The sequence below is a fragment of the Haliotis rufescens genome, unplaced genomic scaffold (assembly GCF_023055435.1).
Source record: "Haliotis rufescens isolate VD_foot unplaced genomic scaffold, xgHalRufe1.0.p SCAF_9, whole genome shotgun sequence".
Lineage (NCBI taxonomy): Eukaryota > Metazoa > Mollusca > Gastropoda > Lepetellida > Haliotidae > Haliotis > Haliotis rufescens.
Window position 1 is genome coordinate 11,673,677 of NW_025964383.1, and position 118,897 is coordinate 11,792,573.

A 118,897-nucleotide genomic window follows, 5' to 3' on the forward strand; every position below is an offset into this window, starting at 1 on the left:
CTTCCCACATGTTGAGCTGTATGTCCAGTATCAACCACTGGTTTACCTCCCACATGTTGAGTTGTATGTTCAGTATCAACAACTGGTTTACCCCTCATATGCTGGGTTGTATGTTCAGTATCAACCACTGGTTTACTTACCACATCCTGGGTTGTATGTTCAGTATCTACCACTGGTTTAACTCCCACATGTTGAGTTGTATGTTCAGTATCAACCACTGGTTCCCCTCTCCCATGCAGGGTTATATGTTCAGGATCAACCACTGATCTACCTCTCAAATGATTGGTGGTATGATCAGTATCAACTATTGGCTTGCCTCTCCCATGCTGGGTTGTATGTTCAGTATCAACAACTGGTTTACTTACAAAATGGTGGGTTGTATGTTCAGTGTCAACCACCTCCCACATGTTGAGTTGTATGTTCAGTATCAACCACTGGTTTCCTCCCACATGTTGAGTTATATGTTCAGTATCAACTATTGGCTTGCCTCTCCCATGCTGGGTTGTATGTTCAGTATCAACCACTGTTTACTTACCACATTCTTGGTTGTATGTTCAGTATCAACTATTGGCTTGCCTCTCCCATGCTGGGTTGTATGTTCAGTATCAACCACTGGTTTACCTCCCACATGCTGGGTTGTATGCTCAGTATCAACCACAGGTTTCCCTCTCCCATGCTGGGCTGTATGTTCAGTATCAACCACTGGTTTACCTCCCACATGTTGGGTTGTATGTTCAGTATCAACCACTGGTTTACCTCCCACATGGTGGGTTGTATGTTCAGTATCAACCACTGGTTTACCCCTCATATGCTGGGTTGTATGCTAAGTATCAACCACTGGTTTCCCTCTCCATTGCTGGGTTGTTTTCCTACATGGTGGGTTGCATGTTTAGTATCAACCACTGGTTTATCTCCCACATGTTGAGTTGTATGTTCAGTATCAACCACTGGTTTACCTCCAACATGTTCAGTTGTATGTTCAGTATCAACCACTGGTTTACCTCCCACATGTTGAGTTGTATTTTCAGTATCAACCACTGGTTTACCTCCCACATGTTGAGTTGTATGTTCAGTATCAACCACTGGTTTACCTCCCACTTGTTGAGTTGTATGTTCAGTATCAACCACTGGTTTACCTCCCACATGTTGAGTTGTATGTTAAGTATCAACCACTGGTTTACTTCCCACATGTTGAGTTGTCTGTTCAGTATCAACCACTGGTTTACCTCCCACATGTTGAGTTGTATGCTCAGTATCAACCACTGGTTTACCTCCCACATGGTGGGTTGTATGTTCAGTATCAACCATTAGTTTACCTCCCACAAGTTGAGTTGTATGTACAGCATCAACCACTGGTTAACACCTCATATGCTGGGTTGTATGCTCAGTATCAACCACAGGTTTACTTACCACATTCTTGGTTGTATGTTCAGTATCAACTATTGGCTTGCCTCTCCCATGCTGGGTTGTATGTTCAGTATCAACCACTGTTTACTTACCACATTCTTGGTTGTATGTTCAGTATCAACTATTGGCTTGCCTCTCCCATGCTGGGTTGTATGTTCAGTATCAACAACAGGTTTACCTCCCACATGCTGGGTTGTATGCTCAGTATCAACCACTGGTTTACCTCCCACATGTTGGGTTGTATGTTCAGTATCAACCACTGGTTTACCTCCCACAAGGTGGGTTGTATGTTCAGTATCAACCACTGGTTTACCCCTTATATGCTGGGTTGTATGCTAAGCATCAACCACTGGTTTCCCTCTCTAATGCTGGGTTGTATGTTCAGTATCAACCACTGGTTGACTTACCACATGGTGGGTTGTATGTTCAGTATCAACCACTGGTTTACCTCCCACATGGTGGGTTGTATGTTTAGTATCAACCACTGGTTTATCTCCCACATGTTGAGTTGTATGTTCAGTATCAACCACTGGTTTACCTCCAACATGTTCAGTTGTATGTTCAGTATCAACCACTGGTTTACCTCCCACATGTTGAGTTGTATTTTCAGTATCAACCACTGGTTTACCTCCCACATGTTGAGTTGTATGTTCAGTATCAACCACTGGTTTACCTCCCACATGTTGAGTTGTATGTTCAGTATCAACCACTGGTTTACCTCCCACATGTTGAGTTGTATGTTAAGTATCAACCACTGGTTTACCTCCCACATGTTGAGTTGTATGTTCAGTATCAACCACTGGTTTACTTCCCACATGTTGAGTTGTCTGTTCAGTATCAACCACTGGTTTACCTCCCACATGTTGAGTTGTATGTTCAGTATCAACCACTGGTTTACCCCTCATATGCTGGGTTGTATGTTCAGTATGAACCACTGGTTTACTTACCACATGCTGGCACAGCAAAATAAATGCAGTTTCCGGTATCCGGATACCTTCCGGATACCACCGGACACTTACCCAAAACGCGTCCGGGTATCCGTTGGCAGATACCTTGCCGGATACCAGATCTGTGGTATCCGGCATGGACACCTCACCGGAAAGTATGTCACCTGGAATCCGGGTATCCGGCACCGGATACCTCACCGGATACCTCAATCTGGGTGTCCAGGGATCCGGCACCGGATACCTCATTCTGAGTTTCCAAAAACATGTCACAATTTGGGAGGTGCATTTTGTTCAATTTAGTGTGAAACACCTAAAAATATATTGGAAACTAACCATGAAAATGGAACATTGCTGAAGGTATCCGGCAGGTATCCGGATGCAATTTTTCGAGATGTCTTTCTCCTAGTAAATAATGTTAGGCTGGGCATAGCGGATAGCTTTAGTAATATTCTGTGCTATTTTAGTTGTAAATATCCCCTTGAAGTTGAGATCTATGGGCATGTACTTTTGGTGAAAACATTTTTCAAGCTCATGTATATTTCAATTTAGATGTTCAGCGTATTAAATGAAAAGCATTCAGTCCTGGTATGATGGTATCCTTACATTTCATCTTCATATTCCCAGTTTATTCTAGCCTAGTGGTTGAAGCATTCGATTCACCACATCGGTACATTGCTTGGTGTCACGCATCATGATATTGTTTGAATTTTGCTCATAAAGTGGCATAACACCATACTCACTCTGACAAAAAAATGAAAGTCATTGGCTATGTGCTCACTTGGGCCTTTGTTCCTGGTGAGATTAAAAGATTATTTTGGAACTGTATCAATACTTGTTACATCTTGACAGACGAGTTTCATTGAAGTTCGAAACAGAATATCATTAACCCAAATGGGTGCATAAGACTAATGGCATCCACAGAAAATACCTAATAAAGTACTGGTACATAAAAATATCAATGTAACTTTTCTACTGACATGGAACTAAAAACTTCGTTCAGTGAGCTGTATTAATTGTAGGAAAACATTCAGGGCATTAGTATATTTGATATATGTTAGCACCTGTTATGAATGATCAATATCATATTTCTTTAATGAAGCAAAACAAAAAAATTGTTAAGATAAAAAATCATATTTATTGATTTTATGACATTTCATTGGTTCAGTAACCAGAGGTGTTTGCAAGAACATTCAAAAACAGAAACAGATGCTTCAATGCCATTTTCTAAATAAACAAATTAGTCAAATCTCAGAAGAATTTCAAGGTAGAAGAATATCTAAAGTCAATTATGTTTGTGCAGTAAACCACAAAAGTCATTCAGATTTGTATAGTCAGCGTCAGTGTACACCACACAAACATAGTCTCACTGCTGTGGTATTAATTCCTTTAGACTTGATTAATGTCGTAATAACACAACCTACAGAATCACACTGATGTGGCATTATTCATTCAGAATCATCACTTTCTGAGGTGAACCTGTTAGTTGTTCTGGGGAGGATTATTCATCATCCGGAGAGTCCTTTGTATGACTTGTCTCAGCTGGTGTCATTGTGAAATCCAGGTGCCTGAAACAATTGATAACATCTTTAAAAGCTTGTTATTAAAAATATAAGAAACACACATATATTGACAAAGGGTAAAAAGTTGGTTTCTCAATGAGTAAGGTAATGACAATTTATCAAGCAACTGTTAACCAAACCATGTTAACCAATGTAAAAAAGCCATAGCAAACAGTAAATTTTACAGAAAATACAAAATTGTAATTGATCTTCTGAAAACAATTCCTGTAGTGCCATAAGGCAGGCTCACCTGAATTTTTCTCAAATGTTTGATTTACATCAAAACATAAGGAAAGGTAAACAAGGCAATGCAAATTGCATAAAATAGGTTCTTATACATAAAAACAGAACTAACGTATTTGACGTAATAAGCGTCTCGCTCTAATAAGCGCCCACGGGAATATTTGCTAATATATTGGCCAGTGAACAATCCCGATTAGCACCCTTTCCAAGTAATCAGTGTATACAAGACTTATTTATTTGCGTATAATACACACTTGTGTGTGATATGCATTATCATATTTTTATCATTTATCCTATCTTTAATTAACATTAACAATAACGGGAAAAACTGCGAAATATATTGGTCAAGTGTAATCATAATTTAAGTAGTTCTATTTGGTTTTGGAACTTTTCAAGGGTAATTGTAAATATATGTGTATTCGTATTTGAATACTCATTTGATTGTTATAAAGTTACACAGTATTGCATCTATCGTCTGTTTCTAAATACAGTGGAACCTATCTTTGACTTGTGTGACATAATTGAATCATACCCCAAGTTCATTATGCATTGTTATGCATCTCCACAGAGTGGTCAAGGTCCTTGTCACACGCACAGTTTGCAAGAAGGCAGAATCCAATAAGTACAGTTGAGACATCAGGTTGTAACCAGACAAACTGTCTGATAATCTCAAGTATGGTCTTGGTCGCATCAAGGGATGTAGCTAATCCTAAATAAACATTAAACAAGTGACATAATCTCTTCTACAGAACACTTGATCAAAGCCTGCCCCACCTTTGATGTTTATCATCTCGTTACGCTCACAACAGCTCATTAGCAAGATGAACTCAATGTCAACTCATGGTGGATTAGGGATTAACAGGGCAATTAGTGTCAGGTGGGTATTATCACTTGCAATTGTCTGTTAATTACTTAATTGAGTAGTGACGGCTTAGTTAGTTTCCAACCACACTGACTGTTATGCTACTTATCAAGTCAGATTACTGGTAACAGGTTTCGGAGTCCATACCACACAACCAACTAAAACCACACAATCCTTCCGACTCCCAAACAACCAATCAATATTCACGGCAGAACTAATGGGCATGGCCTCAGCCCTCCATAATCAAGAATCCAAAAACCACAAAAAAATCCTAATACTTACCGACTCCCTAAGTGGACTGCAAGCCCTCCAAAACAAAAATACCAAAAACCGACCTAAATTAATAAATCAAATACTTAAAAGCTCCAACGACCTAACTAAGGCAGGCAAACAAATAACCTTCTTGTGGATACCCGCCCACGTAGGAATATACGGTAATGAAAACGCCGATAAAGCAGCTAAACTATCCCTCAAAATCCCAGAAATAAGCTTAAACTTACCCATCTCCAAATCAGAAATTAAAAGTGTAAACAAGCAAAAAATCACAAAAAAATGGCATAACCTATATCTAAACTCAAATAGCCAAATCAAAAAAGTGCTCAGCAAACCACTAACCAAACCAAAAATTCTCCATCCATCCAAAAAAATCGACAGAGTAATCACTAAACTCCAAACAGGACACACCAACCTAAATAACCACCTAAAAATTTTTAAAAAACACACTACAGGTAACTGCCCACACTGCAAACAACCAGAAACCCCAGAACACGCACTCATCCACTGCACACACTACCTAACACATCGAACCGCATTACAAACCACCCTCAATCTAAACAAGGCTCTAACTCTAGAAGCAATACTAAACCCACAAAATAAACTAGAAAACTTCAAGGCCTTAGGCGTATTCTTAATAAAAACGGAACTAATAAAACGCATCTAAAAAAACAATAACCTACCAAATCAAAATCACATAAACAAACAAACATCCACCATACCCAGCTCCCTTAGTTCTCCTCCCCAATCCCATCGGCATCTATTCCAAATCTCAAAATTCCCAAATTCTATATAAGCAACCCCTAAAACCCCCCTCTTGGGTTGCACAGACCACCTTCGCCCCTTTCGGAAACACATTAAATGGCCTGGCCGGGCCCGTGTGCGAAATACGCATCAGTCGGAAAGCGCACGTTAAATCTCCAAAGTAAGTAAGTAAGTAAGGTAACATGTTTCTGTGGACCAAGGAAATGTATCATGCCAGATACTTAAAAAGTTCTACTCATAAGTAATAAAATAATGACAGTTTTGATATGCATTTCTCCCTACAAAGACATTTAACATTTGATATACATAAACTGTCTGTTGAAACTATGATGATGCTAATATACAAGTCGCACAAAACAACCTATTCATATACTGGTACCTAGCCAAACAAACATAGTTTTTTTACGCGTATGCACATGCTTGTACACATATACCTCTACTGGCATATCACACATACAAACAATCATTAGATGGATGTAATCGTTCAAAACTATTTTACATACAAAAACAAGTGAACAGATTATGTAATAGCATGGTTAATATTGGGAGATGTTTAAGCATTTTTCCATTTTCACAGAATCGAAGGCATATCCTTTCATGACTCAGATCAGCTTGTAGTGATTTAAATTCACATAAAACTGATTCATGTCAAATGACCTATCCCGCATGTGTGGGACCTGTTATAAAAATACCATTCATTACTTATTTGTGTGTCCAAATTATGCTATTATTAGAAATAATAGGTATTATTATACAGCATGGATATGATATAAGAAAGCTTTATATGGAATTGTTGAAAATTATGTACAGGAAAACATTGAAATAAATCAATCAATACGTGCATTTATCTCAGAATCTGGTAGATTTAATCAATATGGACTTCTCCTTCATTATCTACTTATAATCAGATGATTACATTATTGCTCAACTGATAGTTTGCAATAGTACAGAATTAGTATTTTATTAATACTTATTTTGTATTTCAGCATCATTTAGATAAGCCATCGGCTTGTTTGCAAATCCAGTTCACTATAAAAAAAAATATATGTTTAAAACACATGTAGTAGAACATATTGCAATAGTTAAGACCCGAAAAGAAGTTATGTGTAGGATCTTCAAAATGGTATTCCCAAGAGCAGGTTGTAGAATCATGTTGGTGTTTGTTGTTTAACTCTGCACTCAGCCATATTCCAGCTATATGACGGCGGTCTGTAAATAATCAAGTCTGGACCAGTCTATCCAGTGATTGACATCATGAGCATCGATCCACACAATTGGGATACAATGACATGGATCAACCAAGTCAGCGAGCCTGATCACCCGATCCATTAAGTTATCTCTCACAACTAGCATAGGTTGATCATGTTGATGGGGACTAACTTCAACCTGGAATCCCCACGTGAGTAAGTATGCGGCTGTTAGCTTTGTTTGATGTTTAACGCCACGCTCAGCAATATCACAGCTATGTGGCAGGAATCAAACCTGGGTCTTCAGCACGAAGAGTGAACGCTTCAACCGCTAGGCTACCCCACCACCAAAAATTCCCCCAGGATAAAGTTGTCATCATGGTTATTGTTCAACTAGTTCAAGTGAAAATGTTCATACCCTTAAAATGTCTTATCTTCCACTTCACGATGATCTCTGATGCAAAACTTCCCTGTTATTAAAGCTGTTCTTGATTCTTCACATCTGGAAAAATATGTTGAGGCTATTAATCATTCTCACAGAGTACAGGGAGTATATCAAATAAGACAGTGAGTCACATTAGCATACAAATTATCCAGTTAAAGTAAACATATTCCTACATTATATACATAAGCAAATACTATCATATGATAGACGGGCTACTTGTCATATAAAAGTATAATTATACATTTACTTACATGTTGGCTATAAAAGTTAATGTGTCACATGTGACAGGCTTACATGTGGTAAATTACTTTAATACGTGATCATTGTAAAATTCACATATTCCTTACCTTAATGTGTCACTTCAGCTGCCAGCATGACCTCAGCTGCAATCTCAATATTTGGCCAGTTTTGACGAAATGACCGATCGTGTTCAGTGTATAAGCTGGGCCTCGTCTCTAATATAACTTGGCGCAAGTTGACGACGCGCATAGAGAGCCGGGAACCATCTTACCTGGTTCCCGGCTCCCTATGCGCGTCGTCAACTTGCGCAAAACAATAATGTGATATTAGAGACGGGGCCCAGCTTAGTGTTAACACGGAAAAAGCCATTTTACCCATATTCCCCTACGGTCCAGCGCGCCATTTTAGAACATGGATGTAAACAAACCTCGTGTGTCGATATACACTGTGATGCTTGATTACGATAAGCTTACCTCGTGTATCGATCAATGTTCTCATTCACCTCCACCACGGAAATGCCGGCCGAAGTTCCTCTCAGCCATCCACAACGCGGAAGTCAACAGTATTTGGAAAGGCGATTGGCATTGCCAGGTACGTAGCAGGGCTTCGAGACCTTATGATTTCTGTAGATATTTTCCTGCTCTACATACTTTACCGTAAACGCCAAGGGTCCTTTTTTTAGTATTATGGTCAACTGTTTGTTAGCATAAGGGGCGTAATTGATTTGTGGTCAAAACAAGATGATCCAAATTAGATCCGCTTTTTTATAGATAATAAAGAAAAGTACCAAGATCTAGGAACGATTATTAACTCTAAACTTTCGTGGGATGCTAATACAGATTATAATTTACAATAATGGCCACCAAAGACTTTATTTTTTTTACGCTTAGGATATTGTTATAATTACACTGTTATGTCCTTGTTTTGTATAAGCTTCATAACTTAATAATTCAATATTTCATGGAATGACTCTGACCTTGGCGAGGATCTTTTTTGCAACAAGTGATTCCCTATGTAAAGTGTATGTTGAATGACCCTGGCTTTGTTGTCAAATAATTGTTTGACAGTTGTTAAATATGGGGTTATGTTTTATCTCTGAATGTTTGGGATTAAATATTTTATAAGGACAGTTCTAAGTTGGAAACTCAACTGGGGCCTTTTCAATTGAATTCAATGTACAGCATGTACAGTTTGGACATTTCTGTAATGTGAATGCTCCTTATGTTTGCAGAATGTCTGGATGAATGAATGAGTCAGTCATCTGCACAGCATCAATGGAAAAAGGGAAGCAATGAGGAACAAGAGAAGAGTAGCAGTGAGTGGTAAATATTTGAAATTATTCTGTTTGGTTCATCATCATGATCATGTTCATCTAGCTATTCTGCAAATATTTCTTCAGTTTGCTTGTTCTTTATCACCTGTTGGCATGGATGGCCTAATTATCAAAGGCACCACAACTTGCTGTGCATAGTTGCATCTCTTGGGCTTGACAGAAACCGATGGTCGTGGGTTTGAATCGAGGGTAGCATCATACACTTGCTTGTGGGTTTCATCAAAGTGGTAAACATGTAAGACCTGCATCACTTCGGGCTTTCTTCCCACGTCAAGCTTACATGCCGTGATATAACTGGAATACTGTTCAAAGAGGCGTTAAACCCAATTCACTCATTTAACACCACATCCAGCAATAGTTCGGCTAAATGACAAGGATTATAAATTAATCAAATCTCAAATCTCAACTAGAGAAACCAGAGATTAATGTTATGAGCTCGATCCAGACGCACCGATGATGACTGTTATGGACAACATCCCACGTTATTGGGTACGATTACAAGCTTTCAATGAGCCCACTTGCTACCTCATCTATTACTTTGGCTTGTATGGCAAGCATAGGTTGCTAGGAACATTTTTAAGAGATGTCAGTTAATGATTGTTTCAACTCATCAGCATGGAACAATATATATCTCAAATGTTTGGTATATAACAAAACTCAAAGATGATAAATTAAGTGAATTAGCTGCCTTTTATCTGTAAGTACATGTTGCAACAATTCTTTTCTTTTGCTACAATCTTTATACATAATTTTGCAGAAACTGAAGTCCAGCTTGAGATACCCGGATGACAGGTTGACAGTCTGGAAGGACCCTTCCAGATATCCGAAGTGATTGGCAGACAGCAATGAGGAGAGTCCTGTTATTTCAATGGGAGCCTACCGAGAAGTTATATGCCAATTGACAATGGGACACACTCACAAAAGGTGGTCAGGCTAATGTGAGAAGACCAACCAATGCCAAGTCGGAGTGGGACCCTTCAAGGACGTTGAAGAAATTATTGTCTTTGGCCATGTGGTAATCACTTGAAAGGAATGATGTTTGGGTCCTATAAATGTGGACCCAAACACCAAATAGAATGTTCACAATTCGACTAACACAATGCAACAGGCATACAGCCCATCTGGCCTCCCCTCATCCTGGTTCCTGTTTTTCCATGGCAATATAGAAGGAAAAGGATGTTTGAGGGCAAGTAACTCTGAACTGGTGAGCATGGTCTGCTGATGCTTTCAAGCGAACAGTTATCACGCTCTGTTATGAGTATTGAAGAGTAGGAGGAAAGTGCATACTGCATCAGGAACCATTATGTGAACACTGTTCAATGTGTGATATATGCATATAAATAAAAGAAATTGATAATTTGTTTGTTTCTTTAGCCAGCTGTGTAAATGGGGATTTTCCAATATTTTGCCTCAGTTTGATAGCCACGGTTATCGTATGAAACCATGCATTGCTTGGACATCTTTGGAATAACACATTGATCTGCTATGTCAAAGATCAATGTCACAGCCAGACAAAAAAATTGTTAATGGCCAAACTCTTCCTCAGGGCAGGGATAGAAGTTGGCAACAGGTCATACACTTACTTTTTATCCCCCCCCCCGCCCCCCCCCCCCCCCCCCCCCCCCCCCCCGGCATATAGTACGGGGGATATAGCGATCAGCCTGTCTGTCCGTCTGTCCGTCCCTAATCATTTTCTTTTCCGGGGCAGGATTCCCAAACAATTCAGTGTATTTGACCGAAACTTGGCAACTCTTATTAGGCACATACTGAAGTGGTGCCTTTTGATATTTTGGGATTTTTCTAATTTTTATTTTTTTAAATTTTTATGGAATGAAGGTGGACATAGACTCAATTGGGGATGTGGTTCGTTTCCGGGGCAGAATTCGAAAACTATTCAGTGTATTTGATCGAAACTTGCCAAAGGTATCAGGCACATACTGAAGTGGTGCCTTTTGATATTTTGGGATTTTTCTCATTTTTATTTTTTTATTTTTTTATCGAATGAAGTTGGACATAGACTCAATTGGGGATGGGGTTCGTTTCCGGGGCAGAATTCGAAAACCATTCAGTGTATTTGATCGAAACTTGGCAAAGCTATCATGCACATACTGAAGTGGTGCCTTTCAAATTTTGGGATTTTTCTAATTTTTATTTTTTATTTTTTTTATGGAATGAAGTTGGACATAGACTCAATTGGGGATGAGGTTCATTTCTGGGGCAGAATTCGAAAAAACATTCAATGTATTTGATCGAAACGTGGCATTCATATGGATGTGACCATGGTGGATCTTTTGTGGGTAAACAATGTATGCTTCTTGAAGAACATTCAACTGTTGACTCATTACATACAGAATTGCACTAGTGGTTACTTTACAGACAGCTGCCGGGGGGATATGTCATCTTTCTGATGACTCTTGTTCTCTAATGTGCCTTTTCCTGCAGAAGTCTAAATAACTCTTATACATATAGTTGTATATCATTGTCATATGTTTGTCAATATTACACTGAATGAAGCACTTTATAATTGTTTTTGAAATAGTCGCAACTGATATTGAAGGTCAAATTAGCTTTCAATGTCTTTCAGTAAAAATGTTCACAGTAACTGAGGAACAGCTCTCTGTAGTGTGGTGAAATCTGGTACATGTCACCCTCAGAGTGAGGCATATTGTGTTTCAAACTTAAATGAAGCTGGTATGCTCATAACAAGTACTTGTACCTTTACAAATAATCATATTGTCATCTCACTAGGACCAAAGACCCAAGTGAGCACACGGTCGATGAGTTTATACTTTCACTCAGAATAATCTGGAAGTCTGAACATGAAATTTAAGGATATCATCATACATGTATTAGAAGTGATGTTTGTTCATTAAACAGCTTAACAACTAAAAATAATTATAGATGAAATTGAAAAAAATTGTCTTCTCCAAAAGTACATGCCCATAGATCTCAACTTTAAGTGCATATTTACAACTAAAATGACACAGAATATTACTAGAGCTATCTGATATGCCCAGGCTAACATTATTTACCAGAAATAAGACATCTCGAAAAATTTCATCCGGATACCTTCAGCAATGTTCAATTTTCATGGTTAGTTTCCAATATATATTTAGGTGTTTCACACTTAATTGAACAAAATGCACCCCCAAATTGTGACATGTTTTTTGAAACTCAGAATGAGGTATCCGGTGCCGGATCCTTGGTATCCGGTGCCGGATCCTTGGACACCCAGATTGAGGTATCCGGTGAGGTATCCGTGCCGGACACCCAGATTCCAGGTGGCATACTTTCAGGTGAGGTGTCCATGCCGGATACCACGGATCTGGTATCCGGCAAGGTATCTGCCACCGGATACGCGGGCGCGTTTTGGGTAAGTGTCCGGTGCTATCTGGCAGGTATCCGGATACCGGAAACTGCATTTTTTTTGCTGTGTGGGTTGTATGTTCAGAATCAACCACTGGTTTACCTCCCACATGTTGAGTTGTATGTTCAGTATCAACCACTGGTTCCCCTCTCCAATGCTGGGCTGTATGTTCAGTATCAGCCACTGGTTTACTTACCACATGATTGGGTGTATGTTCAGTATCAACTATTGGCTTGCCTCTCCCATGCTGGGTTGTATGTTCAGTATCAACAACTGGTTTACCTCCCACATGTTGAGTTGTATGTTCAGTATCAACCACTGGTTTACCTCCCACATGTTGAGTTGTATGTTCAGTATCAACCACTGGTTACCTCCCACATGTTGAGTTGTATGGTCAGTATCAACCACTGGTTTACCCCTCATATGCTGGTTTGTATGCTCAGTATCAACCACTGGTTTACCGCTCATATGCTGGGTTGTATGTTCGGTATCAACCACTGGTTTACTTACCACATTCTGGGTTGTATGTTCAGTATCAACCACTGGTTTACCTCCCACATGGTGGGTTGTATGTTCAGTATCAACCATTAGTTTACCTCCCACATGTTGAGTTGTATGTACAGTATCAACCACTGGTTAACACCTCATATGCTGGGTTGTATGCTCGGTATCAACTTTCTTATGAATAAATTTCACTTGTCGTTGCCACACAGTGTTTCTGACACATGGATTTAAGTTGTTTTAAAGTAATTTCATTCATTGTTTGCTAGGCACTACTTAGAAGTTGACGGAGGACAAAGTAGACACAATTTATGGATAAACAACCTCTTTAATACTGTTAAGGCGACGTTTCGATATAGATCCATATACCTTATCCTGTTTAATTGACTACATGTCCCATTGGCCCCCACCTTTTTGTTCTCTGTCCATCATTTTGCGATAGTCTTATCCTGTTGTTGTCATTACTTACCCATATTACCCCTAGCATGTATGAAATTGTTTGTACATTCTGTACAATGTTCCTAAAATTCAGTCTTGCTTGACAACGGTATCAGGAACTATACCGCAACGTCGCCTTGCAGTATTAAATAAGTTATTATCCATTAATTGTGTCTACTTTGTAATTTCATTCGTGTGGATAAGTGTAAAAAAACATCCTTGTTTCAGGACTTATGATGCAACGGGAGCAACAGAAAGAGCCTTTTGATGAACTCAAGGCTGTAAGTACATACTGTCTATGTCTATACTGTAGTCGAATCTCGTTAAGTGGAAATGGGAGAGACCCGCGAAGATCCGCGGTAGAATAGGTCATGCTTACCGTAAAAGGCAACCATGCTTGTAAAAGGCGACTAACGGGATCGGGTGGTCGGGCTCGCTGACTTGGTTGATGAATGTTATCAATCCTTATTGCGTGGATCGATGCTCATGATGACAATCACTGGATTGTTTGATTATTTAAAGACCGTCGTCATGTAGCTGGAATATTGCTGAGTGCAACAAACAAACAAACAAACAACAGGTGAACCAGAAAACAAATCTGCTGATACTTTCTTTCTTTTTATCGTCACTTAAAACGAGATAGCATGAAACGAACAAGTAGGCAATGCATCTGAGTGCGATGTCGGTTCACAGCAATTGATAGGCACATGTAAACATTTGTTAGGCAACGAATGTACATCGTGACACTGATTGGTAATTGCAGCACTTAAATTTGTCATTGTTTACAGAGAGAGCTGCTCATTATAAACATAGGGTTGTATACATGAAATATAATGTCAAATGGTGTTCGAAACATTATTAATGGAAGGTTGTTTTTTTTATTGTTTTTTTTTGTTACTTATTGTGAATAAATAACTTTAAAATACATACAACTCAAATATAAAATAATGTCCAAGCTTTAATTGTAGTAAATTGCAATACATACTACGGTAAATTGTAAAACAATATTAGTCATTAAGAATTGAAAGTCAGTTTGGATGCGTTCATTGAAGTGTGAACGATATAACAGCGCTGGTTAAACTGTGAACCTCCGAGCTTGCGAGGATTTTAAGCACTGGTTAAACTTTCGTGTGAACCTCCGAGCAAGCTCCAAATCAGATCACGTAACCACCCCTTCAATCAATCAGCATGAAAGAAACAGTGTAAACTTCAAAGTATGAAATTGCTATATAGTATATTTGCTTATATACAAAGAAACAATGAAGTTGAAAATGTGGGACTAAGCTGTTTCGAAATCAAAATCCAGACTTTGAAAATATTGAATTGATAAAGACTCCTGTACTTTAAATTTTCAATAATTGTATCTACTCCAAACAACTTCGATTTCAAGTGTTTGTTCCACTGCATTCACCATGGTCAATTCCGAACACCATCATGTTAAAAGACGAAGCCGTTTCGGAGGTGAATTGTCCGGATGTAGCGGTCTTGAATGGGCGTGGTCACCCGTAGTCTTCAGTTTCTCCGACGTAACCGATGCATCAGCCTGGTAGCATTTATACGGGCTCATCCAAACGTTCTCGTAATGACGGCGTGCGGCGCCCCCTGTTGATTTCAACGGCTCTCTCCCTCTCTATAGCCGTTAAGGGGGCACGGGTGGCCTAGTCGTCTAAGGCGCCGCGATTCGCTGTGCAGAGTTGCGTCCCTTGGGCACGCCAGAAACCTATGATTGTGGGTTCGAATCCCGGTTCGCCCCGATTATATTTCTAGGTTTGTCAGCACCATACCCGTGCTCGTGGGTTTCACCCAAGTGGTAAACGTCTGAGACCTGCATCACTTCGGGCTTTCCTCCCACATTAAGCTGACACGCCGCGATATAACTGGAATACTGTTAAAAGCGGCGTTAAAAACCCAACTCACTCACTCACTCACTATAGCCGTTAAACGTCCCATTTCTTTGGTGTCCCGTTTTTCCCACGGATTACATTTGGCTTGGTACGTGTGATATTTTTGAGTATGTTTTCATATAAACAAATAAAGGTATTGACAATGTTTCTTAGTGCTGGAAATGTACCACATTAAATGCTTTACACATACTATCTCCATTAAATAGTGCTGATGCATTGCATGTGGTTCTCATTCCAGGTGTCTAAATTTATCTACTTAGTAGTATAGGTGCCTACAATTTCTTATAGAAGCACTCTGTTAGTGCTATGAATACATTAGATAAATACATATATGTTATATCTATTAACAGACATCGCACGTGAAAATCCTGAAATGCAGTTCTTCCTTCCTGGTCAAAACCCTGGAGCTAAAGCCAATTCTTGACAAATTGTACAAGTTCAAAATATTCTCTGAGGAAAACAAGCAGGACTGTATTTCAAAGGAGGGGACAACTTCTCAGATTAAAGAGTTTATCTCAATCCTCGAACGGAAAGGAAGAACGGACTTTGATATATTTTTCTCTATTACTTATAATGATAATTCTTATTCGTAAACCATAAGGGTAACATTGCATGTATTAAGCAAAGCATATAATTCATAAAATAGTTAATGTTTAAGGCATCACCATGGAGTAACAAATCACGGACCTTGAATTCCATCTCACAGTTATCTTCAGTGGGTTTCTCACCTACAAGTGTGTATGAAAAGTAGGTCCTGCTTGGTGACGGATCTGATACCAAGTGAATAGGAATGATGTGTTGCTTCTATAAAACCATTAGTTTTAATGATGCGAGTTATGCCATTTGTAAGAGATGAACGCATCTAAGCGAGTAAGTGAGCTCGAGTTCGGTTGTTTCAATGTTATTCCAGGCATAATAAAGCAGGGGAAGAACTGGCTTCACATATTGTTTCCGTTTGAAAGATATTCGAGGGCATCAATTGTAATTTTACTTACTGTATCATGGTGAGAGGTCTTTCTATTTACTTCAGGAAAATGACAACCGGAAGAAGGATATTGCAAGTTTGCAAGGAAAGGTAGAACAACTCCAGGAGTCTCTTGCGCAACTAAGGAAAGAGAAGGCTGACAGTGACATAGAAAAAAAGCTGCTGGAGCAGAGGAATAAATATCCTGAAGGGGTAAGTCTAACTGAGGAATTGCTATGGAATTTGAGCCAACCATAGAGTGATTTGTTTTTGTTAAATTATTTACAGACAACCGTCATATAGCTGGAATATTGCTGAGTGTGGCGTTAAACTTGTTTCATGACCATGTGCTTGCCAGAGCTTACACGTGAACCAATCGCAAATGTTGACAAATCATACTAGGGGTGCATTTCACAGTAGGTAAAGTCAGGATGTGACGTCAGTGGTAGAATGCACAATCTGAAAAAAAGAAACAGCAATGGAATAAACCTATCCCAGCCAGCTGTCATCAAAAGTCTGGCTGCCATACGTGAAAAGCTTGTGTAAGTTCCCATTTACAAGGCCTCCTATGCCACAGCCATTATATGTTTACATAATTACGTTAAATGTTTGATGAGTTTGATCAGTACTATCAACTTTTGGATTCTATAACCAGATGGTATGTCCATTCGCTTGTATACTGGATTCCAATCATCCACAAATTCCAAAGAGATATATACTGGAAGGCCCAGCAAGTGTTCCTCCAAATCTGTGTGTCACAGATTAACCATAATTCACAAAACATTCAGGGACTTTATTCACAGAAAGTATTTGAGACAAGTGGAATCTATGTGGATTCTCAAAACAGTTACAATCTAAAAAAGAACCAATCTTTCAACTACGTCACCATGGATAGATATTTGAAAAACCTTATTTGTCCAAACACTGTATACATACTTTGAGACATATTAAAAAGATGAAACTTGGAAAGACTGATCATCAAGGTTGACATTATAGTGTCAGATATTCTTAAAGTGAAACACAACACTAGTCTCTCAGAATGGCATCACAAGTCAGTATCTCGTGTGTCCGCCATGTGCATTGATGAATGGAATGGATGAGGAGGTTGATTAAGGCCATAGACACTTGATCCCACACTCTGAGGAACGCCTGACGCAGTTCAGCTGCAGTTGTCGGCCTTGGTCGGACGTCATTCAGCCGTCTTTGAATTTCGTCCCACGGGTGCTCAATGGGATTTAAATCGGGACTGAGGGCAGGCCACTGCATGGTTCTGATGCCATTCTGGTGGAGGAACTCTCTTGTTGCTTTTGTAGTGTGGGCTCGGGCGTTATCATGCTGAAACTCGTGGTTGCGGCGACGTGCCAAATGAGTTATGGCGTGTAGTCTCAAGACTTGATCAATGTACCGAGCTGCTGTGACACCATTGCCTCTCCCTGGATGATGCTCGACCACCCCAATAGTCTCTCTCAACAACACAAGCGTCCGAATAACGTTTCACACGGCGTCGCCAGACTCTCTCTCTCTCTCTCTGCCATCTGCTGTTGAGATACAGTAATAGCTCTCATCTGAAAATAAGACTCTTCTCCAATGCTGGTGGCGCCAATGCTGGTGCTGTGTTGTCCCGGCGATGACGTGGTGTCAGAATCGGTCCTCGGTGTGGCCTGTGACAGTAGAGGTGTCTGCTCGTCAATCGTCGACGCACGATGTGCGCACTAATGTGTCCATGGTGTGTCCCTATGGTCTGTCGAGCAGTCTCCGCAGCAGTAACAAAGTGATCTTGAAGATGCTGTCGCACAATGTGATGATCCTGACGTCGGGTGGTGACCCTTGGTCTTCCACTACGTGGTCGGTCATCTGTAGTGTTGTTGGAGCCTGTCTATGATCCAGCAATTCAACAGCAAATGAATGTTTTCCGATCTGGGCTGATTTTTATAGGGCAAGAAATGGGGGAATATATAGGCATTTCAATTTGCATGGAACTGAAGTGCATCGGGTTACCATGGCCGTTGCCACGATGCGTTTTGGCGATCGGTTTTATTGTCATCTGCTTTGTTTTTTTATCATCAAATTTCATTTTTCTTGACAAGGTAATATTAAATTTTAGAAACTTTGACAAAAATTACCCAGATATTTAAATGACAATGCTTCATACAATGTTACTTTGGGTGACGTTTCTTTTGCGTTTTTTGTAAAAAGCACACACGACGAATTGTAAAAAATGAAAGCAAATTCCATCTGAAGTTAACTGAGAGCACATTATGTAAAATGCAGAAAACATTTCCAGGACATTGAATCAATAAACAGACATGCCCATAGGGACCGATTATGCTCCAAGCGTTTGGCAAATTAGTTTAACTTTCGTATATGCTTCACTTATATCGACGATCTGACATCGTTTAATAATGGCCAATTAGCCAATTTCCCACTGATCTACAAATCTGAAAAGGTGATAAGCCAGGGTGACAAAACTATCCACAAGATTGTATGACAAGTGGGAGAAATTTCACTTTCCGATAGTCCCTTTTGTAGAGCAAATTTCGAGTAGCTCCAGCTTTGTGATGTCCACATTTAATGTTTGAAGCACAATCGAGAGTGCTCTTTTACAAAGATTTCAAAGAGCTCTGTAGGACGGTTTGCAAAAACATATTTTGATAAGGGTTACAACATTCTAGACCTAGGTAAAACTTTCATTTTTATGCTTAGACGTGTGAAGGCCTATTACTAAATTTGATTAATCAGTTACCAAAATGTCCAATGCAATTTCCAATTTTGACTCCTACCATATGTTATTCTGTTTATGTGAACACGGAACTTGACTTTGAATGTGTTTGTGAAGAATGCTATCACTAATTGACAGTGAATCATAAACATATTCTTATGATACTGTCTAATTTGTACAACGGACTCAGCTTTTGGCAGAGATTTCTTGGGGTTAATGGAAATGTTTTTTGTCTCTTTTAGTTATTTTTATTTTTATGAAAAGTTTTTTTTAGCTTTTAAATTATACTGAACATAAAAAACGTGACTTTTACATCAACTGAACAAATTCAAACTCTTTGATATCCGGTTAACTATATTATGAGCCGTGGTAGGAGTACAATGAATTATGATATGATATGATGTGTTATGTTTGTCATTTGTATTTTTGTTCAGGTGCAAAACTTGTCTGGAGATGAAACCCCTGACAGAGAACGTATCAAAAGCTTACTTGAATCCCTTTCAAATATGGGTAATAATATTTGTATGTCACTTATAATATATCGAATTTAGGGCACATCATACACATTATAATGTTTTGATTCAAGAAAAAAGTAAACATGTATTGAAATTGTAAAGGCTGTATTATTTATTTAACTTACGATAACAAATTATTTTTTCTAGCACTTCTCACTTGTTAGGTATTTCCCACAATGTCACACCTCATCTGCTGAAGTCGACTGCAGTGGACAACACCTTTGTTCTACAATGTGAGTATTCTGGTGTGTTCTAACAGGTTGGTATAATACACTTGTTTGCAAAGACTATGGTGGTAATACTTTAAACATATGTCATATGACCAGACTACGTTGTGCACGTCAGAAATGACAGATTTATTCAATCGTTCCTTCTGAGAAACGAACCAGAAGTTTTGGAAATCGAAACCGCGTTGAAAACAAAATATTTTGTTACGAAACACGTCAGAGAAGTTGAAAAGTTGAAAATACAACGCATTTATAACAGAATGGATATGTGAAAAGGACAGAAGAAAAAAATATGTGCCAAAAGCGATTAGATAGATTGTTATCATTTCTGATTGCTTCATCGTATTATAAAACATGTAGCCTATGATCGATTGTTTTTCATACTACTTACATTGAATTTGGTTGTTTAGGACCCGTGATCCTGATTAGTTACTATATTAAAAGTTTTAAATAACTATCATTTGTTGTGCAAAAACAGATACACATTTAACTTTCCAGTCAACCACTGTCATAGGCAAAACGTTAATCTGATATTTATTATGAGGTACATATAGGACTGGGAATCTATCGCTATCGAGTACTCCCGGCTGTTATTTACTATCCAGATTATCCGCTGACTGGCTCGGTGTTTGAACTAGTTTGAATATATATTTTCTGACGTATTAATGTGTGGGAAAGGACAAAACTGACAGTGCAAACTGCATGTCACAGGGCGTGACCACCTGATCCATGTTTTAGTTTCCTCTTGCGACAGGTTTCACATTATTGGGACCATTGGGAGAAAATACTCAAGACATTATACTCATGCTACCGTTTGGGATAGAATGATGACAAATTGTACTTCGTGGGGTTACCATGTTTCCGCAATTGTTGATGACATATTTATATATCTTCAACACACTGGTATGTAAAAGTGTTTTATACATTGTAATTGTTCTAGATGCTTCCAAGCGTCTGAAACACACGTTGGTGATTTTTTTTTAGATTCACATCGTTAGAATATGCAGGTTATGTCCAAAGGTCCTTCAGGAAATCAAGTTATCTCCTTACCGTGGATGATCAAGTTTTAGTCATGCCATTATAACTCTATAGGTTTTTAGCCTAATCTCAGGCTTGTCATGATACGGTATCGGACATGAATAGCTGGTAATGAATAGTACAGTTGTTGACACTGACCGTGGAAAACAGGGAACCAGTCATTTGTGGCAATCAATATGTCGTTTTCTGCTGGAATAGCTGTAAATACTCAATTTCGTCTCACAACTAGTGTATTACAAATGTGGCAACTGTAACAGTCTCATAACAAACACGTTGCTTTCGAGAAGCTTCGTTATTGCATAACATTCCATTTATTGAAGGGTTTATAACATTTAGTGATATGTCCCTGTCGATGTTTATTCATTTCTTGGACTAAGGTGTACCCTCACTTCATGAGGGAGTGAGTGAGTGAGTGAGTGAGTGAGTGAGTTAGGAGATAAACCTACTGTGTTTTGAATTTTTTTAATATTTCCACTGTAGAGTAGATATCTCTTATTTAAATTTGGAACTGAGCGCTTTAGCAACAGTGGGACTACATCGAATTTCAAAACATGGAAGGTTTATCGCTTTTCTACCATGAAGGCAACAACGCTTTGAAAACGTTATTCTCTTGCAACACGTAACAGAACCGGGCACAAAGGTCTGCAATATTAGAACATTCCGACAAGTGACAACAGGTAGTAAAATGTGTAACAGATATGAATAAAGCTCATCATTTAAATACCCATAGTCTTGGGAAATTCAAAATACATGTAGGTTTTCATAACACATAGTTTTTCAAAAACCCACCAAACTTAGTCCAAAGATAAATGTTTATTTTCATGGCAACCTGCTCTGCGCTGGTTCGACTCAGCGAGTCATTTCTTGGAAATCAACGAGAGAAGTCATTTTTTGGAAATCGAGTCTGCCATTTCCATTGTAGGGGTGACAGGTTGTTAAATAGTTATAAAAATGCTGAACGAATATAGTTCTCAAAAAAACTTTTTGAATTATCATTCTACTATTAATTTTACATGAGTAAGTTTTATTAGGTTTGCAATTACCCCAGTAGATAATTGAAAAGAACAAAATAAATGCCTCTCCACCTCGAACTTGGATGTGGCCGAACTTGACCTAAATCACGCTTACTCACTTCTCACAACTGGCAATGCCTGACAGTGTTGTGATAACATTTTGTGCCTCAGACAAGTTACTAGAGCAAGATGACAACCCCGATCTTTGATGTGGTTCAGCATTAACCTGTAGATTTAGTGGAAATGAGCCTGCTGGTGCAATGCGATTGCCAATGGAACTGAGTATGACTGATGAAGCCGCTTTTTAGGCTAAAGACAAGCCGGCTATTTTGACACAGGAATCTGCATGATTTGACCTGTCACTTTCAAGATTTCAGGGATTCAAAGCCTATGTGTGAAAGCAATGATACCTTTGTGACTCAGACATAGTGGTTCGTGTATGAGTTTCATTATTGTGCTTGTCCTGAAATGAATTTCATCAAGTTAGAAAAGCTGTGACTTCAGTGATGTCGGGACTGACGTCACAGCGTTTCAAACTTGATGAAATTCATTTGTCATTGTTTTCGTGGCATTTCGAAGGGACCAGTGTTTTCTGATGGACTTTCAAATCAGTCATTGTCGGTTATTGCATCGAACATGTCCCTAAAAGTTTCATAAACAGTTAATTTGCATGCAAAAAAAATGCCTTAGTAAAGTATTGTAATCTCATCATCGAAGCAGTCAGGGTTACGGTCTAGAACATCCAATATCAAACTACCGTACTTCCTCTATTAGACGCTGGGCCGTCTATTTATTTCGCGGGAACCCTTGACACGGCGTGTAATGGAGACCTGCCTTGTATTTGACACCCGGCGTGTAATAGGGGAAATATATATACGTTTTACAGTTTACATAGGGCCGATCGATCGGCAGCCATTTTTGTATGAATCGATATGTAGGCTATGGATGTATTCATACGCACGGTTTTGTGTGTGAAAAGGCTTGATATATTTTAAAGGGGTTTCCCTTGCAAAAAGGCTCTTTTTAACTAATCAGAATCAAGCATTCATCAATGTCATGGACGAATATGGTTTTATGCCACCTTTAGCAATATTCCAGGAATATCACGGCGGGGGACACCAGAAATCAGCTTCACACAAGGTACGCATTTTGGGGAATCGAGCCCGGGTCATCGACGCGACGAGCGAACGCTTTTATTACTAGGCTACCCCACCGACCCCTCACTTCATGAATAAGAATAATGCTGCTAAGGTGTATTGTCGTTAAATGAAACAGAGACAGATAGATTTAAAAGAAACACAGTTCACTTCATAATCCTCGAAGACAAGGCTCAGAAGTACTCTCTCTCTTGCAGCAGTGGGGGCAATAGACATTTTATTTGAGGCATAAACTTTAAAAGAAGCAAGTCTAGATTTTCCTCAGGTGCTGAGTCTCCCATCTCATTTGGTGCTCCTTTTAAATGGATTTATTTTATTCTATCAAACTTACATATTTTAAGAGACTAAGCGTCAGTCTAGCCCACACCTACACATGCGTGTCGTGGGAGGCGACGACAGACAAAGACGTTTATTCACATAAATAGGGCACCGTTAACCCATTAAAATATCATCGCAGGTTCTGGCAATGTGACAGTATTAAATCTGGGCTTCTTGCGTTGAGCCGCAACACCACATGAGTTAAATTACACAATCTCGACAAAATTACATGGTAGATTGAGCCATCCGTTCGCTAGTAGTTCATTTGTATGTAGTATTATGTCATCATTTCTTAGGATTTGTGATGATACCTATTGTAAGAAAAAGGAAAAAAACGTGCCGACAGGTCTGTATGGTGATACCTTATATATTCGGAGCATCACTAACAATTACACAGCCGAATTGCACATGTTTTTGATAAGGTGGGTTGTGTCTATTGACAAATGACAAATTGTCAACGCATTTGTATTTACTGTCTATAAAATAATTAAATAATACTACATAATTATAAGTTTTGATATTACTGAAGAGCTGCGCGCGATCACGATGATGTTCAGACGATGGGGAAATCTCCCTCTGGTCCATATAACTGAAATCGACTAATTAAACATTTGCACCTCGATTTGTTACAGCACAAAGTTAGCTGTACAGTCTACACAATCGCGTCATTACAGTTTACATCGGGATTTCAATTATTTCAGAAAAATTAAGAACAAAATGATGCTTACTTGTGGTCTGCAAGTAATACCAGTCGATACTTGAACACTAAGCCTCTGGTCACACTTTAAAGCTATTTGTTGTTTTTCATAAATAATTATGTCATTGTTGGTCCCTTTGAGTATTCGACGCTAAATATGACAAAACACCCAATATGAATTTTCTCCTTTCAAACACTTTGTATCATTTCTTTTGGACATTAGTGTATGTAGCTATCGTGAACCATACTATTATCATTCAACCTGGATGTATCCTAGTTCTTGTTGCCAGGGACATCCAGAATATATCCCCATGCATATAAGACAGCTTTGGCCTAGATCAAGTTACTCTCAGGCCTCGATATAGGGAATTAGCTTTTGGGAGGTGGCCTTGAAACAAGAGAGGAGAGAGCTGAGAGGTCCATGGTTTATACAAGCAAGTGTCATATAATTCAATCATATATAATATGACATTCAATGATAATAATAATGATAACACTATCCCAATACAGTTTCAATCTTGGCCTGGGTACAAATGCAATGTATGTTATATTGGAGTGTGTACGGTAGTAAATACGCACAAAGTCATTAATACAAATGATACAACATTTACTAGAGTAATAACGGTAATGACAAATAACATAAGTTTCTAAGTAATGATATAAACAGCTAATAATAATGCCTTTTGGTAATATTATCGTAATACAGTTTCCAGTCTAGTAAGCAATGCAATGTATGTTATATTGGAGTGTGTACGGTGTACGATAGCGTTATTATACAAGGGATACACGTTTACTGAAGTAATGAGGCATTGACAAATAACATGAGTTTACAGATAAATTGAGTAATCCTAACATTTTGATAGAGCATGTAAGGTACAACCTGCATGACAATTATTTACGTCGTTGGATGTCGTGCCAAATTGGACAAACTACGGGAAGAATGTTTGATTAAGGTTTACACCAAATTGATAGAAAGAGAAATATGTACGTTGGGCATATACGGTAATCTGAGTGGTCAGGCGAGGCACAAGACATTTACTTTGGTAAAGACGGTAAACATTCATATGTGTATTTTTAGTAATACTTTTTATAACATCATAGTCTCGGCAAATACGGTAGGTAAAATAGCCGGGTAATTGTTCAGAGTAAAGATGCTAAGGTTTACGATAGAAGATATAGCTCAGTTTTAGAGAGAATATTAAGTTTCATTAGTGATCCTATTTGGTGACTACAGTAATCTATCATGAGGGAGCGTAATTATTTCGGCAAAAACGGTAAATAAAATAGCAGGGTGATTAGTCCGCATAAAGATACGAAGGTACGCGGTAGGAGAAGGAGAAAGGCTGTTTTGTACTGTATATAACTGAGTAAGGAAAGAAACTTATTACAGTATTTAAATACTTATACATGGTGTTAAAACATAATAAAATCAGAATGCGTTGTTGTTGTAGCTTATACTGAAAGCACGTACGGGAGGTAAGTCTACTCATATAACATTTGATGAGCGAACTGGTGTAAATATCAATTGATTGACCTACCTATAACAGAAATATTAGTTGCTGAATCTTTTTGTGACAAAGCTACATGTACGCTACGCCACAGTTCGAAAATCCTGAATGGTTATACATTGTTGAACATAGACATAGAATGGGGATATTATAGCCGATGTGGAAAAGTGGTAATGGAATATTGGTTTTGTACATAAAGACATATAACTGGAGGAGCCCACGTCGCAATATGCCTAAAACATTATTGGATAGTACCTAAGTATTAAACGATAAATACTATATTATCAACAGGCGTTTAGAACAAACATGTATTTGCGCATATTAGATAGAACGTTACACTGTGACAGTACTGATTCACTTATTTAAACTTAACTCTAACATTTTCTAGACAATAATAACAACCAAATAAGCATCGTAGACATAAAATAACAAGTCGTCTTACCTTGAAACAAGAGAGGAAAGAGGTGTGAGGTCCAAGGCTTATTCAAGCTAGTGTTCTTGTGACAGCTCTAATGTATAACATTAATATTTTCTCTGATGTTGTGGGTTTGACACGATGGTATCTGGCCAATGCCGATAACGTTTACAGCGCGCAGTTTGTGGTAAGCAGCTGGTGTCAGCCTGGCCTACTGAGAGATGATATTAAGAACTGTTTAGAACGTGGTTAAACACATGTCTGCTGCCAAGCGAATAGGTATTCACGACAGAAGAAGGGAATGGAAAGATGGTAATCTCAGTATTGCCGAACAAAAGTTCATTTTAATTATAGTTTGGAAGATCGTTAATCATGCGTTATCTACCATAAGTTAATTTATGGTTCTTGTAAATGAGTTTGCTGAGGGAACGCCGCTGCGTTCGACTCGTGTCATGATAAACGAGCTGTACCGTGCCGACTGACTTGCCAATATGAGGATTTCCGTTGTTAAGGATAATTTGTGAAAAATTTAAAAAAAGCACGGGTATGGTGCTGACAAACCTAGAAACATAATCTGGGCGAACCGAGATCCGAACCCACAATCATAGGTTTCTGGCGTGATCAAGGGACGCAACTCTGCAAAGCTAATCCCTTCTCCTCAGACAACAGGGCCACCTGTGTCCCCGTTGTTCCCTCAAAACGTCAAAGTTATTGTTATCAGGTGAGGCTGAAATTTCCAAGAATGAAACTTCTGAAACATTGCTGTTAAAAGACCCTCTGAACACTTTACATGCCTGTATATAAATAGACCTGTGTCAGAGGACATGTAAAGAATTACAGGAAATGGAAAGGTGACGGTCAGTAGATCAAAAACAAAGAACCTGCGACATGGAAATTATATTGATAAAGTGTATTGGTTGACAACGTATTATTATAGATTGTTAATGAGCTCACAAACACATAAATACAAGAAAATGTTTACGGGATGTCAGTTCTAGGACTAATTACATATTAATTCAGTTTCACTTGGACAACATAAAACGAAGCAACATGGAAATTACATCCTCTAACTACACAAGTTCTATTTTATGACTCAGTCTTATCAAATTTGCATAGTTACATGTGCGTTTATCAGGTTCGTATGCAGTGTCATTGACTGATTAACTTAGCGGATTTTGTTTACTATCGAAACTGTAGCAAATACACAGTCAAAGATTCGTTAATCCGACACCCGTTAATCCGACAATCGGCTTTATTAGACACTTATGATGGGAACCGATTAAATCAGTGTTTTTAAGACCCGTTAATCCGAAAGTCTCGCACTCCGACTCCGACTCCGACACACCTAATTTGCAACGAATTGCTGAAATCACTTATTGGTCAGTCTCGTTGATCCGGCATGGTGTACTCACGAGTACACAGCCGGGTTTTGTTATTCGGCGAGTAGCTGCATATTACAACGGCTGCAAATATATACTTGCTTACCAATAAACGATTACTGCTTTAAATAAACAAAACCGTGGGTATAGACCAAACTCTATCGGACCAATGTCCCCGAGAAAATGGCACTCCACAGGGCAGTATCCTCAGCCCCACCCTCTTCAATATAATGATAAACGATCTATACGAGGGCCTATCCCCTAAAGTAAACACATCAAAATTCGCGGATGATGGAGCCATCTGGATCCGCACTAAAAGCATGAAAATTTACTCCAAAAATCTCTTAATAAAATACAACAATGGGCTGACAAATGGGGCTTCTCCCTTAACTCAGAAAAAACAACAGGAATAGTATTCAAACATAAAAACATGAAACCCGCCTCCCCAATCCTCCAACTAAACAATCAAACAATCAAATTTCAAAAACAAACCAAATTCTTAGGACTTATTTTCGATGAACATCTCACCTTGGATGCTCACATCCAAAACCTAACAACTAAATGCAGTAAAGACCTAAACACCCTAAGATGCCTAACTGGCTCTAACTGGGGAGCCTCCAAAGATACTCTCCTCTCTCTCTACATATCACTAATTAGATCAAAACTAGACTACGGCTGCGCCATATACAACACCCTAAACAACTCCCTATCTAAAAAACTTGACTCAATACAATATCAGGCTCTCAAACTAATTACACGCACCCAACATGGCACCTCCTACACCTCACTTCAGGCCTTAACAGGAGAAATGCCGCAGTCTACGCAGGGAACAGCTAAGCTTAAATTTCTGGGCCGCGTCCAAATCAAACCCTCTCATCCAAAACTTAATAAACCAAAACATCAGCCCTAAAAACCAAGCTCTAGCTCGTAAACACCCCTTACTTACCCCAATATCCCAAAGAATAACAAACTACCTAAATGAACACCAAATTAAAAATCTTAAACAAAACTGCAAACAATCAAATATCTTCACCCCTAAACTTAAAATACCCAAAATAGACACAACACTAGCTAGCCAAATAAATAAACAAACCGACCTAAACATAGCTAAAACTACCACACTAGCATACATACACGAAAATTTGCCAAATTGGTGTCACATTTACACGGACGGATCCTCAGATCCGACCTCCAAACACACGGGTTTCGGAGTCCATACCACACAACCAACTAAAACCACACAATCCTTCCGACTCCCAAATAACCAATCAATATTCACGGCAGAACTAATGGGCATGGCCTCAGCCCTCCATAATCAAGAATCCAAAAACAAAACAAAAAATCCTAATACTTACCGACTCCCTAAGTGGACTGCAAGCCCTCCAAAACAAAAATACCAAAAACCGACCTAAATTAATAAATCAAATACTTAAAAGTTCCAACGACCTAACTAAGGCAGGCAAACAAATAACCTTCTTGTGGATACCCGCCCACGTAGGAATATACGGTAATGAAAACGCCGATAAAGCAGCTAAACTATCCCTCAAAATCCCAGAAATAAGCTTAAACTTACCCATCTCAAAATCAGAAATTAAAAGTGTAAACAAGCAAAAAATCACCAAAAAAATGGCATAACCTATATCTAAACTTAAATTGCCAAATCAAAAAAGTGCTCAGCAAACCACTAACCAAACCAAACATTCTCCATCCATAAAAAAAAAACGACAGAGTAATCACTAAACTCCAAACAGGACACACCAACCTAAATAACCACCTAAAAAAATAAAAATCACACTACAGGTAACTGCCCACACTGCAAACAACTAGAAAACCCAGAACACGCACTCATCCACTGCACACACTACCTCACACATCGAACCGCATTACAAACCACCCTCAATCTAAACAAGGCTCTCACTCTAGAAGCAATACTAAACCCACAAAATAAACTAGAAAACTTCAAGGCCTTAGGCGTATTCTTAATCAAAACGGAACTAATAGAACGCATCTAAAAACGTAATAACCTACCAAATCAAAATCACATAAACAAACAAACATCCACCATACCCAGCTCCCTTAGTTCTCCTCCCCAACCCCATCGGCATCTATTCCAAATCTCAAAATTCCCAAATTATATATAAGCAACCCCTAAACCCCCCTCTTGGGTTGGACAGACCACCTTCGCCCCTTTCGGAAACACATTAAATGGCCTGGACGGGCCCATGTGCGAAATACGCATCAGTCGGAAAGCGCACGTTAAATCTCCAAAGTAAGTAAGTAAGTAAGTAAGGTAATCGAGTCTGGGCAGGATACATCGGTATTTAATGGTCTCAGCAACGATCAACGTTGTCACGATGACACACAATCAGCCAGGTCAATCATTGGACCCAACACTTTCTAGTCGCGCGCCAAAGTCCCAGCTTCGATTCCCCGCATGGGTACAATACGTGAAGCGCATTCTGGTGTTCCCCGCCGACATAATGCTGGAATATTGCTTAAGGCGGCATAAAACTCACTCACTCAATCTATTTTGTCGTTTGTTACAAAACAAACATGTTTGTGAAGGGTATGTATTCTCCCCCCAAAGCCCCCAAGGTGATGTGCATCGCGCAGAATACACGTAAAATCCAGTGCTGCATAGTTTACCCTTGGAATATGAGCACCATGGGTTAAAGTGATATGTGATATTAACATGGCATGTGTTGGTGTCATTATACACGGACGTTTGTGTTACATCTCATCTAAACGTATTCTGTTTATTTAATAGTTGCATTCAATTGAAAACAATCGTACAAGCCACATGTCATGCTGTGCCTTGCTCACTCTCAATTATTTTCAGGCTTCCGTGATTAAGCTAATCTTAACTATGAGTTACAACAAATCATCAGTATGCAGTTACTCAATCATCCCCATCCCGCGTGAAACACTATTATCATTCAACCTGGATGTATCCTAGTTCTTGTGGCCAGCACATCCAGAAGATATCCCCATGCATGTGTACCTCGTCTCTCAGAGGTTTTCTTAGTTATAACTTTGTCATTATATTTTTATTCATTATGAATCAGAAAGATAAATCAATGTTTTGGAATACCTAATGACGTGCGCGTGATCACGTGACAGATACGGTGAAGACGATTGCGATAACGGGTACTGTAGAGTTTGTTATATTTCCATTGTTTTCATTCCCACTTGTCGCTGTGTAACAGATCCTCTCAAACCTTTCTCCTTGAACCAAGATGAGCGCCTTTCCTCTTAGTTTGACAAAATTCAATGTCGGCAGTACATTTAACTTAGAAGTTAGAATAATCCTGAACTAAAGTGGTGACGACGGCGCCAAGTGACCGCCTGCTGTTTTCTAAAACGAGAACATTCAAATCATAAGCGCCTCAGCAAGAGCGGTGTCACCATGGTTTTACAGTCGTAATCTATTTCGCACGTGCTGCACGAAGTTTCTTGTCACAACAAGACGGGTAACCAATTTTATCAACAATCTCCAAGCTGGTCTGTGTATACTACCAAATAAGTCAGGTGCTGTATGCCCATATCAGTATATTATCATGTACAAAGCAGAAGAACATTATCACAATAATGACAACTCCGGAAAATGTTTGAATGATCTTCAAAGCATGCGCCTAGAACACTTCACACAGCTGCCGAATGAGGCCACCTGGCCACGTGACACAGTGTTATTGGTTTGCCAAGCAATGTACATGTTGCTCGTTATACCGTGTTTCTGTTATAAGACGACGTGTGGGAGCAGTAACTCCCTGTCATCGCCTTCAGTGTGATTATCACGCAACGTTTAAGTAAATCAAAATAGCATCCGCAAATATATCTGATGGTGTAGTATCATTTTCTAATGTTGATATGTTGATATGTTATATATCAAAAGGCCTTCTTCACTTCTGTGATGTGATTGTTTTTTGTTACATTGTTTGTAGTTGAGCAGATTGTAGTTATCTATAAATCACGAAATCATCTAAATATCATGATACACCGTAATCATCACTGTTTGCTTATGTACATGTAAACTACATTCATATGTTGTAGGTATACATCTGAAGTATGACAAAGACAGAGTCAATCTCGAAAAAGTCCACATCAACACAGAAGGAGACCTGGTCAACTGGAAGTCTGACACCAGACCTGCACGGGAGGGGAGACTGAAGACGTACACTGGCACATGTAGCACTGCCCCCCTCCCCCGGACTGGCTGTCCCCAGTACTGGGAGGTAATGAACAGGGTCAGTCTGCACAAACCACTCACAGAGGAGGCCCTCATCCTGGAGGTGTGTGTGTGCAGGGAGGAGCAGAGGGACGTGTCTCATTGTATCAATCCACAACCCAGCTCCTACAGCCTGGATGTCGCCTACTGTACTTCACACGGCGGGATATGCAGGAAGGCATGGAAGGAGGAGAAGCGTGTGCTTTGTCTGCCTGACATTCTCCCCAACACAGCAGGGGCATCACACACACTACATTACGGTGTTGTCTATGATGACGTCAGGAAGAAGATTGTCTTCATTGATGTGAAGGAGAACAAAGTGATGTCGACGTTAGACAATGTAGACTCTAGTCAGCCACTGTGGCCGATGTTCGGGGTGTATAACCCATCTCTCCTCACTGTCAACATGACACTTGTAGTGGGCAGCGACATCAACATGACAGAGGAGAAGAAAGCAATGATTGTCAAGGCGCTGTCGTGATGGTAACAATGATTCTAAAGGCGCTGTCGTGATGGTGGCAATGATTGTCAAGGCACTGTCGTGATGGTGACAATGATTGTCAAGGCGCTGTCGTGATGTCGTGGCGTGAGTGAGGTGGCCATGATGTGGATAATGAACAAATATAGACTTGTAGATATTTACTACTCAGAAACAACTATATGACAAACAAATAACTTATGTATGACGGGAGGCTTTCAGTATGAGCTGACTGTATAAAATATCCTCGTGTATCCATGTAGTGGCCATGTATTCTACTCACAGTTAAAAACAACTGTCATTGAAAATTATGAATAGTTAAGATGAAACAGATAGTATTTTCCAGTTACTGACTATCAGTCTGAAGGCAACACACATCCAATGATACCACACAAGAATGAAATAACTGAAGCGTTCGTAAAATGCACGAGATCAACAATTTTGAGAGGCAGATAGTGACAACAAAGATGAAAACAATATATTGTGACTTACTATAAATACAAGTGAGCGAGTGAGTTGAGTTTAACGCCGCTTTTAACAGTATTCCAGTAATTTCGCTTCATGTCAGCTTAATGTGGAAGAAAAGCCCGAAGTGATGCAGGCCTCAGACATTTACCACTTCGATGAAACCCACGAGCAAGGGTATGGTGCTGACAAACATAGAAACATAATCGGGGCGAACCGGGATTCGAACCCACAATCATAGGTTTCGGGCGCACCCAAGGGACGCAACTCTGCACAGCGAATCGAGGCGCCTTAGACGACTGGGCCACCCGTGCCCCCAATAAATAAAAGAAGATCGGGGGATCAAAATTGGGTCTCCTATGTACGCATTTATTATTATTATTTGGCATGGTCGCGCTTTGAATAATAATGTTGACACTTTTTGCTTGTTAAGTACAAGCGTCAATGTCTCTTACAAGATCTCAAAGGTGACAAAGACATGTATTTGGAACATTCAAACAGAAATGTTAAGACATTTATCAACAAGACTGATTCAATAAAATACGAGTCAAAATGTTTACATTATTATTCAATGATTCAATGTATTTTTGCACCCGTGATATATATTGTATGAATTAAATCAATACAGCTACATCGAATGTTGATCTCTTAAAGATGTAATGTACGTGATCGCTACACTTGAGCAGCAAGACTTTCTAAAAGTCCCCTGAGATTGATACACAGCCTGTTTATGTAATTCACGTATTATCAATATGCTCTGAATTGAACATATATATCAATACTTTGGTAATGAATCATCTCATGAAAGGTATGATCTACTCCTTATTAATGTGGAAATAATATTTTAGCTGAGGAGGAAAACGGCTTCAGAAAAAAAGGCGCTGTTTGGATCACCTCTACAGCATTTGTACAGTAATCAAAAACAGAAAACAATCAAAATTATCAACATTTTGCTGTTTTATTGACATGAAAAAGGCGTTCGATAATGTGAACATAGATTGTTCATGGTTTAAAATATTAAAAATGGCATAAATGGAAAAATGTTTGAAGCTGTTAAAAGTTTATACAGCAATGTGAAGTGCGATGTGAGAGTAAATGGTTTGTTTTCACCCTGGTTTAAGGCCCCACAGAGACTAAAGCAAGGATGGCTTGTGTCTCCATTATTGTTCTCTATTTACATTAACGACCTGGCGGACAATATAAAAAGCATGAACTGTGGTGTTGACGTAAATGATTTAAATATTGGTATTATGTTATATGCTGATGCTATTTTATTATTGGCGCCCACGGAGGACAAACTGCAAAATTTGTTAAACATGGTTAATGAATGGTGTCAAAAGTGGAGACATACAGTTAATCCTACAAAAACTAAGATTGTTCAGTTTAGGCCCACCAATACAAATTACTCCAAAACCAACTTTTCAATTGGAGAAACTCTTTTGAAGTATAGTAACAATTATAAATATATTGGTTTGTGGCTCAACGAACACATGGACTTTAAGTTCACAATTAATGAATGGCTAAATCGGCAAGCCGAACTTTTGGTGTTTAATGTACAAAATATTTTGATGCTGGTGGTTTTACTTATGCAATTTACACTAAATTGTATGAATCCTTGGTTCAGCCTTTTATGCAATATGGTGCTTCCATCTGGGGGTTGTATGAACATTAAAAGTTAAAGCAAAACAAAGCATGTAATTTTTTTCTCGTCCTTAGACGTAATGCGTCAAATGTCGCCGCCAGGGGAGACATGGGTTGGAAATCATGTGTCACTAAGCAACGCATAGAAGTATTTCGTTTATTCTTCCACCTTAACAGTATGGAAATTACACGATTGCCCCGTGTCATTCATGCTTGGTCAAGTAAAAGAGGGCGCTCATTGGAAAAGGAGGTTTACAAGCTAGCTAGAAACTTAAACGTCGTCGACTTGATCGATGTCCATTCGATGACACGTGGTCAGTTCACTCTGATTATGCAAAAAAAAATTCAAGTGGATGAAACTGCTTGGTTTTCAGAGCTGTGGAATGATGCTAATTACCCTAATGGTAATAAGCTGAGGACCTATAGATTACTTAAGACGGATCTAGCGCCTGAGCCCTATGTCTTATCACATTATATCCATAGAAGCACCAGAAAATATTTGGCAATTTTACGCAGTGGCAGCCTCCCCATTAACATTGAAAAAATGAGGTACAGTCGTCCCCCTGTCCCCCTTCAGGATAGACTTGCCCTTTTTGTTTTAACTCAGTAGAGACTGAGGTCCACTTCTTAATTGATTGTAACATGGATGATGATTTACGTTATGATGTAATGAACGCTATGTGTGAATGTATGCCAGATTTCAAAAACTTATCTTCAACCGAGAAATTTATAACATTACTCAGATGTGAACACGGATGTTATACTCTTTGTAAGCTAATTGATCAAATGTTCCAAAGACGCTTGTCACTCATTTGTTTCTGTGTGCGCTTTTCTGCATGTATGTCACTATGCTTGCGAATTGTAGTATTTCTTCTTGTGATCAATGTTATACTTGTAATGTTTATGTTGAGTGTCGGTGAGGAAAATGCACCCCTGTTTTGTGTGTGTGTGTGTGTGTGTTGGGGGGTGGGTGGGGGGGTGGGGGGGTGTGGGGGGGGGGGGGGGGGGGTGGGGGTTATAATGTACGTATTGTGTGTGTGTGGGCGTGTGTGTGGTATAATGTACGTATGGTATGTGTGTGTGCGTGCGTGTGTTTGTGTGTGCGTGTACTTGTGCGTGTGTGTGTGCGTGTGTGCGTGGTATGGTGTTGGGTGGATGGGTATCTACGTGTTTGTGTATGATTGCGTGCGTGACTTTATAAGTAATTTGGCGTGTGCGTGTGCGTGTGCGTGCGAGCGTGCGTGTTCATAACCCAACCTTAATTTTAAACATTGTGTTAGTTTATGTTTTATTTTACCTTATCCAGATCATGGCGTTATAATTTGCTTTTATGTCTAAGTGTCTCGTAGGCCATACCTGGTCGGACGTTATATTTTATTGTTCGTGTACGTGTTTTAGTATGAAGTGTATATAACATGTGATACTATAATAAACATTATTCTCGCTCTCTCCCCTCATCTTTATGCCTTTCAAAGACTTCTTAAACACAATTTTCAGTATTAAGAACCAGTCAGGTGTGATATAATGCAACAACATACCCCATAGCACATTTCTGTCCTTTCTCAATTTGTCTCTTGTATACGGCCAGGGCATTGTCCAATTCTGTACATTTCTCCTTGCGCACCTGTCTGTTGCCACCACTGCTTAGCTGCATCACAGTTCACTTTTCAGATGGGATGGGAGCCGGCACTCTGAAGACTTAGTTTCCCATCCCACCCCTTGACATGATTAGTTGCACCTGGACCAACGGTGCCGTAGTGGTTCCACAAACTGCGACCATGGTCACCTTCCTTTCCAAAACGTATTATTTCTGTTAGCTGTACTGTTGTGCCATATATTTCACATAGGGCTAAGAGGTTATATGAAATGCTTTGTTGTAAACCCGTCATCATTCTCAATGTCAAGGTTCACTGTCAACTACATGTATGTCCACTGTTAATGTGTATATGTTGTACTTTTGTCCAATTATCCTTATATACTAATAAGATGTCTCTCTCTCTATATATATACTGTGATCCTATCAGTTACTGATCAGTGAATATCTTTATGTGATATAACTGCTAAGTCTCCTAACTTTGCACACAAAAAGCCGCGTCCATGTTGTAGTTGATAGAGAGAGGGGGCAGTGTTTCGATCCCCTGACCACGTCATACCAAAAGACATTACATGATGGTATTTCTTGTTACCCTGCCTGGAGCGCGACATTAAGTGTGCTAGCACTACAAACACAGTGCATCCGCACACATACAAGCAGCCAGACACGTGCATGCAACAATCATGATCTCATTCTCACCTTACCATGTTGTGTTTCAATAACTCAATTAACCTATCGATACATGAGTCAAAACTTTTAGCGCTAGGATGTACCGGCCAGAATGGACAAACCAAGGACTGGTCGGCTCGGGGTCTATACTGTGTCTGAGTGGGGTGTCCATGTTAAACTGCGGCATGGTATCTCAGTAGGCTAACACTATAAAACTGACATGATATAAGTATGGACTGGTACAAACAGCCACACATGTGTAATCCTTATTTGGTAATAAACAGACAAGTCACCTTTACTTCTGTGAAAAACACAAAATGGAGAGGCGGAATTTTAGTTTGAAATCAAACACAATCTAAAATCTGAGTGAAGCCTATTGCCCGAATGAATTCTTAACTCGATTGTGTAAGTTGAATGCTTCTTGCCATCAACATGTGATGGATGAGGATATGATCACAGTTATCTTTTGTTGGGTGAATTACACTTGGGTTTTCACGTCATGTATTATTATTTTGCATTTTGTTTCATGCAGTATGTTATGTTAGAAGTGACTGGCTTGACGAATGTCTATGTGTATTAATATGGTAGTTACACACTTCTATAAATATGACAAACAGTAAAATCAGCTAAAAAGACTTCTTGTACACTGACCATTGTTTGCAGTTTTAAGTTGTGGGAGATATAGGACTTGATGTTGATGAAGCATCACAATCACATGTACCGTTATCTCACATACACTTGTATTATTGATGTCATATAGTCTAAATATATATTTTATCATATGATCAAAATGATTTCCCAAAATGTTGATGGCCCTGAATGTTGTTTGAAATATTTATTCATTCTACCTCTGCTCGTGGGTTTCAACAAAGTGGTAAACATCTGAGACCCACATCACTTGATTGCAGTCAACATGAAGCTGACACACCGTGATATAACTGAAATACTCAAGTGACCCTTAACCCCACTCACTTAGTAATGATCTATCAACATGATGGGTTAACGTGTACAATATCTTCAAACATACACCTACATTTCAATATCTGTGACAGGCCCATGACGAGAGACGTGGTTACTCTTGTCCTAACATATACTTAAAGATAGTCCATATGGTTAACTAAAACATCAACAGTCGGGCATCCAAATCACTATATTATGACACAACAAACGTCGGATGTACAAACTGACCAAATAACGCATATTCAGACACACAAAAACAGTCGGATATGACAAACAGTTCAGGTACACACCTGGGACACACCAGACAGTGGAACAATACCACATATGTTTGTCGAACAAACAATCCAGAGACAGACTACCAATGGATTTCATAAACCTTAGAACGAATAAATATTCCCACATAACCGACAGGAGTACATGGAGATATACAAACAACATGCATCAACAGTCTCGCACAGATGCAGACAGACAGTTTTGCTGATTTGCCTGATCCAGGTCGCATGATAGTTCATGGTCTATATCAAACGAATAACTCATGCTGGGTTGTATGTTCAGTATCAACCACTGGTTTACCTCTCCCATGCTGGGTTGTATGTTCAGTATCAACCACTGGTTAACCTCTCCCATGCTGGGTTGTATGTTCAGTATCAACCACTGGTTTACCTCTCCCATGCTGGGTTGTATGTTCAGTATCAACCACTGGTTTACCTCTCCCATGCTGGGTTGTATGTTCAGTATCAAACACTAGTTTACCTCTCCCATGCTGGGTTGTATGTTCAGTATCAACCACTGGTTAACCTCTCCCATGCTGGGTTGTATGTTCAGTATCAACCACTGGTTTACCTCTCCCATGCTGGGTTGTATGTTCAGTATCAACCACTGGTTTACCTCTCCCATGCTGGGTTGTATGTTCAGTATCAACCACTGGTTAACCTCTCCCATGCTGGGTTGTATGTTCAGTATCAACTACTGGTTAACCTCTCCCATGCTGGGTTGTATGTTCAGTGCCTACCACTAGGTTACCTCCCATATACTGGATTGTATGTTCAGTAAAAAACCACTGGTTTACCTCCACATGTTTGGTTGTATGTTCTGTGTCAACCACTGGTTTACCTCCACGTGTTGGGTTGTATGTTCAGTATCAACCACTGGTTTACCTCCACATGGTGGGTTGTATGTTCAGTATCAACCACTGGTTAACCTCCACATGTTGGGTTGTATGTTCAGTATAAACCACTGGTTTACCTCTCCCATGCTGGGTTGTATGTTCAGTAACAACCACTGGTTTACCTCCACATGTTGGGTTGTATGTTCAGTATCAACCACTGGTTTACCTCCACATGTTGGGTTGTATGTTCAGTATCAACCACTGGTTTACCTCTCCAATGCTGGGTTGTATGTTCAGTAACAACCACTGGTTTACCCCTCATAAGCTGGGTTGTATGTTCAGCATCAACCACTAGTTTCCCTCTCCCATGCTGGGTTGCATGTTCAGTATCAACTATTTGCTTACTTCTCACATGCTGGGTTGTATGTTCAGTATCAACCACTGGTTTACCTCTCACATGTTGGGTTGTATGTTCATTATCAACCACTGGTTTACCTCTCCCATGTTGGGTTGTCTGTTCAGTATCAACCATTGGTTTACTTCTCACATGCTGGGTTGTATGTTTAGTATCAACCACTAGTTTACGTCTCCTATGCTGGGTAGTATGTTCAGTATCAACCACTGGTTAACCTCTCCCATGCTGGGTTGTATGTTCAGTATCAACCACTGGTTTACCTCCCACATGTTGTGTTGTATTTTCAGTATCAACCAATGCTTTACCTCTCACATGCTGGGTTGTATGTTAGGTAGAGGTGACAGTGACCCGGTCGTCACGGGTACTGCAAATCACTCGTAGAATTGAATTTTCGGGATAAGACTATATATTCAAATCCCAGGTTAGCGTGTGATCGATCATACGTTTGTTTGATCCATGCATACTCTTGTGATAAACGTGATAAGACTTTAGGCTTTCCTCCCTTTTAAACTCATACTGACATATATAAACATGGAAGATGTCAGTGGCTTATTTTTGCTTCGATTTCATCATTAGTTTAGATGATCAGTATGTTAATGTTTCCATCTGTATGGGGGAACGTAAGACCATTCTGTACCTTGGAGTTTGTCATCCGTGATCTATATGTCTTGTTTCCTTCTATGTGGATTGACATAGGAGCACTCTGGACCTTGGAGTTTGTCATTAGTTCAGATGATCTATACGTCTTGTTTCCTTCTATATGGATAGACATACGAGCACTCTGGACCTTGGAGTTTGTCATTAGTTCAGATGATCTATATGTCTTGTTTCCTTCTATGTGGATGGACATAGGAGCACTCTGGACCTTGGAGTTTGTCATTAGTTCAGATGATCTATATGTCTTGTTTCCTTCTATATGGATTGACATAGGAGCACTCTGGACCTTGGAGTTTGTCATTAGTTCAGATGATCTATTCGTCTTGTTTCCTTCTATATGGATAGACATACGAGCACTCTGGACCTTGGAGTTTGTCATTAGTTCAGATGATCTATATGTCTTGTTTCCTTCTATATGGATGGATACAGGAGCACTCTGGACCTTGGAGTTTGTCATTAGTTTAGATGATCTATTTGTCTTGTTTCCTTCTATATGGATGGACATAGGAGTACTCTGGACCTTTGTGTTTGTCATTAGTTTAGATGATCTATTTGTCTTGTTTCCTTCTATATGGATGGACATAGGAGTACTCTGGACCTTTGTGTTTGTCATTAGTTCTGATGATCTATACGTCTTGTTTCCTTCTATATGGATGGATACAGGAGCACTCTGGACCTTGGAGTTTGTCATTAGTTCAGATGATCTATTTGTCTTGTTTCCTTCTATATGGATGGACATAGGAGTACTCTGGACCTTTGTGTTTGTCATTAGTTTAGATGATCTATTTGTCTTGTTTCCTTCTATATGGATGGACATAGGAGTACTCTGGACCTTTGTGTTTGTCATTAGTTCTGATGATCTATACGTCTTGTTTCCTTCTATATGGATGGACATAGGAGTACTCTGGACCTTTGAGTTTGTCATTAGCTCAGATGATCTATTTGTCTTGTTTCCTTCTTAATGGGTGGACATTGGAACACACTGGGTTGTCATTATAAGTATGTCCATGAAAGACATTCATAAAGCAGAACAATGAAACAAACGTACACACGAATCTGAAACAGTGCAGTCTGTAACTTTTTTATTTCATACTAAAATACATATAATTAACAATAGATCTAGATTAACCACAACAATCATCCTACAATAAAACAAACTGCAATGCATGAAGTACCAGCATATGCATAAATAATTTTTTGCTGACATAATAACAAATGGCAACAAAAACGTTGCTTAAAAAGAAGGCTAAACTACAATTTAACTTATCCAAACCAATTTAAAAATCAGCTCGACAGTCTTCAAACAAACACACATAAATCGAATTTTTCTAAAACATATCACAGACTTAATACAATTCATAGTTTGTTAGAGCAAAATGGTATTTTTAATGGCTGGGCTTTCACAGAGAAATAAATAATAATCTGAAATAACAGCAGTTTTTATTTGTTTGTTTGTTTGTTTCACGCCGCACTCAGCAATATCCCAGCTGTAAATAATCAAGTATGGACCAGACAATCGAGGTACAGACCTCATGAGCATTGATCTACGCAATTGGGATATGATGACATGCATCAACCAAGTCAGTGAGCATGACCACCTGAATCTCTAAGTCGCTAAGTTCCTGAAGACCATTTCTAAACGAGATCTTCTCAGGTCGTTTTCCTTACTGATTTATTTGCCAACTACTTCCAGTACTGAATGTGAGTGAGTAAATCTTGTTTACCTCCACAGCAAGAAATAAACATGCCTTAAGTTGTGGGTTATTGTTATCTAGTTTCGGCCATGCAAACCAGAGACCCAAGTATGTTCAAGGATCCAAACCAGTCAGGCACGAAGTCAACGAGACTTATAACCATTTTAGCTGTTTGTTAGGATAAGCGTGAGGTACAGCCAATTTATTGCTTATAACCCGATTTTAACAGGGCAGGGATGAGCAAAGGAAGCATCAAAGTAGGCAAATAGTGTAAAGTGCTAAAACTTTCGATTTTCAATTAATGTTTTTGAGAAAAGTTGAATTGTTTTGTCATCCATAAACCAAGTAATCTAACAAATATAAAGTTGTGTTGACTCATATTATTGCATTTGATTTCTGATGATCTCATAAAATAAAATGCATTTCTGAAAAAAAAAAAAATATACAAGATTCAAAACGTTATTGACGTGATTAAGGTGCTCCACGTGTGAAATGGCAGTGGTTTACTCGAAGGGCTAATGCATATATACATGAATGTTGAGTAGGTTAGGGATCTATATAACAGTCTTAATACCTACACATGGACTGGTCATCATTTTAACAGTAGAACAATGGGGATGTCTGTTCTTAAAAGAAAACAACTCATAATACCTCAACTAAAGTTATACCTTGTATTAACTGATGCCGAGGATACTGACTGTGAATCATGATACTGTGATGCACTCTGCATCCTTTGCTGATGAGCACATCCAGTGTATTATCAACACGTGCTACCACACACAGTGTTCGAAACGTATCTGTTTTAGTATCACATATATTATCTAACACATCAAATTGATTTAATGACTAACATCTTCTTTAAAAACAACGATGATCATGACTGTTATTGTTTAACAAACAACACTAAATAACACTAATTCTGTCATCAGAACATTATCTTGCAACTAACATTCCCCTTAAGGAACAGTATGTGGAGAATTATACTTTCAAGTCATAGAGCCCCATATGATATACATCAAGGATACCAACATAGTGCCCACTTCTCCCAAGGAGAATACATAGAAGATACCATGTGTAAGACAGATTCTGATATCAAATGTAGTCAAAATCAGAATTTGATATTAACATACATACAATATTGTTATTTTTACTTAATCTTCTATTTTCCACACATATTACCAAAAGGTAAGTGTGTGGGTGAGTTGGGTTTACTGCCGCTTTCAACAGCACTATCGCAGTGTGTCAGATTAATGTGGGAGGAAAGCCCGAGGTGATACAGGTCTCAGACGTTTACCACTTCGGTGAAACCCACGAGCATGGGTATGGTGCTGACAAACCCAGAAACATAATCGGGGAAACCAGGATTCAAACCCATAATCATAGGTTTCTGGTGTGCCTAAGGGATGCAGCTCTGCACAGCCAATAGCGGCGCCTTATAATAAGATGACTGGGCCACCCATGCCCACTTAAAGGTAAGGATAGGGTGGAGAGCAACCTGTGCCTTGGTAAACAATGCTGTGTGACGTCTCCCAAACATCACTGGCACAATGTGCCGGCAACAGTCTTCTAGCCACAGTCAGTAATAGACATTTATGCATAAGTGGAAACCATGAACTTTAGGAAATCAATTTGTTCATGAAGCTTGATAATGTTTGTTATGAGGGTCAATATGAATATGCCCTGTCAGAGATTTATTGGCAAATATAAGTTAGCTACGCGATAACTGCAAAGAATAGTGAAGAATGAAGCCTTGCTTATTTCACGATAAAACATTGTTCTATCATGACCTCATATCTCGAGATTCGAACATGCGCTCACAACTTGAAGACATCGTATATATGACAACGCTATGTTTGAGAGGGGAGTGTCTAGTGAGTTGTTTCCCAAAGATGTAGCTGGGCAACACAGATTAACGCGATGACCCAACGATCATATCCCAAAACAGGAGAGATATGGTAATTGTTATTTGGAGAAAAGGTACAGATAATCGACGTGAGGATAGTGAGAATATGTGGGAAATACCCATAAAATGGACCTTCTATTGAGGGAGTCATCATTATGTAAATACGGGTAAATATTTTTAAAGCTCGTACATTTTATCATCATTCTTAAACAGGCCGTACATAATGTTGATATCTCATATAAGAAATAAACGAGTCATTGTCATTGTTTAGCTTTCAATAAAATACTGCAGGGAGAATAAACCATGATTTGCAGTGTTTTATTGTACGATAAACAACAACCACGAGTCCTTTTTTACCTAAATGTTCTACAAGCTACCATAATGAACAGGGTGCAAGATATCACATTTGCCATCTAATAATGAGATTCATACAACTGATGGTTAACTGGTCAACACTTATGATCCGCCACTGATTAGGATAGGTAAATATATTACACATATTGTCAGAGAAGTACATATCTTGGCAAAAGTATTGCATCTTTTGCGGAGAAAAAAGGGCAGCCTTTCAGAGGATTCGTTGAAATATTGTGATACTAACGCAGTACACCATCAATGCTTCAATGTCAGTATTAGGGCTAGGTACTAACGGAGTATACCATCAATGCTTCAATGTCAGTATTAGGGCCAGGTACTAATGGAGTATACCATCAATGCTTCAATGTCAGTACTAGGGCCAGGTACCAGTGCAATTGACCATCAATACTTCAATGTCAGACCCAGGTCCAGGTATTAGTCTATTGAATACTTCAATGTCAATATTAGGTCCGAGCACTAGTTAAGTATAAATGCTTTAATGCCAGTATTGTCCCCAGGTGCGTCTAGTGAAATGTTTCAATGACATAAGTAGGCCTATATACTCATGCAGTAGACCATCAATGCTTCCACGTCACTAATAAGGTCAATGTGCTCTTTTACTTGGCCATTACTTCCAAGAGGACTTTAATACTGAATTACCAATGTGTCTGATCCATGATAGTACATGCTTATTTCAGTGTACTGTTTCCACTCAGTACTTGGAGAAGGGGCCTGGTTCGTGTGGCAGCAGCACTCGGTGTGGGTAGAAGGAGTGGTCCACTGAGTAGTGGAGCAGGTTTGTCAGACTCGACATGTACATGTCAGCAAACCGGGCCAGTCGTCGAGTGAAGTAAGTTGGATTGTGGTATGTCCGAAACAGACTGCCAAACCGTGGATTGAACACCCCTTTTGTGTAGTTTCTGCCACAGAAGTAAAATAGTGATTATTAAATTCAACTGATATTATGGAAATGTGAAATATTCATAACATTCAACTCATTGAAAAGATCACATGTTGCAATATACTGACTATGATAAACCAAACTCTAAGCATAGAAATTAACATTCACAAAGAGGTGATTATCAGAACACTGTTTGAAAGACATCTTCATGTTTACTGCAAACCATCAAGAAAGAGGAAAGGAAGTCAAACAGTCCTGCTAAATATATGGAACAAGTATTTTATTTAATTTGCAATGGGTAGAAGGTAGCCCAATGGAATGATGAAGTGAAACTTTGCTGCATTCTTCATTCCCGACATTACAATCTATTCCAAGCCTGGCCCCAGATGGTTTCAGACAGCCTCACCTGAGATCATCTCTCTCTTTCAGCCATGCCTGTATCACTTCTCTCTGTTCAGGGCTGTCCTGACACTGGGAAATAAACAATAATGTCAGTTGGGTTTCTCAAGATCCACACAACCATCAACCATTCAAAATCATCATAATTTTAGACTCTACTTCTATATGATTTCACATGTGAAGTACCACATAAATATGCTTTCACATAAACTTAATGTCTCATATTCGTCCATTTGCTTTCTGGTGACATTCCAAAAGACAAATTTTCGAAAATATCAACTCTCCAAACCATACTACCAATACTTCCTGGATAGAATTGTTTCCTGAGAGTATAAGGTCATAACCATGTAACAACGTTGACCGATTGGCGAGGGACTTTGATGTGGCTGATTGCGTATCATCATGTCCTGATATTATGGACCATTGCTCATGCTTTCAGTCACCAGTTTGCCTGGTCCAACTCGATTATTTACAGGCCAATGTGACAAAGCTGTAATATTGCCGACTGTGGCCACAAAAGAAAAACTACATCATGACTTATTCAAACAGCTGGTGATTTAGTTATTTATAGATTCTTCTTCACAGATTACAAAATATTTAAGGTTTTCAACATGTTTCTATTTTGAGCTATGGTGCCATTGGCTTTATATGGAGGTCACATCAACACAGTATGATTTCTCACCTTGTGGTGTGTATGAATATAACTATACTCATATGACAAGAATATCTCAACCGATTGTATATAAGACTGTAGGGAGATTGTCACACCAACACTGTATGATTTCTCACCTAGCGGTGTGAAAGAATATAACAATACTCATGTGACAAGAATATCTCAACTTATTGTATATCAGACTGCAGGGAGATTGTCACCCTGACACAATATGATTTATCACCTTGTGGTGCATTAGAATATAACAATACTCATATGAGAAGAATGTCTCAACTGATTGTATGTCAGACTGCAGGGAGATTGTCACTCCGACACAATATGATTTCTCACCTCATGGAATATAACTATACTCGTATGACAAGAATGTCTCAACTGATTGTATATCAGACTGCAGGGAGATTGTCACTCCGACACAATATGTTTTCTCACCTCGTGGTGTGAAAGAATATAACTATACTCGTATGACAAGAATATCTCAACTGATTGTATATCAGACTGCAGGGAGATTATCACCCTGACACAATATGATTTCTCACCTTGTGGTGCATTAGAATATAACAATACTCATATGACAAGAATGTCTCAACTGATTGTATATCAGACTGCAAGGAGATTGTCACCCTGACACAATATGATTTCTCACCTTGTGGTGCATAAGAATATAACAATACTCATATGACAAGAATGTCTCAACTGATTGTATATCAGACTGCAGGGAGATTGTCACTCCAAAACTGTATGTTTTCTCACCTTGTGGTGCATAAGAATATAACTATACTCATATGACCAGAATGTCTCAACTGATTGTATATCAGACTGCAGGGAGATTGTCACTCCAAAACTGTATGTTTTCTCACCTTGTGGTGCATAAGAATATAACTATACTCATATGACCAGAATGTCTCAACTGATTGTATATCAGACTGCAAGGAGATTGTAACCCTGACACAGTATGATTTCTCACCTTGTGGTGCATAAGAATATAACAATACTCATATGACAAGAATATCTAAACTGATTGTATATCAGACTGCAGGGAAATTGTCACTCCAACACTGTATGATTTCTCACCTAGCGGTGTGAAAGAATATAACAATACTCATATGACAAGAATATCTCAACTGATTGTATATAAGACTGTAGGGAGATTGTCACACCAACACTGTATGATTTCTCACCTAGCGGTGTGAAAGAATATAACAATACTCATATGACAAGAATATCTCAACTGATTGTACATAAGACTGTAGGGAGATTGTCACACCAACACTGCACGATATCTCACATACTGATGCATATAAAGGATATTACAATATTAATAGCATGTAAATTTTACATCAAATTGTATATGTATATCAGAATATATCCTTATCCCATCTCACACTATGCATTGATTCCTTCTCCTTTCCATACGTAAGTGGAATTGTGCGTGAAGTTTTAAGCATTTAAAACCATTTTGCCAAAACACATCACTGTAATTCCCATTGTGTGGCCTAAAGTCACCTCACACGACTTGATCACCTGACTACCCCTACCACAGGCTAGAGGAGCCGTGATTCCGTGAAGTAGATAAGGGAGGGCTATGCCAATCTAGACTGTCATGTCTCCAAACCAACATAGTTAAATTTGATCCTTGATTCTTATATATATGTCAATGCAATAGAGTAACCCGTCTTGATGATACAGTATGTTAGGATGTAGGACAACTGTACAAGGCTATTCTGCATCATGCATCGTGGCCGTGGTCGTCCAGCAGGCGGTAAACATTCAGCTGTTAAGAATGAAGTGGATAACAGATCCTCTTCCATTGATAGTGAAGTGATGGTCAATGATGAGGTTTTGAAAATAAACACAATAAGGGTCTGATCGCTTAGGTTTCATGGTTGACGATAGTACAGACTTCTTCAACGAAGCCTTGAAATACCGAACCATTGAATGCTTGACAGTTGCGAAGGCAGATTATATTTCAATCTCAGGAGCTAAAAGTACTGCTGACATTCTTTAGAGATAGAAAATATGCCCCTGATATTGATTTTGATGTCGACCCTCAGGAAAGGGGTGTCATTGTCGCTCAAATGTCGATCCACAAGTGGAGGAATCATGTCAATCCTGATGTTGATTCGTAGACAATAAGTATCGATGTCGATCTATTTATCAGCCAGGTGAGGGCCCATTTGCATATCGTTGTCGAAACTGATGGCGCTCTTGGGGTGGTGTATAGCGATAGTAATAAGACATAGATTTGTAATCCGAATATGATGTGTATCGATCGTAATGGCCAAGCGATGGGTAACGGTCAGGCATGTGAAGGTATGGATCCAGAGAGTGAGGGGTATTGATCCCAGCTTTGATGGCAATCCCTATAAACGTTACGTCAATCCCCTGCTGAATATTGATAGGCATGGTGTTGTGGTTCTTGGTCAACGCAACAGTCTTCATCAGTACAATGTCGACCATGTTGATCTTGATGTATGGCATTCTGTGTCTTATCAGTCTGTATCGATGTAGATCTCTAGAATTATTGATCCCTCTAACATCGATCCCTCGAATGTAGAACCCTCACATGTCGATCCTGGTCAGAGGGGCGTGATCTATCTCAACTCTTCCTTTCTGTGAAGGGTGTAGACAAGGACGAAGTATGCTGGGGTCCATACTACAGGAGGAGTCTGGGGAGCACTAAATCATCTCATGGGGGAGCGAGAAGACAGACTCTCAGCTGAAGGTTGGGGAATGCTGGGAGGGTTGGTAGCAGTAGTTGTCACACTTGTGATGCTTGTCGTGAAGGAACTGTCTTTTGCCAAAACTGTACATATGTCTGTAGTTGAGCAAATATCGGCTCAGTAACAGGTGTGCAGGTGACAGTCAACAGTCATCGTCAACTGATAATGAAGTCAGGGTGGTCACATGAGGTTGTATTAAGACTGTCCTAGATGTAAACTGTCTATCGATATTCCATTTCTGGCATTTGCGAAAGGCTTCTTCTGTCAAATGGGAAGTTTGCGGGTAGCGGTGAGCCAGGGTCCAGGGCAATCACAACAGAGATCATGAGGACCGGCTGGTGAATAAGAACGTCTGCATATCTTGCAGGATGGGCGTTTATCATGATTATTTCCCATAATTGGCCGTAAATGTTTATAAGATGTAAGAGGAAACCCTTTAAAAAAACAAGAATAAATTCTCTACTTATTCAAAACACGTCCCTACACAATGGTGATGAGAGAAAGAGTGATGTGGCAGGGGTAGTCAGATGATAAAGTCATGTAAGGTGACTTTAGGTCACACTCAGGGCACACATACACATGATGGTATATCATCTGGTGATGCAGCTTAGTATAGCTAGAAGACACACATACTCATGATGTTAGGATGATATCTCACCTGATGTTTTTCTATGAGTTGTTGTAGAGATACCAGCCACCTCACAGCTGACTTGTATGCAGGGTCGTTCTGCTGTTCAATCTCAGCCTGAAGTAAACACTAAATGGTATCCATTTCCTATTGTCTAGAAGGAGTTCTTGCTTTCCTGATTTATAGTGATAAATGGACAGTTTCACTGGGTTCTTATCGTTTGTAATACTTTGCCCTGAGATGTTTCTGAGAGAGAAAGTATGGGTGTGACTGTAGCTATTTTTATATACCATCACAAGTAGGTTGAACTAAAGAAGCAAACACATCCTTGTTTATTATAAGGAATCTCCTGGACTCAATAGCCACCGAAGCTTTGTTTCCGAAGTGATGCCAACAGCTCCATCCATTGCTCCTATCACTGACTTTCTCTCGCTCGTGAGTGTAGTTTGATTAGACAGCTGCATTTAGTGTACTGTCTGTTATTCAGATCATGCTCATAACGAAGCTATGGTTGCGAATGGGTTCAGGGTTTGTATAACAGATGATACTTGGAAGTATTACTAACATAATGTATGTTCAATACAATGTTGAGTATGTGAAACTTTCCAACTGAGTTAAAATTTCAACATGATAGCGTACCTCCAGCTCAGGAATGATAGCACCAGTTCTCCAGCCATGGCGTAGTGAGGGATCCTGAATGTAGAGGAAATTATACCCAGTGAACTTCAAGCATCATTGAAATTATACATGTCTACAGTCAGAACTGTCAGTGTCGGCAACATACCAGCCCTGAAGTGTCAACCTGCATATAATCAAGTCCAGACAACATGTGATGGGGACCTCTGTAATAACACTGACTGGCATTTGGAATCTGTGTAATACTTTTAGTTGATTTTAATTCAAGAAGTACAATACTGTATCACAATGTATTTCTCCCTGTACATGAAGTACTACAGAGTTCGCTCCCTTTATCCGCACTACTCACAGCAAGATCACTGTACACATGGTCACCAAAGTACAGAACCCTTGAGCCGTACCAGCCGGTCATCTGTGTCAGGAGGTAGAAGTTGCCCTGGTAAAAGAGATTGTGGTAAGTCACAGAATCAGCATCAAATATTGGAAATAACAACATTCAGTTCTTTGGTTGACCAGTAGTACATTCATTATCAGTACTTCAGACTGCAGACAACAAACATAAAGACAAACTCCCTTGCCAGGTCAACAAAACTAGGATGTTGATCTGGAGATACCTGCTGTTGCGTCCAAGTGAACTGAACCGTGCATCATTACCATATTATCTTGAGTACAGTGTGCACATCTTTTTTCCAAAAAACACAGCGGTGTAGAGGCAGGTGCACATTATACAATATATAATGAGTTTTGATGTCTTTTCCCCCAACACAAAGACATTACCATGAGCATGTAACACCTGAAATACCATGTCAACAAATCCGTACTGAAGTATGCAAATTAATCATGTAGTAACACTGTCTGGTTACAAAAAGTGTTCATTGTATATCTGGACTTATGTTTGTAACCAGAGTCCTACCAAAGATCTGATTCCTATATATATAGTAAAGCTGCAATGAAAACAACATGATATTGAAATATATTATTCCTGATAAAATAATAGTTTCAAATACAATTCTGATGATCATTGCATCAAAATAATGAAACTTATATTATTGGGTAATTTCTAACCAATTCATCGGTAGAGTGGGAGAAAACGGGTGTACAACTGATTGCTCTTACTGGCTTAGTTTACAATGGTTTACAATAAATGCACACGATAATCTTAATGTCTGCATATAAAACAATACCTAGTAGAACAGGAAATACAATTTAAACAGTAAATCATCTTGTCCAGTTATATTTTGTTTGTTATCACCTGTTTGTTTCCCTGAATACGCCGATGGGAAAATGTAATATTTTTAAGTGCATAAAACTCGAAAGATTTTGCTTTTTAAAATAACGAATCCCCTAGAGGGGGGCTGCACACTTTAGTCAAGAAATATGATACTGTCTTACAGACTGCGATGATCTGGAGATATCTTCTGATTATATCCTGGTGAACTAATCCGTGCATCATTGCTGTCTTATTGACTGAGACGATCAGATAATGATCTATAGTTACCGTATTCAACGTAATAATCGCCCAGGGGGCTCTCGAAATTAGAAGTAGGTGGCTCTTATTAGAATATTATTTTCCTGAAAAAAACAGACTATTATTTAATTGCCCATAATTAAGGGTGCATATAACACATGAGTGCATATTGTATGCTTATAAATAAGTCTTGTGAACATTGATCAATCGGAAGGGGTGCTAATTGGGATTGTTCACTAGCCAATATATTAGCAAATACCGGCGTGGGCACTTGTTAGAGCGGGGCGCTTATTACGTCGAATACAGTATCTGCTGTTTATATCCAGAGGGAGCCAAGCCATGTGGTCAACATGTACCTGTTGATAAACTTTGCCTTTCTCCAGTGTCTGAACCCGGTCCCAGGATTGGCTGAACAAGGCTGGATCGTAGGTGCGGAATGGCCTGAAAGAACATGTGTGAAGCTGTCCATAAAATACTGTCCAAGGCCACCAGCTTAACATTGAACCTGTGAAGATTCGGGGTAGAATAAATCTTCAGCAACCCATGCTTGCTGTAAAAAGCGATCATGCTTGGCCTTAGAGGTGATGAACGGGATTGGGTGGCCATTCGCTGACTTGGTTGATGCATGTCATCGATCCCAATTGCGTGGATTGATGTTCATGATGTCAATCACTTTTACAAACCTGTAGAGGTTATGAATTCTCTGATGAAATCCTCCTTGGGGCACTTATTGCATTTTCCTTGCTCAAGAAAATCTACATGACATAGTTGTGACCATTTTCCTTAATAAAAAATGTTACCACACAAAAAACTTCGTTTTTGTATGATATACGACCACCCTTACGGGGCCTCACCCCCCACGGCGCCTCACACCAGGGGGAGCAACTCTCACCCAAATCACTTTCCATATGTCAAATGCTGACGGAATGTGGGGAAGTGGGTGGCCGTGCCCCAAGGAGGATTTCATCAGAGAATTCATAACCTCTACAGGTTTGTAAAATTCTCTTTCAGATTAAATCCTCCTTGGGGCACTTATTGCATCAAGACAGACTCCCAAAGATAATCAAGGAAGTGGCATCCATTAGCAACAGGCGTAAATAAATACATCGTATTTTATTATTCAACAGAATAAAATATTGAGTTCAATAAACTGAGACCATTACTGAGCAGTATAACCGGAGGACTGTCTAAAATCTCGAATACTCAATCGGCTAGAGATTAGAACATTGCCCAGTTCGGAGAACTGACTGACCAAACCGAGCACGCTCGCTTGAGTGTTTGTCGAGTTGGTAATGCTTGATGAACGTGCTCGGCTGGCTCCAAACAGCCGCGGAACAGATCTCCTCAATGGGCAGAGCCGTGGCGTACGCTTGTGACGTAGCCACTGCTCTAACCGAATGAGCCTTCAACCTGGTAGGGGGGTCCCTGCCTGTAAGCGTATACGCTGTACAAATGGTTGAAACTATCCACCTCAAGGTAGATTGTTTGCTCGCAGGTGAGCCAGCCTTCCTACCGCCGTAACAGCAAAATAGTTGGTTATCCTTACGGATACCCATAGTTCTGCTGATATAGGCCTTGAGGGTCCTGCGGACATCCAAGACATGTCTTGCAGTGGTCCCCAATTAGGAAGGCTGTGAAAGAGCAGGTAGCTCAATAGGAGCCATTCACGTGGAAGGCGTGTGCGACCTTAGGACGGTAAGAGTCCGGTAGTCGAAAACTGACTCTGCCCCGGTGGAAGACAGTTATTTCGGGATCGGCTGACACACCACAAGGAACGCCGTCTTCCAGCTCAACAGCTGAAGAGAGAGAGACAACAGATCTCGAAAGGAAGGACGGGACAGCCAATCGAGAACGATTGACAAGTCCCAAGGGGGACTGATCCGCCGGACTGGCGGTCGGATCCTGTCCACACCTGCACTAATTGGTGTGCACGCAGAAGTGCCCCGTCGACAGGGACGTGAAAAGCTGCGATAGCTGTAGAGTACCCTTGGACTGTTGATGCGGCCAGGCCGTCATCTAGTCGCGACTGGAGGAACTCAAGTACGGCTACGAGATCTGCAGAAAACAAATCTGCAATCCCTCTATCGACACACCAGCGCGCATAGCAGGCCTATCTATCCTCGTACTGAACGTTTGTCGAATCCCTCCACGAAGCCAGTATTGTGTCTGCAACTCTTGCAGGAATACCGCTCTTCTGGGGGCGATTCCTGACACTGGCCAAGCCACCCATTGAATCCTGGGATTCGGGTGGAGGGCCCCGTTCTGGGATAGGAGGTCCGGTCGTAAAGGTAATATAACAGGAGGCTGAGCCAGAAACCTGAGTATTACTGGAAACCAACTCTGCGCCGACTAAAGAGGTGCCAGGAGCACAATTAGTCGCGCAGGCTGAGTGCCTAGCTGAGACAGGTCCTTGGAAATCAGAGGTACTGGGGGGGAATGCCCACAGAACTGTCCGTACAAACTAGCTGGATGGCGTCCGGTGCCACTGACCTCGGGTCGGTGACTCGGGAGCAGAACATTGGTGTCTGGTGGTTCACCCCAGACGCAAACAGATCCACCTGTAACGACCTTTATAATAGGGAGAAAATCCCGAAGATCCCCGGGTCGAGCCTCCACTCGTGAGGAGCGAGGATCCGGCGAGACAGAGCGTCCGCACGGACGTTGTCCACCCCCGGGAAATAAACAGGTAGCACCCTGATATCGTGAGAGTCGCACCATAGTAGGAACTGCCACGTCTCTTGTCGAAGCGACGGAGACGCTGTTCCCCCCTGCTTCTTGATGAAAGTCATCGCCGTTTGGTTGTCAATCTCTAGACGAACCACTTGGCCACAAAGCAGATCCGGGAAGCGTTGGAACAGCAACCTGACCGCTCTCAGTTCTAGCACATTGATATGCAGTTTGATCTCCTGCTAAGACCATAGTCCCGAGGCAGTGTGATCATTCAGAACGCCTCCCCAGCCGGAGAGTGACGCGTCTGTTTGAACTGTGAGAGACGGAACGGGAGTGTCGAGGGGGAGCCCCCGGGACAGATTCCTGACCTCGGTCCAGCACTGAAGGTGTGTAATGAGCCACTACGGAGTCTCGAGCACAGTCTCGTGATCTTCCGAGTTCGCCCGAAGTCGACGGAGTGCTTGTTGAATGGGACTCATTCTCAAGCGCGCCCGCCAGACCACATCCACTGTCGCCGCCATGTTGCCCAGTAACTGGAGCCATGTACGAGCAGTGTGACTTGCGCTTAAGGAACTTGATATCTTGTGACAGAGATACACGTCCTCTCACCGTGTTGAAATTAGCCCCTTGGAAGACTAGATTCTGAGTGGGGCTCAGATCTAAATTCATGAGATTGACTATCCATCCTAGAGTGATCAGAATGTCTTGTGTAGCTATCTGACTCAGGGATTGGGATAGAGATGTTAGTAACCAGTCGACGAGGTACGGATGGCAGAACCGACCTTTCGACCTGGCCACTTGGGCAGGAAACAACATCAGCTTGGTGAACACGGGGACGTGGAGATCCCGAATGGTAGAACCCTGAACTGATAACACCTCCCGTCGAAAGAAAACCTCAGGTATTTCTTGAACTCAGGGTGTATGGGTATGTGGAGATAGATGTATTTTAAGTCTATTGACATTAGCCATTCTCCTGTCTCGACAGCTGAGATCACTGTTTGGTGACTAGGAAATAAGTCGAGTAGAAGCCCTCGCTTTCCTGTCCCTCGAGACCCGGTTCGATCGCAGCTTTCATAAGAAGTGCGTCGACCTCGGCACGGAGGAATTCCGCCTTCTCTCGGGTAGCAGGCACCGGAGTGTGCTTTATCCCGGAGAAGGGGGGGAGGATGATGTTTCCACCGAGGCAAATGTCCATCCCTTAAAGTGGACGGGGTCCGGGGATTGCGATGTAACTGTCTCCCATTCCTTCAGGAATAGAGCCAGTCGGCCGCCTCCGGGGACATCCGGCTTGAGGCAGTGGACCCCGGCAGTCGGCAGTTCGATAACGGGTCCATCCGGGGGCCTTCGGGCGCAAATGGGAACCCGATGGGTTCCCAGCCCGCGAAAAAGCTGTTGGCCTCTCTTGCTCCTCCCGTCGCCCTTATCTCAAGGAAGCGGCTGCTTCCAAGCAGGTGTGGACTTCTGACCCGGTGCGTCAGCGTAGGAGGGGACAAGTTGAGAGGCCCGCTTACGCGGTTTTAACGCTTGGTACCTCCAAACAAGGCCTTAGAGTCTTTGATGGAAGTATACAATTAAGCGGCCTCTCGGACCACCTGCTGAGCCCCAGGGAAGAGGGTGGCACCCATCTTATACGGCAAAGCAAGTAGGTCTTGGCATGTGGAAGTTGAGTATTTAGATACCGACATCCACAGCCTGCGCATGCCCATAACAGCGCACATCATGTGCGAGGCACAGCTACGAATAGCGTCCCGCGCAAGATGACTGAACTTCCGTTAGTTTCGCGGCCAACTCCGAAGAGTCGGCCGGCCCCTCTCCCGCTAACTCCCTCTGTACAGCTGACAGATACGCGGGGTGTGCGGACACACGGAGCTGGTGGCATGCATTATGATATTGCTCCTCGAAGCATATGTAAGCAGCCTTCAACCGACAGCCCTGCTTGACCGTAGTCAAGTTGGGGGTCTCAGACTCTGGCATGGGCGCAACCACCTGAGGCAGTACCTGGACATTTATCCTGTCCCGGAAGAGGTCTCAGCAGATCTGATATCTACCCCCGCCTTTAATAGACCTCTTTAAAGTGGAGCAAGTCAACTTGTCTCTTTTTGGGGGCCCGGGGGGTTCAAGGCAATGCCCGTCTTCCTCCAGACATTTAAGGCAGCGTTCGTGCCTGTCTTATAACAACCTGTACACAGTTTGAAGGTCTTTGTAAAAAAGACAGTAATTTCTGAGGTGGGCGGGAAGGGTATTAAAGTGTATCAGTGCGATATAAAGATCGGAAAGATACGTGCATAAATTGTGAAACTAGAAGCAAAGGCGTAATGTAGAATGCGATTTGTAACGCGATACTAATAGCCAATGTCGTAGTATAATTATAACACCAAAGGGGGCGTGTTACTCGCAAAGGTGTAAAAACCCGTAAAAAAGGTAAGTGTAGTTTATAATTTAACACACGACCTTGGGTTTTTGTAAAGGAAAAAATTGTAGACCAATGCTGTATGATATAACAAAACCCCAAGCCGTTTCTAATGGTCTTGGTGTTACATGTATCAGCCCGTGGAACTACAATATGGACGCCATTACGGCCATTTGAATTCAAAGGTACCGTGCACGTGGCGTATAATTACAACTCTAAAACTTTACAATGCGAGGTATTACGCCTTGTCATCTGTAAGAGACAGACGTGCTGATTTTTCACACAAGACAAAATAAGAGAAAATATTGTTTGACAAGAACCATGGCTGACCAAACTGTATGTATGGTACATTTCTTTCATTGCAAACCATAAGGAAAGTGATTTGGGTGAGAGTTGCTCCCCCTGGCGTGAGGCGCCGTGGGGGGTGAGGCCCCGTAAGGGTGGTCGTATATCATACAAATGAAGTTTTTTGTGTGGTAACATTTTTTATTAAGGAAAATGGTTACAACTATGTCATGTAGATTTTCTTGAGCAAGGAAAATGCAATAAGTGCCCCAAGGAGGATTTAATCTGAAAGAGAATGTATTTTCTGGTCCAGACTCAATTCATTACAGACCGCTGTCATATAGCTGGAATATTGCTGAGTGCGGCGTTAAACAACAAACAAACAAGTTTAACACACGTGTCACTAACACGAGATGTGGTCCAGTGTCTGGATGCATTTGGACTGAGATGATGGGAAAAGCTGCATTTATGTGGTCCTACGTGCCCAATGCATTTCATGCTTATTTTTCATTCTGAAAATGTTATCAGATATCAATGCCAACCAGTCAGCTCCATAATTTGGGAGAACAAACAGTAATGAATGTGACACACGACCTGTCAGATCAAGTGGGTTTTGAGGTAAAATGTGTTACAATAACAACTTCAAGGGCAAAGTGTATTTAAACAAATACATCACAACCCAAGACATATTTTCTTTGTACTTGCAATTGCAAGACTTACATGAATCAAAATATAAACTAGATTGTGAAAACACCACCTTATTCGAAATCAAGAGGCAAGACAAAGACAGTTAATAGGTAAACCAGTTAAGTCTTGTAAAGTGAGATCAAACTAAAATTGTTTAAATGCCAAACTTTTAGGTAAATTTATTCCTCAACTGGGTCACATACCAGGTACTCAAATCTGGATAAGGTTTGTAAACACAGGTACTCGAGTCAATTTCCTTCTTACCTTTAGAGCGCTACTCAATCATCATGAAGCCCTCAGATGTTAATGGACAGAGGTAATCAAGATAAGTAAGATATCTGATTTTAATGAGAATGAATTATAATATGCATACATGTCTAGCTCTCATTCAACACAATGTATTCCTGTAGCTCATGCAGTTATTACACAAGTCCATGGAAAGGTGATTCAACATTCAACTGACATTTCCTTATCTCCAATGTGAGTACACAAACTGATAGACACTAGATTCTTCCCCTTTCTCACTCCCATGGCAAACCTACACATTTCTAGGAAACAATGTCGACAGCTGTTCACTTACCGAGAAGCTTCATTGAAAAACTTTGGCTTTCTAGCATTTGTGATAATGACATCAAACAGGTCCTGCCAGTCTGGTCCAATCATGTACGACATGCCAGCATGTCTGGAACACACAAAATAACTTAATTACATCAAATTGTTATAAAATATGATTTGATTAGGAACAGTTGTAAAGTTTGATGTTGGATAAACACCTTAATTCCCCAAGTTTAGGGGTGGGGGAATTAATGGCCCTGCAAGTTTTTCATCCAACAAAATCAACCTACCTGATTTCTCGATGTTTTATGTTGTAACGAAACAAAGCAAAAACTATATTTCATGAATCCAATTTTCACCATGAGATCATTATCATTGTCAGGGCAAGTTGACAGAAAAAGCAAGCTCTTAGCATCAATGCTAATGTAACAGGATTTGCCAGGCATATGAAGTTAGGAGTTGTCATTAAATACATTTGGCCTTTCCACAAAGTAGAGTTTTGCCATTGCTGTCTTCATGAGAAAGTGTTTTAGAGTATTACAAGGACTTCACAACATTTTCAGAATTAAGTTGTTTGGTTGGGTGGGGAGATATGTCTCAAAACTTAAGGAATTAACTTTTTTATCCTACATTGAACTTTTCAACTGGTCCCTTAGGGCAGGTCTTGCATAAGTCGTCAGCGTTAGAAATAGGCACTAGGCCTTAGTCCTTGCCAAATTGCCCAATAGTTAAGGTATCATGACAAGTAGAAATTTGCCATTATCATGGGTTTGGCTATATGTTATCATTATAAGGACGAGTGGATTAAACATGTTTGTTTCTACCCGTTGGTCAGATGTTTCCAGGCATACGAAGCACCTGTTTTCACCATTGACTGATTCCTAACAGAGACTTACATGAAGGGGAAGCCACTGTTGGTGATGAGGAAGAGTTTTTTACCAGCACCAGACAGTCCCTCCAACAACAGCTTGGTTTCATTGCCCTTCTGTAAGGTTGTTTCTGAAAACATACAACACACACATGAGAATATATCAGCGTGCTTGTCAACTGAGGTGCATCATCTCCAGTGGTGGCAACACCTGCTGTTAGTAAAGTTAAGAATCTGCAGCCTTTAGGGAAGTGGGTACACCTTCTATATGTTTTTATGTATGGCTTGGATGCTGTTTAATGCCTCACTAAGCCATGCTCAAGCAGTATGGTGGCAGCCTGTGAATAACACAGTCTGACAAAGACAAACCAGTGATTGATATTAAGAACAATGTCCCATCGGGGTATGATGGCAAACATTCAACCAAATCACCAAACCCAACCACCCGATCCACTGAGTCGGTTTGTACGACAAGCATAGGTTGCTGGAGACCAGTTCTAACAGAATACCCACTCGCTTACGGAGGGGAAATTGAAACCAACCACTCATTGATGAGTCTATTTGAACAGCAATATTGTTGCCAGAAAATGTTCAAGGATAGACCAGGCAAACCAGTGGTTGATAGCACGAACACCACAATTAGTTAGGAAACAATAGTCACATGTGCTGCAAGTTAATGTACAGGTAAAGGTCAGGTGACCATGTACCATAGTTGCCCAGTTCTGCCCTTCAGTCTCCATGTCTATCTGACTCTGACTTCTTGTGTCACACACAACACTCTCAGAAGTCGGACGAGGCATTTAGGAGATTGTATTACACTCCTGGGGTTTAATTAGGATGGGAGAAACATGATGTTGTGTCACGTTTAACATATATAGGGCCGAATTGGACATCTCTATTGCTCAGAGGGTTGGGCCCCTGCCCCTCCACCACCACCACAACCCTCCCCGCCCCCACCACCACCACAACCCTCCCCGCCCCCACCACCACCACATCCCTCCCCGCCGTTACCACCACCACAACCCTCCCCGCCCCCACCACCACCACAACCCTCCCCGCCACCACCACCACCACAACCCTCCCCGCCATTACCACCACCACAACCCTCCCCGCCACCACCACCACCACAACCCTCCCCGCCACCACCACCACCACAACCCTCCCCGCCACCACCACCACAACAACCCTCCCCGCCACCACAACCCTCCCCGCCACCACAACCCTCCCCGCCACTACCACCACCACAACCCTCCCCGCCACCACCACCACCACAACCCTCCCCGCCACCACAACCCTCCCCGCCACTACCACCACCACAACCCTCCCGCCACCACCACCACCACAACCCTCCCCGCCACTACCACCACCACAACCCTCCAGCCACCACCACCACCACAACCCTCCCCGCCACCACCACCACCACAACCCTCCCCGCCACTAGCACCACTACAACCCTCCCCGCCACCACCACCACCACAACCCTCCCGCCACCACCACCACCACAACCCTCCCCGCCACCACCACCACCACAACCCTCCCCGCCACTAGCACCACCACAACCCTCCCCGCCACCACCACCACCACAACCCTCCCCGCCACTACCTCCACCACAACCCTCCCGCCACCACCACCACCACAACCCCACCCCGCCACCACCACCACCACAACCCTCCCCGCCACCACCACCACCACAACCCTCCCCGCCACTAGCACCACCACAACCCTCCCCGCTAGCACCACCACCACCACCCTCCCCGCCACCACCACCACAACCCTCCCCGCCACCACCACCACAACCCTCCCCGCCACAACCACAACCACAACCCTTCCCCCCACCACCACCACCACAACCCTCCCCGCCACCACCACCACCACAACCCTCCCCGCCACCACCACCACCACAACCCTCCCCGCCACCACAACCCTCCCCGCCACCACCACCACCACAACCCTCCACGCCACCACCACCACCACAACCCTCCCCGCCACCACAACCCTCCCCGCCACCACCACCACCACAACCCTCCCCGCCACCACCACCACCACAACCCTCCCCGCCACCACAACCCTCCCCGCCACTACCACCACCACAACCCTCCACGCCACCACCACCACCACAACCCTCCCCGCCACCACCACCACCACAACCCTCCACGCCACCACCACCACCACAACCCTCCCCGCCACCACCACCACCCACCCCGCCACCACCACCACCACAACCCTCCCGCCACCACAACCCTCCACGCCACCACCACCACCACAACCCTCCCCGCCACTAGCACCACCACAACCCTCCCCGCCACCACCACCACCCACCCCGCCACCACCACCACCACAACCCTCCCGCCACCACAACCCTCCACGCCACCACCACCACCACAACCCTCCCCGCCACCACCACCACCACAACCCTCCCCGCCACCACCACCACCACAACCCTCCCCGCCACCACAACCCTCCCCGCCACCACCACCACCACAACCCTCCACGCCACCACCACCACCACAACCCTCCCCGCCACCACCACCACCCACCCCGCCACCACCACCACCACAACCCTCCCGCCACCACCACCACCACAACCCTCCCCGCCACCACCACCACCACAATCCTCCCCGCCACCACCACCACCTCAACCCTCCCTGCCCCCATGTCACCTGAAATTGTTGAAATTCCAACAGTCTGCCTTTATGACAATCATTCACCCCTGGAAACCTATCTACTCTGGACTCCCAAAGATGCACTGTCCCAGTACTCACCAAGGTTCTCCATGATCTTCTGATGGAGCAGCCCAGAGGAGTGGACACCCTGGACAGCATTCTGTAACAGAGACGGAACACAACCAGTTTATGACTCTACAATCTGCAGTACTAGAGACATCCAGATACACTAGTATCTTCTAGCACGACCAACTATGGCTGCTGTCCAGGTACTGTGTTATCATGGTTGGAGTCACATGTTCAATTGGGGAGCATCCACAAGAGTGAGTGAGCAAGTTGGGTTCATTTTTCATTTAAATCACGGCTTTTTAATTGATGCAGGTCTTAGCTGTTTACCATGATGCAAAATACAACAACATGAGCATGCTGACAAACCAGGGCTCATAACCAGGGAAAATCCGGGATTTGAAGCTGGGATTCAAGGATTCTTGTTCATGTAGATGGCACAACACATCATAGATAAGTGTGGAAAGAAGAGTTAGCATACATGACAGGCAGCTTGAGTCCTGTATTCATCAATACATTTAATCAATAGTCTTCCATGACTGCAATCTCCAGTTCCTGTTGTTGTGTGTATCATCTACCATCCCAACCAATACAGATTTATTGTGCCATATGGGACAATTCTTTTTGAAGCAATTAAAACGACTTAACATAAGTGCACTGTTCATCAATGCAAAGTACACTGATCAGTTTAACAGATTGTTGGTGTCGTGTAGAAAAGAAGTAAAATGTGTTTCTCGACCTTAATGAAATGAATCACTATGTACACAGTGCTCATGTCTAAGCAAATGATGTTGCATGACTTTACATTACCAGGGATTTATCTGGACCTATCTATTAAGCCTCAAGTCTGCAGGAACATGTCATTATATAATTCCCAAATTGGAATTACAAATTTCCCAATCCACGTTAATACAGATAACTAATATTACTAATTTATGTCTTTGTAGAGGTCGAGGGAACTTGTGTTTCACTGATAACAAGACCAAAAAAGAGGAAGATTATCATCATCATCATCATCATCATTATTATTATTATTATTATTATTATTATTGCTTTGAATGTAAAATCAAGATACAAGAACATCTGGATTTAAGAAAAGGAGAACTGGAACAAATAACACTTTTTTCCCAATTTGCCTGCCAGATGGGCACTAAGTTAAAATCTTGTAACAATCCCTGCATTATGACAAAGGTAAAAAGTGTTTTACTTTATGTCTATGTAGCAGATGTATCAACAGTCATGTATGAGGGGCAGGTAAGCCATAATTGACCCTAGCCATGGCTGTTCACTAAATACAACAGACAGATATCACCAGTACTTACCCTCACATCATAGAACACATACTCAGGATCATACGTGATGTTGTTTTGTACAAAATACTGAAAAGAAGGTGAGATTGGTCACAACAGTATGATAAATTAATAAAATTATATAACAAAAAAATGACAGGTAATTTTAACAAGAGCATCAGAGTTACAATATTCATTTTATTTCTATTCTTTGATTCAGATACGGTAGTTAATATACTAAGCCTCATCAGATGAAACACTCCTATCAATACTGTCAAAACAATATGCTACAGAAACATTTAAGATTTTGTTTCTATCCAATTGCAACAAATACAATTCTACATACAGCATCTCATGTGGGAGTCCTCATTTAATTTACAAAGTCACTCTGCAAGAAATGTTTAGAGCGAAAAATTACTGCCACCATATTTCTAAATACCATTGGTCACTTTTCATGCAACCAGATGGTTTTGTCAGAAGACATCTAATGGTGGAGGAAAAGATGAACCACGCTCACAACTCAATGTAGGCTGTACGAACCTCTGTGATATTGGATATGAGAGTTACTTCAGGCAGGGCAAACAGATCCACAAGTTGATGCATGGGACCCTGGAACACAGGAAACCAAAGTCAGGATTCTGAACATTGTGTTATAACATGATATAATGATAAAGGCAAAGCTATAAGTAGGTATAGATACTGAGTGTCAACATTTAGGCAATCAGTAATTTTAAACAAGACAATGCACAATGTCCAGTTATTGATGAAAATTAATTCTGGACAAATAAATCAAAGAAGTTAAACCAGCAATGAGGTCTATCAGCATATTCAACAAGTTGCAGAATGTTCAAGTACAGATTTCACATGTTGGTATCTGTTGTATGTCAATGAATCAGGGTTCCATGTTAAGAACTTGATCTTACTTGCACCAGTTGTATGTTGACATGAAAACCAAGTTGCACCAAACAAAACCAGGTTGCACCCAAGTCTGATAAATTTATCAAAGTTGAAACACAGGCTGGTCTGCTGCCAGTGTCACATAAATGAAGGACCCATTGCAGTAAGATGTAATAGGAACATGTGCACATAAGTACACACATTTTGATGATGTCAAGCTTTAAGACAGGCATAAGTGATGAAGTATGACATATCAACTTTAGAGGTACTGAGTGTGTTCAAAGACAGATTTTGTTTGGACAAGTAAGGGTATGTCAGACACAAAATTAATTTAAAATTTGACATGCACTTGGTGCACATAAACATAAATATAAGGTTGCATTTTTCAATACTAGGTCGCGCTGGTGCATGTTTTATATAACTAAATCGAGCCCTGAATAAAAGTTTTCACATAGAAATTTATTGATATTTTCACTTGTCTGACACAAATTAGAGTTGCAATCTAAAAGTGGCAGTCCACAATGAAATGTCATAAGTCCTTCATGCGTGTTACTAGTCTTCCTGCATGTTGCTAGTCTCGGACTAGCAGACTTATGGTAATGTAAAACCCAGGCTAGTATACCAAAGCATGTCATGAATGTGTCTTATACATAATTTAAGTTTCTACTAAGGCTTTCCAAAACAGAACTCATAAAACAGTATCAAAGGTTCAAAGTGATACTCAAATAGGCAAAGTCAATAATATCAAGTCAACATGTTGGAAGTGTTCACAAATGAACAAATCAAACTGGAGCAACAAGGAGGAAAATATGATTCACAATTTCAATGAAAATCCGTTGTAAAACTGTTGTAACGGAAACATTAATTTGCAACATCAATTTTCCAACTTTATGTTACCACACGTATTTCAGGCTGTTCCCTAGCAGCATCTGATTTGAGGATAGAGGAAGCTGTACATACTGTTCCATAGAATGTGTTCATCTTCTCCAGGGAGACATGCGTCCCCTCGTAGGTGGCCTTCACCTCCACATCAGACACGGCCTGCATGCCCCTGTAACACACGGCAAGATGGCCTCAAACAACTGAAGGTTTACTAGTCTAAGGACCTAGACCTGCTCAAAGTCCCCAGTCATCCTGCATGCCCCTGTAACACACGGCAAGATGGCCTTAAACAACTAAAGGTTTACTAGTCTAGAGACCTAGACCTGCTCAAAGTCTCCAGCCATCCTGTATGCCCCTGTAACACAAGGCAAGATGCCCTCAAACAACTGAAGGTTTACTAGTCTAAGGACCAAGACCTGCTCAAAGTCCCCAGCCATCCTGCATGCCCCTGTAACACACGGCAAGATGGCCTTAAACAACTAAAGGTTTACTTGTCTGGGACCTAGACCTGCTCAAAGTCCCCAGTCATCCTGCATGCCCCTGTAACACACGGCAAGATGGCCTTAAACAACTAAAGGTTTACTTGTCTGGGACCTAGACCTGCTCAAAGTCTCCAGTCATCCTGCATGCCCCTGTAACACACGGCAAGATGGCCTCAAACAACTAAAGGTTTACAAGTCTAGGGACCTAGACCTGCTCAAAGTCTCCAGTCATCCTGCATGCCCCTGTAACACACGGCAAGATGGCCTCAAACAACTAAAGGTTTACAAGTCTAGGGACCTAGACCTGCTCAATGTCTCCAGATATCCTGCAAGCCCCTGTAACACACGGCAAGATGGCCTTAAACAATTAAAGGTTTACTTGTCTGGGACCTAGACCTGCTCAAAGTCTCCAGCCATCCTGCATGCCCCTGTAACACATGGCAAGGTGGCCTCAAACAACTTAAGGTTTACTAGTCTGGGACCTAGACCTGCTCAAAGTATCCAGCCATCCTGCATGCCCCTGTACCACAAGGCAAGATGGCCTCAAACAACTAAAGGTTTCCTAGTCTGGGACCTAGACCTGCTCAAAGTCTCCAGCCATCCTGCATGCCCCTGTAACACGACAGGATGGCCTTAAACAACTAAAGGTCTACTAGTCTGGGACCTAGACCTGCTCAAAGTCTCCAGCCTTCCTGCATGCCCCTGTAACACACGACAAGATGGCCTTAAACAACTGAAGGTTTACTTGTCTGGGACCTAGACCTGCTCAAAGTCTCCAGCCATCCTGCATGCCCCTGGAACACACGGCAAGATGGCCTCAAACAACGAAAGGTTTACTAGTCTATGGCCTAGACCTCCTCGAAGTCTCTAGCAAAAATCTCAGTAACATATTCTAAATTGGAAACATAAACTTCCACAATTTTTCTTAATATATTGATAACTGGTGTTATAGCTTTGTTGAGGGGACTTGTATTTCACTGATAACAGGACCAACAAAGAGGAAGAAGAATCACTGAATTTCAATGTTAAGATACCTCTGAATTTCTGAAAATAAGACCATAAAAAAATATATAAGCTTTTGCACCAATAATGATAATTTTTTACCAATTTGTAGTTTGGAATCACAGATCAACCATTGCAGTTCCTCACAAATAAGGAGACAAATTCTTTGAATGCACAAGAATAATTACAATGAAAGTACTGTATTCCCTTAAACAGGGAATTCGTTGCATATTGATTAAACAGACCGAATACAACATATAAAAAACAACCAAAAAGGTTAAAATGCAAGACAACATTTAACAATCACTTGAAAGATGAATGCTCGTTGGGATAAAATGCATAAACATTGCAAAGCTTTCCCTTTTTATGTAGTTTTCTCACTGAGAGCATACAGAACTCAGTTATCAGGAGAAGAATGTAATCATGCTAAAAAAAGATATACAAATTAAATAATCCAATTTTCTTAAAACAATACACAGTACGCACGACCAGTTGTGTAATTGTGTTATCAAGTAATAATGTTCTTTAAAGTTTATCTTATCCCCAAAGTGCATGACTTGTAAGGCTTATCATCTTGTCAAATTTGTGCCAAGTTTTTGAAACTTTAGAAAAGTTTATTTATAATCACAATTACCTATTTTGAAAATAAAAACACTTAAGGGTCTGATTTACACAGATACTGCATAAACATGCTTACATGTCAACAACAATGCATAAGGTTAAATCTGTTGCAGTGATTCACTGAATAATCACGTCAGATGATACTTTATATGAACATGATAACACCTTGAAACATCATTTATATCAGGATCATACACAAACATGAAATATTCATGTCATGAAAGAGTCATGACTTGGCATTGTGCTCTTTGTTTGTTTGTTGTTTAACGCCTCAATCAGCAATATTCCAGCTATATGACAGCGTTCTGTAAATAATCGAGTCTGGATCAGACAAACCAGTGATTGACATCATGAGCATCGATCCAGGCAACTGAGATACGATGACATGCATCAACCAAGTCAGCAATCTGACCACCCGATCCTGTTAGTCGCCTCTTACGACAAGCATAGTTGCCTTTTACGGCAAGCATGGAGGAGAGTTATGACTTGACATTGTGTTATGTCAACATAGCACATGTTCATGAATAAAACACCTAAATATTTGCAAAACAAAGAAAAAAAAAATGGTGGTTTACCTGTACACAGTTCCCAACTGTATGTTGTGAAATGAGTCAATCTTCATGAGAAGTCCCTGAAATGATAAGCAAGCGTTCAGGCAGGTACAACTATAACTATTGAAACTATATCATCATGCTGTCTGGGAATTATTTCCCCTATACTCATCCCACAAACACCAACATTGATAGACTTGACACTTTGACAATCCTGATTTAGAAACTGTTATAATTTTTTTCTTCTCCAATGTCCTGGTTGCTGAAATACACTGCGTCTGCTGCTAAATGTCTGAACGCCATCTATGTAGGGGTGGGTAACTCTAACAAGAAAGATGTTGGTTATTCCATGGGCAGTTAACTCTAACTGGTAAATTTGCCTGGGCTGATATCTACCAGTTGTTTTGGTTGTTAGAAATAGATTTCTAGTTCCAAAAAATTCATAAAATTTACACAACGGTTTTATGCTTGAAATGTTGCTGGTTGCAGCATAAACCACACTCAATGTGATATTTTTCAATAAGCTGTTATGCAGCAACTTTTCTGCTAGGGCTGGGACGAGTCCAAATTTACTACCCGAGTACCCACCACCCTATTACCTGACCCTACCCGGGTACCCTCTGTAGGTCTCAAGCGATACAAAATGTCCGATTGGGAATTGTTTTACAAAAGCACTTGCAAAACGTATTTAGATACATGTATTAAACAATCTGGTCATGCAGACACTGAAGTTGACTTATGGTTTATCTTTATTCAACCATATGAAAAGTTAGAAGGAATGGGTGCATAGTCAGAAAGAAATGAGAACATTAGTGACTTGTAGTGTAACCACAGAGTTCTAGATAATGTTTGTCTTTAAACAATATATCATGTGACTGACCACGGGTCCGGGTAGTCCTGTGGGTACCCGGGTCCTACTCAGTACCCACCCGACCCGAGTACCCGAGTTACCCGTCCCAGCCCTATTTTCTGCCTTCGGGCTCATTCAACCTTACCTGTCTGACATCATAATGGAGCCCCCTAATGGCAAAGTCTGGGTCATATTTGAAGTTGGAAATCTCGTTTGGGTACTGAAAGAAATCATATTCAGTATAATTTACATACTCTGTGTTCAGTGTTTGTAATTATATGGAGGAACGTGAAGGGGTCCGCAATTTTGTAGCATAAGCCTGCTGTTAATATTTTCAATAATACAAGGGAAAACAGAACCTCAAGAACACACCCACCTTCCACCACCACCCTAAGATCCTTTGTATATAAATTCTTTCACTTAATTTTTTCAACCAAAAGATCACTTAATGAATAAGATTTAATTGCTGTTTACACATACCATATTCGACGTAATAAGCCCCCGCTCTAATAAGCACCCACAGCGATATTTGCTAATATATTGGCAAGTGAACAATCCCAACTAGCACCCCTTCCGATTGATCAATGTACACAAGACTTATTTATTCATGTATAATCGCACGAGTGTGTTATATACACCCTAAATTATGGGCCATAAATTTCAGGAAAAATATATCTGTCGTATATAAACAGTTCAGGCCGTCAGCATAAACCACACAATTTATCTTTCAACTCTGTTTTTTCCAACCAAAATAATATTCTAATAACAGCCCCCTATTTCTATTTTTGAGAGCGCCCTGGGCGCTTATTACGTCGAATATGGTAATTTAGAATCTCCATACATGATCTCTGTACTTGCTGGTAGTAGGACAAAACATGTATCATAGCAAGGATTTACATGTTTAATTTGGGGGTCCAAGGACTCAAAGCTTTAATTTTTTGGTTCCAGGTTGAAAAAAAGTTCAGCAAGAGAATGGGTGTCCCAAAGAAATGACAAAAATCGAATACAGTACCACCTCAAGGGACAAAAATTAGGAAAAAATTCCTCAAAGTACATTATCATTCTTTATCATGATTATTAATATCATATCTCTATTCTATAATGATAAATACCCCATAAAGAATGGCTTACAAAGCCTTGCTTTGAATCTGAATAACAATATGTAAAAGACATTACACCTGTCATGGTCATGGGACCCGTGAAGATCCGGGGTAGAATAGGTCTTCAGCAACCCATGCTTGCCGTAAAAGGTGACTATGCTTGTCGTAAAAGGCGACTAACGGGTGGTCAGGCTCGCTGACTTGGTTGATGCATGTCATCGATCCCAATTGCGTGGATCGATGCTCATGATATTAATCACTGGATTGTCTGGTCCAGACTCGATTATTTACAGACTGCCGTCATATAGCTGGAATATTGCTGAGTGCGGCGTTAAACAACAAACCAACCAACCGACACCTGCCATGGAGACAATCCGGCTTTTCATTTCCAGTATGCCCCAAAGATGCTGTGCCTGCATCGATGCTCACAGGACATGGACCAGATACCGACATCACTTATTTACTATGAAGACTGAATTCCACAATGTCATTTCTTAACATATAACTGTTTGTGGGAAACGAACGTTAGTGCATCACTGACCTTGTAGTCGTTGACAAGGGCTTGCTGTCCCAGTTTATACAGCAAATAGTGCAGCTGTGTTGTGTAGTGAGCCAGTGTGTAGTCGTAGTCAAACCCATACACCTCCACGTCTCCCAGGTGGATCTCATTGTTAGCAAATATACCTTCCGTATTCACATCAGCAGCAAAGGATTTCTCTGAAATCAACTCACCTTAATTATTATTTCATTCCATGTGCTGAAAATAGTAAACAGTCATGCTGTTTTTAGCAAAAGCTGGAGCAATTGCAGAGAATAAGAGGAAGATAATAAGTTTCAACCACTGGCACAAACATCATCATTACAATAAATCACTATTTATTACTTGCCCGTGAAGAGATCACCCGTTTAATAGACATACAGCTGTATTACACATTGTGTAATACCTAAACGCGTGCTTATGTACTCTCAGAACATGTTTCACGAACAAATACTGAAAGCTCTCAACATCCCTTGGCTTATTCAACGACATTGTGTGTGGAGTTGATAGATCACTGGGAGGAGCTTATGTACACTCGATGACCCCAGCAACCTTGTCATGTCACATGGCATTGTTTCGCCGATGGCTCTTGCAACAAAATTCCACAAATTACGTCATCGTGTATTGTGACATGATTGTACACTTTGAGGTGCAAGGCCCCATTCCACAAGGCGATCGTATTGTAGCACAACGACAGTCATTAGTCTAAGTTAAATTATGTGAGTTGCGATAGCCTTCACGAACAATGGCTAAAGTTGTGATGGTTGAAACTGTCGATCATTTGGCTTGAAGATGTACACAAGAAGAAAAAAATCATCATATTCAACTTTCAACCACTAGTCCTTATAATGATAACATATAGGAAAACCCTTAAAATTGGCCAATTTCTACTAGTCCTTAGGATACCTTAACCATTGGGCAGTTTGATAAGGACTACAGGACTAGTGCCAATTTCTTACGCTGCGAACTGATACATGTATAAAACCCATGATCAACATTGATATGTAGAAGTGTTGTGAATAAACTGTGAAACCAACTAACTAGTCTGTCTCACATATTATTTCTCCTTCTGTCCAACTCTTACTGTAAAGCTATAGCCCTAATTAAATGAAACAAGTCTCGATTTTCCAAAGGAAATTTCAAATTAAAAGTAGTTTCATGTTTCTTTACAAATTCATATTTTTTCAGGGACAAAGTGTCACTCTTCCAACCAAATGATCAAATGGGTGATAATGGTTCCAGCTAAAATAGCACCAATGAAAACAGCAGCAGATTGGTGATAACATGACTTGGCTAAAATGGCATTGTTTATCCCGTCGAAAACAGGACTACATATTCATACCAAAATATCTATAAATACTATTTCTCCATAAAAATGCCAAATTAGGTAAGTATGTCATGTTCTAGAAGTATATTCAAGTGAACAGTTCTTTATGATGGAGACATGATATGATCAATACCACACACTTAGTTGCTCATCATTCTCTAAGAAATAAGCGAGAGGATCCTCTAGTTTAAATAACGATACCGTAGTCAACGTAATAAGTGCCCGGCTCTAATATGTGTCTTCTTTTTCTAATATTGAGAGCACCCTGGGCGCTTATTACGTCGCGTACGATAAATTCAAACATGCACCCTTATTTTAAATAAAATAGTAACAGGGATTTTGCTGGAGATAAATGGCATTAATTAGGACATAATATCAACTTTATCAACTTTTGCTAGGACATATATCTCCACCTAATCTTGCAGAAGACAATCAGAAAATGCCCTAGAAAATGAACCAATTTGAATTCATGTGGTATCAAAGTTGACTTAAAGGGGCACTGATCTAACGCAATTCCCCGGACTGGTTTTTGCCTTTGTTATTGTTATTTTCACCGTGAGTACCCGGATGATACGCAACGCAACTGAGCGTGACCAGCCTGGGCTACCGTCTGCAAGGACAGCTGAATATACTTGGAGGCTGGCGGCAATATCTGTTTTACGCATTTTTGCATAAACACTGATTAGTTAACTGTGATCTATAAAGATTTTGACAAAGGGCGCATGTTAATTAATTTCTTCAGCCTAAACAAACAGACAAAAAGAACGGCGGAGCTCATCGGATGTCGTCATTTGGAAATACCCCAGATGGTTATAAATTAATACTAAAAAAAGTATCCATGCAGTGAAAGCTTTTTGGGATTTTGGATTGCGTCGCTAATACGATTACTACTCCCTTGTTGTCATCCACGTTTTCTCGTATAACCCTACACTTGTGTATTTGTCGTCATTCACTTGATGCTCAGTTAATGAATTTATTACAGGTACAATTAGTGGTAGCACCACTTAGATTACCTGACGAAGGTTCCCATTTGGCACTTATTGTGTCTGGGGTAATTATTCAATCTAAATCCAGGTTTGAAGTGAGGTGAAATGTGTGTTATGTAATATGCACGTGGCAGACCAGCAAGAGGTGAATGATCAGTTGATTTACATTTTTTGGTAAATCAATGGATCGTTCCTAGTCATCAAAGGATTAACAGAAAATACGTTGATTGATTAATCACTGTTATCTTGCACAGTGGATATGTCAAAAGTGAGTGTTTACATGTGTAGGTTTACTAAAACAAAGGGAATACACTTATATCATTGCGTGAAGTGCCGATGTAAAAACAAATTACTTTGTTCAAAGGGTTAACTGACAATACGTTGATTGATTGGTCATTGTTATCTATCACTCAATGGATTTGTTAGGAACCGTGGACGTTATGAAAATAGTTATCATGGGCTTTCTCTGCCGACCCTTGAGACTTGACACCTGTGTGAAACACCTGAAACAATCCAAGTGATCAGTTGAGAAACGAACACGGGTTACAATATCCCGAAACGATATATATCTTTTAAAATATTTGATTGTTACAGAGACACGTGACATCGATTAAGTTTCTTTGTACAGCTGCAGACGAGTGGACTATTGTTCCTTTGTATGGATATTCACGGATACATTCCTCGAACAAGGAAGCTGCCTAAAATTTATACACATAAATTGGGTAGGTTGTAATTATGGTATTTGCATTTTGTTTTTCTTCATTTGCTGTAGCATTGAACCGATTCGTCCTTGTTTCTCTCTTGGTTGGGAAATTCTTCAATGCGCGATAGACGTTGTTTCACAGGTCTTTTCCTTTGTAAGCTTGTATATATTACCGTCAATTTGTAAAATGTGATTCTCTCAGGCAATTTATAAAATGTGTAAATATTTCGTTTTGACTAAAAAATCTGTCCAGATTGATTAAGACGATCAAAAGGGCCTACAAACCTCACAACAGATTATTATGTGGGATTAGAAGCCAAACAACATAGAAATGTACTTTTCAACATTACATTTTCAGTCTCTTGGTGATGACATAAAACATCAAAATGTTTGAAATTCGTTATCACAATAATACAGATGGAAATGTTTTTCAGTCCCTTTGTAAAATAACTGAATATTTAGGCGTTTAATAAATTTGTAAATGTTACACATTTTGACAGTAAAAAATATACACACCATAAAAAAAGCAATGCTCAGGTGAAATATTTACTTTGTGTTGCAAGTCAAAATAGTGTAAACGAAAATCGCAAAATTACCAAGCAAGTGACTTATCAAAACTTCGTCACCATTACCGATGCTACCCACAAAGATACCTACATTTCCTTATTATCTCGAAAACTGTATTTCATTTTGTTGATCAATGTGACCATACGCCCTTATTACTACCCATAAAAGTGACAAATGCGCTTACGAATGGCACAGCAGAGGTCGCGAACTAGTCTAGATTTCTGCTATACATCCGGGTACTCTTTTGGAAAAAACAATAACAAAAGCAACAACCAGTCCCGGGGAATTGCGTTAGATCAGTGCCCCTTTAACATATGGTTTGAATACTGCTAACATAATGTTAAAATTTGAGAATGTTGAGTGTATGTTAAATGCAATGTAGTAACTGTATTTCCATTCACTGTGAGAGAAGTAGATGGTGCTATTTTCGCCAATTTGCTTCTGTTGATGCAAGGCAACTTTGGTGCCTTGTTGATGAGACACCCTTATAGGCTGATCAAACCACGTGTTCACAACCGTTAATTAGGCCTAATGCTTTTCATAATACATTATTTTCAAAAGCTAATACATATTGCAACATTTTGCGCCTGATAATGCCCCGATGTTTCATCAAAACCTGACCAAACATTGTGTTATTGGTTTGTACACGATGTCTACGATAGATGTCACCTCTAACAGCTTCTAGAGCAGGCGGCTAAAAAATCGTCTGCTAAAATTCCACGGATTGCAGGCGAAGCCACAACTGATAAACATTTTGAATAGGTCAAATGTGCATCAAATGTAATTATTTGTAAAGCAGATAAGCAAAAGATGTCAAATCTGACAAGGCAGGAAGATGAAGATTAACGCTCAGTTCTGCGCAGTTTTGGAGCCGTGGCGATGATTTGCCAAATGCAAATCGGTTGCCAGGACAAACACCTATAGATGAAGAGAAGGATCTACCTTGCAGTCGTTGTTTTCTTTTGTGATACACCTTCCACAAGTCATCCGTATGCATCTGGCCTGAGGATGCGCAATAAGATTTTGATATTGTAATGTAGCATCTTGAAACGCGTTTGCAGAAGACCTTCGTGAATCTGTGTAAGCTCGCCATGTTTATGTTTGGAGGTCAAAACCATCAGGGGGAGGTAATACATACCACTAACAATTGAGTTACCCGCTATAAATGTATTTAATGAACGCGATACGATCGAAGTAAAATCTGACTCCATGTTTTTTAACCCCTACATATGATATCGTTGATGTAATTACTAATTATTAGCAGTCTAAGGGAACTATTCAGGAGATATATTTTGTCACAGTATTTTTTAAGGATTGGAATATTATACTGAGTATTTGGGCCCAGCTGAGAATTTTAGAATTTGAAACGGAACATTTTGAAAAAAAAACACAATGTGAGGTGAATGCCGTGTAAACTATCGCCTTGTGGGGCGAAAATGTGTAAATGATGGTACTTTGGGGCGAATATCGTGGAAAGTACATGTAATGTACTGCGATACGAATATCATGTAAATATATCGTTTTGCATGTAAGGCGAATATCATGTAAAGTATCGTACAGTGAGGCGAATATCATGTAAATATATCGGATTGCAGGTGAGGCGAATATCATGTTAAGTATCGTACAGTGAGGCGAATATCATGTAAATATATCGTATTGCATGTGAGGCGAATATCATGTAAAGTATCGTACAGTGAGGCGAATATCACGTAAAGTATTGTACAATGAGGCGAATATCATGTAAAGTATCGTACAGTGAGGTGAATATCATGTAAAGTATTGTTCAATGAGGCGAATATCATGTAAAGTATCGCACAGTGAGGCGAATATCATGTAAAGTATTGTTCAATGAGGCGAATATCATGTAAAGTATCGCACAGTGAGGCGAATATCATGTAAAGTATCGCACAGTGAGGCGAATATCATGTAAAGTATCGTACAGTGAGGCGAATATCATGTAAAGTATTGTTCAATGAGGCGAATATCATGTAAAGTATCGCACAGTGAGGCGAATATCATGTAAAGTATCGCACAGTGAGGCGAATATCATGTTAAGTATCGCACAGTGAGGCGAATATCATGTAAAGTATCGCACAGTGAGGCGAATATCATGTAAAGTATCGCACAGTGAGGTGAATATCATGTAAAGTATCGCACAGTGTGGCGAATATCATGTAAAGTATCGTACAGTGAGGCGAATATCATGTAAAGTATCGCACAGTGAGGCGAATATCATGTAAAGTATCGTACAGTGAGGCGAATATCATGTTAAGTATCGTACAGTGAGGTGAATATCATGTAAAGTATCGTACAGTGAGGCGAATATCATGTAAATGATCGAACTGTGAGACGAATAACGTGTAAAGGATATTGCGATAGCAAGACACCACCGTGTTCTGATTTGCTCTAGACATAATACTTTTTCAAGTAATAAGTCTTCATTCCTCCACAGAGTCGTAAGGCGCCGCGATTTGATGTCCAAAGTTGCCAGGATTCTATAATCTTGGGTTCGAATCCCAGTTTCACGCCGGGAACTAACTGAAATACAGTTCACAGCGGCGCTAAAGCCAAGACTCACCCTTTCTCGTACATAATTCCTGCCATGTCCCCATTCCAACAGTAATGAGTTGATATGAATGTTAGTAAATTGCCAGTCATTAATATTACACCAATATCACTGCCTGGTCACCAGTGGTCGATATCATGAGCAATGCCAAGCGTCGTACATCACAATAAATGAACTCAAACAACATGTCCACGTCATTATTATAAAAAGTTCTTTTTCACGTGACAATATTGTTTAACGAATACAAGTAAACAGTCTTCCTGAAATTGTCCAAAAGGTTTGGCTATCCTTGGCGATAAACAACAAACAAACAAACAAAAAAACTATAGTCATCATTAATAATATTTCCTCGACTGAATGTGGCTGGTACATATATACTGAACCGCAAAAGAAACGTCACAATGGTTAGCTATATGAGAAACCTTATTTGTCCAAACACTGTAAACATACTTTGAGACATATTAAAAAGATGAAACTTGGCAAAACTGATCATCAAAGTGTCAAATGTTCTTAAAGTGAAACACAACACTAATCTCTGAGAAAATGACATCACAAGTCAATATCTCGTGTGTCCGCCATGTGCACTGATGACTACCGTGCAACGTCGATATATGGAATGGATGAGGCGCTTGATGAAGGCCATGGGCACTTGAGCCCACACTCTGAGGAACGCCTGACGCAGTTCAGCTGCAGTTCGGCCTTGGTCGAACGTCATTCAGCCGTCTTTGAATCTCGTCCAACAGATGGCCAATGGGATCTAAATCGGGACTGAGGGCAGGCCACTGCATGGTTCTGATGCCATTCTGCTGCTCTTGTTGCTCTTGCAGTGTGGGCGTTATCATGCTGAAACTCGTGGTTAAGGCGACGTGCCAAATGAGGTATGGCGTGTGGTCTCAAGACTTGATCAATGTACCGAGCTGCTGTAACACCATTGCCTCTCCCTGGACGATGTTCTGGAAGATCACAGTGCCTACCCTCTGTGCAAGATCAATTGCAACCCACACCATGATGCTCGGACCACCCCGCGAGTCTCTCTCAACAAAACAAGCATCCGAATAACGTTCCCCACAGCGTCGTCAGACTCTTTCTCAGTAACGGCTCTCGTCTGAGAAGAGGACTCTTCTTCACTGCTGGTGGCGGGTGGTGACCCTTGTTCTTCCACTACGTGGTCGGTTGTCTGTAGTGTTGGTGGTCTGGTACCGTTGCTGGAGCCTGTAAATGGTCCTTACGTGGACTTGAAATGCATTGGCTACTTGCCGGGCGGTTTGTCCAGCTTGCAATCGTCCAAGGGCTTGGTGTCGCTGATTTCTTGTCAATCTTGGCTTGTGGTAGCAATTCAATAACGAATGAATATTATCCAATCTGGGTGGATTTGTATAGGGCAAGAAATGGGGGAACGCATGTGCATTTCAATTTGCACGGAACTCAAGTGCAACGGGTTACCATGGCCGTTGCCGTGATACGTTTGGGCGATCGGTTTTATTGTCATCTGCTTTGTTTTTTATCATCAAATTTCCCTTTTCCGGACAAGGTAATGTTAAATCTTAGAAACTTTGCCAAAAATTACCCAGATTTAAATGACAACTTTTCATGCAATGTCACTTGGGGTGACGTTTCTTTTTGCGGTTCAGTATATGTTGCATTAACATATTGGTTCTGTTGGGGGCTTGGTTATGTAAACACTTGATCATCCAAACTGGCTTACACAACTTACATTGCATAGATGAAATCAAGAAATGCATAGCGGACCTGGTTGCCATCATCGGTCACCATGACATTACAAACAAAAGGTGCAGCCTGCCACGAAGGCTGGTTACTTGTACTTTTTACATTCAACCCACTGGTTAATTCTATTGAAAAACTGAAAACTTTGGAAGAAAGATTTTTTATATATGATAAATAGAATCTCACACTCGTGTTGTTGTGCATCAAATATATACTACCGACAAAGATAAGGGAACTAATGATTTGAATGTAGCTGTCGTTGAGGTGTACATTTACCTTGGCGTTGCATCTGAATGCAACATCTACAATCGCAATGGTATTTCTCATCATGCATAAACAGTATGTGGTGCACGTGCACACAGAAGCCAATGTGGATCTAACAGATGGCGTTGCAATGAGACCTGGGTGTGGTAGGTCTAAAAAACGACACCTAGACAAGATCGTCCCATTACATTAAATGCACCACGCCATGGATTTCCATACAAAACAGGCGGGCGTATTTCAACATCTACCGTTAAAAAATTGCCCTATGCAGCAAGGCGTCGTGTGAAGCGTGTGACCCTAACAGCTTACTATAGCGGGCAAACATTGAGGTAGGCTAGGCAACACAAGGGTCCGCCATGTTTACAGACGAATCAGGATTTTGCCCTTGATTCACATATGGCAGAAAACGTTGTTGGCGACGTAGCGGCGAGCGGTATGCCAGAAGAACAATTCTTGAACATTTATCAGCGTAGGGACGGTAGTTTCAGAGTGTAGGTCGCTACCACACATTACAGGCGATGATTTGGTAATTATAAATGGACATTTGACAGGCCAGCGATGTGTTGATGAACTTTTGCGTCCTGCCGTTGTTCCAGAATCATCGGCAGAAACCTTTAACTGCAAGATGACAAAAACAGACCAGATCATGCCGATCCAGTCACCGATTGGCTACAAGAAGGCAATCAGACATTGGACGAGCCCTCCGCTAAGTCCCCTGACATATCTCCAATAGAGCATATGTGGGATGCTCACGGGCGGAGTACACTAAAGACCCAGCATCCGCCAACATGGCACCAATATGCCACGCAGGTGTCGTGCATGTATCGCCCAACGTCATGGATTCATTAGATTGTGATTTACACGCCCGAAAACAATAAAGAGACATTTATCATCATTCCACTTTCACTATCATTTCATCAGATTCCGTATTTTTGTCGGAAGTAATGTATACATATGTAGCAACGCTTGGCGAAATTCCAAGGCTTGCCGATATATTTGATATGATAAAGACGCACGGGTGAGATTCTCAATGCCTGACTCATGAATGTTACATCGGTACGTAAAGATAGTAGTTCTGGGTCAGTCCACCTGGTAGAGCTCCACTCCACCATCAAGGCGGGGTCCGTTCATAGCACAGGTTATCACATTCACAAACAATGGTTTATCCGTGTCGACCACGACTTCTGATGCGGTGAAAACTACGCTGCCGTTGGAGAAGAAGCGACTGGTGAGGATGTCGTTGACGTAACCTCCGCCCTGGCTGTTACTGATGGTCTTCAGCTGGGACCACAGCACATGGTTACCATCCGATGAAACCTCGAAATCTGACAGAGACAACTAGAATTAATATCGCCCGAACAGTGGGTGAATTAACGTTAATTGTGTAGAATGCGTTTTACATTAATAAGGCATGTATTCCAACAGGCTTAGCAATTTCATAAAAAATGGCGGTCAAAATTGGCGGCGCCAGTTCCGATGCTGTGTTTGCTTTTCTGTAAAGTGTTACTAAATTTGGAAACGTTGGATTGTTTGTTTGTTTGTTTGTTGTTAAACGCCGCGCTCAGCAATATTCCAGCTATATGACGGCGTTTGGAAACGTTGGAAACAGAGAGTAACGCCGTAAAGGGATAAGGCTATAGGTTATCACTGATTGGTGAGGAATCACAATAACAACAAAGCTCGAGCAACTTAAAAAACCCTGTCATGACTGAGAAAGTAATGCGGGCTTTGGGGTCTTGAGATCGAGTCTGTATTCGGGCATGAACTAACATAAAAAGTTAAAGCTTAGTATGCCTGCATTAGTATGCCTGCATTAGCATGCCTGCATCAAACCTGATATTTCGTAAGTTTCTGTGCGTGCGTGCACGATAGTATATGAATGTCTATGTAGGTGTTGGTAGCTACGTAGCTACGTTATCGGACCAATCACTTCTGGACTTACGTAGATACGCTCTGAAGGGACCCACGGGAACCTGAAGCCATTTATAACTGTCAGGATGGTGAAACGTCATGATACTTTCCGATTGCACAACACGAACATTTCTGAATGACAGGCCGGTTATTAATGGGGCTGACGGGAGTTAGAACATGGCGACCCGCATGTACGTCTGAGTGGAATAAAGGTATCAGCATAAATAGATCATTTGAGGTGATTTGTCCTTTCCTGGTGGTCAGGAAACCCCGTGGCGTGGCAAGCTCGAACGCTCAACATACTCTCATATTCCGGCTTATTACTTTTTGTTCGTTGCGGTAGCATTAATTCAAAACAATATGTTCATCTGTTCATTGTCCAGAGTAAATGTTGTTTAACGTCAAAGTCAAGCAATATTTAAGCTATATAAGCAAGCCTGGACCAGTCAAACCGCTGACTGGAAGCACATCCAATGATGAACGCAACCAGGGCACGAAAATGCGCTATCAACCAAATCAAAGAGAATAAATTATTGGGCAAAATGTTCGATCACTTTTTGATTGGTTGCTCCAGACAAAAAAAGCGCGTTCTAAGGACCGGTTTCTTCAAACCAACACGTCTGTGGCATCTTAAATGTGAAAATACGTTCCTATTTCAACTGGGACTTTCACAACTGGGAATGACATGAATACTAAGTACTATTTGCAAATTAACAAAAGGTTTTGGGGCCTTCCTGAATGCTTACGAAACCATCTGTGCTAGGGTGTGTGGTTCTTGTATACATACCCTCGATGTCAGCTCCACCGATGGTGTCTTTCTTCAGTGAACAGAGGCCATAATCTATTGTTGCCCTGATCCTTGACCCACTCTGTAGGGCTGTCACGAACTCTCCGAAGGTTGCGAGTCGGGTTAAAGAAGCCCCGTCAGCAAAGAATGACGCAGAGACACTGTGAACGTACAGAGACACTGTGAACGTATAGAGACACCGTGAACGCAAAGAGACACTGAACGTACAGAGACACTGTGCACGTACAGAGACACTGAACGCACAGAGACACTGTGCACGTACAGAGACACTGTGCACGTACAGAGACACTGTGAAGGTACAGAGGCACTGTGCACGTACAGAGACACTGTGCACGTACAGAGACACTGTGAACGTACAGAGGCACTGTGCAAGTACAGAGACACTGTGCACGTACAGAGACACTGTGAACGTACAGAGACACTGTGAACGTACAGAGACACTGTGAACGTACAGAGACACTGTGAACGTACAGAGACACTGTGAACGTACAGAGGCACTGTGCAAGTACAGAGACACTGTGCACGTACAGAGACACTGTGAACGTACAGAGACACTGTGAACGTACAGAGACACTGTGAACGCACAGAGGCATTGTGAACGTACAGAGGCACTGTGAACGTACAGAGACACTGTGAACGCACAGAGACACTGTGAACGTACAGAGACACTGTGAACGTACAGAGGCACTGTGAACGTACAGAGGCACTGTGAACGTACAGAGACACTGTGAAGGTACAGAGACACTGTGAACGTACAGAGACACTGTGAACGTACAGAGGCACTGTGAACGTACAGAGGCATTGTGAACGCACAGAGACACTGTGAACGCACAGAGACACTGTGAACGCACAGAGACACAGTGAACGCACAGAGACACTGTGAACGTACAGAGGCACTGTGAACGTACAGAGGCATTGTGAACGCACAGAGACACTGTGAACGCACAGAGACACAGTGAACGCACAGAGACACTGTGAACGTACAGAGGCACTGTGAACGTACAGAGGCATTGTGAACGCACAGAGACACTGTGAACGCACAGAGACACTGTGAACGTACAGAGGCACTGTGAACGTACAGAGACACTGTGAACGTACAGAGACACCGTGCACGTACAGAGACATTGTGAACGCACAGAGGCACTGTGAACGTACAGAGACACTGTGAACGCACAGAGACACTGTGAACGTACAGAGGCACTGTGAACGCACAGAGACACTGTACACGTACAGAGGCACTGTGCACGTACAGAGACACTGTGAACTACTATTTAGGAGTTTTATGTGACCATCACGCATGAAGCACGTGACGGGTCATGGTAATACGCTTAAAGGTTAATATCTAAATATATATTTTTCAAAAGAAGTTGAGAAGACTATGGTTAATTAGTCATGGTTGAATTATTGCAAAATGTTATCTTAGAAATGTGTCCGTTCTTTAACTTGTATTGAGTATTATATGGTGTTACAGTTTGTAATACTGTTGTCCGTAAATATTTCATTTGACATTTGATTTATGATCATCTTATAGTGTATCTTTTGTCCTGTGCGAATCTACAAGAATATGTACTTGCATATAGTAATTTGATAAACACATCTTTGAGTGAGTGAGTATGCTTTTACGTAGCTTTTAACAATATTCCAGCAATATCACACCAGTAATGGGCTTAACACATTGTACCCATGTGGAGAATCGAACCTGGGTCTTCGGCGTGACGAGCGAACGCTTTAACCACTAGGTCACCCCACTGCCCCAACCGCTGTGACAATGGTCTTATCACAGTTGACACATGTACTTGGGTAAACTACACACATGGAGAGACATCCTAATTCGAGTGGCCACACAGTTAATGTTGATAACATTACTATGATTATCTATAACATATGTTATATCAGCTATCATTCTATCATGTGTGTGTGTGTGTGTGTGTTTTGTGTGTGTGTGTGTGTTTTTTGTGTGTGTGTGTGTTTTTTGTGTGTGTGTGTGTGTGTGTGTGTGTGTGTGCGCGCGTGTGTGTGTGTGTGTGTGTGTGTGTGTGTGTGTGTGTGTGTGTGTGTGTGTGTGTGTGTGTGTGTGTGTGTGTGTGTGTGTGTGTGTGTGTGTGTGTGTGTGTGTGTGTGTGTTCGTGTTACAGATATCTACTGGACTATATATTATATAAAAAGATGCTTTAGTTTGTACAGAGGCGAAATGCAGTATGATAGTTTCTCAGGTGTGTTGATCCAGATTGACTTAAAGACGCTAACGACAGTAACAGTGTAATAACTGTGTACATGTATAACTTTTGTCTGCATAATGTTCATGCATCATTATCGATATAATTGTCATACCTAAATCGGTCGAGCACGTATTTTGCTTCACCTCCAAATCCGTTGACCGAAAAATAATTCTTTGAACAATGCAAACAATACAAACAATGGTTCATAATACCAACAATTATTTGTCATTGTATGATCTATATGTAAATCATTATTTGTTCGAGTTTATTTTATCCTTTAAAATTTCAGTTTTAAGATTGTAGAAAGAAAGGGGTAGTATTATGAACAAAATGAAAATATGATACGCGACTATTCTGTTGTCGTGTATGTTTTATGTTAATGTATGCTAATTTATGCTCATTTACTACACGTGCTTATACAAACTAACAGAGATAGCATTCTGTATCTATATCTAACATATTTATCTACCACACATTGTGGGTCTAGGTATAAGTGGCAAAATTGCGGTGAGATTTATAGGAATGGATCACTGAATATCAGCAAAAATATTTTTAATGTACGGCATTGTGGGGTATATCGTTTTCTCGCTCTATCGCTTTCTACCTTTTCTTGCTTTCTCGCTCTATCGCTTTCTTCTTTTCCTGCTTTCTCGCTCTATCGCGTTCCTCCTTTCCCGCCCTTTCGCACTATCCCTCAATCGCTTTCTCGCTTTATCGCTCTACTGCTTTATCTCACGACTTATTAACCATAGTCATATGAATGAATCGGATGTTCTTAAACTTCTTTTAAATAATTATTTTATGTACTGTATATCTTGAAATTAACGCAAGAGTTAATTCAATGCAAAAGATTCAAGTGGACTTAATTAATTAAACTTCGAAATGAGGCCATAAATCAATCAGTAATCTTTTACGCAGAAATCCGTGGATTGTATTAAAATCATCTACGTCTGTACAGTTAAATTATGTGTAAGAAGTGTATCCCGTTTATGTAGTTTTACGCGGAACAAACTAACAACAAAAATGGCATTGTGTATTCATAACAAACACAGGGTCGACCTGAACTCTCACCTGGAAGGGGCGGTCGGGTAGCCTAGTGGTTAAAGCGTTCGACCCGGGTTCGATTCCCGACATGGGTACAATGTGTGAAGCCCATTCCCGCCGTGATATTGCTGGAATATTGCTAAAAGCGGCGTAAAACCATACTCACTCACTCACTCACTCTCACCTGGAAGAGTCGGGGCCGATGGTACAGTCGTAATACTGTTTGTGTATCACCGCCTGGTAATCTGGTGAAAGAGTAGTGACAGTCAGATGGACATCTCCTGTTTTGTAGATGGATCCTTCTCGGAGCCGGACCGCCAGAGATCCTGGAACATTAGAACGAGGGTGTGAGCGAATATTTACGTAGCATCGGCAGTGCTGTATGTCTGTAGCGACGTGTCTTCTATACAGCGTAGATATCTGAACCGGATGTGCCTATTATTGTCCTGTTTAATGTTATGATATATGTCCTGTGTAAAGTCATGTATAATGTCATGTTTGATTTTATGTTTTATGTACAGTGTAAAGTCATGCTTAATATCATGTGTAATGTCATGTTTAGTGTCAGGTTTAGTGTCATGTTTAAGGTCATGTTTATGTCCTCTGTAACGTCATTTTTAATGTCATGTTTAGTGTCATGTCTAATGTCATGTTTAATGTCATGTTTAGTGTCATGTTTAATGTTTAATGTTTGTTGTGATGATTATGTCCTCCGTAAAGTCATGTTTAATGCAACGTTTAGTGTCATGTTTAGTATTATGTTTAATGTTCTGTTTTATGTCCTGTGTAATGTCATGCTTAATGTCATGTTGAACGTCATGTTTAAGTTTATGTTTAAGGTTATGTTTTGTTATGTGTAAAGTTTTCTTTTATCCCATGTTTATTTTCATGTTTATTGCCATGTGTAAAGTTATGTTTACAGTATTTATGCCCAGTCAGCACTATTCAAGCTATATCACAGATACTGGACACAAACCGAGTCTGTGGCAGGCATCCGAGCAACGTCACACAACTGGGGTACGATTGCACACATTTAACCACGTCCCGAGCCTAACCTGTCCAATTTAGTCACCACTCACAAGCACAAGAGCGCTGGGGGCCACTTACCGTAAATCTCATAACACTATTAGACTTGAAACACAAGATGGAGTTGTCAACTTTATTATGAGGAACACACTGTTTCGGAGAATATGCTTACTCCTTCATCTGATGAAGGAGTAAGCATATACTCCGAAACGTTGTGCTCCTCATAATAAGTTGACATCCATATATTCTCCTCCTTATGTGTATCACTTCAAAATGCCTTTCAAAGACCTGAAGATGGGTCTGTAGTAGTCAGTGCCGTGGCACGTTTATTAAGACCTTATCCATATTTATTCCCCCTGTTCTACTTACATAAAGCGGGTGAGTGAGGACACATTGTTTTATGCCGCAGTCAGCCCTAGTCCATCTGTACCACAGCAGCCTGTTCTGGACCAGGCAAACCATTATATTTAAGTTATATAAATGGTATGTGCCATCGGTATACGATAGGATATTATCGCCTTACTGACATATTAGGTTCGTCCGAAAAGCATGAACTACTGGACACCTACTCGACAGTGTACAACTCTTTTAGCCATGGTCACTATGGGTGAACGCCACAAATGACCTTCACACGTTGTATTAATGTGGAAAATCGACCCCCATAACCCAAACGCAGCTTTCAACAGGATGATAAATAGAGGATCATGTTCTGGCTAATGTAGGATTCGAACACTCAAGCAGCGGATCCTGGCAAAAACGATTGTTATTGACATCCCGTTCACGAATATACCCACTGCTTCACTGTTTGAAAAGTACTGCCACAGATATCTTACCAGAATCATCTCTTTGATAGCTCAGAGAGCCAAATCCTATGTACGAATTGGGACCGAACGTCGGACTGCTGAAGTACTCGAATGTGTCAATGTAGCCTCCTATCTGGGTAGTTTTGGCCCCTGTGGCACCGGTCACCCTGCACGCCGTGGGGGTGATGTAGTACCGGACTGCCTGACCGGACACAAGGGCTTGGAGAAGGTCATCGAAGGTCCTCAGCTGGGTCTTTGTCTGGTTCTTGTAGCGAAGGTAGACGTCTTGGCCCTGACGAGGCATTGTCTTTAGCGGTAACCTTTACCCGAACAGACGAATGAATGAATGAAGGAATAAGGAAATGAATGAATGATTGAAGGAATACACGAAGGAAGGAATGAATAATTGAATGAATAAATGACGGAACGAACGACCTGCATGACGTTCAGACATGCAAAAAGTTCCGACCTGCATGAAACGCCATATGCCTGTAAATCCTGACACACTATGCTGAGCTTTGCGTGACGTACTAATGTCTCGTACTCGACCACAGCACGGTGAATGGCGACAAATTTGAACGGTATATACTTGCCAAAATTGATGGTTATGTGAATAACGTGAATATTGTACCAATATTGGTCGGTTGTTGGTTGGTTTGTTATTTAACGCCGCACTAAGCAATATTCCAGCTATATGACGGTGGTCTGTAAATAATCGAGTCTGGATCAGGCAATCCAGTGATTAATATCATGAGCATCGATCCACGCAATTGGGACCGGTTACATGTTTCAACCAAGTCAGCGAGCCTGACCACCCAATCCTGTTGGTCGCCTCTTACGACAAGCATAGTCACCTTTTTCGGCAAGCATCGGTTGCTGAAGACCTATTCTACCCCGGATCTTCACGGGTCGAGCATAGTCGCCCTTTTCGGCAAGCATCGGTTGCTGAAGACCTATTCTACCCCGGATCTTCACGGGTCGACGTGCCAATGACTTCCATAGCACGGTGCATGGTGGCATATTTGAACGGGATATACTTGCTCAAATTGCAGATTATTTGAAGCCTAATAACGTAGACTTACTTTGTCTCTGTGCCTACGATCTGTTTTGTCAGGTTGTACGGCACAGGGATGGACCTTACTATTGACCCATTGGCAACAGAGATCCACGTTTCCTTCACCGTCAAATAGGATGACGTCACGTCGTTTGTGTCCGTGATGAGAATCTGAAAATGTTCAGTATTGAGGAAACTCATGTTATCTTGTGCTGTTAGTGCATAACTTCGTTGATAAATCAGTTCAGAAAATATTTTCCTGATTAACTTCATACTGCTTCTAGAACGGGAACAACAAATCTATATCACAGTCACTGGTTTGAAACACAACAGAATAACCAACTAGTACATACATTGTCGGCATACGGAATAACTTAGTACTAAGTGCTCGAGTCTAGATTAACGTCAGTTTGAACAGTACGTGATGGGACAAATCAGCATGGGCTTCGTGAGTGAGTGAGTGAGCAGAAAACCACATCAAGATGCTGCTGTTAGACGTTTAGCACCTAGGTGAAACCCTAGGACATGATGCTTACAAACCTAAAAACATATTCCGGCAGAACCTGGATTCGAACCCACAATCATAGGTTTCTGGCATGCCCCGTGGACGCAACTCTGCACAGCTAATTGTGGAGCCTCGGGCGACTGGTCCACCCATCATGTCTAGGACTTATGTAAAACCTTATGAATGGGCGAATCGTAGTTATGTATTTGTGAACCCTGGATTTCGAAAAGTAAAAACGGAGCAATGCATACGGCGTTCAATAAGTTTTGCAACTTGTGCATTTCTGTTTACATAAACAATGTCAACTTGTGGCGGGTGTGACACTAGTCATAACATCAGGTTGACACGTGTCATAACAAGTTCCAGACACAACAATAAGTTAGATGTGATGGCTCCATTCACCTAAGGGTGGTCACAATCATGGATTCTCTCAAACCGGAACAACGCGCTGTAATAAAATTCCTTACCAAGGATGCAAAGCAAAAGAAATCCATGATCGCATGTGTTAAGTGATGGGTAAGGATGCTCCTGACTATTCCTCAGTTTGCCGTTGGTCTCTACAGTTTAAAAGGGGTAGGGACATTCGTCACCACTCGCCCCTTTCCGTAACCTGCAAGAAGACTCGTCCCCCTCTCGATGAATGTTATGTGCGAAAATACGACAAACCAATCAGAATGCGCGTATGATTTCGAGTTCTTTGTCAAATAATCCCTCAGAAATAATTTTTGATTTTACATATGTCTTGCATCTAAAAATATACCCACGACACAGTTAAATGTGTTCAATCATACTGTATAATTCCGCACGTCCCGATGTCCTTTAAATTGCATCAGCAAAATATATATTATATGGGGAAATATATGTGAACCATTACGCAACGAGTTGACAATTGTTTTAGGTATGCCCGTTTGCGCTAAGACGGAACCTAGTCGCAAAAATGGCCATGAGAGGGGCACGAGTCGCTATTCGGCTTGTCCCGGAATAACACGAGTTGGCCACGAATGGGGTAGGGAGTCCATACACGATGACCCAAGGTCAGGCAGGCCTTCAGATGCCACCCAACCGGAAACCATTGCTGCTATAGAAAGAAGAATTTTGTCTGACCGACGAGTGAAAGTATCTGAACTTTCTAGGGAATTCCAAATATCAGTTGGAACTGTTGGAACCATTATTTATGAGCATCTTGGTACGTCTAAGGTATCTATAGATGGGCACCTAGAAACCTCAGGGCTCAAGATCGCCATAAGAGAACTGAAAGTTGTCGAGACCTCCTGGATCTCTATACTGCTGATGAAGCCGGATTTCTTTCTTTTCTAGTGACAGGTGATGAAACATGGATCCACCACTGGGACCCAGAAACTAAATTGGTATCCATGCAATGGAAGCACCCCCATTCTCCGCTTCCTAGGAAGTTTCGCACACAACTGTCGGCTGGCAAGGTAATGGCCACCATATTTTGGGATGCAAGAGGCATATCACTGATTGATTACATGCCACCAAAAACTACAATCAATGGACAGTATTATGCTAATATAATGAAAGAATTGCGAAAATCTATTCGCCAGGAAAAGGCGTGGGATGTTAACACGTGGTATTCCACTTTTGCATGACAAAGCACCGGTTCACAAGTCAAGAATTGCACAGGCCGTCATATGTCATTGTGGATTCGAAGAGTTAAATAACCCAGTCTACAGCCCAGACTTAGCCCCCAGTGACTATTTCCTGTTCAGGCAAATGAAATCTTGAAGGACAAATGGAATAAGTGTATTGAAGTGAATGGAGCTTATACTGAAAAATAAAAGTGCAAAAGATATTCTGCGACTTAGTCTTAAATTGAAGTTGCAAAACATATTGAACGCCCCTCGTAGCTACGATGTCCGCAACTACCCTGAATTACTAAGCTGTGTTTATCGGCTTCTAAACTAACCTCAGCTCCATCAATCTCCACCAAACACGTGTTGAACATGTGTGACCTAAACAAGTCTTCTGTCACACGGTCCCAGTACACGTCACAGCCTTCAACATACACCACATCTTTCAATGTCAGGTTCTTGAATAACGGAGAGTTGGGCGACGCGTGGGCGAACTGTTTTTGGTCCTTCAGTGTGTAAAATTTCAGATGGATCCTTTCTTCCTCGTCAACACCATAACTGTAAATTCTCTGTCGCACAAGATCCTTCCTGTCCCCGTTGACGAACTCCTCAAGGTAGAAGTTGACTCTCCCCTCCAAAATAGGCATCTCCTCGTTAGACACGGATATTGAGAGATGCACATGTCTGTCTTTTTCGGGTATGTCATTCTTTATATCATTCTCGTACTGAACAGTGTTGTCATAGAAACCAGGGAAGATGGCTGCTAGGTATTGCAAGTCTTTGGTTATGTCGCCCTTCACTGAAAGGCATGCACACGTCAACAGAGCGATATGTGTCAGATCCATGGTTTTCGCAGCAAATGTAGGGAAGCGTTTGGAGTGCGGTATATATGGGGTTTATTTATTGCATTCAGTGGTTGTCTCCCTTGGATCTTAGTCCGATATAAGAAAGAGTGCAGTTTGCTATTCAGTGCTATTCAAGTGAAAGATCTCCGTTCGAACTTATTGATGAAAGAGTGATAGTGCGCTGACAGTTTGTACGACATGTGGCGTGTGTTGCGTTAGATAATACTATCACCTGTCCAGTGGCCTAAACCTATCACTGAATGTGGGCTCGGTTTACTGAACTACTTTTTCTATGATGGAGAAGTGTCATGAGAGGTGGGATGTCAGGTCATTGTCCGTTCATGGTAAGGTAGAATTACAAATCCAGACCAAACCCTATATAAAGTTTTTCAAAATAAATATCTTGTTTTTCTTGACCCGTTCGCCCCTAGTTTCTGTTTGTATGCAGAGTTGTAAAATCGTTTGTGGTTTTACACCTGATTCAAATTGCTGGCAAATTTCTCATAGGACTGCCAAGCCGTGATAACTGGCTCTCCTCTTCCAAACGTAGGCACGTGGTACATTAGATCTAGGAACAACTTTTTTCATAAATTTGTAAAGAAAAATCAATACATGAATTGAAATCCTCCTTGTCTACGCTAAAAAAATAGAAATATTTAACGAGAAAAATAATATCTTTTAACCAACCTAACCATCGTTCGACGCGGGTCGCTTATGAGTTGGCGTGGATGAATCGTCACGTACTCTCGTGACCAAGGTTCATCAATTCGATATGGTTAGGTCTGATTATATATTTACATTTTTAGTATTTTGTTTGCTCCTGTGGGGATTTGGGTAAGAAGATCTCCACTGACAGACATGTAATATAAGTGGTGAGGTGAGGTGAAACGTTGCGTCCAAGATTGCACTTATATTGCGATGTGCATGCACGTTTGTGGCTGGTTGTACTAGTTCGGACTAATGCCGCAATTTGACATAAATACCCTACTCGGACACAGTATACAGACTCCGAGCCGACCAGGCCTTGTTTATCCCCTTTATGCCGAGCGCCTTTTGGACCGCCTCCGTGGTCTAGTGGTAGAGCGTCCGCCCGGAGAGGGGAATGCCCGGGTTCAATTCCCGGCCGCGTCATACCAAACGACTTTAAAAGATGGTACTTGTTGTTACCCTGTCTGGCGCTTGGCATTAAGGGGCTAAAACCATACCAGAATTATACCAGAATAGACAAAGACTTACCTGAATGTTTGCAGTGACCAATGACTGCTGTTACATAAATAAAATATTTGGACTGATACGAAACCCTAAACTCGCAACTCGCACGAATATCTTTGACATATAATATGCTTCTTCCCGAGAAATATCTTATTATCCCTAGCGTTATGTTGTAGTGACTTTCTTGCGGTTGGAAGTTAACGTCAAAGACTTGCATGACGTCTGGCTTTCCTCCCACATTAAGCTGACACGCCCTGACATAACTGGAATAATGTTAAAAGCGTCCTTAAATCCAACTCTTTCTCTTCTAAGCTGATTTCTCAAAAGCCTCCGTACGTTGCGTTGGAGTGCAAAAATTAAGGAACATCATGGAAATTATTTACCCAAAAACAAACCTTTCCTCAGGGAATGTACTTCTATACGAGTAGCGAGTCTCAAAAACACAATCGGGGCGATTTTTCAACTGTCCCGGCCATCATTTCTATTGCGAGATATTCGTTAGGTGACCCACGACACGCACTGGCCACACGTGTTGTCATGTTTACATGGTCTTTTGGAGCAATTTAGATGAAAATAGTATTACTATATTATATTCATCTTGGACCACTGACAATTGGCTCAAATGTTCAATCGGAAACAGGATTTGAAAGAATGAAGATCTAGACTTAGGACGTTCTTTGGCATGGCAGTACAGAATCCAATCAGTGGACATGGTGACAGTATGACCCAAAGACAAATGAATTCAGTTTACATTCGCTGTGATTCTATTTTGAGAAGAAACCAAAAGACAGCTTGGGGTAGTTCAGTATCAATTACCGAATTATCTGCATCAACTCTCCTGCTGCATGATCGTTCTTTGCTGTTTGGGGGCGGTCGGGGAGCCTAGTGGTTAAAGCGTTCGCTCGTCACGCCGAAGACCCGGGTCCGATTCCTTACATGGGTACAATGTGTGAAGCCCATTTCTGGTCTACCCCGCCGTGATATTGCTGGATTATTGCTAAAAGCGGCGTAAAACCATACCCACTCACTCACTCTCTGCTGTTTCCTTTATTTACCATTTCCCATGGTAGTCAGTGATGCATAGGAAAACTTCCGTTATTAAATACTGACTTGGCATTTCAAATGCATTATTTCAGAAAAGAGACGTGATAAAACCATTAGTAACTGGATTTCGGTTTCTATGGAGTTTCCCCGGTGCTAGTTTCTGCTGGAAGAGTGTACGGAAACTGAGCACAGCTCGACACCAGACAAGCCTGTTTCCATACCTTCAGGATCACAGCCACACATGCACCGCCTCAATGATGTGCAGTACTAATTTGTGTTCACTTTAAGTGTGTCCTGACCAACAATGTGCCCCAGGATTCAGGGTTAGAGTGAGTGAGTTTTATTTTACGCCGCCTTTAGCAATATCACGGCTTCACACATTGTACCCATGTCGGGAACCGAACCCGGGTCTTCGGCGTGACGAGCGAACGCTTTAACCACAAGGCTACCCGACCCCCCCTCAGGGTTAGAACCCATGTATTTGTCAGCAAAGAGGACTTGGTCATGTCATCGTACCAGATGTCATCGATAATTGCTCATAATATTAACAATCAGTGTTCTCTTGTCGAACCTCGATTATTTTCAGGCCGTCGTCGTGTCATGCTGAAGTGGGGTATTCAATATCAAACAAACAAAACTATGGTCACTATATTACGCGAGGGAACAGTGAGTGAGTGAGTATGGTTTTGCGCCGCTTTTAGCAATATTCCAGCAATATCACGGCGGGAGACACCAGAAATGGGCTTCACACGTTGTACCCATGTCGGCAATCAAACCCGGGTCTTCGGCGTGACGAGCGAACGCTTTAACCACTAGGCTACCCGCCCGCCCGCGAGGGAAAAGAATATAGGTAAAGACAACGATAATCCTTGTGAAACTCTCTGCCTTCAAACGACGTCTCCGCACACTGAGCCAAGGAGTCAGTGATGAAGGTTGATGCAGTAATTGTACGTCATGTGTTGATAGACTGGTGATCAATGTTTCTTAAAACCTTTGAATTCCAGTACACTATTTCAACCCTTACAGAATCAGTGAATAGCCAATCCTTTCATGTCGACACTAAATCCTGCTGATTGAAGCTATTTAACTTGAAACCCGTGAAGATCCGGGTTAGAATATGTCTTCAACAACCAATGCTTGCCGTAAGAGGCGACTAACGGGGTAAGGTGGTCAGGCTCGCTGATTTGGTTGATGTATGCCATTGTATCCAAATTGAGTGGATCGATGGTCATAATGTCAATCACTGGATTGTCTAGTCCAGACTGGAATATTGCTGAGTGCGGAGTAAAATAAGAAAGAAAGAAACAAACAAACTATTTAACTTGACTTATAATTTATGTGAAATAAGATGTAAATCGTATCTGATAGGAAACATGATTCAGACCATGAAACGTATACTGGTCACTTGATAGCAGGCAGCTGTTCCTCGACCATTACTTAATAATTATGAGATTTACCTGAATCTGAAAACACTATTGAACAAGTCAGACCCTCACGTACCTGTCGGTGCATTGAGTTACAAACAGCATGTGTCGAAAGACATATAGAGTATATAGAAGCACCTTTAATCCACATACGTGTTAATTATAATTGGATGTGATTGAAAAGTAGTACATAATCCTTCCTGGATTTAGACTATGTATTAATTTTGTATTGCCAGGCATAAGGGACCACACTCTTCAGTGATAACTACTGTAATAACCTGTCAACGAGTTCATGCAGGAAGTGTGTTGCGGTAGTGTAGAAGGAAAGGTTACTTAATCTGGTACGCTTTAATGGAGATGGAAGATCAGTATCATCGTGTAGTGCCAACCTACAAAGAGAAAGGGGGCTCAGAAGAGTAGCATAGTGAATTTGACTGTTATCAACACAACTGAAAGAGTCAGGACAGGTGACGGTGATAGCGTCAAAGGTCACGTTCTTGACTTCGGACCACGTCGTCAGCTGTGTATCACACTAACTGGAAGAGGTACACGCCTCCCCCAGGCCGCAGGCCGTTGATCTCGCAGTCGATCTCCTCCACGTAGACTGCGTTGTCTGTGTTAACCATGACGTCTGAGGCGATGAAGATGGCGCTGCTGTTGGAGTAGAAACTGCCGATGACGATATCTTCTACGTAGCCCGGCCCCTGGTAATTGGTGATGATTTTGTATTGTGACGATTTCACCATGTTCCCGTCAGTGGAGACCTCAAAATCTGGAAAGAGATTCAAACACCATGAAGTGTACGATAAAAGGAACATTGGTGCCATCATGCTGGATGCGATGACTCCACACAGGTTAGGTGTTCCGAAATCCAGTGACACATGCTACATGTAATTGTGCACTTCACTTAATCCTGAATGCAATCAAAGAAGGACCTTCGAATTCTTCATATTCAGAGAACGTGCTCGCGACAAGTGGAAAGAACACCATGTGGATTTCAAAAACCTCAAAGTCTTTGTTTGAATTTTTGCAACCCAAGAAAGAACGATGCATCCCCAGAAAGAAGCACCTCTCAATAAATTTGATTACATTCTACTTTGCACACCATTATGTCACACAAGAAGGTTCATTCTTTATTCCATTTGTTCCATGGGGTGACTATAGACACAGTTACAATTCTATCTTCAAATGCTCAGTTCCATTCCTCACATGGTGCGAAGCCCATTCCTCGTGATACTGGTGGACAGTTGCTAAAAGCTGCATAGAACTTACTCACTGACTCCCTCAGATTCTCGGGAAAAATGGACAAATATGAAAGTAAATGCCACTGGAACCATATGAGAAATGCGGGACTTCCTCACATATCGTATCGATGTCAAATCTGGGGACAACATTTCGGCAAGACGCAGGCATCTCGAAAATGTGCCCACCTCCTCCATGCTTATCTGTTTCTCCTTGCAGATGAAGGCAATTTCTGTTCTGGTTGGGTAAATGAGAACACGAGAGTTTGGCCAAGAAGTTTAACTTACGATGCAGGTATATCGTAAGAGGCAACTTAATGGATCGGCTGGTCAGGCTCAGTTAATTGGTTGAGTGCATGTCATCGTATCCCAAATGTGTGCATTGATGCTCATGATTGTCTGGTCCAGATTCGATTGTGGTACAGATCGCCACCAGAAAGCTGGAATATTGCTGAGTTGGGCGTTAACCAAAAAGACAAATACAAAATAAAAACTACATAAATAATTATATAAATACCTACCTTCAATTCTTCCTCCGCCAATTGCTTTTATACCCATATTACAAAGGCCATAGTTCGCAATGAATCTCACGTTGCCACCATTCTGGAGTACGGACACGAAGCTGGTGAAATTCGTCAGTTGTTTGACTGAGCGTGCTCCGGAGAAAAACGTGGCGGATCCACTGAGACATGAATGGATGAGATTGATTACTTGTCATAAGGAAAAGCAAGCATAAGAATAAAGAGTAGTAAGACCTATTTTCCTATAAACACTCTTGTCCTTAAAGCATTGAACAAATCAAATGCAAAATGGAAATTAGTCTCTCCTTGCCTGTGACGAGACATTCCCCAGTTTGACTCCAGCTGTCATTGTTTGCCCTAATAATTATTTAAAAGAACTACAATAAAATTATCTGAATGTTTTAGATACTTTAAAATGACCCCCAAAATAAGAATATTTAAGAATGTAGTAGTGATATTTGTCTCACCTTGACCCACTGGAGCCAATTGAACAAACTAGGTTCTGTTTGTTGAGAACTGTCTGGTAGTCTGGGGATAGCGCGGTCAGTCTCAGTTTCACATCACCAGTCTTGTACACCAGGCCCTCCTTCAGAAGGATGAACAGGCCTCCTGCAGAACACGAGGCATAGATAACCAGCTCGGACAGTGAGGGTTAACGCTGCATTGTACAATAGCCAGGAAAAGTCAAGGCATAACTGATTAATATGGAATGCAGGGCCAAAGGAGAGCAGATTTTGGTGAAACACGTGGATATAATGGTGAAAAACAGTGAATATAATCAAGGATTCGAAACCACATCCATAGCATAGATGCAACACAGTTTCACTCTGAGTGCATCATTCAATGGTAGTGGTAAATGTACTAACAATAAAGTCTTGCTCTGAAAGACTGCTAATTATTATCTAAACGGTGCGGGAGGTCAGATTCAGATTATGAAATATTCTGACCGCATGAAAATCGTTGTTATAGACTTCGGTCACTGGTTTGCCTGGTGAATCCTTGATTATTTACAGGCCGCCGTGATGAAGGACTATTGTTGCCTTAAACGTTATACATTCACTCCTCAACTCGACTTTGGATGAGTGCAAGTCTCGAACCTCATGATGTCAGCCATGTTTTGTTTCTATTATTTCGTCCGCCGTCTTAGCTGGAGTATTGCTGACCACGTTGCACATAGTTACGTTGCAGGGATACACGTCGTCGACGTTCAACACTTAGGTAAAGCCTGTGGCCAGTGCAATCATGCTGACGGGGACATGGGTGGCCAGTCGTCTAAGGTGCCGCAAGTCGCCGTGCTGAGTTGTACCCCTTGGGCACTCCAGTAACCTACGATTGTGGGTTCGAATAACTGGTATACTGTTAAAAGCGGCGTTAAACCCAACTCACTCACTCATTATCACGCTGACAGAAAATCAGTGGGTGATTCTAGGAGTCCAGTCCACGACAGCCTCGTTTTAGAAGGTGAATGGACTCGGGGAATTGAACATAATAACATGTTGACATGATACAATGTTTGGTTTCTTAGTTGTTTGTCTGTTGTTGAACACCGCACTCGGCACCTTTATGATTGCGGACTGTGAATAATCGAGTACTGACCAGACAATACAGTGATTAACATCATGAGCATCGATCAACGCACTTGAGATAGGATGACATGCATCAATCAAGTCTGAGAGTCTGGCCAACCGATCCCCTAGACACCTATTAAGACACTCATAGTCGCCTCTTTAGACAAGCCTTTGTTGCTAAAGACCTATTCCAACTCGGATCTTCACGGATCTATCATACACTGAATAATCCAGGATGCAGTAATAGGTAGATTGAGGCAGATAATCGACATTTCACATCCGAAATGACAGTTATATATTGCAATCTTACATTTCCTTGAACATTCCATGTTTCTGCTATATTAGCGAAAGGAGCACAGAGTTTTTCGTCGGAGAACGTGACATTACCCAAATGGCCTTACATGTACGTCATATATTGTGAGTGAGTGAGTTTCATCTTAAACAACCTTAGCAACATTCAAGTGTTTTACACATTGCACGCGACTTGGGACTCGAACCCGGGCCTTCGGCGTGGTGACACAAAGCTCTAACAACTGACACCCAGTACAGACAAACTACAAACCACTGGCGTTTCTCGTTGGGAGGAATGCTGAAAAGCCAAAGTATGGGACGGGCCCGAATGCTGGATCGTTGAAGTATTCGAATGTGTCAATGAAGCCTCCCATCTGAGGTAGGGCTCCCGCCCCCTTCCCCCCGGACACGGTGCAGTCCGACGTCTTCAGGTAGTACCGGATAGGCTGACCCTGGACCAGGGCGTTGAGGATGTCCTGGAAGCCTTTCAACTGGGTGGAGGCGACTTCAGAAGGGGACGCGGGGATCCTGCAAGACAATAATTATTCTGTACTTTACCAAAATCTTTTATTTGGATTTAAAGGAAAAAACAAAAACCCATTAAATATTATATTTTTAATTGCAAAATTTGTAATTTATAAACAAATGAGAAAGAAATCAATTCCACATTTTAAACAAGTAAAGTGGGAAATAATGAAATATTATGAAGCTACAAGATCTATTGCTTTCACAAATTGTAAACAAGCTAAATTTTTCTCTTTTTGGTCTTCATTCCACACATTATTCAAGAATACCAAGATATGATTTAATATTACAATTTGTCTGTTATTCTGTATAGAAATCTTATATATAGACTTACCAGATGTACCAGAGAAACAAACTACTGAATGTACAACAAGGCGATTTGAATATATACCATGCTGATCTTAATGTAATATGTTGCATGTGTACTTTGTATTTGAAATGATGGGAATAAAAAAAAAATTAAAAATTTAAAAAAATTATTCTGTACTTTCGCCATATTTACTTAGCCTTAATGTGACAAAAATATATCATTTTGGGTCGGTTTGGGTTGGTTTATTTCCTTTATTCAATTTTGTTTTATGTTGTATTTGAATTAAGGAGTTCCTGGAACCCAGTAGACTTGGTGGAGGCGACTTGACATAAGGACAAGGAGATCTTTTTTGTCTGTTTGAGATAAGGACAAGGAGATCTTTTTCGTCTGCTTGAGATAAGGACAAGGAGATTTTTTTGTCTGCTTGAGATAAGGACACAGAGATCTTTTTTATGACTGCTTGAGATAAGGACACGGAGATCTCTTTTGTCCACTTGAGATAAGGACACTGAGATCTTTTTTGTCTGCTTGAGATAAGGACACGGATATCTTTTTTGTCCACTTGAGATGGACACTGAGATCTTTTTTGTCTGCTTGAGATAAGGACACTGAGATCTTTTTTGCCTATTTTGTTATCTCTTGTCTGTTTTTTTTATTTTCACAATTATCATTCTATTTGTTGTGAGAATGTTGTTTGAAGATATTAATTGTTAATGAATAAATATTTTGAATTTTAAATAAGCCGACGAGCATTAACATTGAAGTAATGGACTCGTTCTCTCACCATCCTTCACATGTGCTCGCCTCACTTGTTTGACCCGGGCTCATAGAAGACTACTTACATACGAGTCAGCTGGAGTATATATCTATATATAGATGTGTTATACAAGTAGGGCAGGTGTTTGCCCTGACTTGTGGTGTATGCAACCTCCACGTGATCATATTGCTGCCAGGGGAAGGTAGGATGACACTAGGCAGGTGGTATCGTGTTCGTTGATAATGCCTGCATTAACAACTACCACACACAACACACACTTAAGTCAGGGACATGTAGATCCGTGGGGGGATCTGTGTCTAGACTTTCACCTTGCTCAGAGTCCTCGCCAGTGTCTTCTTGTATTACATAGCTGGGTTCAAAGTGAGCATCTTTATGTGACTGATAACGTGCTAAATAATGACATTACCATCTTATTTTAGTATCATTCGGATGGAAAACATTATTAGTAGTAGTATCAATATTAATATTATTATTATCATTTGGCTCACTTGGCTCTCTTGTATATTTTCATTATGATTATGATTATGATTATGATTATTACGCAGCCCAAACAGTGAATGGGACTTCTCTCAGTAAGGGCTGCCTTGCTAGTCGAATCCACAAAGATACTTTTTCGGTGAACGTGAACACTGCATCCTTCTGCATTACCCATAGTAGTAGTAGAAGTAGTAGCATTAGTTGAGCACTTATTCCACACAACACATGGCTGTTACACCTCACGCGAACTATTGCCATTATCATTATCATTATTACACATACCCTACATGGTTAGTAATACTAATGACGAATGAAATACATAACCGAGAGTGTACACATGCAATGATGAGTGCCAGTACATGAATAAATTAGTACTATGTTCAGTCAGTTTCGAAATATCTCTCTGACCTGGTCACCTTGTCCCAACTAACGTCCCAACTCAAGTATCCTATCCCGCCCCACCCGCCTGGTAATATACATACTGATTCAGCAATCCAGACACTACAAGATAAAGGCATATGAAAATGAGAGTGAAGAGTGTTTAACAGTCAGCGGTATCTATCCAGGCTATATCATAGCGACCCGTAAGCAGTCGAGTTTAGGCTAGACGAGGCTGTTTGAGGTCCTGAGGGACAATTGAAGCGATCGTCGATGGTAGTTGGTTGGCTTGTTGTCTAACGCCGCATTCAGCAATATTCCAGCTATATGATGGCGGTCTGTAAATAATCAAGTCTGGACTCTACAATCCAGTGATTAATATCATGAGCATCGATCCACGCAATTGGGATCAATGACATGCATCAACCAAGTCAGCGAGCCTGACCACCCGATCCCGTTAGTCGCCTTTTACGGCAAGCATGGGTTGCTGAAGATCTATTCTACGCCGGATCTTCACGGGTTTCGTCGATGGTACTGCAGCTCACATATATGTAGTATATAAACATCTACACATTAATAATACAGTAAACTATGGTTATAACGAACCAAAAGGAACAATTAATTTTAGCTCGTTTTAACCGTAGTTCTTTTTAGGCACATATAGAGCCTCTATACAGGAAATGGACGGGACACAAAAACAGTTCGTTATATCCGTCAGTTCGGTATAAGCGTGTTCGGTATAAACGTAGTTTACTGTATGTATATATTTATTACATGTACCTCTTACCTCTAAGCGCTACATTATTACACCGGTTAATGGATAAGTGTGCATTCGACTTTCAGTATCAGCTCCCTTGGGAGTATAATCGGGGCGAACCGGGATTCGAACCAACAATCATCGGTTTCTGGCGAATCGCGGCGCCTTAGACGACTGGGCCACCCGTGCCCCTGGGTGAACAGAGGCATACTTCGTACCAAGCCATCTACTTTAAGAGACACCACATGTGATACATGCACCAGGACTCAGCATCACCTAACTTCGTTGCAAACCCGTGAAGATCCGGGGTAGAATAGGCCTTCAGCAGCCCCTGCTTGTCGTTAGAAGCGACTATGCTTGTCGTTAGAAGCGACTATGCTTGTCGTAAGAGGCGACTAACGAGATCGGGTGGTCAGGCTCGCTGACTTGGTAGATGTATGTTATCGCATCCTAATTCCGTAGATCGATGCTCATAATGTCAATCACTGAATTGTCCGGTCCAAATTCGATTATATACAGACCGCAGTCATATAGCTGGATCATTGCTGATTGTAGCGTTCAACAAGAAACAAAGAAACAAACAAATCATTTAACTTGCGTCCCGTGTGGCGAACACATGTGAAGGATGGTGAGAGAATGAGATGTCTCTACAAACACGATTACTTTTGCGTTAAACAAAATTCACTCCCAATCCGTTTGAAATGAAATAACGATAATGAATAGTGGCATATTGCGACATATAATGTTGTTTTTTTCTGGGTTATACCAATGTATAAATTATGTTTTCAGACATGTGTGTATTTCCTCCACCGTGGCGTAAGACAACAACATTTTGTAGAAAAATACATCGGTATGTTTTCAGCATATTAAAAATATTCATTGAGTAAATTCTGGTTTAACGCCGCTTTGAAAATTTTCTCACGACTGCGTTTAAGTTTAATGTTAGAGAAATAGAAGATATCATTGTACAGACAGACCAAGAGTCCAGTCGGGGAGAGTCTGGGTTTTGGATTCAGGATCAGATATTCCTTTGAAAATTCTGATTGAATATTACTTGTAACACAGTTGAACTGTGCAGACAACACACATTCAATTGCTCATATACACATATAGGTAATGTTAAAAAAAGTAGAGGATTATGAAATATGTATGTTAATACCAAGCATTAGAACAAAGATGTTGACGACAAACATTCTATGAAAGAACGTTTACTTATAACTAAACACCAAAATTCATCCTGATATAGTTTGCACGTGTCTCATTCAGTAACTCAGTGTTATTCCTGATTTTGACACATCCAAGGAAGGTCGATTAATCTCTGTGGACCATTATTTCTATCAGTCTTATTGATTCTGCTTATCATAAAGTTATGTTTTTTTCATTCATTGTTTGTGTATGAACTAGCGACGCGGCCTCTGCAACGTGCGGAACGCTGGAAACTGGCAGAAGTCAGCATGCAGTGGCCAATACGTTCAATGTTTCACAGTCTGTGTTCAGAAGACTATAGAACAGGTACCAGCAAACCAAAGAGGTTGGCACCACGTTCATGGCGTCTCAGATCAACGCCAGGAGTACATGGTCATCTTTTCGAAACCAGGCTCAACGAAGTCGAGCTCAAATGGCGAATAAAATTGCTGCAAACGTTCAGCAGGCTACTGGAGTTTTTGTTACGGGTCAGACGATTTTAAATCATCCGTATGTAGCTCATCTCCTTGCTCGATGGCCACGTGTTGTTGACTTGGCCATGCGTTGCAAGGGGAGTGGGGAAGTCTCTTTTCGCCATTGGTTCATCTCATATGCCCTATGCCTCGTCGAGTTAATGAATGTTTGACACATCGTTGCGGTATTATCACTACTGATCCAAAAACTTCCCGAAATTTCCCATCTTACCCATATCGTTCTCCAAGGGTTGGAGGTCATAACATCTACTGTCATACTTTGTAATATGTTCCCAATTCGTTTGATAGTATCATACAACTATTACTTGAAACTAATATATCTTACAAGTTTGAAATTTAAGTTACTTCCGAGTATCCCCGACTTATATTAAGAGTACAGTCAAACACAACAATGTCGAATTTGAAGGGACCTACGTAAATGCTTCGACTTATCCGGTGTTCGACAAAAGCGAAAATGATAAAAAAGGAATACTCTGAAACTATGCTTTTAATTCGAGACAACCGTAAGCTCGTCACATCGGTGTTTGACTGCACATAATACAGGCCCTTTTAGAGGGTAATTACTTCACATGTTCATCCTGTCTCTGTATTATGTAGGTGACATGTGAAGTGGACTTGGAGAGGGGGCGATCCCCTGTCGACATCGCATACTGTAGCTGCTGGGAAACTAATGCCCTGTATGACAATACATGATCGTTGTCAGTAATCCGGCATTAACATCACCTTACACAGCGAGTCAGCATATCTGTAGGATGTCAAAGTCCAACTGATAAAGGGTGTGTGTGTCTTAGCTTATAACATACCTCCGTACTGACCGCACTCGGTGACTTTAGGGCGTATGTGTACCCTACTACCCAATCCGCGGGTCACTGCAAATGTTTGGCGTAATCCCCGAGAATGGGCCACGCTCTGCACAATCCCCGTCATTGTGTAGAGGGGAATGTCCGAGTAACTCTCCATTCCTTAAAACAAATGGAGCAGAGGCCCCGCAGGGGCCGAGGCCCATTATTTTTAAGGAATGGAGAGTTACGAGGATATTCCCCTACTTAAAACTCATCCCTACTTTTACACTTTGACAAAATATTCTGTAGTTGAAAATATTTGAAAAATTCAAATGCTGCTTCAAGATAATGTACAGTTGACAAGCAACTCTCCATTCCTGAAAAATAATGGAGCGTTCAAACAATAGAATGACGTCACAGATGTGTTTTAACTTGGTTTGGGAGATTAACTGATCTGCGTTATCCCTTTGTGTGAGCACGTAAAGCATATAGGTTGAGAGAGTGATTTTTAGACTGAATCACACTACTTTCAAAGTAGCCCCTCGATAACATCCACCATATCTCCAGGGCTCGCATGTCGGTCAACCTACACTTACTTCTGGATCCGGTTAAAATATTAATTTTCACTTTTATGTTACCATCATGAGGTTTTCTAGTGAGATACTTTTATATTAATCTGAACTTGTTTGTTGCCTTTATTATTATTATTACTATTATTATTATTAGTAGTAGTAGTAGTAGTAGTAGTAGTAGTAGTAGTAGTAGTAGCCATTCCAGAATGTTCTTTTGTTTAGGTTTCAAATTTTTTATCGAGAATTTGTCAAATATGTGTCGAAGCGTTGCCTTCTCATTGGCTAATGTGGACTTCTTGTCAGTCATTTCATTGGTCGGCCAAAGTTCGCGCAAGGTCGGTCTGACGTGACCCATAATGGGATGTCCTCAGATCTTTGTTTAGCGGCAGCGAGAACTAAGATTTGATTTCAATGAGATTGTAGTAGTAGTAGTAGTAGTAGTAGTAGTAGTAGTAGTAGTAGTAGTAGTAGTAGTAGTAGTAGTAGTAGTCGGTTCGCTAACATGTACGTACATGGGACGCTGATGGGAGATTTGCTTTGTCATGTTGTAGGGTGAGGGGTACACCTTGAGCACGGATCCATTCTTAATGAAGATCCACGTTTCATCAGCTGTTAAATACGTCGATGACAGAGTACTTTTGTCGATGATGAGAACCTGAAACAATGAGGTTGGTGATGACAAAGCGTTGATGTAGTAAATACAACATAGTTGTTGATGAAAATGTTATGAAACTAACGATGGTGACGTCATGAATCTATGATGATGACATTATGAAACCAATGGTGATGAGGTTATGAAACCTATTATGCCGTTATGAAACTATGATGATCACGTTATGAAACTACTGCTAATGGGGTTAAGAATCAGTGATGTATGAAACTAATGATGATGACGGTATAAAACTAATGATGATGACGTAATGAAACTAATGCTGACCACGTAATGAAGCTAACGACGACGGCGTTATGAAACTGATGATGATGACGTTATGAAACTATTGATGACGTCCTTATGAAACCAATGATGATGACGTTATGAAACTAATGATGACCATGTTATGAAACTAACGATGATGACGTGATGAAACTAACGATGATGACGTGATGAAACTAACGACGACGGCGTTATGAAACTATTGATGACGGAGTTATGAAACTAATGATGATGTCGTTATGAAACTAATGATGACGTCCTTATGAAACCAATGATGATGACGTTATGAAACAAATGATGACCCAGTTATGAAACTAACGATGATGACGTGATGAATCTAATGATGATGACGTAATGAAACTAATGATGACCACGTTATGAAGCTAACGACGACGGCGTTATGAAACTGATGATGATGACGTTATGAAACTATTGATGCCGTTATGAAACTAATGACGACCTCGTTATGCAACTGCTGAGGATGACGTTATGAATATAATGATGATGACGTTATGGAACTAGTGATGACAGCGTTATGAAACTAATAATGACTAACTGAAATTAATAATGACGACGTTATGAAATTAATAATGATGGCGTTTGAGATCTACAACGCCATCAATAATGACGTTATGATGCCAATAAAGATGACGTTTTGTCACAGGCGATGACGACATTATGAACCAATGGTGATGACATCAGCGACGATGATGTTATGTTTACTATAGCGGTATCTGGCTTTCTACACTCACAGTGGGTTCCGAATGTAATTAGGCTCCTAGTCATATATAAAGTAAATTCAACTTGTACTAATATTCATTTCCCTTACACCATAAGTCCAAAACATTCAGGCAAAACTTTAAGCTGTTCAGGGGATGCTTACCTCAGCTCCACCTATGGGAACAATGCATGTGTTGAACATGTTACTTCTGAACAAGTCGTCGGACACACGTGTCCAGTAAACATCGCACCCTGATGCATACACAATGTCTTTCATAGTCAGCTGCTTGAAGAGTGGGGAGTTAGTTTGGGCATGGGCGAATTTAGCTTGATCAACCAGAGAAAAGAGTTTCAAGTTAATTCTATTCTCGGCATCGAGTCCAAAGCTGTAAATTCGTTGTCTGATAAGATCACTTTGGTTTCCATTGAGATATTGTTCCAGATAGAAACTTGTCCGCCCATGTAGGACCGGCACATCCTCAGCTGCTACAGATGTTATGAGATGGAGGTGTCTATCTTGAGGAGGCAAACCACGTTTGATGTCATTGTCATATTGATTGATGTTGTCAAACACTCCGGCAAATATTGAGGTTAGGTACTTGAAGTCGTCCTGTACATCGGCCCGGACATATGCAACAGCCAGGAACGCTATTAAAATACATGTGCAGTTCATATTGCTCCCCACTGACGAGATCACTTATCTGCAGGCCGCGCGTGTGCTTCGTCTATATATATAATAATTTATTTATTTCCATACATAAGTTGTGCCCCTTGGATTTAAGAGCGTAGAGACCATGGTATGTGCAGGATTATATTAATCCTTGGGGCAATTGTGTGGATATATTTAGAGGGGCTTAAGAAATGTATTTGGCAAATACATAAAGGTTTGTCTATAAGCATCATGGCACATAATTCAACTCATTTTGACTTATTTGAACTAATTTGTTGTGATATTAAAATATTTCGCCAATGGGCGAAAAGGTACGTAGTTTTTATATATTGATGATATACATGTATGTTTATAATATTAAGACACTGTACCTCAATGGTCAAGTGTTTAAATCGCATTGCATCCATAACACAGATCTGCACTACATTTTATATATACGCATACAGAAAACAAATCTAAAGCTGTACATTGATTATTAGTAGATTCGTTACTTTAGCCGTTTCGCTTCTTCACCTATATTGTAGAGTCTGATAATATTAACGTCAATAGTCCGTTTCCGATTTTAATGCTGGATTTTCAAAAAATTATTCCAAAATTAATGTAATTTGCCTCAAATAAAAGCAACCTATATTTATGTAGGATTGTTGCAGGATCGCCAGTGTTATTCGCGTAGATGTAGGTGCACTTATTTTCACGTACGTAGATTACTAATTATAAAAATGAGCACACAATGCAGAGACATCGGAAATAAGAGCAACAGTTTTGATGGCCATCATACCAGCGTTCAAATGTGTTTTTTAACTGTCAATATAAGATAGCTACGCGACAAATCAATAAAGAACGACGCGCGGTTTATTTCACGATAAAACATTGTTCTATCTTGACGTCGTTTCCGGAGATTCGAACAAGCGCTCGCAAATTGGACGGCGTTATTTTTTAGAGGGAAGTAGTAAGTTGTTCTCCATAGATCTTTTTGGGCAGCGTAGATAAACACAATGGCCGAACGATCGCTTCCAAATGTGGGATATATATGACAATTGTTATTGGGGGAAAGGGTACAGATAATAGACGTGAAAACTGTGAGAATGTGGAAAGATCACATTTATCCCCCCTGTTCATAAAAGGGACATGTCCGACATTGCCGCGGTCGGATTCTTTTCAGGGAGTCATCATTATTTAAATACGGGTAAATATGCTTTAAAGCGTGTACATTTTACTAACATTTTCAAAGAGGCTGTACGTAATGTTGATATCCCATATAAGAAATAAACGACTCGTAGTCGTTGTTTATCGTACAATAAAACTCCTCGTTTATTTCTCAAATAACCGAGGCTGCACCACAAAATCCAGGGTTCAAAATATACGTATAAGAAGTCCCTGGCCGTCAGAGTCTGATGACACACAATCAATCCGTTCACCGAGACAGACCACCAGATCCATTCAGGTGCCTCATAGTTGACCAGCATAGATTGGCTGTTCTAACCCGGAATCCCCATGAGGCCGCTTAGCACTTTTGTCGTAATGTCATGCAGATTTCATCGCATGTGCATGAATATGTACCAGGCTCATAACGTGAGTGTTCACTACGTTGTTGAATTATGTCAGTGTTACTTCAATTGAAGAAGAAGAAGAAGAAGTCTTTATTTGTACCAAGGCCACTGGCCCATATACAATACGTACATTTGAAATTGTGTAGCACATAGGTGTGTGGATAAATTTATGTGTGGATGTGAAAGTTTGGATATGGATATGGTGGTGGAGGTGGAAGTGGAAGTAGGTGCGGGTGTATGTTAGAGTGTGGATGTTGATTTGGATGTGGGCGTGGATTTGGGTGTACATGAGGATGTGTAGGCATATGGGCATATGTAGGTGGATGTGGATGTGGATGTGGATGTGGATATGTAGGTGGATACGCAGGTGAATGTTGATGTGAAGGTGGACGTGGAAGTAAAAATGATTGTAGATGTGGATGTTTCAGTGAAATATTGGTCGTTATCAGCGCTAACGCATGTTCAGTGACTACACATAGGTGCTGCACATCCAACACTATTTCTACTTTCAGTATCCGAGCCAGCTACGAACACAGGTGAGTGAGGATGGGAGTGTCCACTGCATCTGCAGGTCCACCACAGTGTTCAGAAGGCTCTTCATCGTAGTTCTTGTCATATTAATAAATGATTTATTGATCAACAGGATGTTGAATTCTGGTTTTTTATGCTTTTTATTTTGAAATATACATTTCTAGTATTCTAATACTTTAATACCTGTGTCACTCTCCATTATTTTGATGATCATCAAAGATCCTGGAGCCTTTTCATCTGAGAGAATATCAGAAAAAACATTGTTGATGCCTAGTTGACTTAACTTTAGTGCTCTGTTTGTAGTGACATTTTCCCAAGCTTTAGGAATATTGGTTGACAGTTTTTGATAGTCCAAAATTATTCCTTTTTGTGTTAAAATCTCCACTGGCCAGTATAGTTTTTAATCATTGCCTAAAGTAATGTTACTTTTCAACTTCCCTACTCACCTATATTTTACGGCCAGGCATTTTATAGAAATTATTTGGTGTTTCTATGGCAACATTTAGGCTGTTTTCAGACAATTGGTAATTCCCTTGTTCATTGTTACAGATAATCTATTGTTTTTAAAGGTTTCAAAATATCTCAACAAATGAATAATTCAATTGGATATCCATCGATACTGCGTTTTTAATTTTCTCAATTCTAAGCTCCTTTTCATGAAGGTCTACGTCCTCTTTACTTCGTTTAGGTGTATTGATATTGTTCATATTGGTATCATTAGCTGGCTCAGTTGTGTTTGGGTTTTTATGTAAAGATTCATGAGAAAAATGGCTAGGTATTCCCCCCCACACCCTTCCTCGTACTATCTTATTCTATTTCTAATCTAAATTGATAAATCAGTTAATATTGATTCGTTTTTGTTTTGAAAATATTTTTGATAGGAAACGGTTTCTTCAAGAAGTGATATCATTATTTATAGTTGTTTAATGTTTTCTTCCGAATCTTTTTTCAAGAATGATGAAACAGAAATGGTTTTACCCCATGAATTCATTAAAAAGCTTTCAAGAAACATAGCATCAGATATGATCAGATTCAGTGTTGCATGTATGTGTTGGTCTATCTCTTCTTCACATTATATTTTGTCAGAATATTCATGTAATATTTCCTTTTATGTGTTCTTAATTTTTCATATGTACTCTTCATTAAGTAGCAGTGAAGTGTTATCTTTCCAGTAGCCTCGGCCTTGTTTCTTATTATCAAAGACGGTTAGTGTGATAGTGCAATGGACAGATTTATAGCCAGGTACAATATCTGTATCACATGGCCGCTTAGATATATCTTGTGAAACTAAAACAAAATTCAAGCCTTACTTGCTGCCTTGGATTGTTTTACCACCATGTATTTTTTTCACACTCCTCATCTAGTTCACTTCAAACATCTACTTGGTCAAAATGTTCCCTCTTTTCTGATACAATATTTCTTGCATTGTGTATGTTTTTGTTATTTTCAAAATCTACTGATGGGTTGAGCACACCATTCCAGTCAACACAAATGGAAAAAGATTCATTTTCATATCTATCCGTTTTCTTAAATATATTAACCTAAAACAAGTGCACATCTCCATTCGGGCCGTACAGGTTTGTAAAAGTAACTTTTATTCCATCTACTGTAATATCAGTGATAATATGATGACCAATTTCATCATCCAAACTTGTGTGGATATTTATTTCAAAAGTATTCTTACTATAATTAAATAGGATCACAACTCCCCCTGAAATTGAATTTGAAGGGTGCTGTTCTACTTTGTAAACCCCATTCATGTTCCCTCATCTTCTTTTTTGTTTCTGGAATGTGTATACTTTGAGTCTTTTTTCTCTCTACATATTTTCATTATTTCGTAACGTTTATTGTTTTTCAGCAAGCCAACTACAGTTTGCATTTACTATTTTTACATTATTACACATTGCTGAAGAAAGTGTGCGGGTGCGTTGGTCCGGACTAATGCCGGTTTTATAGTGCTGGGTCACTGAGATACCATGCCGCTGTTTAACATGAATACCCCACTCAGACACAGCACACTGAATCGTTGTATCAACTTAGTGCTTTAATGAAAATGTCGCCTTTGAGATTGTTGAAGTAACCTTTAGATATTTTTGACATAAAAACAAAGTGAGTGTGTGAGTGAGTGTATCAACACAGATGTTGAACTCTATCAGTACATATTTATGTTATTTGGGTTAAAACATGCACCAATACAGCTACCCTTCTACCTCTTCAGTGACGTCACTTGAGACCTACAATGTACAAAGATTAACAATGACGACATTCACAGCCCTTCTGTGGAATAAGACTATCATTTGAAGAGGATCCATTATCTGTTGGTGTCAGTTGCGGATTATTTGCAAATATAAAAGGTCAGGTTGGTAATACTTTCAGTGTCGAGTGAAAGTGTCGATCGTTGATCGAATGTGAATTTTAAGATGAGGCACATGGACAGATTACTGGGCCAGTTATCATCATTATAATGGAGTGAGTGAGTACGGTTTTACGCCGCTTTTAGCAATATTCTAGCAATCATCATTATAAGAAATGATACCGAAAATCGGTGTCTGAAACTCTCTAAATATAAACTGCGACGAAATTTAGCGTGGGTTTCAGTTCTCATTCCTGTGTTTGTAGACCTTTTCAGCTTTGGGTCTTTTCCCGAAATAAAAAAGTTGAATTTGGCTGAAATATGTCGCTGTGTGGACTGTATTTCTGACTGTATTTCGTAACTCCGTTATGAAACTTTATGAAAGACGAGACGTATAGCTTGGTATTTGTGTTTTAAGGCGACTTGGACGATTAAAGATTTATTCGAGCCAAACAGAACAAATGTCTTTTGACAACACAGAAGTGAGTAACAGACGAGGCGTTTCACAGAAGAAACGTTTCCCATTAATAAAGGCATGGTTCGATTGCCGCTGGGGGCGATCAGCGAAAATTTGAAAAATTATCGGCAGGCCTTTGTCTTTTTTGTCTAAGTGGTAGGCCACTGTCAAAAAGACAAGTTTCAGCTGGAACTATACTGACTGTTGTCACTGTCTGACTGACTAATCACACACATTGTGATTGATGGAATTGACGAACAACTTTTAATGATTAAAAGCTCTTTAATTTTGTGAGATTACATTACAGTGCTCTGTGGATCATTGTGCGTCACCGGTCACATGACGTCACAATCAAATGCCATCACTGATATCGCAGCCACTAAGGCTGGTTATCTGAACTGTTAACACTCACTACACTGGTTATTACTGTTTTCAACTGAAAACGTTGGTAGATTGATTTTGGACGTTAAATAGAATCTCACCCTCGCGCCTTTTAGCTTAAAATATATCAAAGAACATTTATAAAAGTTTTAATTTCCTTGGAAAGTATCCAGATCACATCTGACTCCTTTTATGAAAGCACACCGTACCAGGGTCAGTCCACCTGGTAGAAGTCCACTCCACCATCAAGGCGGGGTCCGTTAATAGCACAGGTTATCACATTCACAAACAATGTTTTATCCGTGTCGACCACGACTTCAGATTCGGTGAAAACTACGCTGCCGTTGGAGAAGAAGCGGCTGGTGAGGATTTCGTTGGCGTAGCCTCCGTCCTGGCTGTTACGGGTGGTCTTCAGCTGGGACCACAGCACATGGTTACCATCCGCTGAAACCTCGAAATCTGACAGAGACAACTAGAATTAATATCGTCTGCATAGTGGAGTAGCTAACGTTTCTTACATAGCAGGGGGACACGGGTGGCCCAAACGTCTCAGGCGCCGCGATTCGCTGTGCAGAGTTGCGTCTCTTGGACGCGCCAGAAACCTGTGATTGTAGGTTCGAATCCCGGTTCGCACCGATGGTGTTTCTAGGTATGTAAGCACCATACCCGTGCTCGTGGGTTTCATCCAAATGGTAAACGTCTGAGACCTGCATCACTTCGGGATTTCCTCCCACATTAAAGCTGACACGCCGTGATATAACTGGAATACTGTTAAAAGCGGAGTTAAACCCAAGTCACTCACTCACTTACATGGTATATATGTCTTACCGTTACAAGGTAAGAAGCATTCCCAAACCTTAGAAATTACAGACAAAATGGCGGCTACCGTCTCTACAGATTCTATACTGTGTTTGCTTTTCTGTAAATTGTCATTGAATGTGGAACCCTTTGAACACAGAAACTCACGCAGTGCTAATGCAAGCGAAGCGGTCAACATTGACCTCGGTCATTGGTGGATCATTAATCAACCGATCACGACAAAAGCAACGGTAGAATGCCTTGGAAAGAATTTCATGTATAAGCAGGTAGTGTGGGCTTTTGGGCCTTGAGGTCGAGTCTTTATTCTTGCATGGGCTGAAGTGATGTTAGTCTTGTACAAGTTTCAAACCTGGTGTTGCGTCAATTCTTGTGTGTGCATGTCGACAGTACATGAATGTATGTGTGTAGGTAATTAGGCGTTAGGCCCATCGCTTGTGGATTCACGTAGGTACCTGCTTAAGGGTCCCTCGAGAACCCTAAAGTCAGTTACAACAACACGACAGCGTTTTGTGGACAGCTCGGTCTGTTTGTTTTGGGTTTTTTTTGTTTAAAGCAGCAATATTCCAGTTATTTGATGTCAGCCTGTAATCAATGACCAGACAATTCAGAGATCGATCCACGCCGTCTCCGTACGATGTCACACAACCTACTAAATCACTGATCCTGACAACCCGAGCCATGACACAGCAAGAATAGGTTATTTGGAACCAGCTTGGGAATTTCACTTGAGCTCTTTTTGTTATGATTTTGACTGGACAGCAATGAATTTTTACTTCAAACCATCTCCGTTGGCATCATATGTTAAAATCACGTTCTTTTTTCAAATGGAGTCATTTTCCAATCTGGAAATACCATAAATGTGAACTAATTACAGATCAACAAGGGAGGGAAAAAATTTCCGGGCCTTTATAAGTGTGCTAGGGTGTGTGATTCTTGTATACATACCCTTGATGTCAGCTCCACCGATGGTGTCTTTCTTCAGTGAACAGAGGCCATAATCTATTGTTGCCCTGATCCTTGACCCACTCTGTAGGGCTGTCACGAACTCTCCGAGGGTAGCGAGTCGCGTTAAAGAAGCCCCGTCAGCAAAGAATGACGCAGAGACACTGTAAACGTACAGAGACACTGTGAACGTATAGAGACACTGTGAACGCAAAGAGACACTGAACACACAGAGACACTGTGAACGTACAGAGGTATTGTGAACGTACAGAGACACTGTGAACGCACAGAGACACTGTGAACGTACAGAGGCATTGTGAACGTATAGAGACACCGTGCACGTACAGAGACACTGTGAACGCACAGAGGCATTGTGAACGTATAGAGACACAGTGCACGTACAGAGACACTGTGAACGCACAGAGACACTGTGAACATATAGAGACACCGTGCACGTACAGAGACACTGTGAACGTACAAAGGCATTGTGAACGTATAGAGACACCGTGCACGTACATAGACACTGTGAACGCACAGAGGCACTGTGAACGTATAGAGACACCGTGCACGTACATAGACACTGTGAACGCACAGAGGCACTGTGAACGTATAGAGACATTGTGAACGCACAGAGGCACTGTGAACGTATAGAGGCATTGTGAACGTACAGATACACTGTGAACGTACAGAGACACTGTGAACGTACAGAGGCATTGTGAACGTATAGAGACACTGTGAACGCACAGAGACACTGTGAACGTACAGAGACACTGTGAACGCACAGAGACACTGTGAACGTACAGAGACACTGTGAACGTACAGAGACACTGTGAACGTACAGAGGCATTGTGAACGTACAGAGACACTGTGAACGTACAGAGACACTGTGAACGTACAGAGACACTGTGAACGTACAGAGGCATTGTGAACGTACAGAGACACTGTGAACGTACAGAGGCATTGTGAACGTACAGAGGCATTGTGAACGTATAGAGACACTGTGAACGTATAGAGACACTGTGAACGTACATAGACACTGTGAACGTACAGAGGCATTGTGAACGTACAGAGGCATTGTGAACGTACAGAGACACTGTGAACGTACAGAGACACTGTGAACGTACAGAGACACTGTGAACGTACAGAGGCATTGTGAACGTACAGAGACACTGTGAACGTACAGAGACACTGTGAACGTACAGAGACACTGTGAACGCACAGAGGCATTGTGAACGTACAGAGACACTGTGAACGCACAGAGACACTGTGAACGTACAGAGGCACTGTGAACGTACAGAGACACTGTGAACGCACAGAGACACTGTGAACGCACAGAGACACTGTGAACGTACAGAGGCACGGTGAACATACAAAGATATGGAATAATATCTATGCGTGACCGAGTGACAGCATCAGCATTATTTCAGCAATATTGGTACGAGGGCATGTTTAATGAGCTAGAAGTATGTCATAAATACATCGAAGTTATATTTGTCAAACATTTTTTGGCACAAAAATAATATTTACAATTGTTTAAAACAATTGGGAAGCTACCAGCAACCAAAGCTAGACCAATTCATTGGGGATTTCCTTAACAACCTGTATCATCAAGGAACTGACCACTCTTGGAGGTCAAGAAAAAATACCGGTAAGAAATAATTGACCTAAATTGGGTCACGCCTGAAGTACGGATAAAAACACTTGTACTCACCTGGAAGAGTCAGGGCTGATGGTACAGTCATAGTACTGTTTGTGTATCACCGTCTGGTAATCTGGTGAAAGAGTAGTGACAGTCAGCTTCACATCTCCTGTTTTGTAGATGGACCCTTCTCGGAGCTGGACCACCAGAGATCCTGGAACATTACAACGAGGGTGTGAGCGAATATTTACGTAGCATCGGCAATGCTGTATGTCTGTAATGATAAGGGCACTGGGGGGAGCCTATGGATATCAGGTTTTTTAAAGTCATGTTTGCAGTGCTTTGTTGTTCTTCCCAGTCAGCAATATACCAGCTATATCGCAAATACTAGGCAAGATATCCGAGCAGCATCACATAACTTGGGTACGATGACACACACTGAACCAAGTCACTGAGCCTAACCTACACACTCACCACAACCAAATGAGCCCTGGGGGCTATTTATTACGGGATCTTCTACTGTCTGATTTGTCTGACAAAAGACATAGGCTAAGATCGGGGCCCTATGTTTGGTTGAAATATAAAACATAGTTTGGACAGACACATCGGATTAGTCAGCACAGTGGCAAGCGTATTAGAAACCATACACATGTTGAATCGCCTTGTTCTCCTTATATATAGCGAGCGAGTGAGGTCATGTCGTTTCGTGCCGCAGTTAGAAATATCATAGGTGTCCACAGCCTGCCTGGACCAGGTAGTGAGTGAGTGAGTATGGTTTTTACTCCGCGTTTAGCAATATTCCAGCAACATCCCGGCGGGGGACACCAGAAATGGGCTTCACACATTGTACCTATGTCGAGAATCGAACCCGGGTCTTCGGCTTGACGAGCGAACGCTTTAACCACTTGGCTCCCGGACCGCCCCGTTGGGCAAGGTAAACCAGTGAATGAGCTTCATGAGCGGTACATGCTATCGTTTTAGGACATGCTAATGCTATATGATAGGATATTATGAGATACCTCCCACCGCGATTCCGATAACTCGAAAAGCAAGAACTACTGGAGACCTACAATGTATTTAATAGCGCGTTTAAGAACGTTCCAGCCCTATTTCCGCGGGGACAGGACAGAAATGGCCTTCACGAATGGTAACCATTATTATGAGATACCTTCCACCGAGATTCAGATAACTTGAAAAGCAGGAACTACTGGAGATCTATTTTACTCTTTTTAAGAAGGTTCAAGCCATATTTCCGCGGGGACAGGCCAGAAATGGAGGAGAATTGGACCCACTCACCCGAACACTGGTTCAACAGGTTTCAGATATGTCCTGTAGGTCAGTTATACATTTTAGAGACGCATTTGACTCATGTGACCCAACACGCACGCGTACGATGTTGACAAACCAAATATCATATTTAATACTGGCTAATCTTGGATTCGAACCCACGATCAGCGGTTCCTGGAAACTCCTATAACCTATAAAGATCACATAACGAATATACTAGTTACCCACGGCTTCCCTCTGTTAACGATACTCTCACAGATGTCTTACCAGAGTCGTCTCTTCTGTATCGTAGAGAAGCATATCCTATGTAGGGATAGGGACCGACATTCGGAGTGCTGAAGTACTCGAATGTGTCAATGTAGCCTCCTTTCTGGGTAGTATTGGCCCCTGTGGCACCGGTCACCCTGCACGCCGTGGGGGTGATGTAGTACCGGACTGCCTGACCGGACACAAGGGCTTGGAGAAGGTCATCGAAGGTCCTTAGCTGGGTCTTTGTCTTGTTTTTGTAGCGAAGGTAGACGTCTTTGCCCTGACGAGGCATTGTCTTGCGCTGTGACCTTCCAAGGATAACAGGATAAGTGTGTACAGTGTGTGTGTGTGTGTGTGTGGGGGGGGGGGGGGGGGTAGTGGAAAGACATATTTGCCGCAGATCGTATATACTCTTTGGTATACATGACACATACACTGTGCATGTCGTTTACTGCATACAAAAAGTGCATGACGTAGACATTGTACATACAGTAAATACACATCATGTTTACAAGAAGGACATGACGTACACAATATTCATGAGAGTGTGCTTAATGATGCTTAATTTGGCAGCGGCGAACAATGACGTTCTCACATACATGACCTTCAGATATACACAAAATTCAGGCAAACATGACGTTCAAACAAACGTGACATTCAGACATACACAACGTGCAGACACACATGACATTCAGACTTACACAACGTTAAGACACACATGACGTCCACGTGCTGTATGACGGAAACGTAACACAATGTTCAGAATATTGTATGACGTACCAATATTGGTTGGTTGTTGGTTGGTTTGTTGTGTACGCCGCACTCAGCAATATTCCAGCTATATGACTCTGGTCTGTAAATAATCGAGTCTGGACCAGGCAATCCAGTGATTAGTATCATGAGCATCGATCCACGCAGTTTGGACCGATGACATGTATCAACCAAGTCAGCGAGCATGATCACCCGATCCCGTTAGTCGCCTCTTACGACAAGCATAGTCGCCTTTTTCGGCAAGCATGGGTTGCTGAAGACCTATTCTAGCCCGGATGTTTACGGGTCGACGTACCAATGACTTGCAAGGTGCATGGTGGCAATTTTGAACGGGATATACTTGCTCAAATTGCAGATTATTTGAAGCCTAATAACGTCGACGTACTTTGTCTCTGTGCCTACGATCTGTTTTGTCAGGTTGTACGGCACAGGGATGGACCTTACTATTGACCCATTGGCAGCAGAGATCCACGTTTCCTTCACCGTCAGATAGGATGACGTCATGTCGTTTGTGTCTGTGATGAGAATCTGAAAATGTTCCTATTCTGTTAGTAAATGGCATGATGTATAATGTATAAAGCAATACAGAAAATATTTTCTTATTAACTTCATACTAGCTATGCAACGGGAGAAACACATCTTTATTACAGTCACTTGTTTGAACATGCATGGCAAGTTAGTAATACAATGCTAGCATACGTAATAAAATCGTATTATATCAACATACTACGGTGGCCAATAAGGGACATGGGGTCTCTTTTTCAATATTTTGATATTTCATTTACTTTTATAGTAACGTTTTGCAAATTAACACAATTAACACAACCGAAAACATGGAAAATGTACTTTCATTTAGCTATTGAATCGCAGAAATGTGAAGCGAAAATGTCAAAAACTAAAATAATATGTCAACAACAAAAAGAAAATGTCAAAAACAAAAGCGAAAATGTCAAAACTAAAATTAAAATACAGAAAACCATATCCACCGCGGTGATAATATATAGTAGTAGATCTTTTCGTTTTTGTTGATATTTTCATTTTAGTGTTTGACATTTTCGCTTCACTTCTCAGTGATTCAATATCTAAATGATTTATCACATATTTGTATGATAAATCGTGGTAATTTGTAAAAGGTTACGATAACAGTAAGTGGAATATCAAAATATTGAAAAAGAGACTCCATGTCCCTTATGGGCCACCGTAACATGCGGATAAAATGAACTAATTGCGTGAGTTGGAGTTAACACCCCTATGAAAACCGCGTCTGTTATGTCACGGCGCGGTTTGTGGGAACGTCGGAGTTTGTTAATACTTTATGAATGTGTGAGTCGTAGCTACGTGAGTCCGATAGAAAAACCGGAGCTGCTACGATAAAGAAAGATACATATGTACTCCTTGTCCATCGTTTTCCAAACTAACCTCATCTCCATCAATCTCCACCAAGCACGTGTTGAACATGTGTGACCTAAACAAGTCTTCTGTCACACGGTCCCAGTACACGTCACAGCCTTTAATATGAGCGACATCTTTCATTGTCAGGTTCTTGAATAACGGAGAGTTGGGCGACGCGTGGGCGAACTTTTTTTGGTCTTTTAGTGAGTAAAATTTCAAATTTATCCTCCCTTTCTCGTCAACACCATAACTGTTAATTCTCTGGCGCACAAAATCGTTCCTGTCCCCGTTGGTGAACTCCTCAAGGTAGAAGTTGACTCTCCCCTCCAAAATAGGCATCTGCTCCGGAGACAAGGACATTGATAGATGCTCATGTCTGTCTTTTTCGGGTATATCATTCTTTATGTCATTCTCGTACTGAACAGTGTTGTCAAAGAAACCAGGTAGTATGGCTGCTAAGTATTGCAAGTCCTCGGTTACATCGCCCTTCACTGAAAGGCATGCACACGTCAACAGAGCGATATGTGTCAGATCCATGGTTTTCGCAGCAAATGTCGGGACTCGTTTTGAGTGTGGTATATATGAAGATACTTTATTGGTTATCTCCCTTTGATATTAATGCGATACAAGAAACAGTGCTTTGAGTACTATGCGAGAGGTGAAAGTTCTACATTTGAACTTATTCAGGAAAGAGTGATAGTGTGTTTACAGTTTAATTGATGTACAAAGCATGTTGTGTTAGATAGCATTATTACTGGTCCAATTGTCAGTCCAACATTCTATATATACTACTAAAAGATGTGTATAAAAGGACTGTTCCTTCATCAATACATTTCTCGCTCTCCCTTATGAGGGATCACTCCGCGCCCTGCTACACAAAGTTTGAAAAATACATTTTGTTTTTGCTCCAGATTCCGATTTCTGACAAGATCCATGTATTTCGTTGAGTCTCAGGGATTGTTTGGATCACATGTGTTTTTCATAGATTTAAAACTATCAAACAAATATTAATTAGGAAACAAAATCCTCCCAGCCTTCCCAGTCAGGTCTAGAGAAAAGAGGGGAACAAGAAATTCTACACCGACCTAACATTAGTCCGACATGGGTCACTTGTGAGTTGAGCCTCGATGTATCGTCACGTACTGTTGTGGTGACAGTTAATTACAGCGGTACGGCTAGGTCTGAAAAGATCATTTTATTTATATTATTTTGTCATAATTAGCTACTGTGGGGAAATATTTGACAGACATCCAGTATATACACTTAAAAAAAG

The 118,897-nt window shown here is 40.9% G+C and overlaps 5 protein-coding genes across 6 annotated transcripts; 1 reads left to right on the plus strand and 4 right to left on the minus strand.

The window, feature by feature from the left end:
* The first annotated feature begins 13,798 nt into the window (after positions 1-13,798).
* On the plus strand, positions 13,799-32,675 carry LOC125377578. The gene is made up of 5 exons (XM_048391514.1): positions 13,799-13,848; positions 16,502-16,648; positions 19,589-19,664; positions 19,834-19,902; positions 31,472-32,675. The coding sequence occupies exons 1-5, from the start codon at positions 13,801-13,803 to the stop codon at positions 32,125-32,127; spliced, it is 996 nt and encodes a 331-aa protein (XP_048247471.1). The 5' UTR covers positions 13,799-13,800; the 3' UTR covers positions 32,128-32,675.
* Positions 32,676-40,700: 8,025 nt separating this feature from the next.
* On the minus strand, positions 40,701-74,108 carry LOC124118078 (5'-nucleotidase domain-containing protein 3-like). Of its 2 annotated transcripts, none has more exons than XM_048390936.1 (16): positions 73,951-74,108; positions 69,429-69,604; positions 67,933-68,007; positions 66,962-67,017; positions 64,360-64,450; positions 63,043-63,111; positions 62,536-62,592; positions 61,247-61,307; positions 58,513-58,615; positions 57,642-57,743; positions 51,366-51,450; positions 49,891-49,977; positions 49,545-49,598; positions 48,936-49,022; positions 44,892-44,956; positions 40,701-44,504 (listed from the first exon to the last, which is right to left on the minus strand). In XM_048390936.1, the coding sequence occupies exons 1-16, from the start codon at positions 74,099-74,101 to the stop codon at positions 44,297-44,299; spliced, it is 1,527 nt and encodes a 508-aa protein (XP_048246893.1). In that variant the 5' UTR covers positions 74,102-74,108; the 3' UTR covers positions 40,701-44,296. The 2 variants fall into 2 exon arrangements, with proteins under 2 accessions (XP_048246893.1, XP_048246892.1); XM_048390935.1 differs by having other exon boundaries at positions 64,297-64,450.
* A 3,335-nt stretch (positions 74,109-77,443) lies between these two features.
* Positions 77,444-89,383, minus strand: LOC124118083. Its single transcript, XM_046480140.2, has 6 exons — positions 88,861-89,383; positions 86,457-86,599; positions 85,405-85,694; positions 83,730-83,871; positions 80,262-80,422; positions 77,444-78,888 (listed from the first exon to the last, which is right to left on the minus strand). Exons 1-6 carry the CDS (start codon positions 89,368-89,370, stop codon positions 78,644-78,646), a joined length of 1,491 nt encoding a protein of 496 aa, XP_046336096.2. The 5' UTR covers positions 89,371-89,383; the 3' UTR covers positions 77,444-78,643.
* Positions 89,384-92,942: 3,559 nt separating this feature from the next.
* LOC124118082 lies at positions 92,943-105,299 on the minus strand. The gene is made up of 6 exons (XM_046480139.2): positions 104,747-105,299; positions 103,442-103,584; positions 96,943-97,199; positions 95,280-95,421; positions 94,813-94,973; positions 92,943-93,822 (listed from the first exon to the last, which is right to left on the minus strand). The coding sequence occupies exons 1-6, from the start codon at positions 105,254-105,256 to the stop codon at positions 93,578-93,580; spliced, it is 1,458 nt and encodes a 485-aa protein (XP_046336095.2). The 5' UTR covers positions 105,257-105,299; the 3' UTR covers positions 92,943-93,577.
* Positions 105,300-110,659: 5,360 nt separating this feature from the next.
* On the minus strand, positions 110,660-118,201 carry LOC124118081. The gene is made up of 6 exons (XM_046480138.2): positions 117,652-118,201; positions 116,618-116,760; positions 115,480-115,769; positions 113,998-114,139; positions 112,290-112,450; positions 110,660-110,984 (listed from the first exon to the last, which is right to left on the minus strand). The coding sequence occupies exons 1-6, from the start codon at positions 118,159-118,161 to the stop codon at positions 110,740-110,742; spliced, it is 1,491 nt and encodes a 496-aa protein (XP_046336094.2). The 5' UTR covers positions 118,162-118,201; the 3' UTR covers positions 110,660-110,739.
* Positions 118,202-118,897: the final 696 nt, after the last annotated feature.

Excerpts from the sequence above, each read along its gene's own strand:
- LOC125377578 (XM_048391514.1), top strand. The coding sequence starts at position 13,801 with ATGATGCAACGGGAGCAACAGAAAGAGCCTTTTGATGAACTCAAGGCT. Across the intron at positions 16,649-19,588 it reads GGAATAAATATCCTGAAGGG|GTGCAAAACTTGTCTGGAGA; the intron begins GTAAGTCTAACT and ends ATTTTTGTTCAG. Across the intron at positions 19,665-19,833 it reads TGAATCCCTTTCAAATATGG|GTATTTCCCACAATGTCACA; the intron begins GTAATAATATTT and ends CTCACTTGTTAG.
- LOC124118078 (XM_048390935.1), bottom strand. The coding sequence starts at position 74,101 with ATGGCGAGCTTACACAGATTCACGAAGGTCTTCTGCAAACGCGTTTCA. Across the intron at positions 64,451-66,961 it reads CAGTTGGGAACTGTGTACAG|GGGCATGCAGGCCGTGTCTG; the intron begins GTAAACCACCAT and ends CGTGTGTTACAG. Across the intron at positions 61,308-62,535 it reads ATGTGTTCTATGATGTGAGG|AATGCTGTCCAGGGTGTCCA; the intron begins GTAAGTACTGGT and ends TCTCTGTTACAG.
- LOC124118083 (XM_046480140.2), bottom strand. The coding sequence starts at position 89,370 with ATGGATCTGACACATATCGCTCTGTTGACGTGTGCATGCCTTTCAGTG. Across the intron at positions 83,872-85,404 it reads CTATCAAAGAGATGATTCTG|GATCTCTGGCGGTCCGGCTC; the intron begins GTAAGATATCTG and ends CTAATGTTCCAG. Across the intron at positions 80,423-83,729 it reads ATCGGCCCCGACTCTTCCAG|TGTCTCTGCGTCATTCTTTG; the intron begins GTGAGAGTGAGT and ends GTACGTTCACAG.
- LOC124118082 (XM_046480139.2), bottom strand. The coding sequence starts at position 105,256 with ATGAACTGCACATGTATTTTAATAGCGTTCCTGGCTGTTGCATATGTC. Across the intron at positions 103,585-104,746 it reads TTCCCATAGGTGGAGCTGAG|GTTCTCATCATCGACAAAAG; the intron begins GTAAGCATCCCC and ends TCATTGTTTCAG. Across the intron at positions 94,974-95,279 it reads ATTGGCTCCAGTGGGTCAAG|TGGATCCGCCACGTTTTTCT; the intron begins GTGAGACAAATA and ends TTCATGTCTCAG.
- LOC124118081 (XM_046480138.2), bottom strand. The coding sequence starts at position 118,161 with ATGGATCTGACACATATCGCTCTGTTGACGTGTGCATGCCTTTCAGTG. Across the intron at positions 114,140-115,479 it reads ATACAGAAGAGACGACTCTG|GATCTCTGGTGGTCCAGCTC; the intron begins GTAAGACATCTG and ends GTAATGTTCCAG. Across the intron at positions 110,985-112,289 it reads CGGTGGAGCTGACATCAAGG|ATTTCGAGGTTTCAGCGGAT; the intron begins GTATGTATACAA and ends TGTCTCTGTCAG.